Raw genomic sequence first — 120673 nt, forward strand, 5'->3', positions numbered from 1 at the left:
CCCTGTCAGCAGGCATTTGTGTGCCCCTCCCCCTCCTCCATCTGCCTCTGCCCATCAGAGCTGATTGACATCTCTCACTTGCTGCCACCTCCCTCCTGCTCTCTGCCCTTTGCTTTCATGCCATTGGTCCAGGAGGGAGACGCTATAGAGGTGATGGCCGCTCCATCACGGGTGCCCGGGGGACAGCCAGGACTTGGGAGAAGGCACTCACAGGAAAACGCACACGTGCCCTGTTGTTGGTTAGTGTCCAGGCCTCCCCGCCCCCAACAAGGGACACCGTGGGCACCTCTCCTCCCTGCTGCTCTCTGCCACCTGCCAAGTTCCAGGTTTCCTTCCTCCCAGGAACTCAGTTCCAGACGGTGAGTCCCTGACCCCTGATTCTTGTGTCGAGGCTGCGGAGCCTCTGACTGTGGCTTCTGGGAGCCCAGCCCTCAGCGGCTGGAGCCAGGTGGGACCTGAGGAGGCCACTCTGGGACGGGGCCTGGGAGCTGGATGCTGCTGCCTGGCCGGCCATGGGAAGCAGCGCTGACAACGGGGGCACAGAGCAGGGGTTTTGGGGGGATGCTGAGCTCAGGGCAGGCCCTGGAGAAAGATGCCAACACGCTGTCAGTGCGGAGCTGGTCACTGAAGGCCGCACACAGAGCAGAAGGGGCCTGGGAGGCGTGGGGCAGAGAGTGAGCGCCACCAGGAGCCGAGCTCGGGGACAGGGGTGCTCCCTGGGGTGATGGATGGCCAAGGCCAGGGCCTGGCAAGAACACAGTGGGTGCTGCCACAGGGAAAGGTGACATCCGGTTGCTGCCCAGGAAACTCTAGTCCCCAGGTCCCCTGAGCCCGCAGAGTGCCCCTCCCCCCTTACCGAGAGCCAGCACACCCTTCCGGTATGAGTCTCCTGTGGCTGCTGTCACAGCTCACCCCGGGCACATGAATCATCTCACCATCCTGCCATCAGGGGACCGTGGCTCTCATGGGCTGAATCCAGGTGTTGGCTGGTTCCTCCTGTAGGTCCAGCCCTTTCCCAGCTTCTGGAACGTGTCCCAGCCGTTCCAGTGGCATTCCTGAGGCCAGTGATGCATGTGGCCCACCTGGAGAATCGGAATGACCCCCCTCTCAAGGTCACCGGTTATTATTTAATTCTATCTGCATCCTTTATGCCCTTTCCCAGGTAACCTGACATGTTCGCAGTTCCTGGGGATTAGGACCTGGATGCCTTTGGGGGCCATTATTCTGCCTTCTGAGCCCCTTTATAATGCAAAGGCTTCTCCCTGAGAAGACCTGCCCCTCCTCTCCTGAGCACTAGTCTGTAAGGGGTTAGAGGCAGCCCAGCCCTGCAGGGCCCCTGAGAGGAAGTGACTGTGAGAAGGAGCTCTGGGATCTGGCCTAGATGCTCCCATGGGAGTGGAGAGGACACCCCAGGGCTGGTGTCCAGACCTTGGGACCCATGGCTGGACCGGTGGGAGCCCCGCCCTGGCATTGGAGTCCCCAGGAGAAGGGGCCGGAAAACCTGCTGGAGCGCCTGGTCTGAGGGCGCCCAGGGGACAGGCCCCGGGGAACCCACTGCCAGAGGCCCTGCCCCGTCAGCAGCTGCATGGGCCTTGCTTTCTCTTTTGTTAATCCTCAGCAGAGGGTATTTTTCCATTGGTTTTCTAGAGAGATTGGAAGGGAGGGAGGGAAGGTGAGAGAGAGAGAGAGAGAGAGAGATCAGTTGGTTGCCTCCTGCATGCTCTGGGATGAACCTACAACCCAGGTTTTGTTTGAATCCTCACTGAGGATGTTGCCCATTGCTTTCCGAGCAAAGTAGAGAGGGAGGGAGAGAGAGAAACATTGATGTGAGAGAGGCACATGGACTGCTTGCCTCCTGCACGCAATTCAACTGGGGGGCGGGGAGGGAACAACAGCCCAGGTGCATGCCTTTGACTGGGAACTGAACTGGAGGCCCTCCAGTGCAGGGCTGAGGCTGTAACCAAGGAGCCCAACCGGCCAGGGCAGGGCTTTCCTTTCTGGCTGGACGTGATGGTCAGTGGCGCCGCCTCACCATGAGCTTGCTGCTGGCGGAAGGCCCAGGCCCACCTGCTGCTCATTTGCCGTCTCCCAACCAGGGACCCAGGTGGTTGGTGGCCACCCAACCACAGTGGTGCTTAGGCCTGTGGGGTGCAGCTTCCACACTGGGGCCCAAGTGGAGGCATCAAAACTACACCCTCAAGGCGGGACCTGGGAAGCACAGCTGAAGCTGTGAAGGTAGCTCTCTCTGGGCAAGAAGCCCGTCCTGCCGGCCACAGGGCACGCTCCCCCCAGTGACTGTCACCTGGGGCCTCGCTCCCCCCCAGTGACTGTCACCTGGGGCTTCGCTCCCCACCAGTGACTGTCACCTGGGGCCTCGCTCCCCCCCAGTGACTGTCACCTGGGGCCTCGCTCCCCCCCCCAGTGACTGTCACCTGGGGCCTCGCTCCCCACCAGTGACTGTCACCTGGGGCCTCGCTCCCCCCCAGTGACTGTCACCTGGGGCCTCGCTCCTCCCCAGTGACTGTCACCTGGGGCCTCGCTCCCCACCAGTGACTGTCACCTGGGGCCGTGTCCCTGGAGGCCGGGGCAATGACTCTGGTAGTAGGAGCAGCCCCGCTGGGTCACTGTGGGACCTGAGGTTGTGGTGCTCCCTCCCTGCCACAGGGGTGTCACTCATGGTCCAGAGAAGGGGACTAACTCGGCCAGGGAACAGCAGAGGCCCCTGAGCAGCCATAGCTGTGCCCTGTCTCTTTGTGTTCCTGGTGTTGAGGTACCAGCAGCAGGAAGCAGAGGCAGTGAGGTGGCTGGTGTCTTCATGTCCTGTGGCTGCCTAAGGAATTACCAGACACTTGGGGCTCTTAAAACAACGGGAATTTACTCTCTGGTTCTGGGACCAGGTGTCTGAAATCAGCCGCCAGAAGGGGGTTCCTTCTCTGAGGCTCAGGGAGAGAATGCATCCCAGGCTCCCTCCCAGCTCCTGGGGAGCGACCATCCCTGGTGTTCCTAGCTGCACCGCCTAATTCCAGTCTCCGCCTCCGCGGCCACATGGTCTGCCCTCCTGTCTCTGTCCTCTTCCCACAAGGACACCAGTCACATTGGATGAGGGCCCCTCCTTCATGCCCTCATCCAACCCTGATTACATTGCAAAGGCTATTTCCAAAGGAGGTCCCATTCACAAGTGCCAGGGGGTAGGACTTAGGCATATGTTTTGGGGGACACAGGTACCCTCTAACAGCAGGGGTCCTTGACTCTGCTAACCCAGAGCGGGTAGAGCTGTGGCCGCCATGGACAGGAGGAAGGTATGTAGCCCAGGTGAACCCCGGTGTGTCCCAGGTTCCCTCGCCCTATTTTGATGGTAAGTGGACAAGTGGAGCAGGCAAGGCCTCTGAAGGGCTTGGGACCAGGAACGAGGTCCCTGAGGGGTGTGAGTCAGGGACAGGCCCACAGAGGTGGGGCTGAGGGGAGGGGACCTGGAGAACATGATCGGGACCCCTGCAGAGGCAGGGCTGGCCTCTGCCCTCCAGCCCTTCTCTCTGGCTTCCCCAGGAAGAGCATCTGCTGGAGCCCGAAGGGGCTGCTCCCCAGCCGTGCCAGGGACAGAAGCCCTGAGCGGTCACCTTCCTGGGCTCTAAGTCATTTCCTTGGGCACTAGAGAGCCTGGCTCTAGTTTCTAGGCTGTTGAGACACCTGGTGTGGCTCCTGTGGCGACCAGCCGGGGCTCCTCTCCCTTCTCAGCATCTGTTCAGGGAGTGGCCCCAGGAACTCTGGGGGCTGCGCAGAATGACTAGCAGTGTCCGATGGCTCACAGTTGCCACTTCTCCCGGAGGAGCTATTCCAAATGCAGCTCCTCCCAGGCTCAGGCTCTGGGCAGCAGGTCTGAGGTGCACCTGTGAGAGCTGCTCCCGCTGAGACCTGGCTCTTACTTGTCTGCGAAGCGGTCCATGCGCCTCTGGTGACAGGGGAAGCAGGCGGAGCGGCATGGCCCATGGACCCTCCAGTGGTGGGCCAGCTGAGCACACCTTTTTTGCTTTGTTTTGTTTTTAGGTTGTTAAAGAGAAGGAAGGTCCCCTTTTTGTTCTTTTAAAAATTTTTTTTTGTTAATCCTCACCCAAGGATATACTTTCCATTGATTTCTGGAGAGAGTGGAAGGGATGTAGAGGGAAGGAGAGGGGTGCGGTGGGGACGGGGAATCGAACCCGTGACTCTTTTCTATGTGGGACACTGTTCTGACGATTGTTCTAACCACTGGCTCGGACTAATTTGTTATATTTTTAATGTCCAAGGGCACTTGGTTATTATCTGCTTGGTTATTATCTGCTATGAGAAGAAAACAGTATGTAATCCTTGTTTCATAAATGCAGTATCTTCTCCTACCTCCCTGAAAACGTACTCAAACTTCTTCTATTTCTCATCATTGCTTGTTGAATAGGTTTCAATAACTTTTTTTTCATTTGTTTTTATTTTGGTTTCTAACTTTCCAATGCAATGCTTTCCTGGTCAACGCCAACAGTTTTCTTCATATGTAAGAGCAAATCACTAAGTTTTGGGCTGGTTTCTGCTAAAAATTACCACCATAAACAAGTATACTTAGAGAGAGGAAGGGAGAGGGATAGAGAGATAGAAACATCAATGAGAGAGAGAGAGAGGGACATCATTGATCAGCTGCCTCCTGCACGCCCCCTACTGGGGATTGGGCCAGCAACCTGGGCATGTGCCCTGATTGGGAATCAACCCAGGGACCTCTGGTTCCTGGGCTGACACTCACCTGCTGAGCAACACCAGTCGGGTGCAAGAACACTTTTCTAAGGAACAGAAACAACTGTGTTTATTAACAGTTCAAATGCTGACTCGCATCTGTCAGCCTGGTTGGCTGGTGGACTAGTTGATTCTGTTCTAAGATGACTGGGCAGAGACCTGGGCCTCCCAGATGCCAGTCCTCTGTTTGGCTGGGACCAAAGGTTCTCTAGAGATGGATCCTTCACCCTCCTCCTGAGGTGACCCCGACTGCAGGAGGGAGAGGACGGCCTGGGTCCTGACCATGTGTCCAGCCTCCTGGCTCTCACCACCTTCCTCTGAGCTGGGTGACCCTCTTCAGCCCCTGCCAAGATCTGAGTTGCCTGGGTCCCTCACGTTCAAAGTGGCCCCATCTGCATGTGTCCTGCACAGTGAGGTGGCTTCACCCAAGCACCAGAACAGGGGGTTGCACTTCTCCCCAAGCCCCTCTTCTTCATCCCCTCCATCTGATTCCCAGCGGCCCCTCACCGATGCCGTCTCCTCCTTCTTTGCTGTGAGCTGATACCGTGCATTTGTCTGCTGCTGTGCTGTCCCTGAGGCTGGGTCTAGGAGGATGGGCAGGTTGGCCGGGCCGTATACCCGCCCTGCGTCACTGGACAACCACTCGGTTCCCATTCCCACAGCTTTATGGTACCAGCTGCCTAGTTTGCCTCACTCTGCCCTGTGGCTTCCTGGGACACCCCCACCTGTATTTTCCTCCTGGCAAACTTGGTGTCACTTTGAATGTTCCAGACTTGCCTGCAGTTCACATTCTATTGGGATTTTGGGAGAGTTGATATTGGATGACACCGTCTCCTGTTAACAACATTGAATGACATTTTATTTCGTGTGAGTGTCCTCCTCAAGGAAGTTTTGTGGTTGTCACGGACTCTAGATTAGGAATGTATGGACCTGGCTGTGAATGGGGTCTCTACCATATTGCATCGCATTAGCTATCCCTGAGGTTAAAGATGAGTTTCTCCTTCTTTCTCTCCTGATTTGTGTGTAAAACATTTGTCTTCCATCTAGACACCTTGGGAAACTTAATCTTAGAACCTTTTCAGTTGAGGCTTTTGGCTTTTCTGGGAGGAAGATGGTATTATCTGCCAATGATAATCATCACATTTCCCCCCAGACCCTCAAACCTCTTGTTTCTGTTTGGGGCAGATCTGCTCCTAATGCCCAAATGCCGTCTTTGTCCCAGGTCTGGCCCAGCTGGTTATGGCCCAGCCTGGTGCAGGGGGACGGGAAGCCTGAGTCCAGCATCAGGCTGGGTGGTGGGCCTGTGGCCTCTCGCTGACACCTCTGTGACTTGCCTTCCTGTCATCTGGGCTGAAACCAACCCCAAACCCACATCCACTGTTGAGGTGGGTGAAGGTGGGGGCTCTGTCCAGACCAGAGGCAGGGAGGGAGGAAGCCCCCTTATCACCCAGAGGTCTCATGCCTGGGCCTGTGGGACTAGCTGGGTCTGGGAGCCCAGCCCCTTCCCTCCTCGGTGCTCGCTCCTCCCACCACGGCACCCCTAGCCATGTTGGATCCTGGTTGTTTCCTGTCGAGATCCCCAGTGTCCCCTGAGGATTCTGGGTGCCCCCGGAGACACCAACATCTCAGCAAGGATGACAGGGACTCTGGCCCCAGGAGGGAATGATGTGTTTCTAGAGACCTGAGCTCATCTAGGTGCTGCAAACATCCCTTGATGGTCTCCTCACTGGGCTCATGGGGCACAGAGGACCGGGCAGTGGTTCAGGTGTGGGAAGCCCTCTTCCTTCTCCTCTCAAACCACTGTCTGGTCCTGTCCCATGCTTGGTGGAGAATGATCCTCAGAATGTCAAAGGGCGGGAAAGCCTGTCCCTGGCGAGTGGCCGGCCTCTGCCTGGGATTGAACTTAAGGGACAGAGCTCCTCCATTCAGAAAGCAGGGAGTGTGAGAGGGGGGTTGGCTCCCAGCGCTGTGGGGGTGGGGGCGTGTGCAGGAGGTGAGGAGAGGTGAGGAGAACTAGCACTAAATTGGCACCTCTCACACCCTTTGCTGTGCATTTTGACAAAGCTTGGTCATGCATAGGATGTATGAGGACAGCTGAGCAGATGCCTGAGTGTCCTGGGGCGGCTCTTACAGATGCCACAGACCCGGACCTTTAAAGAAAACTTTATTCTGTCACAGTGTTGGAGGCTGGAAGTCTACAATCAAGGTGTCAGCAGGTCCCACAAACTCCAAAGGCTCCAGGGAAACTGCCTCCTCCATCTCATGGTGTTGCTGGCAAACTCTGTCTGCAGGTCCAGCGAGTCTGTCCTTTTTGGGGGACACTGTGAGCCTCAAAAGAAGGATGGGGCAGGGGGCACTGGGCCTGCTGCTCTCCTTCTCCCTCCCCCCGCCCCTGCTCTTGGCTCAGGTGCCTGCCCCCATCCCATCCGTGCCCCTGCTCTGTGTTGTTTCAGAGCATCTGATTATTTATCATTTATTTAGTTCCTCACCGAGGATATGCTTATGGATTTTAGGGAGAGGAAGGCAGAGAGAAGTGAGAGACATCGGTCATTTGCCTCTTGTACGTGTCCCGATTGGGGAATGAACCCTCATCCTAGGTATGTGGTCTGACTGGGAATTGAACTTGAGACTCTTCAGTGTACAGGACGAGCAAAGCATCTCATTTCTTTCTTTTTCATGTGCAAACTGTCAGCTTACCAGTGAAATGTTTCCAGACCAATATTTTTATTAGTTTTATTTTTAGTTAATCCTCACCCAAGGATATTTTCCATTGATTTTTAGAGAGAGTGGAGGGAGAGGGAGAGACAGAGAGAAACATTGATGTGAGAGAGAACCCTGACCAGGGCTGGGGAACCTGAAACCAAGGTATGTGCCCTTGACCAGAATCGAACCTGGGACCCTTCAGTCCACAGGCTGACACTCTATCCACTGAGTCAAACCAGCTAGGGCTCCAGCACCAATACTGAGTGTCTTCTCAGACAGGAAACACCATGTTTCTCATCTGATAGCTGGTCTGCTGGTCACCACTGGTCCCACTGAAGAGATAAGCCCTGCCTCCTCCCATGCCCCACCCCAAAGGAGGGCGGCTTCCCCTTGGGCCTGTCTGGCAGGAGGATAAAGGGGCTCAGAGGGCCCAGGACAGAAGGCAGACAGACCTGGCATGGTGAGGACGCTGCTCAAAGCCCCATCCTCTCCATTCCCAGGCTGTGTCCCCGCCCCACATCTCCTCACTGGCTCTCCTCCCTGCCCTCTCCCCCTGCAGATGCTGTGGCTGCTGGTCCTGACTCTCCCCTGTCTGGGGGGCTCCGTACCTGTGACCTCAGGTGGGTCCTGACCCCCAAGCCTGGCTTTTCTCCAAACCCCTGACTGACCTGTCAGAGGCCGCCCCTGGGATGGGTGGCGATCCCCCTCTGAGGGTGGCTCTGGGAGGGACTGAGGATGGGGCCATGCTGAGTGCCAGGCAGAGGTGTCTGGGGTCCCTGATGGCTCCTCCTCTGCTTCCCCAGATCCTGGCCCAGGGACTGAGCTGGTGGGCATCGTGGGGGGGCATGATGCTGCCGATGGGAAGTGGCCGTGGCAGGTGGGCCTGTGGGTCTTTGATCCAACAAGTTACCAGTGGAGTCTCAATTGTGGGGGCTCCCTCATTTATCCCCAGTGGGTGCTGACCGCTGCCCACTGCATTCGAGAGTAAGTAAGTCCCTACTCTGCCAGCACCCGTGGGGGTGGACAATGTCGGGAGGCATGTGATGTGTGTTGGGGGCAGATGCTGGGCTGAGTGGCTGCAGACCCCCCACCAGGATTCAGCTTCCTGGCGCTCCCCTTGCCCACCACAGAGGGGAGGTCTCTGGGCCCTGAGGGGCTGACCCACTCCCTTCCACAGCCTCTCAGAAGCCTTTGGCCTTCTGTCCCCAGGAGAAACCCAGAGACTCGGCACATTAAGGTCCAACTAGGACAAGTGAGACGCTCATACAATGACAGTGTGCAGGTGGCTAGGATCATCCGCCACCCCAACTACAGCCTTGAAAATGAAGGACCAGAAGGTGGGGCGGACGTGGCACTTCTCAAACTGGAGGCCCCCGTGCAACCATCTAACCTCGTCAAGTGGATCCGCCTTCCACCAGCCTCCTCCGCATTCCCCCCAGGCTCACGGTGCTGGGTGACTGGCTGGGGCCTCATTGCTCCTGAAGGTGAGAACCAGGTGACCCGTGGGAGTGGGAGGAGGAGACTGAGGGCGATGCAGGGGGCGGGCCGGGCTTTACAGAGGAGGCTCAGCTGTGGTCTGAGCTGGGCTCCCTCCGGGGTCTCCCTTGGGTGTAGGAGGCAGACAGCTCGAGAGGAGTCTGTTAAGGAGCGGAGACCAAAGTAGCAAGAGTGAGGCATGGCCATGGGCATCTTTTTAAAATAAATATCACCCAGGGATATTTTTTCCAATAATTTTTATAGAGAGTGGAAGGGAGAGCAATAGGAAACATCGATGTGAGAAGCATATCGAATAGTTGCCATTCCAGGCTGGGCCGGGGATTGAACCTGCAACCCAGGTACTTGCCCTTGACCAAAAATCAAACCTGGGACCCTTCGGGTCAGTGCTCTCTCCATGAGACACACTGGCCCGGATGCCATGGGCATTTCTCTCCCTCACTCTGCACCAGTCTGTGTCCTCCCTTCCGGGGGTCCCCGTTCTCCCTGAGTCTCCATAGTGGGATGGAGAACGAGGAGAGAGAACTTCAGTGACGTGCTCCAGGATTCACTATTAAATGGACAAAGTCAAATTTGACAGTAGGGGCGCTCACTGTGCCTTTCTTGGGGGAACGCACTTGCTCTGATTTATCCCAATAAAAATTATTTGTGGATAAAAAAATATATATCTCTGTTTCTTTTTGGAGCTTGGTGCCCACAGTGTCAGCCTAGAGATTATCAGCCCATTGGCCTTGAGTGAACCGAGATAATTGAGGTCTTGGGTGACTCCTGGGTCCCCCTGGGGGCACTGAGGCTCAGCGTGTGGTTCTAGAACCCGCGGCCTGTGACTGTCCGCCCCCTCAGGACCACAGGCTCACTGGGCTTCTTCTCACAGAGTCGCTGCTGCCCAAAAATCTGCAGGAAGTGGAGGTCCCCATCGTGGCGGATGAGATCTGTCGGCAGCATTACGGCAATCGTATCACTGAGGACATGCTGTGTGCTGGGAGCGAAGGCCGGGACTCCTGTCGGGTGAGACCCCCAGACTGTGGCCTCCGTCCATTGCTCCTGCCTGCAGGGGCCCTGAGTACTGACCACCTGTCTCCTCTTCCCACAGGGTGACTCTGGGGGCCCCTTGGTCTGTAAGTGGAGAGGCACCTGGGTCCAGGTAGGCGTGGTGAGCTGGGGGAGCAAGTGCGGTCTTCCCAACTTTCCTGGAGTCTATGCCCGAGTGACATCCTTCTTGCCTTGGATCCACCTTCATATTCATTCCTCTCCTTGAGCCTGGGGCCGGGCAAAGAATGCTGCCCATGAGATGAAGACAGGCCCTCCAGGGTGTCTGGGGGACCCTCCCTGCTCCCTCCCAGTGCCAGCTCTTCATTGCACCTAGCGCCCCTCCATCCCTCCTCCCGCCCCCACCTGCTCTGAGATCCTCCTGCCTCAGCACCTCCATAGGCCTCTCTCCCCTGACAGGCAGAAGGGAGAGGCGGGATGTGCTCTGAAGTCCTGCGGGCACTGCAGGACTCCTGCCTCCTCCCCACCCCCTGTAGCTCATTAAAGTGCATAAAAAACTGCTCTGGACTCAGTGCACTTACCTGTGGGCGTGGCCAAGGCGGCCAGTGGGTGGTCCCTGCTGCTGGGGGAGCCCAGGCTCTGGGAGGGGCACCAGGTGGGATGGGCAGCTATGGCTGCAGCTGGAAGAGGGCGACCTGGCAGCTCTCCTGGCTGGGGTGGAGGTGAGTCTGCTGCCCGGGGCTGGAGGCCACAGCCTGGAGGGCCGCCCCAGAGGGTGCAGACCGTCCCTCTTCCTCCTTCAGTCGCAGTCAGTGTGTCATGGAGGCTTTAATGATTTGGACATGGCAGCATGCAAACAGGAGGTGCTGTGTTTCCATGGTCACCGCTGCTCCCTCTGACCCCGCGGCGCCGAACCCCCATTTTCCAATGTGATCAACTCCTGGGACCAAATGAAGTGCAGCCTCATTTCCACCAGATCCTCAGTCTCCCATTCTGAGCTTCTTCGGAGCAGGGTGGACCTGCAGGGGCCCAAGACCAGCCAGTCCCCCTCTTCCCCGCCCCCACCCTCTGGCTCCCCCAGCTCCCAGGTCCTGGTTGGTTGGAGGCAGCAGAGAGGAGGGTGGAGAGGGGACCCCCATCCCCCGAGGCCGCTCTCCTGGCGCTGGTGCACCTGTTGGAGAGACCCTGAGGTGCACAGTCCCCTCAGGCCCCACAGAGCCCCTCCTTTCTCCCCGGGGGTGGGAGGGGCTCCCAGTGGACAGAGGAGCTTCAGTTTCAAATCCAGGGAGTGAGAAAGGGCTGTGGAGCATGCCCTGGCCCAGGCAGTGAGGTGCACTTCCTGCTGGAGTAGGATTTGGGGGGCATGACTGGTGCCCCTCTGGGGTGGGTCCTGCACCTGCAGGTTGGGGCCAGGACCCAGGAGGGCCTGTGGAGCCTGAGGCGGCCTGTGTTGTGGGTGAGGGGGCTCCATACCCTGCAGCGACAGGCTGGTCCCCAATCTGATTCTACAATGGGGTGGCGGCCTTCCAGACCTTTCAGTGCCAGGACCCCTCCCCCGAGGCCAGGGTGGAACAGCCCTCCTCTCTCACTGTGACCCGGACCGGGTCCTTTGGTCCTTTGGGGAAGCCTGGACTCCGAGTTAGGGAGAGTGGAAGCTCGGGGAGGGGGGAGGGGGGGGGCTGATCAGGAGCTGCATCCCCCATGTGCCCTGATGTCTGGGTTCCTGGGAGCCAGGAGCTCTCCAGGAAAGCCTTTTCCTGGGAAAATAAGGCCTGAGACTCAGCTGGAAGGCACCACCAGGCAGATGGCCCCTTGGGGATCTGCTCCGCACAGGGAGGGAGGACGGGGTGACACAGCACAGCCTGGCCCTGTGCCCTCACCCTCGGGTTCCAGGTACAGGTTTTGCCTAAGTGACTGCCTGTCCACGGGGCCCTGGGGGTGGGCGGCTGCCAGGTGGTCCACACACATCCAGGTCCCCTGTGCCCCCCAGCAGGGTGTGGGCTGCCTACCTTCCCATTGGGCTCTGGGGACTCTGAGTCTTTGTAGGGCTTTCCTCCCTGGGTGAGGGTGTAGTCAGACCTTTAGTGTTCCTAGGGGTAAAATTGAGGGTCTGAGTCACTCAGAGGCCAGCGCTCCCAGGGGAGGGAGAAGGACCTAGAACTTGGAGTTGGAGGGAAGGCTGGAGTGAGACACGCCTGGGCCTGGGGCTGTGCCTGCAGGCATGGACACGAGGTGGCCCTCGCAGGACTCTCTCTCAGGAGGATGGGTTTAGGGCCACTGCCCTCCCCACCCCCCCCACCCCCCCATTTGCCTGGAATCACAGCCTGAGCACCTCCCATCCTGGGCTCAGCAGGAATCAAGGTGGGCGGACCCAGATGCCTGGGCTGGAGATGGACAGGAGGGCATGTTGCCTCTGGTCTCTGAAATCTTTTCTAACTGAGCCTGGGCCTTCAGAGGTCGGTGACACTGAAGCAGCAGGGCTTTGTCCCCCAATAGAGACCCTGCAGGCCAGGTCAGTGCCCATGGGGACCATAGGGAGGGCCCACACAGTGGACCTTAAACTACAGCGCACAGGACACATGCAAATACAAATATTGTATTTGTTCCCGTTTTGTTTTTTTACTTCAAAATAAGATATGTGCAGTGTGCATAGGAATTTGTTCATAGTTTTTAAAAAAAAACTATAGTCCGGCCCTCCAACGGTCTGAGTGACAGTGAACTGGCCCCCTGCTTAAAAAGTTTGAGGACCCCAGGCCCACACTCATTGGCTTCTTCTTTTCTGAAGTGACAAGAGACACCTTCAGGGCTTGGAATGGAGACTCCATGAGGGCCATGCCCTTCCGGGTGGACATCACACCTCAGTCACCACCAGGCTCTCCCCCTGTGTGGTGTCCTGGGGTCACAGTGACAGCCCATGACTCAGGGGAGGTGTCTGCTTAAAACAACACAAATGCATCCTCTTACCGGCTGGAGGCCAGGAGCCCGCAATCAAGTTGTTCTGGGGCCACAGCTACTCCCAGGCTCCTGCCTCCTGCAGCTGCTGTTGGTGCTGAGACCCTTGGTTGGGGAGGAACCATGGACCTCTACCCCGCCCTCCCCACCCCTCTGTGCTCTCCGCATCCTCACCCCTTCCCACAAGGAACCATCATTGGATTAAGAGCCTCCCCCCTCCACTCTGACCTCATCTGAACTAGTTGCATCTGCACTTATTTCTAAAGCAGGTCAGGTTCTGAGGGACCGCACTGGTCCACACTGACTCCCTCACTGGTGAGGTTACAGCCCACCAGGTTGTGTGCTCCTGAGAGGGGGACCGCGCCCCTGAGGAGGCAGGGGCCTGACCACAGGAAATCTTTAGGATTCCCACGGCCCAGCACCCAGGGCCCCCATCAAAACAACAGGCCAGTGAGGGCCTCTGCCCCTCTCAGGGAAGCAGCGTGCTCCCCACCTCACAGTGCCCTCCAGCCCCTGACGCTGGCCACACAACAGGCTGCCGGCTCTGAGTGGTCCCAGTGCTGGACAGGGCTCTGCTGCAGGTCCAGCTGCACTGACGTCACAGGACGCAGCAGACATGATGGTTTTAAAAGTATTGGTGATGGGCAAGCCCCACCGGGGGCAGGACAACCCAGGCCATGCAGCCTGCACTGAGGAACATTCCTGAGATGTGAGTGACAGCAGGTGTCTGGGTACACTGAGCTCCTTGTGTCTGGAGGCCACGGAGCAAGATGTGCCACCATCTTGGTGGGACAATGACACTTAGCACCAGGCAGAGGCAGGGCTGCGGTGTCACAATGGGGGGCAGGGAAGGTGAGGGCCGTTGCGTGTCCCTTGCTAACCCCTCGTCAATGTGATGGCAGGTGGACATGTGCAGCCACCCGGCCTGAGAAGTCCCTGTGACCAGAGCTCAGCCCCTCAGGGATGGGGGTCTGGGTCGTGCTACCAGGTAAGTCCCAGAGTCCCAGTTAGTAGCAAAGGGTGGGACCCAGGTGGACAGTGGAGGAGCCCTGTCGGCCTCAGTTGTACCCTGAGCCTCTGCTTCCCAGTTTCCTGGGCAGGGACTCCTCGGTGGTCCTGTGGCCACCTCCTCAGCACACGAGGCAGAAGGTGGTGGACGCTGCTGGACACAGAGGCGGGCCAGGTCCCCTTTCAGGACAGGACCTGATGACAGCGTCTGGGAGGCCTGGCAGTTCCTCTGGCTGCCGCGCCCCGGGAGGTGCCTCCTGGCTGGCGCAGGGAGAGGCAGGGCTGATACTGAGTCCCAGTGGGGCCGTGGCCTGGGTCTCCTTGTGGGCTGGTCAAGGTGTCATCAGCCTGCATTGTGCTCCAGCCTCGCCCTCTGCCCATCTCTGCTCCGTCCACCTGCCTCCCAGGTGCCTCTCCCTGACTTGTACCCGCGTGAAAGCCCATCTTGGTGCAGCTTCCAGGTAGCACCCTGCAGGGGGCAGTGTGCAGGGCCTCAGCTGGTGGCAGTGAGGGAGGCCACAGGCCACGTGCCAGGCAGATGGCATGCTCAGGTCAGATGGTGGCGAGCTCCACGCTGCCTCACAGGGTTCAGCGGATTCAGGGGCTGCCCTGTGGCTCAAGGGGCCCAGCAGCAGCTCTGGGGCTCTGCCTCCCTGGGCCCGCCTGCCTGGGCCCAGCGCTCCGGGTCTTATTCTAGCAAATCTGCACCCTCTCAGCAGCTCTCCTTGCTCAGACCGCCGGCCTGGCTGTGCTTTGTGGCTGAGATCCATGCAGCCAGAGATGGCTGCAGCCCAGTGACAGCAGGTGGCAGGTCCGGGGGAGGCAGTGCCAGGTCCCAGCAGCAGCTCCTCGCTGCCTGCTGACTGACACTGGGGTGGGCCTGAGAGAGGAGAAGCTCCCTCTGCCCATGGCCCAGCCAGGGGCCCCCGCCTGCCCTTCCTGTGCCAGTGGATGAAGGGGTGCAGAGAGGGTCCCAAGGAGGGTCCCTCCAGGTGAGGATGCCCCTGCTCAGACCCCGGCTTCTCCATCCCCACACGGGGCCCCGGGCCCCTGGTGGTCTCACCCAGGCCCCTGCCCTCCCCGCAGATGCTGTGGCTGCTGTTCCTGAGCCTCCCAGGCCTGGGGGGGCTTCGTGCCCTTGTTCCCAGGTGAGTCCTCACTCCCTGTCCCCATCTTCTGCTCAGGCTGCCCAGGCCCCTCAGCGTCAACTCAGGTGGGCCTCCTTGGTTCGTCCTATGAGAGACTGAGTGCGAGGGGCCCTGCTGGGACCCTGATGGCGTCCCCTGTGTTCCCAGGTCTCAGCTCAGGGACTCAGCAGGGTGGCCCCCTGGGGGCGCACAATGCCCCCGCAGGGAGATGGCCTTGGCAGGTCAGCGTCCGAAGGTACAATAAGGAGCTGGAGCTGTGGCAGCACCTCTGTGGGGGCTCCCTCATCCACCACCAGTGGGTGCTGACCGCAGCCCACTGCACCCAGCGGTGAGCCACGCAGCCCGAGGCCCCCTGGCAGGGGTGGGGGTGGGAAACTCTCAGAGGGCTGATGGGAGGGGCGCTGTGGGCAGGGCCCTGGCTCTCGCGGAAAGACACAGTTAGTGCAGCCCCAGCCCTGCTGCTGTTCCCAGACTGGCCCTGCTCCGGAGGCTCCTCTGAGAGGCTCCTGGTCCCTCTCCCCAGGGAGGACTGGGAGGCCTATGGCCTCAGGGTTCAAGTTGGGCAGCTGAGACTCTATGACCATGACACACTGACAAATGTGACTAAGATCATCCGCCACCCCAAGTTCAACCAGAGCCTGTCTGCAGAGGGGGGCGCGGACATGGCCCTGCTGAAACTGGAGGCCCCTGTGACGCTCTCTGAGCACATCGGCCTGGTCCCCCTCCCACCTGCCTCGCTGAGGGTCCCTGAGAGGAAGATGTGCTGGGTGAGCGGCTGGGGTTACAGCAGCCTCGGAGGTAAGGCTCAGGGACCCTGCTTGGGAGTGTGGACACAGGACAGCCCGCTGGGGGTGTGGACACAGGACAGCCCGCTGGGGGTGTGGACACAGGGCAGCCCGCTGGGGGTGTGGCTGTGGCTTTGCTGACAACACTTTATTCTCGGCAATTTGGGGGAATCCTCCACCTTTTTCTTGTGGCAACATGTGCATAACATTATACATGACATTGGTCAGTGCGAGGTTCAGTGGCGTTCAGCACATTCACCATGTTGTGCGGCCTCAGCACCACCATCTCCAGAACTTCTCCTCCTCACACTCGAAGCCTGGTCTCCATGACACGGTCACTGCCCCTCCCCAGGCTCTGCCAACCACGGAGCTCCTGTCCTCTTCTATGCATTTACCTGTTCTGGACGTTTCATGTAAATGTGAATCATGCAACGTGTGGCTTCGTGTGTTTGCCTTCTTTCACGTAGCATGTCGTTGTCATGGCCCAGCTGTGCTGTAACCTGTGTCAGAACTGCATTGCTTTTTGTGGCCGAGTCACCTCCCACTGGGTGGAGGGAGCATTTTGTCGTCCTTCCTGAACGGCAGACAGTCTCCACCTTTTGGCTGTTGTGAGTCACGCTGCTGTGACCTGTGTGTTCAGGCACCGCCAGGGAACCTGTTCTCAAGTTGTTAACACATTTTTCAATGACAGTTTCTATTCAATATTATTTTGAATTAGTTTGAGGCATACAGCATGGTGGTTAGACAATCATATACTTTACAAAGTGTCGTTCCCCCCGATATTTCCATACCCACCGGGCACCATCCACAGCTATGACCATATTATTGACTATAATCCCTAATCTGTACTTCACATTCCCTGTGACTGTTTGGTAGCTACCAATTTATTTCTTTTAATCCTTCCATTTCCCCCTCGGGCAACCACCAGTCTGTTCCCTGATCTAGGAGCCTGTTTCTCTTTTATTTGTTTGTTTGTTTGTTTTATTCTTTAGTTTCCACATATGGGTGAAATCATATGGTATTTGTTTTTCTGTGACTGGCTTATTCCAATTAGCATAATGGTAAGGTTTCTTTTTTTATTGCTGAGTAATATTTCATTGTACATACAGGATGGTGCAAAATTAAGTTTATAGTTGTTCATACAGAAAATAATACAATAATTAATGAATAATAATACAAGAAGAAACTCTGTATTTTCCCTACTCATAACCGTAGCCTACTTTTGCCCACCCTCTATGTACCACCATGTTTTCATCACTTGTCTATTGATGGGCACTTGGGCTGCTTCCATATCTTGGCTATTGTACATACGCTGCAATGAACATAGGGGTGCATATGTTCTTCCCAATTATGTTTTGGGTTTCTTCAGATGTACATCCAGAAGTGGAATTGTGGGGTCATAAGGCAGTTCCATTTTTAATTTTTTGAGGAACCTCCACTCTGCCTCCCACAGGGCTGCACCAGTCTATGTTCCCTCCAGCAGCACATGAGGGCTCCCCCTTGTCCACATCTTCACCAAAACTTGTTGCTTGTTGATGTATTGATGACAGCCATTCTGACAGGTGGGAGGTGATATCTCATTGTGGTTTTAATTTGCATTTCTTTAATGATTAGTGACATTGGGCATCTTTTCATATGTCTGTTGGCTTTCTGTATGTCCTTCTTTTGCTATTTATATCTTATTTTCTACAATTTAATTTATTGTGGTGACATTGGTTAACTAGATTATAGAGTTTTTCAGTGTGCAGTTCTATGGCACATCATCTGTATCTTGCATTGTGTGCCCATCACCCAAAGTCACATCTTCTGTCACCTGTATTGACCCCTTTACCCTTTCTTCCCACCCCCTGTCCTCTGGTAACCACCATACTGTTATCTGTATCTATGAGTTTTGGTTTGTTTCTTTTTCTTGTTTGTTCATTGGTTGCTTTCAGTTTTATATTCCATATGTGAGTGAAATTGTATGGTTTTTAACTTTTCTGTTTGACTTATTTAATTTGCATGATATTCTCAAGATCCATCCATGTTGTCCTAAATGGCTGTATGTCATGTTTTCTGATGGCTGAGGAGTATTCCATTGTAAACATGTATCACACCTTTATCCAATCATCTAGCAAAGAACGCTTCTGCTGTTTCCATCTTGGCCACTGTAAACAATGCTGCAGTGAACATAGGGGTGTATATATATATATTATTGAATTCAGAGAGAAGGGAGAGGATAAAGATATAGAAACATGAATGATGACAGAGAGTCATTGATAGGCTGCCTCCTGCATGCCCCCTACTGGGGATGGAGTCTGCAGCTCAGGCATGTGCCTTTGATCAGAATTGAACTTGGGACCCTACAGTCCTCAGGTCAACACTCTATCCGCTGAGCCAGACCAGCGGGGACAAAAGATAGCCTTGCTGAGTAAAGTAGTCTTGGTTGTAGATTCTTGCTCTTTATCATTTTAAATATCTTGTGTCAATCTCTTCTGCCTGAAATGTTTCTGTTGAAAAATTGGACTTATGGGACCTCACTTGTCAGTAACTGTCTTCCTCTTACTGATTTTAAGATTCTCTCTTGGTCTTTAACCTTTGCCATTTTAATTATAATGCGTCTTGGTGTGGGCCTCTTTGGGATCATCTTGTTTGGGACTCTCTGTTCTTCCTGGGCTTGTATGTTTTTTCTTCACCAGGTTGGGGAAGTTTTAAATCATTATTTCTTCAAATAGGTTCTCACCCCTTGCTCTCTCTCTCCTTCTGGTACCCCTATGGTGCAAATGATCTGCTTCATGTTGTCCCAGAGCAGCGGTCGCCAATCTTTCAGACCTCACAGACCACCAGTGGTCCGTGGACCACCAGTTGGTGACCGCTGTCCCAAGTTCCTTTAAACTATCCTAATTTCAAAAATCTTTTTTTCTTTTCCCTCCTCTCATTAGGTAATTTCTGCTGTCTTGTCATTTAAATTGCTAATTTCATTTTTCCTTTATCTAACCTGCTATTGATTCCTTCTAGTGTATTCATTTCAGATCTCATATTTTCATTTCTGACTGTTTTCTCTTATGGTTTCTAGTCCTTTCGTTATGCTCACTGTCTCCCTATTGCAGTCCTCACTGAGCTCACCCACCTTCCGCTACGTTCCGTGAGCATCCCTAGGACCATTGTTTTGAACTCTGTATCTGGTACATGGCTTGTTTCCATGGCATTTAGTTCTTTTTCTGGGGATTTCTCCTGTTGTTTCATTTGGGGCATGCTTCTTTGTCTCCCCATTTTGGCCCCCTCCTTGTGTTAGGTAGATCTGTTATGTCCCTCATTTGGTAGGGTGTCCTTTTGGAGTAAATGTCCTGTGGAGCTCAGTGGTGCAGTCTCCCGGATTCCCTAAGCTGGGTGCCCCGGAATGTCCCTTGTGTGCGTTCGGGGAACCCTGCTGTTGGAATTGAGTCTTGATTGTTGTTGGCCTGTGGTAGGCAGGGTTGACCCTCAGGCTGACTGACTGAGTATTGCCCCGATCACACTGTATGAGCTGCTGTGAATAGGTTGACCCCATGAAGCAGAATTTGCCCCAGCAGGGTCTGGTGCCTGCAGAGATCTCCCTTTGAGTGTGCCGCTTGTGGAGCTAATTGGGTTGTTCTCTGCTGTGGGCTGGTTCTGGGGCCTCCAGAGAGGCACTGTGGTGCAGGTCAAGGTCAGACACTGCCTGTGACCTATCCTGGGCTGCCTGTTAGACGCTACAATGTGATCCACAGTTGGTGGCTCCCTCTGCCAGGCCTGGGTGCACGTGGGAGGGGCCAAACTGCATACTGAGGCTGATTCCCAGCAACACCAAACCTGCGTCAGGACACAAAAGGCCCAAAGCACCCCAAAATCTGCCTCTGCCTTCCAATTGCCATTAGGCTCAGCCACTGATAGAGCCACCAGCTAAGCTAGGTGCCCAGAAATGTATGTCCCTTGTGTGGGTGAGGTGAGCCCTGCTGTTGTAGTTGAGTTGCATGAGGTAGTTTCTCAATGAGTCACTGTGTTGTGGCGAGTGTTATTCATCAGGCTGATACAGATTCAAACTCAGAGCTAGTGCTGGGTCTGACATCAGTCAAAAAAAGTCTCAGGGCACAATAAGGCCAACCACCACCACCACCACCACCACCACCACCACCACCACCACGCACCACCCACCAGGGGTCTTCAAATCTTTGCAGTGGGTCTCTGGGAGTCGTCAGGGTGAGGCCAGTAGAGTTCATCAGGATCACACAGATTAGGATAGGCAGTGAGGGCTCTGTACAATGGAGCTAGTCAGGTTCCTGGGGAAATGGGCCTTGCTTCAGAGACACGCAACTCAGTCTCTCCCTGTGTGTCTACAACAGCCCTGGAGTCTGCTCAGACCTCCTCCAGAGCTTCTGAGAAAGTCTGTGTGGGCCCAGGCGGGTTGCAGCTGGCAGACTCCACAGCAGGGCATGAGCTTGGTCTGGTGAGCCAAGTGGCAGCCGGGAGTGGGCAGGGGGGAAGGGCACGTTCATTCCCCCAGGCTGATGCCCTACGGAGGGGATTTTCAACTCAGGAAAGATGGCATCTGTGGGCATGTGGGAGAGGACTCAGCCCAGGATAATGGAGGCTGCCCCTCCAGCCCTCTCCCCAAAGCCATACAACCAATCTCTCCCTGTGTGAATCCTGTTCACTCTGGGCCACTGTTGCTCTGCTGGAGCAAAGGTTGAGAACCTGCAAATGAGATGTTTGTGTACTGGCCCTTTAAAAGGGCGTTGGGATGCCTGGCAGTCTCCTATCTCACTCTGGCAAGTGCAGTCCCCACTGATGTTCACAGCCAGATGTTGTGTAGCTCCTCTTCCAGGCACTGGTGTTCCAGGCTGGGAGCTCAGGATGGGGTGGAGACCCCTCCCTTCTCAGAGGGGACCTTTGCAGCTGAGGTGTCCCTCCTAACTCTCAATGCAGCCCTTTCTGTGTCTCCACCCTCCCTCCCCGTCTCCATGTGGCTTCTTCCATGTGTCCTTAATGCTGAGACCTCTTTTCAGCCAGTCTTCAGTTGGTTATTCAGGTTGAGTGTCTATAATTTAGTTGTGATTCTGATTTGGTCCTGGGAGGAGGTGAGTGTCACTTCTACCTACTCTGTCTCCATCTTTGATCCCAGTTTTCAGTTCTTTGGGGTATAGACTAGGAGAGGAAGTTCTGGGCCATGTGCTAATTCTACATTTGGTTATTAGAGGGGGGATTTCCTGTTGAACCTGAATGTGTGCAGAGCTGGGGTTTCATGATCAGATTCATGGACACTGAGGACATAGGTGTTTGCTCTGCCAGGCGGACAGGCCCTCCTGAGGCTCTGCCTGGGTCCTCCCCTCTCCCGTGGGGGTGTGTGGACCTTGATTGTCCTCCTGAGGATGAGCCAGCCTGGGAGCGAGAGGCAGGGCCTGTCGTGATCTCACAGTGCCCAGGTCCCTAAATCAGAATGAAGACCCACCCATCAGCGCAGAAGTGTTTCCTCCCTTCTGTGATGCATTTCTCTGAGATGAGCCCTCATCCCTTCCTTTTCAAGGAGAACAATCCTGGGATAACTCTCTCCTCAGTGCCCATCCTCAGGCCTGTGGAGCCCAGACAGTGGCTGATGAAGTGCTGGGTCCTAGAACTGAATAGGTTTAGTGGATACTGGGAAGCTCAGTCCCTGGGACAAGCCTAGCTGCTCTAGACCGAAGAGTCAGGGCCCAGAAGGACTGGAAACAGTACCTTGTTGTTGGGAAGGAGCAGAAGCCTGGACCAGCCCTGGTTCTCAGCCAGCCCCTCCCCACAGCTCTGCGGCTCTGGCCCTACCAGCTGCAGGAGGTGATGGTTCCCCTTGTGTGGAATGAGGTCTGTAACCAGCGCTACCAGAACTCTTCCACCAACACTGGCCAAATCATCAAGGATGACATGCTGTGCGCTGGGAGTGAGGGCCAGGACTCCTGCCAGGTGAGCGCCCCCTGTCCCGTCCTCTGTGCTCTGTCCCCTCCTGACCCAGGGAATCAGGACTCAGAAGCTCCATGCAGTGGCCCGTGTGGAGATGTTCACTGAGTCCTGCCTCTCCCCACAGGGTGACTCCGGGGGCCCCCTGGTGTGCAGCTGGGAAGGCACCTGGGTCCAGGTAGGGATCGTGAGCTGGGGATACAGCTGTGGTCATCGAGACTTCCCTGGGGTGTATGCCCGGGTGATGAGCTTCATTTCTTGGATCCGGAAGTATGTCCCTCCACCCCCTGGATCCTAGATGAGGCCAGGCAGGGTTCCCATGATGGGGAGACCCTCAATCTTCCTTGTTGACACCCCTGCTTCTTCCCAATTCAAGCCTCATTCTCCCACCTCCTCACCCTTCTTCTCACTCTCCACAGTGTCAAGAGCCTCCTGCCCTCGGGGTCCCCCTCCTGTCCTGACTTTGGGGTGGCAGACACAAGAGATGCTCCGCAGGCTGGTGTCTCTCACAGTAGGGGGGCCAGGACAAGGGGCCTGGCACATGGCCTCCTGCTCACCCTCTGATTCCCATTAAACTTGAAAAAGCCAGCTCCAAGCTGTGGCTGAGATGGTGGTATGGACTCATCATGACGGTGACTGAGGGCGCAGTGGGGGCCTCCCTGAGAGTCCCAGGGTCCCAGGTCTCCGTGTTCGGGTATGAGGAGGTTTCCAGGGCTCAGTTCCCTGTGATGGCATTTCTGGGAGCTCATGCGGTTTATGCTTGTCCCGGTGTCCCTCCCTCCACCCCTCCACTTCCTCTTCCTTCTTCCTCCACTACCTCCTTCCACTGGTTCTTATTTTCCTTTTTCTGCTCTTCTATGTTTGTCTCTCTCTCTTATTTCTTACGTGTTACTTCCCTCCTCTCCTCCCTCCCTCCCTTAATTATCCTTGATCACATGTGCCCAGCAAGGACAAGGTCTCCGGGTCAAGGAGTCACTGAGTGGGTTCCTGGCCCCTGGAATCCACAGGGAGGTGGGGACAGACATAACACAGCACTGCAGTGAGTGTGGGACACGGTGTGGAGGTGAGTGCTGAATACAGAGCTGGGGGGACACAGTCGTGCTCCAGCCTGGACCTGCTGGGAGGGTTTCACGGGTCTGAGCTGCTAGGCCCAGATCATGAAGCACCAGCGACGGTGGGCATTAGGGGGAGGGGCTCTGGGCAGAGGGATAGCGGTGGTGGGGACAGAGGAGGTGGGGACAGAGGTGGTGGGGACAGAGGTGGGGACAGAGGAGGTGGGGACAGAGGAGGTGGGGACAGAGGAGGTGGGGACAGAGGTAGTGGGGATGGAGGAGGTGGGGACAGAGGAGGTGGGGACAGAGGTGGTAGGGACAGAGGAGGTGGGGACAGAGGAAGTGGGGATGGAGGAGGTGGGGACGGAGGAGGTGGGGACAGAGGTGGTGGGGACAGAGGAGGTGGGGACAGAGGAGGTGGGGACAGAGGAGGTGGGGGACAGAGGTGGTGGGGATAGATTAGGTGGGGACAGAGGAGGTGGGGACAGAGGTGGTGGGGACAGAGGAGGTGGGGACAGATGAGGTGGGGACAGAGGTGGTGGGGATAGATTATGTGGGGACAGAGGAGGTGGGGACAGAGGTGGTGGGGACAGAGGAGGTGGGGACAGAGGAGATGGGGACAGAGGTGGTGGGGACAGAGGTGGTGGGGACAGAGGAGGTGGGGACAGAGGAAGTGGGGACGGAGGAGGTGGGGTCAGAGGAGGTGGGGACAGAGGAGGTTTGGACAGAGGAGGTGGGGACAGAGGTGGTGGGTACAGCGGTGGTGGGGACAGAGGAGGTGGGGACTGATGTGTGAGCTTGGAAGGTATTTGAGGGGGCAGAGGGCCATTCTCAGAGTGAGCTTGAATGTTGGCTTGTTTGGTTTTCACCATCAGCATATCAGAAACAGAGGAATCTTTTAAAATTCCATAAAATTTGAAAGCATTTTGGTAGATGGTTTGAGAGACTCCAACTTCACAGGCTCATTAGACATTCAAAACCCCTTATTAGCAACTTAAAAAAAAAAAACGGTCTTGAAAAACTAAAACATCATGTTGGTACATAAATATCTGAGAATTTTCTAGAATCAAAGAAAAATTGTGAACCTTCAGTGGAAAGTTCCCTGTGAAAATTCAGCAGAATAAACACAAATAAGTTCTACACCTAAATCCATTTTGGTAAAACTGAAAATTGTCATCATTAGAAGCCAGCAGAGACAAGTGATAGTTTAGCCTAAACGAAATGACTATCAGACACAGGGGATTGCTGATCAGCAACAGGAGGTGAAAGGAGACCCTGGAGCAATACCTTGGAAGTGGTGAGGAAACATCACCATCAACATAAAATTTTATTCCCAGAAAAAATGTCACACAATATTGAGGAAAAAATAGTGATATTACAAAACAGAAGACACAAAGAGTGTCTTATCACCTGCAGGCACTCATTAATGGAACTATTTAAGGATTTATTCCAGGAAGAAGAAATACTAATTCGGAGGAATGTGTGGGACAAAGGAAACAAAGAATACATGGAAAAAATACACTGCATGCCATTCTCAAAAGACACCCCTGAGTGGCCATAAGCATTGACTGGCCTCCTTCATAATCAGAGGAAAACTGAGGGAAATAAAAGGACATGCAGTGTCACACTCATCAGATTGGAAAAAATGAAAAAGTGCAATAGAACCACATGTTTGTAAAGATGTTGAGAAATGAGCAACTCATATGTGGAATCTAAAACAAAACAACAAAACAAATGAACAAAGAAAACAGAAACAGACCCATAGATACAGAGAACAAGTGGGTGGTTGCCCAAGGGGAGGGGGTTATATGGTGAGGACAAAATTAAAAAGGAAAATAACAAATCTGTCATGATCTCTATATTTATGACATGGTGTGTATCTGCAAATACATTTAAAAAGAAGAAGAGAGCCCTGGCTGGTTTGGCTCAGTGGTTGAGGTGTCGGACCGCAGAGCAAAGAGTCCTGTGTTTGATTCCCAATCAAGGGCATGTGCTTGGGTTGCAGGTTTGATCCCCAGCCCAGCATCGGGGTGCCTACAGGAGGCAACCAATTGATATGCCTCTCACATTGATGCTTTTCTCTCTCCTCTCTCTCCCCTTCCCTTCCACTCTCTCCAAAAATCAATGGAAAAACTACCCTGGGTGAGGATTAACAAAAGAGATAAGAAGAGGGGATGCTGAGATAAAGTGCACGTGGGCATTCAGGCCAGCAGCTGTGTGTGTGTGGGAGGGAGGGGGGCAGTGCCCTGCACTGCTGCTCTGAGCAGGAGTCCTTCTGGCCTCAGGCCGCCATTGGGGGTCCCAGGGTGCGGGGCCTGAGTGACAGGAATGGATGCACAGAGTGAGGGTGGGGCTGGGTGGGCATCAGGGTCAGGATCAAAACTGGGCTGTGATGAGGATGTCTGAGCCCTGATAGGGGAAGGCTGAGGGCAGGTGGGCAAAGGGCACAGCTTCTGTTACCTAACAGCCCTATTTTGCAACACTGCAGTGGAGGCTGGGCCAGCGAGGGCGGGGTTGGGGTGCTGAGGGGGCAGCAATGTGCCAGCGTCCACGGGTCCTCACGTGTCACAATGGAGGTGTTGGACCCGGGGCAGGGATGGCTCCTGGAGGCCCTCATTCATGGCACTGGCTGTCCCATTCGGGCCCCACCAACCACGGGACAACTGTGACCACACTGAAAATGACACTGACCTCACTCACTCTGCCCGACGGCTCAGAGGGACACAGGCCACAGCGCAGCTTTGTGTCCACAGGACGGCCTTGCTCCTCACGGAGGGCAGCGCCTGTGACCGGCTTCCAGGCAACGCCCACTCCGCAGTGCCCGCCGGGGCTCTGACGATGGCCCCCGAGTTCTGTGTGCAGCTCCCTGTAGCCTCTCCTGGTGGCTGTCCTCCCACAGCCAGGCCCACTGTCCTAGACACCAGGGTGCCAGCCTGTGACACTCAGGCTGTCGGGGCTACACCTCCACAGTCCCCTCCTGCCTCCTGCTTGCTCTCCACTCTCCACTCTCCCTCCCCCCGGGAGAACCAGGCCCCCTGGTACCCACCTTGTTCTGATGGGTGGGCATCTTGACTGGCATCACCTGGGCTCCCTAGGCTTTGCCTGCTGGGCTCCTACTGCACAGGCCCCGCAGCTGGAGGTGCAGCCGCCTCTCTGTGGGACATTCCCAGCGTCCTGGTTGGTAATTGGATTGCTCTCCCTGAGGTGATCAGTTTTGCCAGAAGCAGTGCCAGGTACAGTGGCCTGGCTGCTCCCCTGGCTCCAGGACAGGCTGGGGAAGAGGCTGGAAGTCCAGGGTCCCGCAGGCACACTGCCACCCAGGACTGAGTTTTCAGCCCCAGGCTGGTCTCCCTGCCCCGGAGCCTCCATGTGTGCCCATGCATCATCGTCTGCATGTGTGTGGACATACGTGCATGTATGCGTGTGTGTGTGTGTGTGTGTGTGTGTGTGTGTGTGTGTGTGTGTGGTTGTTCAGTCGCATGGATTGGGAAGGTCTGAATACTTGCAGTGATATGGTCACATGTGACTTCGATAGATGTTGAACAGGAGCAGATCACAGCTGAACACCATGCCACAAGGCCTCTTGCCAAGTTCACTGTCTGAATTTACGAGGGGCGTCCTGTGAACCATCTTTTGTTACTGACGCTGGACATTTTATTTCTCTGCCTTTGTTTACATCCTCGGTAAATACTGAGCCTGAACTTCTGTTCTCAGAGGTCACTTACAGTTGCCTTGTATTGGAAGACAACAGGTACTTGGTTATTTTAAGCTTTCTCACACTTATATCAAAATTGGGCACAAGCCCTCCTACATCTGGAAATTTTAAAAATGTAATTCTAAAGAAATGTCAGGATGAAATTAAAAAGTATATACAATTCACAATGGTGAAAATCCCACCTCCTCATATTCAGAGGGACATGATGACTTGTATCTGGAGGGAAATGACCAGAGAATCAACAGAGAATGTTATGTTTAAGTCAAGAAGTGAGAAAAGCTATGTCAGAGGAAACTGAAAGAGAGAATAAGGAATATAATAAAAGGCTAACTAAAGGAAGAAAGTCAGGGGTAATTTAAAACACATAAAAGAAGCACTAGATAATAAAGAAATTACAGGGTTGCAAAGCCAAAAGTGAGTTCCTTAAATCTAATGAAATAGGCAAACCTGTGCCAAGATCCATCAGGCAGGAAACATGGTGCACAAATAATATCAGTAATAAAGAGGTGAGCAGACACATGGGCAGGGCAGAGATTTTTAAAACTCAGAAGAGGTTCGTATGAACAACCACATTAAACAAACTTGCCATCAGGTGAAATGGACCATTTTTAGGCGAGTATAACGCCTGAGAACTGACTTTAGGAGAAAGGGAAGAGGGACCAGATTTGTAATCATGAAAGGCCTGCTTCTGGGAGGTGAACATCCACCTAGAACTAACATATAAAGTACAACACGGGGAGTTACACACAGCCTGGCTTCCTGGAGAATTACACTAAGACTTCAAGGCCCCAGCGATCTTCCAGGGACAGCAAGAGAGGCAGCTCCCGGGCACACTTTCTGGAGAACAAAACTAGGCCCATAGAATAAAGGACAATTTCAGGACAATTTCCATTATGAACATAAATTGAAAAAATCCAAAGTAAAACTTTATTTAACCAACTCCCAATGTGTAACATAATTACCAAATAACCCAGGAAGGTTTCAACCACCGTGGTTGAACACCAATTAGTGCAATTTACCACATTAACGGAGCAGAAATAGATGATAAAAGCCATGTGATAACCTCAATAGATACGGAAAAGTACATTTTTTGTGATTGATAAATTCAACCACAGTCTGTGATAAAACTCTTAGCAAACTTGGACCAAAGGTGACTTCCTAAATGTGATAAGGGTGACTTTTCCTAGAGCCAAAGCAAACGTTCTGCTTCTGGAGAAGGGGCAGGAGAGGGAGGGGGGACACGCTGGCAGCCTCGCCCATGAATGAGGGATGATGGACAGGGAGGCCCAGACAGTGCAGGTGACTCCGAGCAGCACACAGTGATCAGAAATACACAAAAGGTGTGAGGACCAGAGAGGAGGAGAGGAGACCACCAGGAACAACACGGCGCTCTACACGGAACACACAAACCATCTGCTCACAATGTTAGAACTAGTGTGAGTGCGGCGAGGCAGCTTTGCCCACCATCAACGCAGGTCCAGCGCTGAAATCCCACAGGACTTCTAGGCACTGCCCATGGCCACTGAGAAGAGGAATCAGTAAGATGGCATTTCCAGTGACTACTACAAACCTCCTGGGAAGAAATCTAACAAAACATGTGCAAGATTTCAGAGAGGACATTGTCCGGTTGAGCTAAAGGACATAAGGTCCAAATAACATGGACAGATATGCGCTGACCATGGGTGGGAGATGCAACACCCTCAAGCTGTAAGCTCTTATCAATGCACAGCCCTTCCCACAGAGTCCCACTCACAGGATTTCTCAGGACACATGACACAGCAACTTTTAGGTTTTGATGACGGGTGTGTGGGAGTAAAAGTTATCATTAAACTCTTTTGCTTTGATTGAAAAGAGAACTAACCTTGGGTTATAAGACACAATTGTATTTGACAAAATCCCTGAGTGAAATTTTTTGATTTTGTTAATCCTCACTCAGGATATTTTTTCAGCTTTTTAAAAATATTTTTTTTGGTCTTTTTCTTTTTATTATCTAAAAGTTTACATATGTCTCCTTTTTCCCCTGATTGACCTCTCCGTGCCCGCCCCCTCCCTCAGCCCCAGCCCCAGCTATTCCCACCCTGGGCAAGCACTCACTGCCCCAGTGTCTGTGTCCGTTGGTTATGCTGATATGATGCATACAAGTCCTTTGGTTGCTCTCTAACCGCCCCAACCCGCCCCGCCCCCCACCGCCCCTGCCATTTGTCTCTGCATCTACTTTGGTTCATCAGTTTATGTATTTTTTTGCCATTGATTTTTAGAGAGAGTGGAAGGGAGGAGAAGAGACAGAGAGAAGCATGGAGGTGAGAGCGACACATTGATTGGTTGCCTCCCACAAACGGAACCTGCACTGGGAATCCAACCGGTGACCCTTAGGTGGGCGGGCCACTGTTCTAACCATTGTTCAAACCACTGACATGGACTAATTTGTTATATTGTTAATGTCCAAGGGCACTTGGTTATTATCTGCTTGATAGGAGAAGAAAACAGCATGTAATCCTTGTTTCATAAATGCAGTGTCTTCTCCTACCTCCCTGAAAACTTACTCAAACTTCTCTTTCTCATCATTGCTAGTTGAATAGGTTTGAATAACTTTTTTTTCATTTGTTTTTACTTTGGTTTCTAACTTTCCAATTCAATGCTTTCCTGGTCAGCCCCAACAGTTTTCTTCATATGTAAGAGCAAATCACTAAGTTTTGGGCTGGTTTATGCCAAAAATTACCACCAAAAACAAGTATACTTAGAGAGAGGAAGGGAGAGGGATAGAGAGATAGAAACATCAATGAGAGAGAGGAGCATCATTGATCAGCTGCCTCCTGCACGCCCCCTACTGGGGATTGGGCCAGCAACCTGGGCATGTGCCCTGATCAGGGATCAAACCAGGGACCTCTGGTTCCTGGGCTGACACCCACCTGCTGAGCCACACCAGTCAGGTGCAAGAACACTTTTCTAAGGAACAGAAACAACTGTGTTTATTAACAGTTCAAATGCTGACTCGCATCTGTCAGCCTGGTAGGCTTTTGGACCAGTTGAATCTGTTCTAAGATGACTGGGCGGAGACCTGGGCTTCCCAGATGCCAGTCCTCTGTTTTGCTGGGACCAAAGGTTCTCTAGAGATGGATCCTTCACACTCCTCCTGCGGTGACCCCGACTGCAGGAGGGAGAGGATGCCCTGGGTACTGACCGTGTGTCCAGCCTCCTGGCTCTCACCACCTTCCTCTGAGCTGGGTGACCCTCTTCAGCCCCTGCCAAGATCTGAGTTGCCTGGGTCCCTCACGTTCAAAGTGGCCCCATCTGCATGTGTCCTGCACAGTGAGGTGGCTTCACCCAAGCACCAGAACAGGGGGTTGCACTTCTCCCCAAGCCCCTCTTCTTCATCCCCTCCATCTGATTCCCAGCGGCCCCTCACCGATGCCGTCTCCTCCTTCTTTGCTGTGAGCTGATACCATGCATTTGTCTGCTGCTGTGCTGTCCCTGAGGCTGGGTCTAGGACAGCGATGGCGAACCTATGACACGCGTGTCAGAGGTGACACACAAACTCATTTTTTGGTTGATTTTTCTTTGTTAAATGGCATTTAAATATAGAAAATAAATATCAAAAATATGTCTTTGTTTTACTATGGTTGCAAATATCAAAAAATTTCTATATGTGACACGGCACCAGAGTTAAGTTAGGGTTTTTCAAAATGCTGACAAGCAGAGCTCAAAAGGTTCGCCATCACTGGTCTAGGAGGATGGGCAGGTCGGACGGGCTGTTCCCTCGCCCTGCGTTACTGGACGGCCACTCGGTTCCTGTTCCCACAGCTTTATGGTACCAGCTGCCTAGTTTGCCTCACTCTGCCCTGTGGCTTCCTGGGACACCCCCACCTGTATTTTCCTCCTGGCAAACTTGGCTTCACTATGAATGTTCCAGACTTGCCTGCAGTTCACATTCTATTGGGATTTTGGAAGCGTTGATATTGGATGACACCGTCTCCTGTTAACAACATTGAATGACATTTTATTTCGTGTGAGTGTCCTCCTCAAGGAAGTTTTGTGGTTGTCACGGACTCTAGATTAGGAATGTGTGGACCTGGCCGTGAACGGGGTCTCTACCATATGGCATCGCATTAGCTATGCCTGGGGTTAAAGATGAGTTTCTCCTTCTTTCTCTCCTGATTTGTGTGTAAAACATTCATCTTCCATCTAGACACCTGGGAAACTTAATCTTAGCACCTTTTCAGTTGAGACTTTTGGTTCTTCTGGGAGGAAGATCATATTATCTGCCAATGATAGTCATGAGATTTCTCCCCCAGACCCTCAAACCTCTTGTTTCTGTTTCAGCCAGATCTGCTCCTAATGCCCAAATGCCATCTATGTCCCAGGTCTGGCCCAGCTGGTTATCACCCAGCCTGGTGCCGGGGGACAGGAAGCCTGGGTCCAGCATCCGGCTGGGCGTTGGGGCCTGTGGCCTCTCGCTGACACCGCTGTGACTTGCCTTCCTGTCATCTGGGCTGAAACCAGCCCCAAACCCACATCCAGTGTTGAGGTGGGTGAAGGTGGGGGCTCTGTCCAGACCAAAGGCAGGGAGGGAGGAAGCCCACCCTTATCACCCAGAGGTCTCCCCCCTGGGCCTGTGGGACTAGCTGGGTCTGGGAGCCCAGCCCCTTCCCTCCTGGGTGATTGCTCCCCCCACCATGGGGCCCCCTGGCCATGTTGGATCCTGTTTGTTTCCTGTTGAGATCCCCAGTGTCCCCTGAGGATTCTGGGTGCCCCCGGAGACACCAACATCTCAGCAAGGATGACAGGGACTCTGGCCCCAGGAGGGAATGATGGGTTTCTAGAGGCCTGAGCTCATCTAGGTGCTGCAAAGCATCCCTTGGTGGTCTCCTCACTGGGCTCACGGGGCACAGAGGACCAGGCAGTGGTTCAGGAGTGTGGGAAGCCCTCTTCCTTCTCCTCTCAAACCACTGTCTGGTCCTGTCCCATGCTTGGTGGAGAATGATTCTCAGAATGTCAAAGGGCGGGAAAGCCTGTCCCTGGCAGGTGTTCGGCCTCTGCCTGGGGTTGGACACAGCTCCTCCATTCAGAAAGCAGGGAGTGTGAGAGGGGGGTTGGCTTCCAGTGCGGTAGGGGGGCGGGGGGGGGGGGGCGTGTGCAGGAGGTGAGGAGAACTAGCATTAAATTGGCACCTCTCTCACCCTTTCTTTTGCATTTTGACAAAGCTTGATCATGCATAGGATGTATGAGGACAGCTGAGCAGATGTCTGAGTGTCCTGGGGTGGCCGTTACAGATGCCACAGACCCAGACCTTTAAACAAAACTTTATTCTGTCACAGTGTTGGAGGCTGGAAGTCTACAATCAAGGTGTCAGCAGGTCCCACAACCTCCAAAGGCTCCAGGGAAGCTGCCTCCTCCATCTCATGGTGTTGCTGGAAAACTCTGTCTGCAGGTCCAGCGAGTCAATCCTTTTTGGGGGACACTGTGAGTCTCAAAAGAAAGAGGGGGGCAGGGGAGCACTGGGCCTACTGCTCTCCTCGCCCCCCCCCCCCCCCAGCCCTTGCTCTTGGCTCAGGTGCCAGCCTCCATCCCATCCGTTCCCCTGCTCTGTGTTGTTTCAGAGCATCTGATTTACTTATCATTTATTTAGTTCCTCACCGAGGATATGCTTATGGATTTTAGGGAGAGGCAGGGAGAGAGATGTGAGAAACATCCATCGGTTGCCTCTTGTACGTGTCCTGATCCGGGAACGAACCCTCATCCTAGGTATGAGGTCTGACTGGGAATCAAACCGGAGACCCTTCAGTGTACAGGACGAAGCAAAGCATCTCATTTCTTTTTTTTTTCTTGTGCAAACTGTCATCTTACCACTGACATATGTGCAGACCAATATTATTATTTTCATTTTTGTTCATCCTCACCCAAGGATAGTTTTCCATTGATTATTAGGGAGAGTGGAAGGGAGAGGGAGAGACAGAGAGAAACATCTATGTGAGAGAGACACATTGATTGTTTGCCTCCTGCATGAACCCCAACCAGTGCCGGGGTACCTGCAACCAAGGTATGGGCCCTTGACTGCAATCGCACCTGGGACCTTCAGTCCACAGGCTGACACTCTATCCACTGAGCCAAACCAGCTGGGGTTCCAGCACCAATACTGAGTGTCTTCTCAGAGAGGAAACACCATGTTTCTTATCTGATAGCTGGTCTGCTGGTCACCACTGGTCCCACTGAAGAGATAAGCCCCGCCTCCTCCTATGCCCCACCCCAAAGGAAGGTGGCTTCCCCTTGGGCCTGTCTGGGCAGGAGGATAAAGGGGCTCAGAGGGCCCAGGACAGAGGCAGACAGACCTGGCATGGTGAGGACGCTGCTCCAAGCCCCATCCTCTCCCTTCCCAGACTGTGTCCCCGCCCCACATCTCCTCACTGGCTCTCCTCCCTGGCCTCTTCCCCTGCAGATGCTGTGGCTGCTGGTCCTGACTCTCCCCTGTCTGGGGGGCTCCGTACCTGTGACCTCAGGTGGGTCCTGACCCCCAAGCCTGGCTTGTCTCTGAACCCCTGACTCTGACCTCTCAGAGGCCGCCCCTGGGATGGGTGGCGATCCCCCTCTGAGGGTGGCTCTGGGAGGGACTGAGGATGGGGCCATGCTGAGTGCCCGGCAAGAGGGCCTGGGTCCCTGATGGCTCCTTCTCTGCTTCCCCAGATCCTGGCCCAGGGACTGAGCTGGTGGGCATCATGGGGGGGCATGATGCTTCCAATGGGGCGTGGCCGTGGCAGGTGGGCCTGTGGTTCTGGAATCAAACAAGTTCCCAGTGGATTTTCAATTGTGGGGGCTCCCTCATCCATCCCCATTGGGTGCTGACCGCTGCCCACTGCATTCATGGGTAAGTCCCTACTCTGCCAGCACCTGGTGGGGGTGGGGTGGATGGACAATGTCAGGAGGCATGTGATGTGTGTTGGGAGCAGATGCTGGGCTGAGTGGCTGCAGACCCCCCACCAGGATTCAGCTTCCTGGTGCTCCCCTTGCCCACCACAGAGGGGAGGTCTCTGGGCTCTGAGGGGCTGGCACAATTCCTGCCACAGCCTCTCAGAAGCCTTTGGCCTTCTGTCCCCAGGAGAAACCCAGTGACTCGGCACTTGAAGGTCCAACTAGGACGAGTGAGGCTCTCACACCAGGGCAGTGTGCAGGTGGCCAGGATCATCCGCCACCCCAAGTACAGCCTTGAAATCGGAGTATCAGGTGGGGCGGACGTGGCACTTCTTAAACTGGAGGCCCCAGTGCGACCATCTAACCTCGTCAGGTGGATCCGCCTCCCGCCAGCCTCCTCCTCATTCCCCCCAGGCACACGGTGCTGGGTGACTGGCTGGGGCCGCATTGGTTTTCAAGGTAAAAACCAGAACCAGGATGACACCCGTGCGATGCAGGGCGTGGCTCGGGCTTTACAGAGGAGGCTCAGCTGGGGTCTGAGCTGGGGTCCCTCCGGGGTCCCCCTTGGGTGTAGGAGGCAGACAGCTCGAGAGGAGTCTGTTAAGGAGCAGAGACCAAAGTAGCAAGAGTGAGGCATAGCCATGGGCATCTTTTTAAAAAAAATATCACCCAGGGATATTTTTTCCATTGATTTTTAGAGAGTGGAAGGGAGGGGGAGAGAGAAACATCGATGTGAGAAGCGTATCTATTAGTTGCCTTCTCCACTGGGGCTGGGGATTGAACCTGCAACCCAGGTACTTGCCCTTAACCAAGAATTTAACCTGGGACCATTCGGGCCAGTGCTCTCACCACTAAGAAATGCGCCCAGGGAGGCAATTCTTTTGCTCACTCTGCACAAGGCCATGTTCTCCCTTATGGGGGTCCCCGTTCTCCCTGAGTCTCCATAGTGGGGTGGAGAATAAGGAGAGAGAACTTCAGTGACGTGCTCCAGGATTCACTATTAAATGGACAAAGTCAAATTTGACAGTAGGGCCACTCACTCTGCATTTCTTGGGGGAAAGCACTTGCTCTGATTTTTCTCAATAAAAATTATTTGTGGATAAAAATATATTTCTCTGTTTCTTTTTGGAGCTTGGTGTCCACAGCGTCAGCCTAGAGATTATCAGCCCATTGGCCTCGAGTGAACCCAGACAGTTGGAGTCTTGGGTGACTCCCAGGGTCCCCCTGGGCGCACTGAATCTCAGCGTGTGGTTTTAGAACCCGAGGCCTGTGACGGTCCACCCCTCAGGACCACAGGCTCACTGGGCTTCTTCTCACAGAGCCGCTGCCACCGCCCTACAATCTGCAGGAGGTGGAGGTCCCCATCGTGGCGAATGAGATCTGTCAGCGGCAATATAGCGATGTTATCAAGGACGACCAGCTGTGTGCCGGGAGCGAAGGCCGGGTCACCTGCCAGGTGAGACTGTGTACTCCATCCATTGCTCCTGCCTGCAGGGCCCTGAGTACTGACCCTCTGTCTCCTCTTTCCACAGGGTGACTCTGGGGGCCCCTTGGTCTGTAAATGGAGGGGCACCTGGGTCCAGGTAGGCGTGGTGAGTTCGGGGCCGGAGTACTGTCTTCCCAACTTTCCTACAGTCTATGCCCGAGTGACATCCTTCTTGCCTTGGATCCACCGTCATATTCATTCCTCTCCTTGAGCCCGGGGCCGGGCAAGGATGCTGCCCATGAGATGAAGACAGGCCCTGCAGGGTGTCTGGGGGACCCACCCTGCTTCCTCCCAGAGCCAGCTCTTCATTGCACCTAGCGCTCTCCTCTATCCCTCCCCCCCACCCCCCCAGCTGCTCTGAGATCCTCCTGCCTCAGCCCCTCCATCAGCCTCTCTCCCCTGAAAGGCAAAAGGGAGAGGTGGGATGTGCTCTGAAGTCTGGCTGGCCCTGCAGGACTCCTGCCTCCTCCCCACCCCCTGTAGCTCATTAAACTGCATGAAAAACTGCTCTGGACTCAGTGCACTTACCTATGGGCGTGGCCAAGGCGGCCAGTGGGTGGTCCCTGCTGCTGGGGGAGCCCAGGCTCTGGGAGGGGGACCAGGTGGGATTGCAGCTATGGCTGCAGCTGGAAGAGGGCGACCTGGCGGCTCTCCTGGCTGGGGTGGAGGTGAGTCTGCTGCCCAGGGCTGGAGGCCACAGCCCGGAGGGCGGCCCAGAGGGTGCAGACCGTCCCTCTTCCTCCTTCAGTGGCAGACAGTGTGTCATGGAGGCTTTAATGACTTGGACGTGGCTGCATGCAAACAGGAGGTGCTGTGTTTCCATGGTCACCGCTGCTCCCTCTGACCCCGGGGCGCCAAACCCCCATTTTCCAATGTGATCAACTCCTGGGCCCAAATGAAGTGCAGCCTCATTTCCACGCAGACCCTCAGTCTTCCGCTCTGAGCTTCTCTGGAGCAGGGCAGACCTGCAGGGACCCGGGACCCGCCATCCTAAGTGACTGCCTGTCCTCGGGGCCCTGTGTGTGGGTGGCTGCCAGGTGGTCCACACACATCCAGGTCCCCTGTGCCCGCCAGGAGGGTGTGGGCTGCCTGCCTTGCCATTGGGCTCTGGGGACTGTGAGTCTTTGTAGGGCGTTCCTCCCTGGGTGAGGGTGTAGTCAGACCTTTAGTGTTTCCAGGGTTAAGACTGAGGGTCTGAGTCACTCAGAGGCCAGAGCTCCCAGGGGAGGGAGAAGGACCTAGGACTTGGTGTTGGAGGGAAGGCTGGAGTGAGACACGCCTGGGCCTGGGGCTGTGTCTGCAGGCATGGCCACGGGGTGGACCCGCAGGGCTCACTCTCCAGAGGATCAGAGGATGGGCTCAGGGCTGCTCGCCCCCCCCCCCCCCCCACCCCCTGCCCCTTGCAACACTCTTGCCTGGAATCACCACCCCAGCAACTGGCTTCCTGGGCTCAGCAGTAAGGGAAGGTGGGCGGAGCCAGATGCCTGGGCTGGAGATGGACCAGAGGGTCTGTTGCCTATGGTCTCTGATATCTGTTCTGACTGAGCCCTGGGCCTGCAGAGGTGGGGGACACTGAAGCAGCAGGGCTTTGTCCCCCAAAAGAGACCGCTGCAGGTTAGGTCAGTGCCCATGGGGACCCTGCGGAGGGCCCACAGGCGTTGACTGAGGTGAGAGAGACACCTTCAGGGCTTGGAATGGAGACTCCATGAGGGCCATGCCCTTCCAGGTGGACATCACACCTCAGTCATCACCAGGCTCTCCCCTTGTGTGGTGTCCTGGGGTCTCAGTGACAGCCCCCGACTGGGGAGTATGAGCTTAAAACAACACAAATGCATCCTCTTACCGGCTGGAGGCCAGGAGCCCGCAATCAAGTTGTTCAGGGGCCATCGCTCTTCCCAGGCTCCTGCCTCCTGCAGCTGCTGGTGGTGCTGGGACCCTTCCCTGTGGACAAACCCCTGGCCCTCCACCCAGTCGCCCACCCCACCCTTCTGTGCTCTCCGCATCGTCACCTCATCCTACAAGGAACCATCATTGGATTAAGAGCCTCCCCCCTCCACTCTGACCTCATCTGAACTAGTTGCATCTGCACTTATTTCTAAAGCAGGGCAGGTTCTGAGGGACCGCACTGGTCCACACTGACTCCCTCACTGGTGAGGTTACAGGCCACCAGGCTGTGTGCTCCTGAGAGGGGGAGCGCACCCCTGAGGAGGCAGGGCCTGGCCACAGGAAATATTTAGGATTCCCACGGCCCAGCACCCAGGGGCCCCCCTCAAAACAACAGGCCAGTGAGGGCCTCTGCCCCTCTCAGGGAAGCAGCGTGCTCCCCACCTCACAGCGCCCTCCAGCCCGTGACGCTGGCCACACAACAGGCTGCCGGCTCTGAGTGGTCCCAGCGCTGGACAGGGCTCTGCTGCAAGTTCAGCTGCACTGGCCTCACAGGTCCCAGCAGACAAGATGGTGGTAAAAGTATTGGTGATGGGCAAACCCGATGGGGGGCAGGACAACACAGGCCATGCAGCCTGCACTGGGGAACATTCCTGAGATGTGAGTGACAGCTGGTGTCTGGGTTCATTGAGACCCTTGTATCTGGAGGCCAGGGAGCAAGACGTGCCACCATCTTGGTGGGACAATGACACTGACCACCAGGCAGAGGCCGGGCTGCTGTGTCACAATGGGGGGCAGGGAAGGTGAGGGCCCTTGCGTGTCCCTTGCCACCCCCTCGTCAATGTGATGGCAGGTGGACACGTGCAGCCACCCGGCCTGAGAAGTCCCTGTGACCAGAGCTCAGCCCCTCAGGGATGGGGGTCTGGGTCGTGCTACCAGGTAAGACCCAGAGTCCCAGTTAGTAGCAAATGGTGGGACCAAGGTGGACAGTGGAGGGGCCCTGTCGGCCTCAGTTGTACCCTGAGCCTCTGTTTCCCAGTTTCCTGGGCAGGGACTCCTCTGTGATCCTGCGGCCGCCTCCTCAGCACACGAGGCAGAAGGTGGTGGACGCTGCCGGACACAGATGCGGGCCAGGTCCCCCTTTAGGACAGGACCTGATGGGAAGCCTGGCAGTTCCTCTGGCTGCCGTGCCCCGGCAGGTCCCTCTTGGCTGGCACAGGGAGAGGCAAGGGATGGCACTGAGTCCCAGTGGGGCCGTGGCATCGGTCTCCCTGTGGGCTGGACAAGGTGTCATCAGCCTGCATTGTGCTCCAGCCTCGCCCTCTGTCCATCTCTGCTCCGTCCACCTGTCTCCCAGGTGCCTCTCCCTGACTTGTACCCACATGAAAGCCCTTCTCTGGGCAGGTTCCAAGGAGGCTCCCTCAGAGGGCCTTGTGCAGGGCAACAGCTGGTGGCAGTGAGGGTGGCCACAGGCCACGTGCCAGGCAGATGGCATGCTCTAGTCAGATGGTGGCGAGCTCCACGCTGCCTCACAGGGTCCAGTGGAATCAGGGGCTGCCCTGTGGCTCGAGGGGCCCAGCAGCAGCTCTGGGGCTCTGCCTCCCTGAGCCCGCCTGCCTGGGCCCAGCGCTCTGGGGCTTCTTCCAGCAAAACTGCACCCTCTCAGCAGCTCTCCTTGCTCAGGCCGCCGGCCTGGCTGTGCTTTGTGGCTGAGATCCGTGCAGCCAGAGATGGCTGCTGCCCAGTGACAGCAGGTGGCAGGTCTGGGGGAGGCAGTGCCAGGGCCCAGCAGCAGCTCCTCGCCGCCTGCTGACTGACCCCCGACCTGGGTGGGCCTGAGAGAGGAGCAGCTCTCTCTGCCCACGGCCCAGCCAGGGGCCCCCGCCTGCCCTTCCTGTGCCAGGGGATGAAGGGGTGCAGAGAGGGTCCCAAGGAGGGTCCCTGCAGGTGAGGATGCCGCTGCTCAGACCCTGGCTTCTCCATCCCCACACGGGGACCCCGGCCCCTGGTGGTCTCACCCAGGCCCCTGCCCTCCCCGCAGATGCTGTGGCTGCTGTTCCTGAGCCTCCCAGGCCTGGGGGGCTTCGTGCCCTCGTTCCCAGGTGAGTCCTGACTCCCTGTCCCCATCTTCTGCTCAGGCTGCCCAGGCCCCTCAGCGTCAACTCAGGGTGGGCCTCCTTGGTTCGTCCTGGGAGAGACTGAGTGCAAGGGACCCTGCTGGGTCCCTGATGGCGCCCCCTGTGTTCCCAGGGCCCTCTCAGGGAGGAAACAGGGTGGCCCCGTGGGGGCGCACAATGGCCCCGCAGGGAGATGGCCTTGGCAGGTCAGCGTCCGACGGTACAATAAGGAGCTGGAGCTGTGGCAGCACCTCTGTGGGTATCCCTCATCCACCACCAGTGGGTGCTGACCGCAGCCCACTGCACCCAGCAGTGAGCCACACAGCCTGAGGCCCCCTGGCAGGGGTGGGGGTGGGAAACTCTCAGAGGGCTGATGGGAGGGAGGCTGTGGGCAGGGCCCCTGCTCTCGGGGAGAGACACAGTTAGTGCAGCCCCAGCCCTGCTGCTGTGCCCAGACTGGCCCTCCCCTTGAGGCTCCTCTGAGAGGCTCCTGGTCCCTCTCCCCAGGGAGGACTGGGAGGCCTATGGCCTCAGGGTTCAAGTTGGGCAGCTGAGACTCTATGACCATGACACACTGACAAATGTGACTAAGATCGTCCGCCACCCCAAGTTCAACCAGAGCCTGTCTGCAGAGGGGGGCGCGGACGTGGCCCTGCTGAAACTGGAGGCCCCTGTGACGCTCTCTGAGCGCATCGGCCTGGTCCCCCTCCCACCTGCCTCGCTGAGGGTCCCTGAGAAGAAGATGTGCTGGGTGAGCGGCTGGGGTTACAGCAGCCTCGGAGGTAAGGCTCAGGGACCCTGCTGGGAGTGTGGACACAGGGCAGCCCGCTGGGGGTGTGTGTGTGGCTTTGCTGACAACACTTTATTCTCCGCAATTTGGGGGAATCCTCAGCCTTTTTCTGTGGCAACATGTGCATAACATTATACATGACATTGGTCAGTGCGCGGTTCAGTGGCGTTCAGCACATTCACCATGTTGTGCGGCCTCAGCTCCACCATCTCCAGAACTTCTCCTCCTCACACTCGAAGCCTGGTCTCCAGGACACGGTCACTGCCCCTCCCCAGGCTCTGCCAACCACGGAGCTCCTTTCCACTTCTATGCATTTACCTGTTCTGGACGTTTCATGTAAATGTGAATCATGCAACCTGTGGCTTCTGCGTGTTTGCCTTCTTTCACGTAGCATGTCGTTGTCATGGCCCAGCTGTGCTTTAACCTGTGTCAGAACCACATTGCTTTTTGTGGCCGAGTCACCTCCCACTGGGTGGAGGGAGCATTTTGTTGTCCTTCCTGAGTGACAGACCGTGCCCACCTTTTGGCTGTTGTGAATCACGCTGCTGTGACCTGTGTGTTCAAGCACCGCCAGGGAACCTGTTCTCAAGTCGTTGAAACATTTTTCAATGACAGTTTCTATTCAATATTATTTTGAATTAGTTTGAGGCGTACAGCATGGTGGTTAGACAATCATATACTTTACAAAGTGTCGTTCCCCCTAATATTTCCATACCCACCAGGCACCATCCACAGCTATGACAATATTATTGAGTAGGTTCCCTAATCTGTACTTCACATTCCCTGTGACTGTTTGGTAGCTACCAATTTGTTTCTTTTTATCCTTCCTTTCCCCCTCGGGCAATCACCAGTCTGTTCCCTGATCTAGGAGCCTGTTTCTCTTTTGTTTGTTTGTTTGTTTTATTCTTTAGTTTCCACATATGGGTGAAATTATATGGTATTTGTCTTTCTGTGACTGGCTTATTTCACTTAGCATAATGGTAAGGTTTCTTTTTTTTATGGCTGAGTAATATTTCATTGTACATTCAAGATGGTGCAAAACTAAGTTTATAGTTGTTCATATGGAAAATAATACAATAATTAATAAATAATAATACAAGAAGAAACTCTGTATTTTGCCTACTCATAACCGTAAACCTACTTTTGCCCCACCCTCTATGTACAACCGTATTGTTATCACTTGTCTATTGATGGGCACTTGAGCTGCTTCCACATCTTGGCTATTGTACATACCTTGCAATGAACATAGGAGTGCATATGTTCTTTCCAATTATGTTTTGGGTTTCTTCAGATGTACATCCAGAAGTGGAATGGTTGGGTCTTAAGGCAGGTCCATTTTTAATTTTTTGAGGAACCTCTACACTGTCTCCCACAGGGCTGCACCAGTCAGCATTCCCACCAGCAGTGTGTGAGGGCTCCCCCTTGTCCACATCTTCACCAAAACTTGTTGCTTGTTGATGTATTGATGACAGCCATTCTGACAGGTGGGAGGTGATATCTCATTGTGGTTTTAATTTGCATTTCTTTAATGATTAGTGACATTGGGCATCTTTTCATATGTCTGTTGGCTTTCTGTATGTCCTTCTTTTGCTATTTATATCTTATTTTCTACAATTTAATTTATTGTGATGACATTGGTTAACTAGATTATAGAGGTTTTCAGTGTGCAGTTCTATGGTACATCATCTGTATCTTGCACTGTGTGCCCATCACCCAAAGTCACATCTTCTGTCACCTGTATTGACCCCTTTACCCTTTCCTCCCACCCCACCCCCTGTCCTCTGGTGACCACCATACTGCTATCTGTATTTATGAGTTTTGGTTTGTTTCTTTTTCTTGTTTGTTCATTTGCTGCTTTCAGTTTTATATTACACATGCGAGTGAAATCGTATGGTTTTTAACTTTTTCTGTCTGACTTATTTAATTTGCATGATATTCTCAAGATCCATCCATGTTGTCCTAAATGGCTGTATGTCATGTTTTCTGATGGCTGAGGAGTATTCCATTGTAAACTTGTATCACACCTTTCTCCAATCATCTAGCAAAGAACACTTCCGCTGTTTCCATCTTGACCACTGTAAACAATGCTACAGTGAACGTATTGGTGTATATATATATATATTATTGAATTCAGAGAGAAGGGAGAGGATAAAGATATAGAAACATGAACGATGACAGAGAGTCATTGATAGGCTGCCTCTTGCATGCCCCCTACTGGGGATGGAGTCTGCAACTCAGGCATGTGCCCTTGACCAGAATTGAACTTGGAACCCTTCATTCCCCAGGCTGACACTCTAGCCGCTGAGCCAGACCAGCTGGGACAAAAGAGAGCCTTGCTGAGTAAAGTAGTCTTGGTTTTAGATTCTTGCTCTTTATCACTTTAAATATCTCGTGTCAATCTCTTCTGCCTGAAATGTTTCTGTTGAGAAATTGGACTTATGGGACCTCACTTGTCAGTAACTGTCTTTCTCTTACTGATTTTAAGATTCTTTCTTGGTCTTTAACCTCTGCCATTTTAATTATTATGTGTCTTGGTGTGGGCTCTTTGGGTTCATCTTATTTGGGACTCTCTGTACTTCCTGGGCTTGTATGTTTTTTTCTTCACCAGGTTGGGGAAGTTTTAAATCATTATTTCTTCAAATAGGTTCTCACCCCTTGCTCTCTCTCTACTTCTGGTGCCCCTATGGTGCAAACGTTCTGCTTCATGTTGTCCCAGAGCAGCGGTCGCCAAGCTTTTGGACCTCACAGACCACCCGTGGTCCGTGGACCACCAGTTAGTGATCGCTGTCCCAGAGGTCCCTTAAACTATCCTAATTTAAATAATCTTTTTTTGTTTTCACTACTCTGATTAGGTAATTTCTGCTGTCTTATCATTTAAATTGCTAATTTCACTTTGTGCTTTATCTAACCTGCTATTGATTCCTTCTAGTGTATTCATTTCAGATCTCATATTTTTCATTTCTGACTGTTTTCTCTTATGGTTTCTAGTCCTTTCTTTATGCTTACTGTCTCTCTATTGCAGTCCTCACTGAGCTCACCCACCTTCCGCTACGTTCCGTGAGCATCCCTAGGACCATTGTTTTGAACTCTGTATCTGGTACATGGCTTGTTTCCATTGCATTTAGTTCTTTTTCTGGGGATTTCTCCTGTTGTTTCATTTGGGGCATGCTTCTTTGTCTCCCCATTTTGGCCACCTCTCTGTATTTGTTTCTCTGTGTTAGGTAGATCTGCTTTGTCCCCAGTCTTGGTAGGGTGGCTTTTTGAGTACATGTCCTGTGGAGCTCAGTGGAGCAGTCTCCCTGATTCCTTAAGCTGGGTGCCCCTGGAATGTCCCTGGTGTGGGTTCTGTGAACCCTGCTGTTAGAGTTGAGTCCTGATTTTTGTTGGCCAGTGGTAGGTCGGGTTGACCCTCAGGCTGACTGACTGACTATTGACCCCGATCGCACTGCTGTATGAGCTGCTGTGAGTAGGCTGACCCCATGAAGCAGAATTTGCCCCAGGAAGGTCTGGTGCCTGTGGAGATCTCCCTTTGAGTGTGGCGCTTGTGGAGCTTATTGGTTGTTCTCTGCTGTGGGCTGGTTCTGGGGCCTCCAGGGAGGCACTGAGGTGCACGTCAATGTCAGACACTGCCTGTGACCAATCCTGGGCTGCCTGTTAGACGCTACGAAGTGCTCCATACTTGGTGGCTCCCTCTGCCATGCCTGGGTACACGTGGGAGGGGCCAAGCTGCATACTGAGGCTGATTCCCAGCAATACCAAACCTGTGTCAGGACACAAAAGGCACAAAGCACCCAAAATCTGCCTCTGCCTGCCTGTTGCCATTAGGCTCAGCCACTGAAAGTGCCTCCAGCTAAGCTAGGTGCCCCAGGTATGTCCCTTGTGTGGGTGAGGTGAGCCCTGCTGTTGTAGTTGAGTTGCATGAGGTAGTTTCTCAATGAGTCACTGTGTTATGGTGAGTGGTGTTCATCAGGTTGATACAGATTCAAACTCAGAGCTAGTGCTGGGTCTGACATCAGTCAAAAAAGTCTCAGGGCACAACAAGGCAGCCACCACCACCCAGCACCCACCACCCACCACCCACCAGGGGTCTTCAAATCTTTGCAGTGGGGCAGGGTCTCTGGGAGTCGTCAGGGTGAGGCCAGTAGAGTTCCTCAGGATCACACAGATTAGGATTGACAGTGAGGAGGGAGGGCTCTGCGCAGTGGAGCTAGTCGGGTGCCTGGGGAAATGGCCCTCGCCTCAGAGACACACAACTCAGTCTCTCCCTGTGTGTCTCCAACAGCCTGGAGTCTGCGCAGACCTCCTCCAGAGCTTCTGAGAAAGTCTGTGTGGGCCCAGGCTGGCTGCAGCTGGCAGACTCCCCAGCAGGGCATGAGCTTGGTCAGGCGGGACCACTGGCAGCCTGGAGGAGGTGGGGGCAGGTGCATTCCCCCAGGCTGATGCCCTATGGAGGGGATGTTCAACTCAGGAAAGATGGCATCTGTCGGCCTATGGGAGAGGACTCAGCCCAGGATAATGGAGGCTGCTCCTCCAGCCCTCTCCCCAAAGCCATACAACCAATCTCTCCCTGTGTGACTCCTGTCCACTCTGGGCTGCTGTTGATCCGCTGGAGCCCAGTCAGGTTGAGTACCTGCCAATGAGATGTTTGTGCACTGGCCCTTTAAAAGGGCGTCCGGGTGCCTGGCAGTCCCCTGTCTCACTCTGGCAAGTGCAGTCCCCACTGAGTGCACAGCCAGATGTTGTGTAGCTCCTCTTCCAGGCACTGGTGTTCCAGGCTGGGAGCTCAGGACGGGGTGGAGACCCCTCCCTTCTCAGAGGGGACCTTTGCAGCTGAGGTGTCCCTCCTAACTCTCAATGCAGCCCTTTCTGTGTCTCCACCCTCCCTGTCCGTCTCCATGTGGCTTCTTCCATGTGTCGTTAATGCTGAGACCTCTTTTCAGCCAGTCTTCAGTAGGTTATTCATGTTGAGTGTCTATAATTTAGTTGTGATTCCGATTTGGTCCTGGGAGGGGGTGAGCGTCACTTCCACCTACTCTGTCTCCATCTTGGATCCCTGTTTTCAGTTCTTTGGGGTACAGACTAGGAGTGGAAGTTCTGGGCCATGTGCTAATTCTACATTTCGTTATTAGAGGGGGGATTTCCTGTTGAGCCTAAATGTTTGCAAAGCTGGGGTTTCATGATCAGATTCATGGACACTGAGGACACAGGTGTTTGCTCTGCCAGGCCCACAGGCCCTCCCGAGGCTCTGCCTGGGTCCTCCCCTCGCCCCGTGGGGGTGTGTGGACCTTGATTGTCCTCCTGAGGATGAGCCAGCCTGGGAGCGAGAGGCAGGGCCTGTCGTGATCTCACAGTGCCCAGGTCCCTCAATCAGAATGAAACCCAACCCATCAGCGCAGAAGTGTTTCCTGACTGTAGTGATGCATTTTTCTGGGGTGAACCCTCATCCCTTCCTTTTCAAGGAGAACAATCCTGGGATAACTCTCTCCTCAGGCCTGTGAAGACCACACTCTGGCTAATGAAGTGCTGCGTCCTGAACTGAATGGGTGCAGTGGATGCTGGGAGCTCAGTCCCTGTTCTACACCCGAGGGTCAGGGCCCTGTAGCACTGGAAACAGTACCTTGTTGTTGGGAAGGAGCAGAAGCCTGGACCAGCCCTGGTTCTCAACCAGCCCCTCCCCAAGCTCCGCGGCTCTGGCCCTACCAGCTGCAGGAGGTGATGGTTCCCCTTGTGTGGAACGAGGTCTGTAACCAGCGCTACCAGAACTCTTCCACCAACACTGGCCAGATCATCAAGGATGACATGCTGTGCGCTGGGAGTGAGGGCCAGGACTCCTGCCAGGTGAGCCCCACCAGCCCCGTCCTCTGTCCTCTGTCCCCTCCTGGCCCAGGGAATAGGGACACAGAAGCTCCATGCAGTGGCCTGTGTGGAGATGTTCACTGAGTCCTGCCTCTCCCCACAGGGTGACTCCGGGGGCCCCCTGGTGTGCAGCTGGGAAGGCACCTGGGTCCAGGTAGGGATCGTGAGCTGGGGATACAGCTGTGGTCATCGCGACTTCCCTGGGGTGTATGCCCGGGTGATGAGCTTCATTTCTTGGATCCGGAAGTATGTCCCTCTGCCCTCTGGATCCTAGATGAGGCCAGGCAGGGTTCCCATGATGGGAGGCCCTCAATCTTCCTTGCTGATACCCCTGTTTCTTTCCCAATTCCAGCTGCATCCTCCCACCTCATCCTTCATCTCATCCTCCACAGTGTCAAGAGCCTCCTGCCCTCGGGGTCTCCTCCTGTCCTGACTTTGGGGTGGCAGACACAGGAGATGCTCCGCAGGCTGGTGTCTCACAGTAGGGGGGCCAGGACAAGGGGTCTGGGCCCATGGCCTCCTGCTCACCCTCTGATTCCTATTAAACTTGGAAAAGCCACTCCAAGCAGTGGCTGAGATGGTGGCATGGACTCATCATGATGGTGACTGAGGGCGCAGTGGGGGCCTCCCTGAGAGTCCCCGCGTCCCAGGTCTCCGTGTTCGGGTGTGAGGAGGTTTCCAGGGCTCAGTTCCCTGTGATGGCATTTCTGGGAGCTCATGCGGGTTATTCTTGTCCCAGTGTCCCTCCCTCCACCCCTCCACTTCCTCTTCCTTTCTTCCTCCCCGACCTCCTTCCCTTGCTTCTTATTTTCCTTTTCTGCTCTTCTATGTTCTTCTCTCTCCTTGTTTCATACTAGTTTCTTTTTAGTTCTCTTCCCTCTTCCCCTCCCTCCCTCCCTCCCTTAATTATCCTTGATCACATGTGCCCAGCATGGACAAGGTCTGGGGGCAAGGAGTCACTGAGCGGGTTCCTGGGCCCCTGGATCCCACAGGTAGGTGAGAACAGACATAACGAGAGCACCGCAGTGAATGTGGGACACGGTGTGGAGTTGAGTGCTGAACACAGAGCTGGGGAGACACAGGGCGTGATCCAGCCTGGACCTGCCGGAAGGGTTTGACAGGGCTGAGCTGCCAGGCCAAGCTCATGAAGCATGGGCAACTGTGGGCATTAGAGGGAAAGGGGGCCTCCGGGCAGAGGGACTGAGGTGGTGGGGACAGAGGAGACGGGGACAGAGGTGGTGGGGACAGAGGAGGTGGGGACAGAGGTGGTGGGGACAGAGGTGGTGGGGACAGAGGAGGTGGGGACAGAGGTGGTGGGGACAGAGGTGGTGGGGACAGAGGAGGTGGGGACAGAGGTGGTGGGGACAGACGAGGTGGGGACAGAGGTGGTTGGGACAGAGGCTTGAGCTTGGAAGGGATTTGGAGGGTGGAGGACCATTCACAAAGTGAGCTTGAATGTTGGCTTGTATGGTTTTCAACATCAGCATCTCAGTAACAGAGAAATCATGAAAAACCTCATAAAACATGAAAGTGCTTCTTCTTAGATGGTTTGAGAGCCTCCAACTTCAGAGGCTTATTAGAGATTGAGAACCCGTTGTTGGGAACGTAAAAAACTGTCTGGAAAAACGAAAACGTAGTATTTGTACATAAATATCTGAGAATTTTCTAGAATCAAAGAAAAACTGTGAACCCTCACTGGAAAGTGCCCTGTAAAATTCAGCAGAATAAACACAAATAAATTTTACACCTAAACCCATTGTAGTGAAACTGCACAATGTCCACATGAAAAGCCCACAGAGACAAGTGAGAGTTTAACCTAAAGGAAGTGACGTCAGACGCAGGGGATTGCTGATCAGCCACAGGAGGAGGAAGGAGACCCTGGAGCAATTCCTTGGAATTGGTGAGAAAACATCACCATCAACATAAAATTTTATTCCCAGATAAACTGTCACACAATATTGAGGAAAAAAGAGTGATATTACAAAACAGAAGAAAGGAAGAGTGTTCTATCACCTGCAGGCACTCATTAACAGAACTATTTAAGGATTTTTTCCAGGAAGAAGAAATACTAATTCGGAGGAATCATATGGGACACAGGAAACAAAGCAATAATGTAGAAAAACACACTGCATGCCATTCTCCAGACACCCGTGAGTGGCCATAAGCATTGACTGGCCTCCTTCATAATCAGAGGAAAACTGAGGGAAATAAAGGACATGCAGTGTCACACTCATCAGGTTGGAGAAAATGAAAAAGTGCAATAAAACCACATGTTTGCAAAGATGAGAGAAATGAGCAACTCATGTGTGGAATCTAAAACAAAACAAAACAAAACAAATGAACCAAGAAAACAGAAACAGGCCCATAGATACAGAGAACAAGTGGGTGATGGCCCAAGGGGAGGGGGTTGAGAGATGGGGATAAAATTAAATAGGAAAATTACAAAGCTTACATATCTTTATATTTTCATGGTGCGTTTCAGCAAATAATTTTAAAATGAAGAGGGGGCCCTGGCCGGTTTGGCTCAGTGGTTGAGGTTTGGAACGCAGAGAGCGAAGAGGCCTGGGTTTGATTCCCAGTCAATGGCACGTGCTTGGGTTGCAGGTTTGATGTCCAGCCCCGGGTTGGGGTGCCTGCAGGAGGCAACCAATTAATATGCCTCTCACATTGATGCTTTTCTCTCTCCTCTCTCTCCCCTTCCCTTCCACTCTCTCTAAAAATCAATGGAAAAACTACCCTCCGGTGAGGATTAACAAAAATGATAAGAAGAGTGGATGCTAAGATGAAGTGCACATGGGCATTCTGGCCAGCAGCTGTGTGTGGGAGGGAGGGGGGGAGCAGTGCCCTGCACTGCTGCTCTGAGCAGGAGTCCTTCTGGCCTCAGGCCACCATTGAGGTCCCAGGGTGCAGGGTCTGAGTGACAGGAATGGATGCACAGAGTGAGGGTGGGGCTGCGTGGGCATCAGGGTCAGGATCAAAGCCGGGGCTGTGATGAGGATGTCTGAGCCCTGATAGGGGAAGGCTGAGGGAAGGTGGGCAAACAGCACAGCTTCTGTTACCTAACAGCCCCATTTGTAACACTGCAGTGGAGGCTGGGCCAGCAAGGGCGGTGTGGGGGTGCTGAGGGGGCAACAATGTGCCAGCGTCACGTGTCACAATGGAGGTCTTGAGCAGGGATGGCTCCTGGAGGCCCTCATTCATGGCACTGGCGGTCCCATTCAGGCCCCACCAAACCACGGGACAACGTTGACCACATTGACAATGACACTGACCTCACTCACTCTGCCTGACGGCTCAAAGGGACACAGGCCTCAGCGCTGCTTTGTGTCCAGAGGACGGCCTTGCTCCTCACCGAGGGCAGCGCCTGTGACAGGCTCCCAGGCAGCACCCAGCTCTGCAGTGCCCTCCAGTCGGGGCTCTGACGAAGGCCCCCGAGTTCTGTGCGCTGCTCTCTGGAGCCTCTCCTGGTGGCTGTCCTCCTACAACCAGGCCCTCTGTCCTAGACCCGGGTGCCAGCCTGAGACACCCAGGCTGTCGGGGCTCCACCTCCACCATCCCCTCCTGCCTCCTGCTTGCTCTCCACTCTCCTCTCGCTCCCCCGGGAGACCCAGGCCCCCTGGTCCCCACCGTGTTCTAATGGGTGGGCATATTGACTGGCATCACCTGGGCTCCCTAGGCCCTGCCTGCTGGGCTCCTACTACACAGGCCCCACAGCTGGAGGTACAGCCGCCTCCCTGTGGGACATTCCCAGCGTCCTGGTTGGTAGTTGGATTGCTCTCTCCTGATGTGATCAGTTTTGCCAGAAGTAGCGCCAGGTGCAGTGGCCTGGCTGCTCCCCTGGCTCCAGGGCAGGCTGGGGAAGAAGGCTGGAAGCCCAGCGTCCCGCAGGCACACTGCCACCCAGGACTGAGTTTTCAGGCCCAGGCTGGTCTCCCTGCCCCGTAGCCTCCTAGGGCCTCCCTCCATGTGTGCCCATGCATCATCGTCTGCATGTGTGTGGGCATACGTGCATGTATGCGTGTGTGTGTGTGTGTGTGTGTGTGTGGTGGTTCAGTTGCATGGATTGGGACGGGCCGTATACTTGCAGTGATATGGTCACATGTGACTGATAGACGTTGAACAGGAGCAGATTATAGCTGAACGCCATGCGACAAGGCCACTCGCCAATAAGTTCACTGTCTGAGTTTATGAGGGGCGTCCTGTGAACCATCTTTGGTTACTGACACTGGATATTTTATTTCTCGGCCTTTGTTTATTTCTTTGGTAAATACTGAGCCTGAATTTCTGTTCTCAGAGGTCACTTACAATTGCCTTATTTGGAAAACAAGAGGCCACATTACTTTAAGCTTTCTCACACTTACCTCAAAAATGGGCACAAGCCCTCCTACATCTGGAAATTTAAAAAATATATTTCTAAAGAAATGTCAGAATGATTATTAAAAAGTATATATAACTCACAATGGTGAAAATCCCAGCTACTAACATTCACAGGGACATGGTGACTTGTACCTGGAGGGAAGTGACCAGTCCTTTCTGGATTTAGTACAAATAGGACAGAGAATGTCCTGTTTAAGTCAAGAAGTGAGAAAAATTATGTCAGAGGAAACCGAAAGAGAGCATAAGGAATAGAATAAAAGACAGGCTAACCAACGGAAGAAAGTCAGGGGTAATTTAAAACAAATAAAAGAAGCACCTGGACAAGATAATAAATAAATTACAGGGTTGCAAAGCCAAAAGTGAGTTCCTTAAATCTAATGAAGTAGGCAAACCTGTGGCAAGATCCATCAGGCAGGAAACATGGTGCACAAATAATATCAGTAATAAAGAGGTGACCAGACACATGGGCAGGGCAGAGATTTTTAAAATTCGGAAGAGGTTCGTATGAACAACCACATTAAACAAACTTGCCATCAGGTGAAATGGACCATTTTTAGGCGAGTATAACTCCTGAGAACTGACTTTAGGAGAAAGGGAAGCGGGACCAGATTTGTAATCATGAAAGGCCTGCTACTGGGGGGTGAACATCCACCCAGAACTAACATATAAAGTACAACACGGGGAGTTACCCACAGCCTGGCTTCCTGGAGAATTACACTAAGACTTCAAGGCCCAGCAATCTTCAGGGACAGAAAGGGAGGCAGCTCCCGGGCACACTTTCTGGAGAACAAAACTAGGCCCATAGAATAAAGGACAATTTCAGGACAATTTCCATTATGAACATAAATTGAAAAAATCCAAAGTAAAACATTATCAAACTATTTCCCAATGTGTAACATAATTACCAAATAACCCAGAAAGGTTGAAACCATTGTGGTTGAACACCAATTAGTGCAATTTACCACATTAACGGAGCAGAAATAGATGATAAAAACCATGTGATAATCTCAATAGATATGGAAAAATGCAATTTTTTTTTTGATTGATAAATTCAACCATAGTTTTTGATAAAACTCTTAGCAAACTTGGGCCAAAGGTGACTTCCTAAACTGGATAAGGGTGACTTTTCCCAGAGCCTCAGGAAAGGGCATGCTTGGGGTGGAGGGGCAAGACTTGGGGGAGGGACACTCTGGAGCCCCGCCCCTGAATGAGGGATGATGGACAGGGAGGCCCAGACAGTGCAGGTGACTCCAGGTAGCACACAGTGATCAGAAATACACAAAAGGTGTGAGGACCAGGGAGGAGGAGAGGAGACCACCAGGAGCAACACGGTGCTCTACACGAAACACCGAGACCATCTGCTCTCAATGTTAGAACTAATGTGAGTGCCTCGAGGCAGCTTTGCCCACCATCAACGCAGGTCCAGCGCTGAAATCCCACAGGCCTTCTAGACACTGCCCATGGCCACTGAGAAGAGGAATCAGTAAGATGGCATTTCCAGTGACTACTCCAAATCTCCTGGGAAGAAATCTAACAAAACATGTGCAAGATTTCAGAGAGGACATTGTCCGGTTGAGCTAAAGGACATAAGGTCCAAATAACATGGACAGATATGCGCTGACCATGGGTGGGTGATGCAACACCCTCACGCTGTAAGCTCTTATCAATGCACAGCCCTTCCCACAGAGTCCCACTCACAGGATTTCTCAGGACACATGACAAGCCAACTTTCAGGTTTTGATGACAGGTTTGGGGGAGTAAAAAGTTATCATTAAACTCTTTTGCTTTGATTGAAAAGAGAACTAACCTTGGGTTACACGACACAATTGTATTTGACAAGAAAATCCCTGAGTGAAATTTCTTTATTTTCTTAATCCTCACCCAGGATATTTTTTCAGCTTTTTAAAAATTTTTTGGTCTTTTTTTTTTTTTTTATTGTCTAAAGTTTTACATATGTCTCCTTTTCCCCCCCAATTGACCCCTCCTGCCCCCCCTCCCCCAGCCGTTCCCACCTGGGGCAAGCACTCACCGCCCCAGTGTCTGTGTCCATTGGTTATGCTGATATGATGTATACAAGTCCTTTGGTTGCTCTCTAACCACACACCCCCACCCCCCACCTGCTCTGCCATTTGTCTCTGCATCTATTTTTGTTCATCATTTTATGTATTTTTTTTTTCCCATTGATTTTTAGAGAGTGGAAGGGAGGGGGAGAGATAGAGAGAAACATGGCGGTGAGAGAGACACATTGATTGGTTGCCTCTCCCACAGGCCCCAAGGAGGGCCAGGGATACAGCCTGTAACCGAGGTAGGTGCCCTTGAATGTAATCCAACCTGAGACCCTTCCGTCTGAGGGCTGACATTCTAACCATTTAGCCAAACCAGCCAGGGCGAATGAAATATATTTCGTTGACACAAAAACTGAGAAAGTGCTAGACTGGCACTAGTTAGTACCCCTCTCCCCTTCCCAGTGTCTTCAGTTGGAGCATCTGATTTTAAGATGAATAAGATCTGAAAGGTTTGGAGTGGCCGGGTCACTCACCTATGATACGAGGCCATCCTGTATCAGAAGAACTTTATTTCAGGCCCCTGGGTGCAGGTGGGCTGAGGCCGAAAAAGCAATCAGCGGTGACTGAAGGGGGAGGCAGGGTTTTGTTACCTTCTGCTGGCTGCAAACAGTTCTGCTGACATAAGGGTCCGGTCCTTGCTTCCTCCCGTCGCCAGAGGTCTAGTGGTTATCTAGGCTATGCCGCACTCAAGGCTGCAAGTTTTCTGCAAGAAAACTGCTAAGCACATAAGTTTTCTCTACCCCGTTTTATTCTCTTTAACACTTTCAAGATCAAGTTGCCTTCTGGACTGAAGTTCTTGGTCATGAGCCAAAAGAACAAACTTCTTTATAAAGTTTAGATGTGTGCGGTTGCTTGAGAAGAAAAATAAGTCCTCTTAAATGTTAATGAATTGAGAGTAAGGAGTGTCTGCGATCAGTAAATTCTAACACCTGAGGTTATAATATCTAATCTCAAGGTTGTGTGAATCTCATGAAAATGTCAACAATTGTTTTTGTTCCAATGTTTGTCATAGAAAAATGCGTTTGTTCACTGTAATTATAAGAAATGTTACCAATGCTCTGTTACTCATGATGGTTCTGTTCTGATTACAGAAAACACATTCTCACTTGGCTGGGAGTGTGCGCCCTGGGCCGTGGCAGCTAGCACGGGAATGCAGTCCATCCTCCTGTCCGGAAGAACTGTCTGTCATTAATGGAGAGACTTACCACCTGGTGACTGAGATCATCTAGTCCCTGAGACACCTGCTCTCACAACCCCCAGCCCCTATTACCTGTAATCTGGTCCCGGGTGCCCGGAGGCGTCCACCCTCTGTGACCCCTAAACCCCAGCCTGCATGACCTATAACCTGTAATGATTACCCTGTGCCCACGTTCCCATGCCTGTCCTTCCTACTTTCCCCGTCATCTCTGTCCGTCTACCCAATATAAGCAGTGGCTGATGGTGGGGGGGTGCAGAGCAGATTTCTGTGGGTGACCTGCTGCTCTCCCCTCCTGCCGCCAGGACTGGAATAAACGCTCCTACATGATTCAACCCCGTCTCTGCTGAATTGGCTCAGGTAGTGACAGGCAGCCCGGACCCACTGGTTGTCCCATTCCAAGTTCACATAAACAGAAGCACACAGTGTGGCCTCTGCGCCTGCTGATTTCACTGAACATAATGCTTCCAGGGAACATTGTCCTTTGTACGTTTCCTGCTCAGTTTCCTTTGGGGTCAGTTGGCTTCTACATCCTGAGCATCTCTGTGGGTGTGAAGGGCCCTGTATGGGAACAAGCCCCTGTCAGCAGGCATTTGTGTGCCCCTCCCCCTCCTCCATCTGCCTCTGCCCATCAGAGCTGATTGACATCTCTCACTTGCTGCCACCTCCCTCCTGCTCTCTGCCCTTTGCTCTCATGTCATTGGTCCAGGAGGGAGATGCTATAGAGGTGATGGCCGCTCTATCACGGGTGCCCGGGGGACAGTCAGGACTTGGGAGAAGGCACTCACAGGAAAACTCACACGTGCCCTGTTGTTGGTTAGTGTCCAGCCCTCCCCGCCCCCAACAAGGGACACCGTGGGCACCTCTCCTCCCTGCTGCTCTCTGCCACCCGCCAAGTTCCAGGTATCCTTCCTCCCAGGAACTCAGTTCCAGACGGTGAGTCCCTGACCCCTGATTCCTGTGTCGAGGCAGCAGAGCCTCTGACTGTGGCTCCTGAGAGCCCAGCCCTCAGCAGCTGGAGCCAGGTGGGACCTGAGGAGGCCACTGAGATGGGGCCTGGGAGCTGGACGCTGCTGCCTGGCCGGCCATGGGAAGCAGTGATGACAACGGAGGCATAGAGCAGGGGTTTTGGGGGGATGCTGAGCTCAGGGCAGGCCGTGGAGAAAGTTGCCAACACGCTGGTCACTGAAGGCCACACACAGAGCAGAAGGGGCCTGGGAGGCGTGGGGCAGAGAGTGAGCGCCACCAGTCGCCGAGCTCTGGGACAGGGGTGCTTCCTGGGGTGATGGATGGCCAAGGCCAGGGCCTGGCGAGAACACAGTGTGGAAAGGTGACATCCGGTTGCTGCCCAGGAAACTCGAGTCCCCAGGTCCCCTGAGCCCGCAGAGTGCCCCTCCCCCCTCCCCCCTTACCGAGAGCCAGCACACTCATCCGGTATGAGTCTCCTGTGGCTGCTGTCACAGCTCACCCCGGGCACATGAATCATCTCACCATCCTGCCATCAGGGGACCATGGCTCTCATGGGCTGAATCCAGGTGTTGGCTGGTTCCTCCTGTAGGTCCTGGCCTTTCCCAGCTTCTGGAACGTGTCCCAGCCTTTCCTGTGGCATTCCTGAGGGCCCGTGATGCATGTGGTCCACCTGGAGAATCGGAATGACCCTCCTCTCATGGTCACTGGTTATTATTTAATTCCATCTGCATCCCTTATCCCCTTTCCCCGGTAACCTGACATGTTCTCAGTTCCTGGGGATTAGGACCTGGATGTCTTTGGGGGCCATTATTCTGCCTTCTGAGCCCCTTTATAATGCAAAGGCTTCTCCCTGAGACCTGCCCCTCCTCTCCTGAGCACTAGTCTGTAAGGGGTTAGAGGCAGCCCAGCCCTGCAGGGCTGGCAAGAGAGGAAGTGACTGTGAGAAGGAGCTCTGGGATCTGGCCTAGAGGCTCCCGTGGGAGTGGAGAGGACACCCCAGGGCTGGTGTCCAGACCGTGGGAGCCATGGCTGGCCGGGTGGGAGCCCTGCCCTGGCATCGGAGCCCCGAGGAGAAGGGGCTGGAAAAACTGCTGGAGCGCCTGGTCCGATGGTGCCCAGGGGACAGGCCCGGGGGAACGCACTGCCAGAGGCCCTGCCCTGTCAGCAGCTGCATGGCCCTTGCTTTCTCTCTTTAGTTAATCCTTAGCAGAGGGTATTTTTCCATTGGTTTTCTAGAGAGAGTGGAAGGCAGTGAGGGAAGGAGAGAGAGAGAGAGAGAGAGAGCAGTTGGTTGCCTCCTGCATGCTCTGGGATGAACCTACAGCCCAGGTTTTGTTTGAATCCTCACTGAGGATATGTTTCCCATTGCTTTCAGAGCAAAATAAGGAGAGAGGGAGAGAGAGAAACATTGATGTGAGAGAGGCACATGGACTGCTTGTCTCCTGCACACAATCCAACTGGGGCGCAGGGAGGGAATGACAGCCCAGGAGCCTGCCCTTGACCGGGAACTGAACCCAAGACCCTTCAGTGCAGGGCTGACGCTGTAACCAAGGATCCCAACGGGCCAGGGCAGGGCTTTCCTTTCTGGCTGGACGTGATGGTCAGAGGCACCGCCTCCCCATGAGCTTGCTGCTGGTGGGAGGCCCAGGCCCACCTGCTGCTCATTTGCCATCTCCCAACCAGGGACCCAGGTGGTTGGTGGCCACCCAACCACAGTGGTGCTTAGACCTGTGGGGTGCAGCTTCCACACTGGGGCCCAAGTGGAGGCATCAAAACTACACCCTCAAGGCGGGACCTGGGAAGCACAGCTGAAGCTGTGAAGGTGGCTCTCTCTGGGCAGGAAGCCGGTCCTGCCGGCCACAGGGCACGCTCCCCCCCCGTGACTGTCACCTGGGGCCTCGCTCCCCCCCAGTGACTGTCACCTGGGGCCTCGCTCCCCCCCAGTGACTGTCACCTGGGGCCTCGCTCCCCCCCAGTGACTGTCACCTGGGGCCTCGTTCCCCCCCAGTGACTGTCACCTGGGGCCTCGCTCCCCCCCAGTGACTGTCACCTGGGGCCATGTCCCTGGAGGCCGGGGCAATGACTCTGGAAGTAGGAGCAGCCCCGCGGGGTCACTGCTGGGACCTCGGGGCGTGGTGCTCCCCTCCCTGCACAGGGGTGTCAGTCCTGGTCCCGAGAAGGGGACTGACTCTGCCAGGGGACAGCAGAGGCCCCTGAGCAGCCATAGCTGTGCCCTGTCTCTTTGTGTTCCTGGTGTTGAGGTACCGGCAGCAGGAAGCAGAGGCAGTGAGGTGGCAGGGGTCTTCATGTCCTGTGGCTGCCTAAGGAATTACCAGACACTTGGGGCTCTTAAAACAACGGGAATTTACTCTCTGGTTCTGGGACCAGGTGTCTGAAATCAGCCGCCAGAAGAGGGTTCCTTCTCTGAGGCTCAGGCAGAGAACTCATCCCAGGCTCCCTCCCAGCTCCTGGGGGGCGGCCATCCCTGGTGTTCCTGGCTGCACCGCCTAATTCCAGTCTCCGCCTCCATGGCCACATGGTCTGCCCTCCTGTCTGTCTCTGTCTCCTTCCCACAAGGACACCAGTCACATTGGATGAGGGCCTCTCCTTCATGCCCTCATCCAACCCTGATTACATAGCAAAGGCTATTTCCAAAGGAGGTCCCATTCACAAGTGCCAGGGGGTAGGACTTAGGCATATGTTTTGGGGGGCACACGTACCTCTAACAGCAGGGGTACCTGACTCTGCTAACCCAGAGCAGGTAGAGCTGTGGCTGCCATGGACAGGAGGAAGGTGTGTAGCCCAGGTGAACCCCGGTGTGTCCCTCGCTCCCTCGCCCTATTTTGATGGTAAGTGGACAAGTGGAGCAAGCAAGGCCTCTGAAGGGCTTGGGACCAGGAACGAGGTCCCCGAGGGGTGCGAGTCAGGGACAGGCCCACAGAGGTGGGGCTGAGGGGGAGGGGACCTGGAGAACATGATCGGGACCCCTGCAGAGGCAGGGATGGCCTCTGCCCTCCAGCCCTTCTCTCTGGCTTCCCCAGGAAGAGCATCTGCTGGAGCCCGAAGGGGCTGCTCCCCAGCTGTGCCAGGGACAGAAGCCCTGGGCGGTCACCCTCCTGGGCACTAAGTCATTTCCTTGGTCACTTGAGAGCCTGGCTCTAGTTTCTAGCCTGTTGAGAGACTTGCTGTGGCTCCTTTGGAGACCAGCCGGTGCTCCCCTCCCATCTCAGCATCTGTTCAGGGAGTGGCCCAGGAAGTCTGGGGGCTGCGCAGAATGACTAGCAGTGTCCGATGGCTCACAGTTGCCTCTTCTCCCGGGGGAGCTATTCCAAATGCAGCTCCTCCCAGGCTCAGGCTCTGGGCAGCGGGTCTGAGGTGCACCTGTGACAGCTGCTCCCGCTGAGACCTGGCTCTTACTTGTCTGCACAGCTGTCCATGCACCTCTGGTGGCAGGGGAAGCAGGCGGAGCAGCATGGCCCATGGATCATCCAGTGGTGGGCCAGCTGAGCACACCTTTTTTGCTTTGTTTTGTTTTCAGGTTGTTAAAGAAAAGGAAGCCCCCCTTTTTGTTCTTTAAAAAATTTTTTTTTGTTAATCCTCACCCAAGGATATACTTTCCATTGATTTCTGGAGAGAGTGGAAGGGATGGAGAGGGAAGGAGAGGGGTGCGGTGGAGATGGGGAATCGAACCTGTGACGCTTTTCTATGTGGGGCACTGTTCTGACGATTGTTCTAACCACTGGCTCGGACTAATTTGTTATATTTTTAACGTCCAAGGGCACTTGGTTATTATCTGCTTGGTTATTATCTTCTATGAGAAGAAAACAGTATGTAATCCTTGTTTCATAAATGCAGTATCTTCTCCTACCTCCCTGAAAACGTACTCAAACTTCTTCCATTTCTCATCATTGCTAGTTGAATAGGTTTGAATAACTTTTTTTTCATTTGTTTTTACTTTGGTTTCTAACTTTCCAATTCAATGCTTTCCTGGTCAGCCCCAACAGTTTTCTTCATATGTAAGAGCAAATCACTAAGGTTTGGGCTGGTTTCTGCTAAAAATTACCACCATAAACAAGTATACTTAGAGAGAGGAAGGGAGAGGGATAGAGAGATAGAAACACCAATGAGAGAGAGAGGGACAACATTGATCAGCTGCCTCCTGCACGCCCCCTACTGGGGATTGGGCCAGCAACCTGGGCATGTGCCCTGATCAGGGATCAAACCGGGGACCTCTTGGTTCCTGGGCTGACACTCACCTGCTGAGCCACAGCAATCAGGTGCAACAATACTTTCTAAGGAACAGAAACAACAGTGTTTATTAACAGTTCAAATGCTGACTCACATCTGTCAGGCTGGTTGGCTGGTGGACTAGTTGATTCTGTTCTAAGATGACTGGGCGGAGACCTGGGCTTCCCAGATGCCAGTCCTCTGATTTGCTGGGACCAAAGGTTCTCTAGAGATGGATCCTTCACCCTCCTCCTGGGGTGACCCCGACTGCAGGAGGGAGAGGACGGCCTGGGTCCTGACCGTGTGTCCAGCCTCCTGGCTCTCACCACCTTCCTCTGAGCTGGGTGACCCTCTTCAGCCCCTGCCAAGATCTGAGTTGCCTGGGTCCCTCACGTTCAAGGTGGCCCCATCTGCATGTGTCCTGCAGAGTGAGGTGGCTTCACCCAAGCACCAGAACAGGGGGTTGCACTTCTCCCCAAGCCCCTCTTCTTCATCCCCTCCATCTGATTCCCAGCGGCCCCTCACGGATGCCGTCTCCTCCTTCTTTGCTGTGAGCTGATACCGTGCATTTGTCTGCTGCTGTGCTGTCACTGAGGCTGGTCTAGGAGGATGGGCATGTTGGCCGGGCCATTAGCCGCCCTGCGTCACTGGACGGCCACTCGGTTCCCATTCCCACAGCTTTATGGTACCAGCTGCCTAGTTTGCCTCACTCTGCCCTGTGGCTTCCTGGGAGACCCAGACCTGTATTTTCCTCCTGGCAAACTTGGGGGTCACTTTGAATGTTCCAGACTTTCCTGCAGTTCACATTCTATTAGGATTTTGGAAGAGTTGATATTGGATGACACCGTCTCCTGTTAACAACATTGAATGACATTTTATTTTGTGTGAGTGTCCTCCTCAAGGAAGTTTTGTGGTTGTCACGGACTCTAGATTAGGAATGTATGGACCTGGCCGTGAATGGGGTCTCTACCATATGGCATCGCATTAGCTATGCCTGGGGTTAAAGATGAGTTTCTCCTTCTTTCTCTCCTGATTTGTGTGTAAAACTTTTGTCTTCCATCTAGACACCTTGGGAAACTTAATCTTAGAACCTTTTCAGATGAGGCTTTTGGCTTTTCTGGGAGGAAGATGGTATTATCTGCCAATGATAGTCATGACATTTCCCCCCAGACCCTCAAACCTCTTCTTTCTGTTTGGGGCAGATCTGCTCCTAATGCCCAAATGCCGTCTTTTCCCAGGTCTGGCCCAGCTGGTTATCGCCCAGCCTGGTGCCGGGGGACGGGAAGCCTGGGTCCAGCATCAGGCTGGGCGCTGGGGCCTGTGGCCTCTCGCTGACACCTCTGTGACTTGCCTTCCTGTCATCTGGGCTGAAACCAGCCCCAAACCCACATCCACTGTTGAGGTGGGTGAAGGTGGGGGCTCTGTCCAGAGCAGAGGCATGGAGGGAGGAAGCCCCCTTATCACCCAGAGGTCTCCCCCCTGGGCCTGTGGGACTTGCTGGGTCTGGGAACCCAGCCCCTTCCCTCCTGGGTGCTCGCTCCCCCCTCCACAGGGCCCCCGCCATGTTGGATCCTGGTTGTTTCCTGTCAAGATCCCCAGTGTCCCCTGAGGATTCAGGGTGCCCCCGGAGACACCAACATCTCAGCAAGGATGACAGGGACTCTGGCCCCAGGAGGGAATGATGGGTTTCTAGAGACCTGAGCTCATCTAGGTGCTGCAAAGCATCCCTTGATGGTCTCCTCACTGGGCTCACGGGGCACAGAGGACCGGGCGTGGTTCAGGAGTGTGGGAAGCCCTCTTCCTTCTCCTCTCAAACCACTGTCTGGTCCTGTCCCATGCTTGGTGGAGAATGATTCTCAGAATGTCAAAGGGCAGAAAAGTCTGTCCCTGGGGGGTGGCTGGCCTCTGCCTGGGATTGAACTTGGGGGACAGAGCTCCTCCATTCAGAAAGCAGGGAGTGTGAGAGGGGGGTTGGCTCCCAGTGCTGTGGGGGTGCAGGCGTGTGCAGGAGGTGAGGAGAGGTGAGGAGAACTAGCACTAAATTGGCACCTCTCACACCCTTTGCTGTGCATTTTGACAAAGCTTGGTCATGCATAGGATGTATGAGGACAGCTGAGCAGATGCCTGAGTGTCCTGGGGCAGCTGTAACAGATGCCACAGACCCAGACCTTTAAATGAAACTTTATTCTGTCACAGTGTTGGAGGCTGGAAGTCTATAATCAAGGTGTCAGCAGGTCCCACAAACTCCAAAGGCTCCAGGGAAGCTGCCTCCTCCATCTCCTGGTGTTGCTGGCAAACTCTGTCTGCAGGTCCAGCGAGTCTGTCCTTTTTGGGGGACACTGGGAGCCTCAAAAGAAGGATGGGGGCAGGGGGGCACTGGGCCTGCTGCTCTCCTCCCCCTGCCCCTGCTCTTGGCTCAGGTGCCAGCCCCCATCCCATCCGTGCCCCTGCTCTGTGTTGTTTCAGAGCATCTGATTTACTTATCATTTATTTAGTTCCTCACCGAGGATATGCTTATGGATTTTAGGGAGAGGAAGGCAGAGAGAAGTGAGAGACATCGGTCATTTGCCTCTTGTACGTGTCCCGATTGGGGAATGAACCCTCATCTTAGGTATGTGGTCTGACTGGGAATTGAACTTGAGACCCTTCAGTGTACAGGATGAGCAAAGCATCTCATTTCTTTCTTTTTCATGTGCAAACTGTCAGCTTACCAGTGAAATGTTTCCAGACCAATATTTTTATTAGTTTTATTTTTAGTTAATCCTCACCCAAGGATATTTTCCATTGATTTTTAGAGAGAGTGGAGGGAGAGGGAGAGACAGAGAGAAACATTGATGTGAGAGAGAACCCTGACCAGGGCTGGGGAACCTGCAACCAAGGTATGTGCCCTTGACCAGAATCGAACCTGGGACCCTTCAGTCCACAGGCTGACACTCTATCCACTGAGTCAAAACAGCTAGGGCTCCAGCACCAATACTGAGTGTCTTCTCAGAGAGGAAACACCATGTTTCTTATCTGATAGCTGGTCTGCTGGTCACCACTGGTCCCACTGAAGGGATAAGCCGTGCCTCCTCCCATGCCCCACCCCAAAGGAGGGCGGCTTCCCCTTGGGCCTGTCTGGGCAGGAGGATAAAGGGGCTCTGAGGGTCCAGGACAGAGGCAGACAGACCTGGCATGGTGAGGACGCTGCTCAAAGCCCCATCTTCTCCCTTCCCAGGCTGTGTCCCCGCCCCACATCTCCTCACTGGCTCTCCTCCCTGCCCTCTCCCCCTGCAGATGCTGTGGCTGCTGGTCCTGACTCTCCCCTGTCTGGGGGGCTCCGTACCTGTCACCTCAGGTGGGTCCTGACCCCCAAGCCTGACTCTGACCTCTCAGAGGCCGCCCCTGGGATGGGTGGCGATCCCCCTCTGAGGGTGGCTCTGGGAGGGACTCAGGGTGGGGCCACGCTGAGTGCTGGGCAGCGGTGTCTGGATCCCTGATGGCTCCTCCTCTGCTTCCCAGATCCTGGCCCAGGGACTGAGATGGTGGGCATCGTGGGGGGGCATGATGCTGCCAATGGGGCGTGGCCGTGGCAGGTGGGCCTGTGGGTCTTTGATTCAACAAGTTCCAAGTGGAATCTCAATTGTGGGGGCTCCCTCATTTATCCCCAGTGGGTGCTGACCGCTGCCCACTGCATTCCAGGGTAAGTAAGTCCCTACTCTGCCAGCACCCGTGGGGGTGGACAATGTCGGGAGGCATGTGATGTGTGTTGGGGGCAGATGCTGGGCTGAGTGGCTGCAGACCCCCCACCAGGATTCAGCTCCCTGGTGCTCCTCTTGCCCACCACAGAGGGGAGGTCTCTGGGCTCTGAGGGGCTGGCACACTCCCTGCCACAGCCTCTCAGAAGCCTTTGGCCTTCTGTCCCCAGGGGAAACCCAGAGACTCGGCACATTAAGGTCCAACTAGGACAAGTGAGACGCTCATACAATGACAGTGTGCAGGTGGCTAGGATCATCCGCCACCCCAACTACAGCCTTGAGCAGGGACCAGAAGATGGGGCGGACGTGGCACTTCTCAAACTAGAGGCCCCCGTGCAACCATCTAACCTCGTCAAGTGGATCCGCCTCCCGCCAGCCTCCTCCGCATTCCCCCCAGGCACACGGTGCTGGGTGACTGGCTGGGGCCACATTGCTCCTGAAGGTGAGAACCAGGAGACACGTGGGAGTGGGAGGAGGAGACTGAGGGCGATGCAGGGGGCGGGCCGGGCTGTACAGAGGAGGCTCAGCTGGGGTCTGAGCTGGGCTCTCTCCGGGGTCTCCCTTGGGTGTAGGAGGCAGACAGCTCGAGAGGAGTCTGTTAAGGAGCAGAGACCAAAGTAGCAAGAGTGAGGCATGGCCATGGGCATCTTTTTAAAATAAATATCACCCAGGGATATTTTTTCCAATAATTTTTAGAGAGAGTGGAAGGGAGAGCGATAGGAAACATCGATGTGAGAAGCATATCGATTAGTTGCCATTCCAGCCCGGGCTGGGGATTGAACCTGCAATCCAGGTACTTGCCCTTGACCAAGAATCAAACCTGGGACCCTTCGGGTCAGTGCTCTAACCACTGGAAACACTGGCCAGGGTGCCATGGGCATTTCTCTCCCTCACTCTGCACCAGTCTGTGTCCTCCCTTCCGGGGGTCCCCGTTCTCCCTGAGTCTCGATAATGGGATGGAGAACGAGGAGAGAGAACTTCAGTGATGTGCTCAAGGATTCACTATTAAATGGACAAAGTCAAATTTGACAGTAGGGCCGTCACTGTGCCTTTCTTGGGGGAAAGCACTTGCTCTGATTTATCCCAATAAAAATTATTTGTGGATAAAAAAATATATTTCTCTGTTTCTTTTTGGAGCTTGGTGCCCACAGTGTCAGCCTAGAGATTATCAGCCCATTGGCCTCGAGTGAACCCAGACAGTTGGGGTCTTGGGTGACTCCCTGGGTCCCCCTGGGGGCACTTAGGCTCAGCGTGTGGTTCTAGAACCCGCGGCCTGTGACTGTCCGCCCCAGCAGGACCACAGGCTCACTGGGCTTCTTCTCACAGAGTCGCTGCTGCCCAAAAATCTGCAGGAAGTGGAGGTCCCCATCGTGGCGGATGAGATCTGTCGGCAGCATTACGGCAATCGTATCAAGGACGACATGCTGTGTGCTGGGAGCGAAGGCCGGGACTCCTGCCAGGTGAGACCCCCAGACTGTGGCCTCCGTCCGTTGCTCCTGCCTGCAGGGGCCCTGAGTACTGACCACCTGTCTCCTCTTCCCACAGGGTGACTCTGGGGGCCCCTTGGTCTGTAAATGGAGGGGTACCTGGGTCCAGGTAGGCGTGGTGAGCTGGGGGAGCAAGTGCGGTCTTCGCAACTTTCCTGGAGTCTATGCCCGAGTGACATCCTTCTTGCCTTGGATCCACCTTCATATTCATTCCTCTCCTTGAGCCTGGGGCCGGGCAAGGATGCTGCCCATGAGATGAAGACAGGCCCTCCAGGGTGTCTGGGGGACCCTCCCTGCTCCCTCCCAGTGCCAGCTCTTCATTGCACCTAGCGCCCCTCCAACCATCCCCCCGCAGCCCCTCTGAGATGCTCCTGCCTCAGCACCTCCATCAGCCTCTCTCCCCTGACAGGCAAAAGGGAGAGGTGGGATGTGCTCTGAAGTGGGGCGGGCACTGCAGGACTCCTGCCTCCTCCCCACCCTCTGTAGCTCATTAAACTGCATGAAAAACTGCTCTGGACTCAGTGCACTTACCTGTGGGCGTGACCAAGGCGGCCAGTGGGTGGTGGTGCTGCTGGGGGAGCCCAGGCTCTGGGAGGGGGACCAGGTGGGATGGCAGCTATGGCTGCAGCTGGAAGAGGGCGACCTGGCGGCTCTCCTGGCTGGGGTGGAGGTGAGTCTGCTGCCAGGGGCTGGAGGCCACAGCCCGGAGGGCCGCCCAGAGGGTGCAAACCGTCCCTCTTCCTCCTTCAGTCGCAGTCAGTGTGTCATGGAGGCTTTAATGACTTGGACATGGCCGCATGCAAACAGGAGGTGCTGTGTTTCCATGGTCACCGCTGCTCCCTCTGACCGGGGAGCGACAAATCCCCATTTTCCAATGTGATCAACTCCTGGGACCAAATGAAGTGCAGCCTCATTTCCACCAGATCCTCAGTCTCCCACTCTGAGCTTCTTCAGAGCAGGGCGGACCTGCAGGGGCCCTTGACTAGCCAGTCCCCCTCTTCCCCGCCCCACCCTCTGGCTCCCCCAGCTCCCGGGTCCTGGTTGGTTGGAGGCAGCAGAGAGGAGGGTGGAGAGGGGACCCCCATCCCCCCAAGGCCACTCTCCTGATGCTGGCGCACCTGTTGGAGAGACACTGAGGTGCACAGTCCCCTCAGGCCCCACAGAGCCCCTCCTTTCTCCCTGGGGGGGAGGAGCTCGCAGTGGACAGAGGAGCTTCAGTTTCAAATCCAGGGAGTGAGAAAGGGCTGTGGAGCACGCCCTGGCCCAGGCAGTGAGGTGCACTTCCTGCTGGAGTAGGATTTGGGGGGCATGACTGGTGCCCCTCTGGGGTGGGTCCTGCACCTGCAAGTTGGGGCCAGGACTCAGGAGGGCCTGTGGAGCCTGAGGCGGCCTGCACTGTGGGTGAGAGGGCTCCATACCCTGCAGCGACAGGCTGGTCCCCAGTCTGATTCTACAATGGGGTGGCGGCCTCCAGACCTTTCAGTGCCTGGCCCCTTCCTCCGAGGCCAGGGTGGAAAGCCCTCCTCTGTCACTGTGACCCGGACCGGGTCCTTTGGTCCTTTGGGGAAGCCTGGACTCTGAGTTAGGGAGAGTGGAAGCTCGGGGGGGGGGGGGGGGGGGGTCTGGGAGGGAGGGGGGCGGCTGATCAGGAGCTGCGTCCCCCATGTGCCCTGATGTGTGGGTTCCTGGGAGCCAGGAGCTCTCCAGGAAAGCCTTTTCCTGGGAAAATAAGGCCTGAGAATCTGCTGGAAGGCACCTCAGGCAGATGGCCCCTTGGGGATCTGCTCCGCACAGGGAGGGAGGACGGGGTGACACAGCACAGCCTGGCCCTGTGTCCTCACCCTCGGGTTCCAGGTACAGGTTTTGCCTAAGTGACTGCCTGTCCACGATGCCCTGGGGGTGGGCGGCTGCCAGGTGGTCCACACACATCCAGGTCCCCTGTGCGCCCCAGGAGGGTGTGGGCTGCCTGCCTTCCCATTGGGCTCTGGGGACTGTGAGTCTTTGTGGGCCTTTCCTCCCTGGGTGAGGGTGTAGTCAGACCTTTTGTGTTTCTAGGAGTAAAATTGAGGGTCTGAGTGACTCAGAGGCCAGCGCTCCCAGGGGAGGGAGAAGGACCTAGAACTTGGAGTTGGAGGGAAGGCTGGAGTGAGACACGCCTGGGCCTGGGGCTGTGCCTGCAGGCATGGCCATGGGGTGGCCCTCGCAGGACTCTCTCTCAGGAGGATGGGTTTAGGGCCGCTGCCCTCCCCGCACCCCCCCCCCCCCCCCCATTTGCCTGGAATCACAGCCTGAGCACCTCCCATCCTGGGCTCAGCAGGAATCAAAGTGGGCGGACCCAGATGCCTGGGCTGCAGATGGACAGGAGGGCATGTTGCCTCTGGTCTCTGAAATCTTTTCTGACTGAGCCTGGGCCTTCAGAGGTCGGTGACACTGAAGCAGCAGGGCTTTGTCCCCCAATAGAGACCCTGCAGGCCAGGTCAGTGCCCATGGGGACCATAGGGAGGGCCCACACAGTGGACCTTAAACTACAGCGCACAGGCCACATGCAAATACAAATATTGTATTTGTTCCCGTTTTGTTTTTTTACTTCAAAATAAGATATGTGCAGTGTGCATAGGAATTTGTTCATAGTTTTATTAAAAAAAACTATAGTCCGGCCCTCCAACGGTCTGAGGGACAGTGAACTGGCCCCCTGCTTAAAAAGTCTGAGGACCCCTGGCCCACACTCATTGGCTTCTTCTTGTCTGAAGTGACAAGAGACACCTTCAGGGCTTGGAATGGGACTCCATGCAGGGCCATGCCCTTCCGGGTGGACATCACACCTCAGTCACCACCAGGCTCTCCCCCTGTGTGGAGTCCTGAGGTCACAGTGACAGCCCCCGACTGGGGAGTGTGAGCTTAAAACAACACAAATGCATCCTCTTACCGGCTGGAGGCCAGAAGACCACAATCAAGTTGTTCTGGGGCCACAGCTACTCCCAGGCTCCTGCCTCCTGCAGCTGCTGGTGGTGCTGGGACCCTTGGTTGGGGAGGAACCCCTGGACCTCCATCCCGCCCTCCCCACCCTTCTGTGCTCTCCGCATCCTCACCTCTTCCCACAAGGAACCATCATTGGATTAAGAGCCTCCCCCACTCCACTCTGACCCCATAGAACTAGTTGCATCTGCACTTATTTCTAAAGCAGGGCAGGTTCTGAGGGACCGCACTGGTCCACACTGACTCCCTCACTGGTGAGGTTACAGGCCACCAAGGCTGTGTGCTCCTGAGAGGGGGAGCGCGCCCCTGAGGAAGAAGGGGCCTGGCCACAGGAAATCTTTAGGATTCCCACGGCCCAGCACCCAGGACCCCCCTCAAAACAACAGGCCAGTGAGGGTCTCTGCCCCTCTCAGGGAAGCAGCGTGCTCCCCACCTCACAGTGCCCTCCAGCCCGTGACGCTGGCCCCACAACAGGCTGCCGGCTCTGAGTGGTCCCAGTGCTGGACAGGGCTCTGCTGCAGGTACAGGCTGCCCTGGCCTCACAGGACGTAGCAGACACGATGGTGGTAAAAGTATTGGTGATGGGCAAGCCCCGGGCGGGGGCAGGACAACACAGGCCATGCAGCCTGCACTGAGGACTATTCCTGAGATGTGAGTGACAGCTGGTGTCTGGGTACACTGAGCTCCTTGTGTCTGGAGGCCACAGAGCAAGATGTGCCACCATCTTGGTAGGACAATGACACTGAGCACCAGGCAGAGGCAGGGCTGCTATGTCACAATGGGGGGACAGGGAAGGTGAGGGCCCTTGCGTGTCCCTTGCCACCCCTTCGTCAATGTGATGGCAGGTGGACACGTGCAGCCACCCGGCCTGAGAAGTCCCTGTGACCAGAGCTCAGCCCCTCAGGGATGGGGGTCTGGGTCGTGCTACTAGGTAAGTCCCAGAGTCAAGATTAGTAGCAAAGGGTGGGACCCAGGTGGACAGCGGAGGGGCCCTGTCGGCCTCAGTTGTACCCTGAGCCTCTGCTACCCAGTTTCCTGGGCAGGGACTCCTCGGTGTTCCTGTGGCCGCCTCCTCAGCACACGAGGCAGAAGGCGGTGGATTCTGCTGGACACAGAGCCAGGTCAGGTCCCCCTTCAGGGCAGGACTTGATGACAGCGTCTGGGATGCCTGGCAGTTCCTCTGGCTGCCGCGCCCCGGGAGGTGCCTCCTGGCTGGCGCAGGGAGAGGCAGGGGCTGACCCTGAGTCCCAGTGGGGCTGTGGCCTGGGTCTCCCTGTGGGCTGGTCAAGGTGTCATCAGCCTGCATTGTGCTCCAGCCTCGCCCTCTGCCCATCTCTGCTCTGTCCACCTGCCTCTGAGGTGCCTCTCCCTGACTTGTACCGGCATGAAAGCCCATCTTGGTGCAGCTTCCAGGGAGCACCCTGCAGGGGGCAGTGTGCATGGCCTCAGCTGGTGGCAGTGAGGGTGGCCATAGGCCACGTGCCAGGCCGATGGCATGCTCTAGTCAGATGGTGGCGAGCTCCACGCTGCCTCACAGGGTTCAGCGGATTCAGGGGCTGCCCTGTGGATCGAGGGCCCAGCAGCAGCTCTGGGGCTCTGCCTCCCTGAACCCGTCTGCCTGGGCCCAGCGCTCCGGGGCTTCTTCCAGCAAAACTGCACCCTCTCGGCAGCTCTCCTTGCTCAGGCCGCCGGCCTGGCTGTGCTTTGTGGCTGAGATCCATGCAGATAGAGATGGCTGCTGGCCAGTGACAGCAGGTGGCAGGTCTGGGGGAGGCAGCACCAGGGCCCAGCAGTAGCTCCTCGTCGCCTGCTGACTAACCCTCGACCTGGGTGGGCCTGAGAGAGGAGCAGCTTTCTCTGCCCATGGCCCAGCCAGGGGCCCCCGCCGGCCCTTCCTGTGCCCGGGGATGAAGGGGTGCAGAGAGGGTCCCAAGGAGGGTCCCTCCAGGTGAGGATGCCGCTGCTCAGACTCCGGCTTCTCCATCCCCACACGGGACCCGGGCCCCTGGTGGTCTCACCCAGGCCCCCGCCATCCCCGCAGATGCTGTGGCTGCTGATCCTGACCCTCCCAGACCTGGAGTGCTCCGTGCCCTCGTTCCCAGGTGAGTCCTGACTCCCTGTCCACATCTTCTGCTCAGGCTGCACAGGCCCCTCAGCGTCAACTCAGGTGGGCCTCCTTGGTTGGTCCTCAGAGAGACTGAGTTCGAGGGGCCCTGCTGGATGTCTATGGCGTCCCCTTTGTTCCCAGGTCCCGGCTCAGGAAGGCAGCAGGGTGGCCCCGTGGGGGCGCACAATGCCCCCGCGGGGAGATGGCCTTGGCAGGTCAGCGTCCGAAGGTACAATAAGGAGCTGGAGCTGTGGCAGCACCTCTGTGGGGGCTCCCTCATCCACCACCAGTGGGTGCTGACCGCAGCCCACTGCACCCAGCTGTGAGCATCACAGCCAGAAGCCCCCCAGGGGTGGGGGTGGGAAACTCACAGAGGGCTGATGGGAGGGGGGCTGTGGGCAGGGCCCTGGCTCTCGGGGAGAGACACAGTTAGTGCAGCCCCAGCCCTGCTGCTGTGCCCAGACTGGCCCTGCCCCGGAGGCTCCTCTGAGAGGCTCCTGGTCCCTCTCCCCAGGGAGGACTGGGGAGCCTATGGCCTCAGGGTTCAAGTTGGGCAGCTGAGACTCTATGACCATGACACACTGACAAATGTGACTAAGATCGTCCGCCACCCCAAGTTCAACCAGAGCCTGTCTGCAGAGGAGGGCGCGGATGTGGCCCTGCTGAAACTGGAGGCCCCTGTGACGCTCTCTGAGCGCATTGGCCTGGTCCCCCTCCCACCTGCCTCGCTGAGGGTCCCTGAGAGGAAGATGTGCTGGGTGACCGGCTGGGGTTACAGCAGCCTCGGAGGTAAGGCTCAGGGACCCTGCTGGGGTGTGGACACAGGGTAGCCCGCTGGGGGTGTGGCTGTGGCTTTGCTGACAACACTTTATTCTGGGCAATTTGGGGGAATCCTCCACCTTTTTCTTGTGGCAAAATGTGCATAACATTATACATGACATTGGTCAGTGCGCGGTTCAGTGGCGTTCAGCACATTCACCATGTTGTGCAGCCTCAGCACCACCATCTCCAGAACTTCTCCTCCTCACACACGAAGCCTGGTCTCCAGGACACGGTCACTGCCCCTCCCCAGGCTCTGCCAACCACGGAGCTCCTTTCCACTTCTGTGCATTTACCTGTTCTGGACGTTTCATGTAAATGTGAATCATGCAACGTGTGGCTTCCACGTGTTTGCCTTCTTTCACGAAGCAGGACGTTGTCAAGGCCCAGCTGTGCTGTAACCTGTGTCAGAACTGCATCGCTTTTTGTGGCCGAGTCACCTCCCACTGGGTGGAGGGAGCATTTTGTCGTTTTTCCTGAACGACAGACCATCTCCACCTTTTGGCTGTTGTGAATCACGCTGCTGTCACCTGTGTGTACAAGCACCGCCAGGGAACCTATTTTCAAGTCGTTAAAACATTTTTCAATGGCCCTAACTGGTTTGGCTTAGTGGATAGATCGTCGGCCTGTGGACTCAAGGGTCCCAGGTATGATTCCGGTCAAGGGCATGTACCTTGGTTGTGGGCACATCCCCAGTGGGGGGTGTGCAGGAGGCAGCTGATTGGTGTTTCTCTCTCATCAATGTTTCTAACTCTCTATCCTTCTTCCTTCCTCTCTGTGAAAAATCAATAAAATATATTTTAAAAAAACAAAAAACAAAAACATTTTTCAATGACAGTTTCTATTCAATATTATTTTGAATTAGTTTGAGGCGTACAGCATGGTGGTTAGACAATCATATACTTTACAAAGTGTCTTTCCCCCTGATATTTCCATACCCACCGGGCACCATCCACAGCTATGACCATATTATTGACTATATTCCCTAATCTGTACTTCACATTCCCTGTGACTATTTGGTAGCTACCAATTTGTTTCTTTTACTCCTTCCATTTCCCCCTCGGGCAACTACCAGTCTGTTCCCTGATCTATGAGCTTCTTTCTCTTTTGTTTGTTTGTTTGTTTGTTTGTTTCTTTTATTGTTTAGTTTCCACATATGGGTGAAATCATATGGTATTTGTCTTTCTGTGACTGGCTTATTTCACTTAGCATAATGGTAAGGTTTCTTCTATATGGCTGAGTAATATTTCATTGTACATACAGGATGGGGCAAAAGTAAGATTATAGTTGTTCATATGGAAAATAATACAATAATTAATAAATAATAATACAAGAAGAAACTCTGTATTTTGCCTACTCATAACCGTAAGCCTACTTTTGCTCCACCTTCTTTGTACCACCATGTTTTTATCACTTGTCTATTGATGGGCACTTGGGCTGCTTCCACATATTGGCTATTGTACATACGCTGCAATGAACATAGGGGGGCATATGTTCTTCCCAATTATGTTTTGGGTTTCTTCAGATGTACATCCAGAGGTGGAATGGTTGGGTCATAAGGCAGTTCCATTTTTAATTTTTTGAGGAACCTCCACACTGTCTCCCACAGGGCTGCACCAGTCTATGTTCCCTCCAACTGCATGTGAGGGCTCCCCCTTGTCCACATCTTCACCAAAACTTGTTGCTTGTTGATGTATTGATGACAGCCATTCTGACAGGTTGGAGGTGATTTCTCATTGTGGTTTTAATTTGCATTTCTTTAATGATTAGTGACATTGGGCATCTTTTCATATGTCTGTTGGCTTTCTGTATGTCCTTCTTTTGCTATTTATATCTTATTTTCTACAATTTAATTTACTGTGGTGACATTGGTTAACAAGATTATAGAGGTTTTCAGTGTGCAGTTCTATGGTACATCATCTGTATCTTGCATTGTGTGCCCATCACCCAAAGTCACATCTTCTGTCACCTGTATTGACCCCTTTACCCTTTCCTCCCACCCCACCCCCTGTCCTCTGGTGACCACCATACTGCTATCTGTATCTATGAGTTTTGGTTTCTTTCTTTTTCTTGTTTGTTCATTGGCTGCTTTCAGTTTTATATTCCATATGTGAGTGAAATCGTATGGTTTTTAACTTTTTCTGTCTGACTTATTTAATTTGCATGATGTTCTCAGGATCCATCCATGTTGTCCTAAATGGCTGTATGTCATGTTTTCTGATGGCTGAGGAGTATTCCATTGTAAACATGCATCACACCTTTCTCCAATCATCTAGCAAAGAACACTTCCGCTGTTTCCATCTTGGCCACTGTAAACAACGCTGCAGTGAACGTAGTGGTGTATATATATATATTTAAATATATTTTTATTGATTTCAGAGAGGAAGGGAGAGAGATAAAGAGATAGAAATATGAATGATGACAGAGAGTCATTGATAGGCTGCCTCTTGCATGCCCCCTACTGGGGATCGAGTCTGCAACTCAGGCATGTGCCCTTGACCGGAATTGAACTCGGAACCCTTCATTCCCCAGGCTGACACTCTAGCCGCTGAGCCAGACCAGCTGGGACAAAAGATAGCCTTGCTGGGTAAAGTAGTCTTGGTTGTAGATTCTTGCTCTTTATCACTTTAAATATTTCGTGTCAATCTCTTCTGCCTGAAATGTTTCTGTTGAGAAATTGGACTTATGGGGCCTCACTTCAGTAACTGTCTTTCTCTTACTGATTTTAAGATTGTCTCTTGGTCTTTAACCTCTGCCATTTTAATTATTATGTGTCTTGGTGTGGGCCTCTTTGGGTTCATCTTGTTTAGGACTCTCTGTTCTTCCTGGGCTTGTATGTTTTTTTCTTCACCAGGTTGGGGAAGTTTTAAATCATTATTTCTTCAAATAGGTTCTCACCCCCTTGCTCTCTCTCTCCTTCTGGTACCCCTATGGTGCAAACGTTATGCGTTCTGTTGTCCCAGAGCAGCGGTCGCCAAGCTTTTGGACCTCACAGACCACCCGTGGTCCGTGGACCACCAGTTAGTGATCGCTGTCCCAGAGGTCCCTTAAACTATCCTAATTTAAAAAATCTTTTTTTCTTTTCACTATTTTTATTAGGTAATTTCTGCTACCTTGTCATTTAAATTGCTAATTTCACTTTGTGCTTTATCTAACCTGCTATTGATTCCTTCTAGTGTATTCATTTCAGATCTCATATTTTTCATTTCTGACTGTTTTCTCTTATGGTGTCTAGTCCTTTCGTTATGCTCACTGTCTCCCTATTGCATCCTCACTGAGCTCACCCACCTTCCCCTACGTTCCGTGAGCATCCCTAGGACCATTGTTTTGAACTCTATATCTGGTACATGGCTTGTTTCCATGGCATTTAGTTCTTTTTCTGGGGATTTCTCCTGTTCTTTCATTTGGGGCATGCTTCTTTGTCTCCCCATTTTGGCCGCCTCTCTGTATTTGTTTCTCTGTGTTGGTAGATCTGCTATGTCCCCAGTCTTGGTAGGGTGGCTTTTTGAGTACATGTCCTGTGGAGCTCAGTGGTGCCCCAGGAATGTCCCTTTGTGGGTTCGTGGAACCCTCCTGTTGGAGTTGAGTCTTGATTGTTGTTGGCCTGTGGTAGGCAGGGTTGATCCTCAAGCTGACTGACTGAGTATTGACCTGATCACACTGTATGAGCTGCTGTGAGTAGGCTAAACCCATGAAGCAGAATTGGCCCCAGCAGGGTCTGGTGCCTGCGGAGATCTCCCTTTGAGTGTGCCGCTTGTGGAGCTAATTGGTTGTACTCTGATGTGGGCTGGTTCTGGGGCCTCCAGGGAGGAACTGTGGTGCACATCAATGTCAGGCACTGCCTGTGACCAATCCTGGGCTGCCTGTTAGACGCTACGAAGTGCTCCATAGTTGGTGGCTCCCTCTGGTAGCCCTGGGTGCACGTGGGAGGGGCCAAGCTGCATACTGAGGCTGATTCCCAGCAATACCAAACCTGCGTCAGGACACAAAAGGCCCAAAGCACCCCAAAATCTGCCTCTTCCTGCCAGTTGCCATTAGGCTCAGCACTGAAAGTGCCTCCAGCTAAGCTAGCTTCTCCAGGAATGTCCCTTGTGTGGGTGAGGTGAGCCCTGCTGTGGTAGTTGAGATGCATGAGGTAGTTTCTCAATGAGTCACTGGGTTGTGGCGAGTGGTGTTCATCAGGTTGATACAGATTCAAACTCAGCGCCAGTGCTGGGTGTGACAACACTCAATAAAAGGCTCAGGGCACAATAAGACCAGCCACCACCACCCAGCACCCACCACCCACCAGGTGTCTTCAAATCTTTGCAGTGGGGTAGGGTCTCTGGGTGTCATCAGGGTGAGGCCAGTAGAGTTCCTCAGGATCACACAGATTAGGATTCACAGTGAGGAGGGAGGGGTCGGTGCAGTGGAGCTAAACGGGTACCTAGAAAAATGGCCCTCACCTCAGAGATACACAACTCAGTCTCTCCCTGTGTGTCTCCAACAGCCCTGGAGTCTGCTCAGACCTCCTCCAGAGCTTCTGAGAAAGACTGTGTGGGCCCAGGCTGGTTGCAGCTGGCAGACTCCCCAGCAGGGCATGTGCTTGGTCGGGTGGGACCACTGGGAGCCTGGAGGAGGTGGGGGCAAGTGCGTTCCCCCAGGCTGATGCCCAATGGAGGGGATGTTCAACTCAGGAAAGACGGCATCTGTCGGCCTATGGGAGAGGACTCAGCCCAGGATAATGGAGGCTGCCCCTCCAGCCCTCTCCCTAAAGCCATACAACCAATCTCTCCCTGTGTGACTCCTGTCCACTCTGGGCTGCTATAGGTCCACTGGAGCCCAGTCAGGTTGAGTACCTGCCATAGAGATGTTTGTGCACTGGCCCTTTAAAATGGCGTCCGGGTGCCTGGCAGTTTCCTGTCTCACTCTGGCAAGTGCAGTCCCCACGGATGTTCACAGGCAGATGTTGTGTAGCTCCTCTTCCAGGCACTGGTGTTCCCAGCTGGGAGCTCAGGACGGGGTGGAGACCCCTCCCTTCTCAGAGGGGACCTTTGCAGCTGAGGTGTCCCTCCTAACCCTCAATGCAACCCTTTCTGTGTCTCCACCCTCCCTACCCGTCTCCATGTGGCTCTTCCATGTGTCCTTAATGAGGAGACTTCTTTTTCATCCAGTCTTCAGTTGGTTATTCAGGTTGAGTGTCTATAATTTAGTTGTGATTCCGATTTGGTCCTGGGAGGAAGTGATGGTCACTTCCACCTACTCTGTCTCCATCTTGGATCCCTGTTTTCAGTTCTTTGGGGTACAGACTAGGAGTGGAAGTTCTGGGCCATGTGCTAATTCTACATTTGGTTACTAGAGGGGGGATTTCCTGTTGAGCCTACATGTGTGCAGAGCTGGGGTTTCATGATCAGATTCATGGACACTGAGGACACAGGTGTTTGCTCTGCCAGGCCCACAGGCCCTCCCGAGGCTCTAGCTGGGTCCTCCCCTTGCACCGTGGGGGTGTGTGGACCTTGATTGTCCTCCTGAGGATGAGCCAGTCTGGGAGCGAGAGGCAGGGCCTGTCGTGATCTCACAGTGCCCAGGTCCCTCAATCAGAATGAAGACCCACCCATCAGCGCAGGAGTGTCTCCTTCCTGCTGTGATGCATTTCTCTGGGGTGAGCCCTCATCCCTTCCTTTTCAAGGAGAACAATCCTGGGATAACTCTCTCCTCAGGTCTGTGGAGCCCAGACTGTGGCTGATGAAGTGCTGCGTCCTAGAACTGAATGGGCGTAGTGGATGCTGGGAGCTCAGTCCCAGGCCAGGTGTAGCTGCTCTAGACCGAAGAGTCAGAGCCCAGAAGGACTGGAAACAGTACCTTGTTGTTGGGAAGGAGCAGAAGCCTGGACCAGCCCTGGTTCACAACCAGCCCCTCCCCACAGCTCCGAGGCTCTGGCCCTACCAGCTGCAGGAGGTGATGGTTCCCAGTGTGGGGAACAGGGTCTGTAACCAGCGCTACCAGAACTCTTCCACCAACACTGGCCAGATCATCAAGGATGACATGCTGTGCGCTGGGAGTGAGGGCCAGGACTCCTGCCAGGTGAGCCCCACCTGTCCCGTCCTCTGTCCTCTGTCCCCTCCTGGACCAGGGAATCGGGACTCAGAAGCTCCATGCAGTGGCCCGTGTGGAGATGTTCACTGAGTCCTGCCTCTCCCCACAGGGTGACTCCGGGGGCCCCCTGGTGTGCAGCTGGGAAGGCACCTGGGTCCAGGTAGGGATCGTGAGCTGGGGATACAGCTGTGGTCATCGCGACTTCCCTGGGGTGTATGCCCGGGTGATGAGCTTCATTTCTTGGATCCGGAAGTATGTCCCTCCGCCCCCTGGATCCTAGATGAGGCCAGGCAGGGTTCCCATGATGGGGAGACCCTCAATCTTCCTTGCTGATACCCCTGCTTCTTTCCCAATTCCAGCCTCATCCTTCCACCTCATCCTTCGTCTCACCCTCCACAGTGTCAAGAGCCTCCTGCCCTCTGGGTCCCCTCCTGTCCTGACTTTAGGGTGGCAGACACAGGAGATGCTCCGCAGGCTGGTGTCTCTCACAGTAGGGGGGCCAGGACAAGGGGCCTGGGCCCATGGCCTCCTGCTCACCCTGTGATTCCTATTAAACTTGGACAAGCCAGTCCAAACCGTGGCTGAGATGGTGGCATGGACTCATCATGATGGTGACTGAGGGCGCAGTGGGGGCCTCCCTGAGAGTCCCCGGGTCCCAAATCTCTGTGTTTAGGATTGAGGAGGTTTCCAGGGCTCAGTTCCCTGTGATGGCATTTCTGGGAGCTCATGCGGGTTATGCTTGTCCCGGTGTCCCTCCCTCCACCCCTCCACTTCCTCTTCCTTCTTCCTCCCCAACCTCCTTCCCCTGCTTCTTATTTTCCTTTTCTGCTCTTCTATGTTCTTCTCTCTCTCTTGTTTCATACGTGTTTCTTCTTAGTTCTCTTCTCTCTTCCCCTCCCTCCCTCCCTTAATTATCCTTGATCACATGTGCCCAGCATGGACAAGGTCTCCGGGTCAAGGAGTCACTGAGTGGGTTCCTGGGCCCCTGGAACCCACAGGGAGGTGAGGACAGACATAACCACAGCACCGAAGTGAGTGTGGGACACGGTGTGGAGGTGAGTGCTGAACACAGAGCTGGGGGGACACAGGGCGTAACCAGCCTGGACCTGCTGGGAGGGTTTGACTGGGCTCAGCTGCCAGGCCCAGCTCATGAAGCATGAGCAAAGGTGGGCATTAGGGGAGTAGGGCTCTGGACAGAGGGACAGCGTTGGTGGGGACAGAGGTGGTGGGGACAGAGGAGGTGGTTACAGAGGTGGTGGGGACAGAGGTGGTGGGGATAGAGATGGTGGGGACAGAGGTGGTGGGGACAGAGGAGGTGGGGACAGAGGAGGTGGGGACAGAGAAGGAGGGAACAGAGGTGGTGGAGACAGAGGAGGAGGGACAGAGGTGGTGGGGACAGAGGTGGAGTGGACAGAGGAGGTGGGGACAGAGGCTTGAGCTTCGAAGGGATTTGGGGGGTGGACTACCATTCACAAAGTGAGCTTGAATGTTGGCTTGTTTGGTATTCAACATCAGCATCTCAGTAACAGAGGAATCATGAAAAACCCCATAAAACATGAAAGTGCTTCTTGTTAGATGGTTTGAGAGCCTCCAACTTCAGAGGCTCTAAAGGAAATGACGTCAGACGCAGGGGATTGCTGATCAGCAACAGGAGGTGGAAGGAGACCCTGGAGCAATTCCTTGGAAGTGGTGAGGAAACATCACCATCAACATAAAATTTTATTCCCAGATAAACTGTCACACAATATGGAGGAAAAAAGGGTGACATTACAAAACAGAAGACACAGAGTGTCCTATCACCTGCAGGCATTCATTAACAGAACTATTTAAGGATTTATTCCAGGAAGAAGAAATACTAATTCGGAGGAATGGTGTGGGACAAAGGAAACAAAGCATTAATGGGAAAACACACTGCATGCCATTCTCCAGACACCCCTGAGTGGCCATAAGCATTCATGGGCCTCCTTCATAATCAGAGGAAAACTGAGGGAAATAAAGGACATGCAGTGTCACACTCATCAGGTTGGAGAAAATGAAAAAGTGCAATAAAACCACATGTTTGCAAAGATGTTGAGAAATGAGCAGCTCATGTGCGGAATCTAAAAAAACACACAAAGCAAATGAAGAAAACAGAAACAGACCCATAGATACAGAGAACAAGTGGGTGGTTGCCCAAGGGGAGGGGGTTGTGGGTGGGGATAAAATTAATAAGGAAAAAAACAAAGCTTTCATGATCTCTATATTTATGACATGGTGTGTACCTGCAAATAAATTTAAAAAGAAGAGGGGAGCCCTGGCTGGTTTGGCTCAGTGGTTGAGGTGTCGGACCGCAGAGCAAAGAGGCCTGGGTTTGATGCCCAGTCAAGGGCATGTGCTTGGGTTGCAGGTTTGATCCCCAGCCCAGCATCGGGGTGCCTGTAGGAGGCATCCAATTGATATGCCTCTCACATTGATGCTTTTCTCTCTCCTCTCTCCCCTTCCCTTCCACTCTCTCTAAAAATCAATGGAAAAAATACCCTCAGGTGAGGATTAAAAAAAAATAAGAAGAGGGGATGCTGAGATAAAGTGCATGTGGGCATTCAGGCCAGCAGCTGTGTGTGGGGGGGAGGGGGGCAGTGCCCTGCACTCCTGCTCTGAGCAGGAGTCCTTCTGGCCTCAGGCCCCCATTGGGGTCCCAGGGTATGGGTCTAGTGACAGGAGTGGATGCACAGAGTGAGGGTAGGGCAGCGTGGGCATCAGGGTCAGGATCAAAGCCGGGGCTGTGTTGAGGATGTCTGAGCCCTGATAGGGGAAGGCTGAGGGCAGGTGGGCAAAGGGCACAGCTTCTGTTACCTAACAGCCCCATTTTGCAACACTGCAGTGGAGGCTGGGCCAGTGAGGGCGGGGTGGGGGTGCTGAGCGGGCAGCAATGTGCCAGCGTCCACGGGTCCTCACGGGTCACAATGGAGGTGTTGGACCTGGGGCAGGGATGGCTCCTGGAGGCCCTCATTCATGGCACTGGCTGTCCCATTCGGGCCCACCAACCATGGGACACCTGTGACCACACTGACAATGACACTGACCTCACTCACTCTGCCCGACGGCTCAGAGGGACACAGGCCACAGCGCAGCTTTGTGTCCACAGGACGGCCTTGCTCCTCACCGAGGGCAGCGCCTGTGACCGGCTCCCAGGCAGCACCCAGCTCTGCAGTGCCCTCCGACCAGGGCTTTGACAAAGGCCCCCGAGTTCTGTGCGCTGCTCCCTGGCACCTCTCTCGGTGGCTGTCCTCCCACAGCCAGGCCCTCTGTCCTAGACCCGGGGTGCCAGCCTGTGACACTCAGGCTGTCAGGGCTCCACCTCCACCACCCCCTCCTGCCTCCTGCTTGCTCTCCACCCTCCACGCTCCCTCCCCCGGTGACCCAGGCCCCCTGGTCCCCACCGTGTTCTAATGGGTGGGCATCTTGACTGGCATCACCTGGGCTACCTAGGCCCTGCCTGTTGGGCTCCTACTGCACAGGCCCCGCAGCTGGAGGTGCAGCCGCCTCCCTGTGGGACATTCCCAGCGTCCTGGTTGGTAGTTGATTGCTCTCCCCTGAGGTGATCACTTTTGCCAGGAGCAGTGCCCAGTGCAGTGGCCTGGCTGCTCCCCTGGCTCCAGGGCAGGCTGGGGAAGAAGGCTGGAAGCCCAGGGTCCCGCAGGCACACTGCCACCAAGGACTGAGTTTTCAGCCCCAGGCTGGTCTCCCTGCCCCGGAGCCTCCTAGGACCTCCCTCCACGTGTGCCCATGCATCATTGTCTGCATGTGTGTGGACATATGTGCATGTACGTGTGTGTGTGTGTGGTTGTTCAGTTGCATGGATTGGGACCGGCCGAATACTTGCAGTTATATGGTCATATGTGACTTCGATAGACATTGAACAGGAGCAGATCACAGCTGAACACCATGTGACAAGGCCACTTGCCCACAAGTTCACTGTCTGAGTTTACAAGGGGCGTCCTGTGAACCATCTTTTGTTACTGACGCTGGATATTTTATTTCTCGGCCTTTGTTTACTTCTTTGGTAAATACTGAGCCTGAATTTCTGTTCTCAGAGGTCACTTATAATTGCCTTGTTTGGAAAACAAGAGGCCACATTATTTTAAGCTTTCTCACACTTACCTCAAAAATGGGCACAAGCCCTCCTACATCTGGACATTTAAAAAAATATATTTCTAAAGAAATGTCAGAATGATTATTAAAAAGTATATATAACTCACAATGGTGAAAATACCAGTTACTAATATTCACAGGGACATGGCGGCTTGTACCTGGAGGGAAGTGACCAGTCCTTTCTGGATTTAGTACAAATAGGACAGAGAATGTCCTGTTTAAGTCAAGAAGTGAGAAAAATTATGTCAGAGTCAACCGAACAAGAGCATAAAGAATAGAATAAAAGATAGGCTAACTAAAGGAAGAATGTCAGGGGTAATTTAAAACAAATAAAAGAAGCACCTGGACTAGATAATAAAGAAATTACAGGGTTGCAAAACCAAAAGTGAGTTCCTTAAATCCTTAAATGAAATAGGCAAACCTGTGGCAAGATCCATAAGGCAGGAAACATGATGCACAAATAATATTAGTAATAAAGAGGTGACCAGACACATGGGCAGGGCAGAGATTTTTAAAATTCGGAAGAGGTTAGTATGAACAACCACATTAAACAAACTTGCCATCAGGTGAAATGCACCATTTTAGGCGAGTATAACTCCTGAGAACTGACTCTAGGAGAAAGGGAAACTGGACCAGATTTGTAATCATGAAAGGCCTGCTTCTGGGAGGTGAACATCCACCCAGAACTAACATATAAAGTACAACATGGGGAGTTACCCACAGCCTGGCTTCCTGGAGAATTACACCAAGACTTCAAGGCCCAGCGATCTTCCAGGGACAGCAGGAGAGGCAGCTCCCGGGCACACTTTCTGGAGAACAAAACTAGGCCCATAGAATAAAGGACAATTTCAGGACAATTTCCATTATGAACATAGATTGAAAAAATCCAAAGTAAAACATTATCAAACCATCTCCCAATGTGTAAAATAATTACCAAATAACCCAGGAAGGTCTAAACCACTGTGGTTGAACACCAATTAGTGCAACTTGCCACATTAACGGAGCAGAAATAGATGATAAAAACCATGTTGTAATCTCAATAGATATGGAAAAATGCAATTTTTTTGGTTGATAAATTCAACCATAGTTTTTGATAAAACTCTTAGCAAACTTGGGCCAAAGGTGACTTCCTAATTTGATAAAAGTGTCTTTCCCAGAAGCCACAGCAAACGTCCTGCTTACCTGGGGCACACTGGCAGCCCGCCCCCCCCCCCCCCCCCCGCCCCCCTGCCCGTGAATGAGGGATGATGGACAGGGAGGCCTAGACAGTGCAGGTGACTCCGGGCAGCACACAGTGATCAGAAATACACAAAAGGTGTGAGGACCAGGGAGGAGGAGAGGGGACCACCAGGAACAACACGGCGCTCTACACGGAACACCCAAGACCATCTGCTCACAATGTTAGAACTAGTGTGAGTGCGGCGAGGCAGCTTTGCCCACCATCAACACAGGTCCAGCGCTGAAATCCCACAGGCCTTCTAGACACTGCCCATGGCCACTAGGAAGAGGAATCAGTAAGATGGCATTTCCAGTGACTACTACAAACCCCCTGGGAAGAAATCTAACAAAACATGTGCAAGATTTCAGAGACGATATTGTCCGGTTGAGCTAAAGGACATAAGGTCCAAATAACATGGACAGATATGCGCTGACCATGGGTGGGAGAGGCAGCATCCTCACGCTGTAAGCTCTTATCAATGCACAGCCCTTCCCACAGAGTCCCCCTCACAGGATTTCTCAGGACACATGTCACGCCAACTTTTAGGTTTTGATGACAGGTTTGTGGGAGTAAAAAGTTATCATAAACTATTTTCCTTTGATTGAAAAGAGAACTAACCTTGGGTTGCAAGACACAATTGTATTTGACAAAAAAAATCTCTGAGTGAAATTTTTTTATTTTGTTAATCCTCACCCAGGATATTTTTTTAGCTTTTTTTATGTTTTGGTCTTTTTATCTTTTTATTGTCTAAAGGTTTACATATGTCTCCTTTTTCCCCTCCCTGCCCCCACCCCCCGACCTCCCCCCAGCCATTCCCACCCTGGGCAAGCACTCACAGCCCCAGTGTCTGTGTCTGTTGGTTATGCTGATATGCATGCATACAAGTCCTTTGTTGCTCTCTAACCGCCCCAACCCCCCAATCTCCCCTGCCACTTGTCTCTGCATCTATTTTGGTTCATCAGTTTATGTATTTTTTTGCCATTGATTTTTAGAGAGAGTGGAAGGGAGGCGAAGAGACAGAGAGAAACATGGAGGTGAGAGAGACACATTGATTGGTTGCCTCCCACACATGGAACCTGCACTGGGAATTCAACAGCTGACCCTTAGGTGGGCGGGCCACTGTTCTAACCATTGTTGAAACCACTGGCCTGGACTAATTTGTTATATTTTTAATGTCCGTGTGGAGTTGGTTATTATCTGGTTGATACGAGAAGAAAACAGTATTTAATCCTTGTTTCATAAATGCAGTATTTTCTCCTACCTCCCTGAAAACTTACTCAAACTTCTTCTATTTCTCATCATTGCTAGTTGAATAGGTTTGAATAACTTTTTTTCATTTGTTTTTACTTTGGTTTCTAACTTTCCAACTCAATACTTTCCTGGTCAGCCCCAACAGTTTTCTTCATATGTAAGAGCAAATCACTAAGTTTTGGGCTGGTTTATGCCAAAAATTACCACCGTAAACAAGTATACTTAGAGAGAGGAAGGGAGAGGGATAGAGAGATAGAAATATCAATGAGAGAGGAGCATCATTGATCAGCTGCCTCCTGCACGCCCCCTACTGGGGATTGGGCCAGCAACCTGGGCATGTGCCCTGATCAGGGATCAAACCTGGGACCTCTGGTTCCTGGGCTGACACTCACCTGCTGAGCCACACCAATCAGGTACAAGAACACTTTTCTAAGGAACAGAAACAACTGTTTATTAACAGTTCAAATGCTGACTCACATCTGTCCAGCTGGTTGGCTGGTGGACTAGTTGATTCTGTTCTAAGATGACTGGGCGGAGACCTGGGTTTCCCAGATGCCAATCCTCTGTTTTGCTGGGACCAAAGGTTCTCTAGAGATGGATCCTTCACCCTCCTCCTGGGGTGACCCCGACTGCAGGAGGGAGAGGACGGCCTGGGTCCTGACCGTGTTTCCAGCCTCCTGGCTCTCACCACCTTCCTCTGAGCTGGGTGACCCTCTTCAGCCCCTGCCAAGATCTGAGTTGCCTGGGACCCTCATGTTCAAGGTGGCCCCATCTGCATGTGTCCTGCACAGTGAGGTGGCTTCACCCAAGCACCAGAACAGGGGGTTGCACTTCTCCCCAAGCCCCTCTTCTTCATCCCCTCCATCTGATTCCCAGCGGCCCCTCACCAATGCCGTCTCCTCCTTCTTTGCTGTGAGCTGATACCGTGCATTTGTCTGCTGCTGTGCTGTCGCTGAGGCTGGTCTAGGAGGATGGGCAGGTCGGCCGAGCTGTTCCCTCGCCCTGCATCACTGAACGGCCACTCGGTTCCCGTTCCCACAGCTTTATGGTACCAGCTGCCTAGTTTGCCTCACTCTGCCCTGTGGCTTCCTGGGACACCCCCACCTGTATGTTCCTCCTCAAAAATTGGGGGTCACTTTGAATGATCCAGACTTGCCTGAAGTTCACATTCTATAGGGATTTTGGAAGAGTTGATATTGGATGACACCGTCTCCTGTTAACAACATTGAATGACATTTTATTTCGTGTGAGTGTCCTCCTCAAGGAAGTTTTGTGGTTGTCACGGACTCTAGATTAGGAATGTATGGATCTGGTCGTGAATGGAGTCTCTACCGTATGGCATCGCATTAGCTATGCCTGGGGTTAAAGATGAGTTTCTCCTTCTTTCTCTCCTGATTTGTATGTAAAACATCTGCCTTCCATCTAGACACCTTGGGAAACTTAATCTTAGCACCTCTTCATTGAGGCTTTTTAGATTTTCTGGGAGGAAGATCGTATTATCTGCCAGTGATAGTCATGAGATCCACCTCCCCCCCCCCCCCCCCCCCACCGCCCCTGCAAGACCCTCAAACCTCTTTTTTCTGTTTGGGGCAGATCTGCTCCTAATGCCCAAATGCCGTCTTTTCCCCGGTCTGCCCCAGCTGGTTATCGCCCAGCCTGGTGCCGGGGGACGGGAAGCCTGGGTCCAGCATCAGGCTGGGCGTTGGGGCCTGTGGCCTCTCGCTGACACCTCTGTGACTTGCCTTCCTGTCACCTGGGCTGAAACCAGCCCCAAACCCACATCCACTGTTGAGGTGGGTGAAGGTGGGGGCTCTGTCCAGACCAGAGGCAGGGAGGGAGGAAGCCCCCTTATCACCCAGAGGTCTCGCCCCTGGGCCTGTAGGACTTGCTGGGTCTGGGAGCCCAGCACCTTCCCTCCTGGGTGCTCGCTCCCCCCTCCACAGGGCCCCCGGCCATGTTGGATCCTGGTTGTTTCCTGACGAGATCCCCAGTGTCCCCTGAGGATTCTGGGTGCCCCCGGAGACACCAACGTCTCAGCAAGGATGACAGGGACTCTGGCCCAGGAGGGAATGATGGGTTTCTAGAGACCTGAGCTCATCTAGGTGCTGCAAAGCATCCCTTGATGGTCTCCTCACTGGGCTCACGGGGCACAGAGGACCGGGCAGTGGTTCAGGTGTGGGAACCCCTCTTCCTTCTCCTCTCAAACCACTGTTTGGTCCTGTCCCATGCTTGGTGGAGAATGATTCTCAGAATGTCAAAGGGCAGAAAAGTCTGTCCCTGGCGGGTGGCCGGCCTCTGCCTGGGATTGAACTTGGGGGACACAGCTCCTCCATTCAGAAAGCGTGGAGTGTGAGAGGGGCATTGGCTCCCAGCGCTGTGGGGGTGCAGGCGTGTGCAGGAGGTGAGGAGAGGTGAGGAGAACTAGCACTAAATTGGCACCTCTCACACCCTTTCCTGTGCATTTTGACAAAGCTTGGTCATGCATAGGATGTATGAGGACAGCTGAGCAGATGCCTGAGTGTCCTGTGGCGGGCGTTGCAGATGCCACAGACCCGGACCTTTAAATAAAACTTGATTCTGTCACAGTGTTGGAGGCTGGAAGTCTACAATCAAGGTGTCAGCAGGTCCCACAACCTCCAAAGGCTCCAGGGAAGGTGCCTCCTCCATCTCCTGGTGTGGGTGGCAAACTCTGTCTGCAAGTCCAGAGAGTCTGTCCTTTTTGGGGGACACTGTGAGCCTCAAAAGAAGGAGGGGGGCAGGGGCGCACTGGGCCTGCTGCTCTCCTTCTCCCTCCCATCCCACTCTTGGCTCAGGTGCCAGCCCCCATCCCATCCGTGCCCCTGCTCTGTGTTGATTCAGAGCATCTGATTATTTATCATTTATTTAGTTCCTCACTGAGGACATGCTTATGGATTTTAGGGAGAGGAAGGGAGAGAGAGATGTGAGAAACATCGGTCGTTTGCTTCTTGTACGTGTCCCAATTGGGGAATGAACCCTCATCCTAGGTATGTGGTCTGACTGGGAATTGAACTTGAGACCCTTCAGTGTACAGGATGAAGCAAAGCATCTCATTTCTTTATTTTCATGTGCAAACTGTCATCTTTCCACTGAAATGTCTCCAGACCAATATTTTTATTACTTTAATTTTTTGTTAATCCTCACCCATGGATATTTTTCCATTGATTTTTAGAGAGAGTGGAAGGGAGAGGGAGAGACAGAGGGAAATATTTATGTGAGAGAGACACATTTGTTTTCCTCCTGCATGAACCCTAACCAGAGTCGCGGAACCTGCAACCAAAGTATGTGCTCTTGACCAGAATCGAACCTAGTACCCTTCAGTCCATATGCTGATGCTCTATCCACTGAGCCCAACCAGCTAGGGCTCCAGCACCAATACTGAGTGTCTTCTCAGAGAGGAAACACCATGTATCTTATCTGATAGCTGGTCTGCTGGTCACCACTGGTCCCACTGAAGTGATAAGCCCCGCCTCCTCCCATGCCCCACCCCAAAGGAGGGCGGCTTCCCCTGGGCCTGTCTGGCAGGAGGATAAAGGGGCTCAGAGGGCCCAGGACAGAGGCAGACAGACCTGGCATGGTGAGGACGCTGCTCCAAGCCCCATCCTCTCCCTTCCGAGGCTGTGTCCCCGCCCCACATCTCCTCACTGGCTCTCCTCCCTGCCCTCTCCCCCTGCAGATGCTGTGGCTGCTGGTCCTGACTCTCCCCTGTCTGGGGGGCTCCGTACCTGTGACCTCAGGTGGGTCCTGACCCCCAAACCTGGCTTTTCTCCAATCCCCTGTCTCTGACCTCTCAGAGGCCGCCCCTGGGATGGGTGGCGATCCCCCTCTGAGGGTGGCTCTGGGAGGGACTGAGGATGGGGCCATGCTGAGTGCTGGGCAGCGGTGCCTGGGTCCCTGATGGCTCCTCCTCTACTTCCCCAGATCCCGACCCAGGGACTGAGCTGGTGGGCATCGTGGGGGGGCATGATGCTGCCGATGGGAAGTGGCCGTGGCAGGTGGGCCTGTGGTTCTGCCATCCAGCAAGTTCTGAGTGTATTCTTTGGTGTGGGGGCTCCCTCATCCACCCCCAGTGGGTGCTGACTGCTGCACACTGCATTCCAGAGTAAGTCTGACTCTGCCAGCACCCCGGGGTTGGGGTGGACAGTGTCGGGAGGCATGTGATGTGTGTTGGGGGCAGATGCTGGGCTGAGTGGCTGCAGACCCCCCACCAGGATTCAGCTTCCTGGCGCTCCCCTTGCCCACCACAGAGGGGAGGTCTCTGGGCTCTGAGGGGCTGGCCCACGTCCTGCCACAGCCTCTCAGAAGCCTTTGGCCTTCTGTCCCCAGGAGAAACCCAGTGACTTGGCATTTTAAGGTCCAACTAGGACGAGTGAGACCCTCATACAGTGACAGTGTGCAGGTGGCCAGGATCATCCGCCACCCCAAGTACAGCCTTGAAAATGAAGGACCAGGTGGGGTGGATGTGGCACTTCTCAAACTGGAGGCCCCCGTGCGACCATCTAACCTCGTCAGGTGGATCAGCCTCCCACCAGCCTCCTCCGCATTCCCCCCAGGCACACGGTGCTGGGTGACTGGCTGGGGCGACATTGCTTTTCAAGGTAAAAACCAAACCAGGATGACACCCTGGCGATGAAGGGGGCGGGCCAGGCTTTACAGAGGAGGCTCAGCTGGGGTCTGAGCTGGGTCCCTCCGGGGTCTCCCTTGGGTGTAGGAGGCAGACAGCTCGAGAGGAGTCTGTTAGGAGCAGAGACCAAAGTAGCAAGAGTGAGGCATGGCCATGGGCATCTTTTTATTTTTTAAATATCACCCAGGGATATTTCTTCTATTGATTTTTAGATAGTGGAAGGGAGGGGGAAAGAGAAACATCCATGTGAGAGACATATCTATTAGCTGCCTTCCTTACCGGGGCTGTGGATTGAACCTGCAACTCAGGTACTTGCCCTTGACCAAGAATCAAACCTGGGACCCTTCGGGCCAGTGCTCTCACCACTGAGAAATGCCCCCAGTGAGGCATTTCTCTCCCTCACTCTGCACAAGGCCGTGTCTTCTCTTCCGGGGTCCCCGTTCTTCCTGAGTCTCCATAGTGGGATGGAGAATAAGGAGAGAGAACTTCAGTGATGTCTCAAGGATTCACTATTAAATGGACAAAGTCAATTTTGACAGTTGGGCCGCTCACTCTGTATTTCTTGGGGGAAAGCACTTGCTCTGATTTATCCCAATAGAAATTATTTGTGGATAAAAAATATATTTCTCTGTTTCCTTTTGGAGCTTGGTACCCACAGTGTCAGCCTAGAGATTATCAGCCCATTGGCCTCGAGTGAACCCAGACAGTTTGGGTCGTGGGTGACTCCCTGGGTCCCCATGGGGGCACTGAGGCTCAGCGTGTGGTTCTAGAACCCGCGGCCTGTGACTGTCTGCCCCCTCAGGACCACAGGCTCACTGGGCTTCTTCTCACAGAGCCGCTGCCAACGCCCCACAATCTGCAGGAGGCGGAGGTCCCCATCGTGGCGAATGAGATCTGTCGGCAGCAATACGGCAATGTTATCCAGGACGACATGCTCTGTGCTGGGAGCGAAGGCCGGGGCACCTGCAATGTGAGACCCCCAGACTGTGGCCTCCATCCGTTGCTCCTGCCTGCAGGGGCTCTGAGTACTGACCCCCTGTCTCCTCTTCCCACAGGGTGACTCTGGGGGCCCCTTGGTCTGTAAATGGAGGGGCACCTGGGTCCAGGTAGGCGTGGTGAGTTCGGGGCACAAGTACTGTCATGCCAACTTTCCTGGAGTCTATGCCAGAGTGACATCCTTCTTGCCTTGGATCCTCGGTCATATTCATTCCTCTCCTTGAACCCGGGGCCGGGCAAGGCGGCTGCCCATGAGATGAAGACAGGCCCTCCAGGGTGTCTGGGGGACCCTCCCTGCTCCCTCCCAGTGCCAGCTCTTCATTGCACCTAGCGCCCCTCCATCCCTCCCCCAGCCCCCACCTGCTCTGAGATCCTCCTGCCTCAGCACCTCCATCAGCCTCTCTCCCCTGACAGGTAAAAGGGAGAGGCGGGATGTGCTCTGAGGACTCCTGCCTCCTCCCCACCCTCTGTAGCTCATTAAACTGCATGAAAAACTGCTCTGGACTCAGTGCACTTACCGGTGGGCGTGGCCAAGGCGGCCAGTGGGTGGTCCCTGCTGCTGGGGGAGCCCAGGCTCTGGGAGGGGGACCAGGTGGGATGGGCAGCTATGGCTGCAGCTGGAAGAGGGCGACCTGGCGGCTCTCCTGGCTGGGGTGGAGGTGAGTCTGCTGCCCGGGGCTGGAGGCCACAGCCCGGAGGGCCGCCCCCCAGAGGGTGCAGACCGTCCCTCTTCTTCCTTCAGTCGCAGTCAGTGTGTCATGGAGGCTTTAATGACCTGGACGTGGCTGCATGCAAACAGGAGGTGCTGTGTTTCCATGGTCACCGCTGCTCCCTCTGACCCGTGGCCGCGCCGAATCCCCATTTTCCAATGTGATCAACTCCTGGGACCAAATGAAGTGCAGCCTCATTTCCACCAGATCCTCAGTCTCCCGCTCTGAGCTTCTTTGGAGCAGGGCGGACCTGCAGGGACCTGGGACCAGCCAGTCCCCCTCTTACCCTCCCCACCCTCAGGCTCCCCCAGCTCCCTGGTCCTGGTTGGTTGGAGGTGGCAGAGAGGAGGGTGGAGAGGGGACCCCCATTCCACCAAGGCCTCTCTCCTGGCGCTGGTGCACCTGCTGGAGAGGCACCGAGGTGCACAGTCCCCTCAGGCCCAGCAGAGCCCCTCCTTTCTCCCTGGGGGTGGGAGGGGCTTCCAGTGGACAGAGGAGCTTCAGTTTCAAATCCAGGGAGTGAGAAGGGGCTGTGGAGTCCCCCCCTGCCCCAGGCAGTGAGGTGCACTTCCTGCTGGAGTAGGATTTGGGGGGCATGGCTGGTGCCCCGCTGGGGTGGGTCCTGCTCCTGCAGGTTGGGGCCAGGACCTAGGAGGGCCTGTGGAGCCTGAGGCGGCCTGTACTGTGGGTGAGGGGGCTCCGTAGCCTGCAGCGACAGGCTGGTCCCCAGTCTGATTCTACAATGGGGTGGCGGCCTTCCAGACCTTGCAGTGCCTGGACCCCTCCCCCGAGGCCAGGGTAGAAAGCCCTCCTCTGTCACTGTGACCCAGTCCTTCAGTCTTTCCAGGATGCCTGGACTCCGAGTTAGGGAGAGTGGAAGCTCCAGGGTGGAGGGGGGTTGTGGCGGATCAGGAGCTGCGTCCCCCATGTGCCCTGAAGTCTGGGTTCCTGGGAGCCAGGAGCTCTCCAGGAAAGCCATTTCCTGGGAAAAGAAGGCCTGAGACTCAGGTGGAAGGCACCACCATTTAGATGGACCCCTTGGGGATCTGCTCCGCACAGGGAGGGAGGAGGGGGTGACACAGCAAAGCCTGGCCCTGTGCTCTCGCCCTCGGGTTCCAGGTACAGGTTCTGCCTAAGTGACTGCCTGTCCACGGGGCCGTGTGTGTGACAGCTGCCACGTGGTCCACACACATCCAGGTCCCCTATGCCCGCCAGGAGGGTGTGGGCTGCCTGCCTTCCCATTGGTTTCTGGGGACTGTGAGTCTTTGTAGGGCTTTCCTCCCTGGGTGAGTGCCGGGAGCCGGTCCATCCTTGCTGTTTCAAGGGACCTGGCATATATGGCATACTGTTCTTAATATGTTTGCTTACCTTCTTGGCGCTATGTGTTTTAACCGAGGTCACCTCTCTGAGAAAGGTTGTTTCCCCAGGTGGGGATTTTTCCCTGAGGTTAGGGAGGGGATACAACCCCTTAATTAAGTGCCAGGCGGGTAGTTAAGCTACATAATCTTTACTCCCTGGAATGGAGATAAGAAACACCCTAACCTTTGTAATAGAAATTGACAGGATTAAAATCGGCTGGTATAAATACGGATAAACATCAGATCCTCATCATATCCTCATCACATCCTCATCACATCCTCATCACATCCTCATCAGATCCTAACCAGAACCTAGCCAGAGAACATGGCAAAAGATCCTGGACAGAACCTGGCTACAGAACTTCACTGGAGAACCTAGACAGAACATGGCAAAAGAACCTGGATAGAACCTGGCTAAAGAACCTGGTGACTGAACCTGGCTGCAGAACCTGGAGAACCTGGCTGGAGAACCTAGCGAGAGAACATGGCACCAGAACTTCGCTGGAGATCCTAGCCAGAACTTCGCTGGAGATCCTGGAGGGAGAACCTCACTATGCTGATGAACTGAACCCAGTTTCCATGTCATTCATTCTTCGCCGACTCCGTCCACACCTTTGGGGATCCCTGGACCCGCTGGGATTGGACCCCAGCAGGTGAGGGTTTAGTCAGATAGTCAGACCTTTAGTGTTTCTAGGAGTAAAATTGAGGGTCTGAGTGACTCAGAGGCCAGCGCTCCCAAGGGAGGGAGAAGGACCTAGAACTTGGAGTTGGAGGGAAGGTTGGAGTGAGACACGCCTGGGCCTGGGGCTGTGCCTGCAGGCATGGACACAGGGTGGACCTGCAGGGCTCTCTCTTGGGAGGATGGGCTTAGGGCCGCTGCTACCCCCACCACCCCCACCATTTGCCTGGAATCACAGCCTGAGCACCTCCCATCCTGGGCTCAGCAGGAATCAAGGTGGGCGGACCCAGATGCCTGGGCTGGAGATGGACAGGAGGGCATGTTGCCTCTGGTCTCTGAAATCTTTTCTAACTGAGCCTGGGCCTGCAGAGGTCGGTGACACTGAAGCAGCAGGGCTTTGTCCCCCAATAGAGACCCTGCAGGCCAGGTCGGTGCCCATGGGGACCCTAGGGAGGGCCCACACAGGGGTCCTCAAACTGCGGCCCACAGGCCACATGCAAATACAAATATTGTATTTGTTCCCGTTTTGTTTTTTTACTTCAAAATAAGATATGTGCAGTGTGCATAGAAATTTGTTCATAGTATTTTTTAAAAAACTATAGTCCCGGCCCTCAAACGGTCTGAGTGACAGTGAACTGGCCCCCTGTTTAAAAAGTTTGAGGTCCCCTGGCCCACACTCATTGGCTTCTTCTTGTCTGAAGTGACAAGAGACACCTTCAGGGCTTGGAATGGAGACTCCATGAGGGCCAAGCCCTTCCAGGTGGACATCACACCTCAGTCACCACCAGGCTCTCCCCTGTGTGGTGTCCTGGGGTCACAGTGACAGCCCCGGACTGGGGAGTGTGAGCTTAAAACAACACAAATGCATCCTCTTACCGGCTGGAGGCCAGAAGACCACAATCAAGTTGTTCTGGGGCCACAGCTACTCCCAGGCACCTGCCTCCTGCAGCTGCTGGTGATGCTGGGACCCTTGGTTGGGGAGGAACCCCTGGACCTCCATCCTGTCCTCCCCACCCCTCTGTGCTCTCCGCATCCTCACCTCTTCCAACAAGGAACCATCATTGGATTTAGGGCCTCCCCCCCTCCACTCTGACCTCATCTGAACTGGTTGCATCTGCACTTATTTCTAAAGCAGGGCAGGTTCTGAGGGACCGCACTGGTCCACACTGACTCCCTCACTGGTGAGGTTACAGGCCTCCAGGCTGTGTGCTCCTGAGAGGGGGCGAGCACCCCTGAGGAGGCAGGGGCCTGGCCACAGGAAATCTTTAGGATTCCCAGGGCCCAGCACCCAGGGCCCCCATCAAAACAACAGGCCAGTGAGGGCCTCTGCCCCTCTCAGGGAAGCAGCGTGCTCCCCACCTCACAGTGCCCTCCAGCCCGTGACGCTGGCCACACAACAGGCTGCCGGCTCTGAGTGGTCCCAGCGCTGGACAGGGCTCTGCTGCAGGTCCAGGCTGCACTAGCGACACAGGACGCAGCAGACACGATGGTGGTAAAAGTATCGGTGATGGGCAAGACCCCGGGGGGGGGGGGGGGGGGGCGGGGAAGGACAACACAGGCCGTGCAGCCTGCACTGAGGAACATTCCTGAGATGTGAGTGACAGCTGGTGTCTGGGTACATTGAGCTTCTTGTGTCTGGAGGCCAGGGAGCAAAACGTGCCACCATCTTGGTAGGACATTGACTCTGAGCACCAGGCAGAGGCAGGGCTACTGTGTCACAATGGGGGGCAGGGAAGGTGAGGGTCCTTGGGTGTCTATTGCTACCCCCTCGTCAATGTGACGGCAGGTGGACACGTGCAGCCACCCAGCCTGAGAAGTCCCTGTGACCAGAGCTCAGCCTCTCAGGGATGGGGGTCTGGGTCGTGCTACCAGGTAAGTCCCAGAGTCCCAGTTAGTAGCAAAGGGTGGGATCCAGGTGGACAGTGGAGGGGCCCTGTCGGCCTCAGTTGTACCCTGAGCTTCTGCTTCCCAGTTTCCTGGGCAGGGACTCCTCTGTGGTCCTGCCGCCGCCTCCTCAGCACACAAGACAGAAGGTGGGGGACGCTGCCGGACACAGATGCGGGCCAGGTCCCCTTTCAGGGCAGGACTTGATGGGAGGCCTGGCAGTTCCTCTGGCTGCTGCGCCCCGGCAGGTCCATCTTGTCTAGCGCAGGGAGAGGCAGGGGGTGAGCACTGTGTCCCAGTGGGGCCGTGGCCTGGGTCTCCCTGTGGGCTGGTCAAGGTGTCATCAGCCAGCACTTTGCTCCAGCCTCGCCCTCTGCCCATCTCTGCTCCATCCACCTGCCTCCCAGGTGCCTCTCCCTGACTTGTACCCACATGAAAGCCCGTCTCGGGGCAGCTTCTGGAGAGCCCCCTGCAGAGGGCAGTGTGCATGGCCTCAACTGGTGGCAGTGAGGGTGGCCACAGGCCACGTGCCAGGCAGATGGCATGCTCTAGTCAGATGGTGGCCAGCTCCATGCTGCCTCAGAGGGTCCAGTGGATTCAGGGGCTGCCCTGTGCCTCAAGGGCCCAGCATCAGCTCTGGGGCTCTGTCCCTGGGCCCGCCTGCCTGAGCCCAGTGCTCTTGCGCTTCTTCCAGCAAAACTGCATCTTCTTGGCAGATCTCCTTGCTCAGTCCGCTGGCCTGGCTGTGCTTTGTGGCTGAGATCCGTGCTGCCAGAGATGGCTGCTGCCCAGTGACAGCAGGTGGCAGGTCCGGGGGAGGCAGTGCCAGGGCCCAGAAGCAGCTCCTCGCTGCCTGCTGACTGACCCCCGACTTGGTGGGCCTGGGAGAGGAGCAGCTCTCTCTGCCCATGGCCCAGCCAGTGGGCCCCCGCCTGCCCTTCCTGTGCCAGGGGATGAAGGGGTGCAGAGAGGATCCCAAGGAGGATCCCTCCAGGTGAGGATGCTCCTGCTCAGACCCCGGCTTCTCCATCCCCACATGGGACCCCTGCCCCTGGTGGTCTCACCCAGGCCCCTGCCATCCCCACAGATGCTGTGGCTGCTGATCTTGAGCCTCCCAGGCCTGGGGGGCTCCGTGCCCTCGTTCCCAGGTGAGTCCTGACTCCCTGTCCCCATCTTCTGCTCAGGCTGCCCAGGCCCCTCAGCGTCAACTCAGATGGGCCTCCTTGGTGGGTCCTGGGAGAGACTGAGTGCGAGGGGCCCTGCTGGGTCCCTGATGGCGTCCCCTGTGTTCCCAGGGCCCGGCTCATTGACTCAGCAGGGTGGCACCGTGGGCGTGCACAATACCCCTCCGGGGAGATGGCCGTGGCAGGTCAGCATCCGACGGTACAATAAGGAGCTGGAGCTGTGGCAGCACCTCTGTGGGGGCTCCCTCATCCACCACCAGTGGGTGCTGACCGCAGCCCACTGCACCCAGCGGTGAGCCACGCAGCCCGAGGCCCCCTGGCAGGGGTGGGGGGGGGAAACTCACAGAGGGCTGATGGGAGGGGGGCTGTGGGCAGGGCCCTGGCTCTTGGGGAGAGACACAGTTAGTGCAGCCCCAGCCCTGCTGCTGTGCCCAGACTGGCCCTGCCCCGGAGGCTCCTCTGAGAGGCTCCTGGTCCCTCTCCCGAGGGAGGACTGGGAGGCCTATGGCCTCAGGGTTCAAGTTGGGCAGCTGAGACTCTATGACCATGACACACTGACAAATGTGACTAAGATCGTCCGCCACCCCAAGTTCAACCAGAGCCTGTCTGCAGAGGGGGGCGCAGACGTGGCCCTGCTGAAACTGGAGGCCCCTGTGACGCTCTCTGAGCGCATCGGCCTGGTCCCCCTCCCACCCGCCTCCCTGAGGGTCCCTGAGAGGAAGATGTGCTGGGTGACCGGCTGGGGTTACAGCAGCCTCGGAGGTAAGGCTCAGGGAGCCCCGCTGGGGGTGTGGACACAGGGCAGCCAGCTGGGGGTGTGGCTGTGGCTTTGCTGACAACACTTGATTCTCGGCAATTTGGGGGAATCCTCCGCCTTTTTCTTGTGGCAAAATGTGCATAACATTATACATGACATTGGTCAGTGCGCGGTTCAGTGGCGTTCAGCACGTTCACCATGTTGTGCAGCCTCAGCACCACCATCTCCAGAACTTCTCCTCCTCACACACGAAGCCTTGTCTCCAGGACACGGTCACTGCCCCTCCCCAGGCTCTGCCAACCACGGAGCTCCTTTCCACTTCTGTGCATTTACCTGTTCTGGACGTTTCATGTAAATGTGAATCATGCAATGTGTGGCTTCCGCGTGTTAGCCTTCTTTCACGTGGGATGACGTTGCCAAGGCGCAGCTGTGCTGTAACCTGTGTCAGAACTGCATCGCTTTTTGTGGCCGAGTCACCTCCCACTGGGTGGAGGGAGCATTTTGTCGTCCTTCCTGAGTGACAGACCGTCTCCACCTTTTGGCTGTTGTGAATCACGCTGCTGTGACCTGTGTGTTCAGGCACCGCCAGGGAACCTGTTCCCAAGTCGTAAAAACATTTTCAATGACAGTTTCTATTTAATATTATTTTGAATTAGTTTGAGGCGTACAGCATGGTGGTTAGACAATCATATACTTTACAAAGTGTCTCCCCCGCCCCCGATATTTCCATTCCTACCCAGCACCATCCACAGCCATGTCAATATTATTGACTATAATCTCTAATCTGTACTTCACATTCCCTGTGACTGTTTGGTATCTACCAATTTGTATTTTTTAATCCATCCCTTTCCCCCTTTGGCAACCACAATTTGTTCCCTGATCTATGAGCCTATTCTCCTGTTCTATCATTTGGGGCATGCTTCTTTGTCTCCCCATTTTGGCCGCCTCTTTATTTGTTTCTCTGTGTTAGGTAGATCTGCTATGTCCCAAGTCTTGGTAGGGTGGCTTTTTGAGTACATGTCCTGTGGAGCTCAGTGGTGCCCCAGGAATGTCCCTGGTGTGGGTACGGGGAACCCTGCTGTTGTAGTTGAGTCCTGATTGTTGTTGGCCTGTGGTGGGCAGGGTTGATCCTCAAGCTGACTGACTGAGTATTGACCCCGATCACACTGTATGAGCTGCTGTGAGTAGGCTGACCCCATGAAGCAGAATTGGCCCCAGCAGGGTCTGGTTCCTGCAGAGACCTCCCTTTGAGTGTGCGGCTTGTGGAGCTAATTGGTTGTACTCTGCTGTGGGCTGGTTCTGGGGCCTCCAGGGAGGCACTGTGGTGCACATCAATGTCAGACACTGCCTATGAGCAATCCTGGGCTGCCTGTTAGACACTACAATGTGATCCACAGTTGGTGGCTCCCTCTGCCAGGCCTGGGTGCACGTGGGAGGGGCCAAGCTGCATACTGAGGCTGATTCCCAGCAATACCAAACCTGCGTCAGGACACAAAAGGCCCAAAGCACCCCAAAATCTGCCTCTGCCTGCCAGTTGCCATTAGGCTCAGCCACTGATATAGCTCCAGCTAAGCTAGGTGCCCCAGGTATGTCCCTGGTGTGGTGAGGAGAGCCCTGCTGAGGTTGTTGAGTTGCATGAGGTAGTTTCTCAATGAGTCACTGGGTTTTGGCGAGTGGTGTTCATCAGGTTGTACAGATTCAAACTCAGCGCCAGTGCTGCGTGTGACACCACTCAACAAAAGTCTCAGGGCACACCAAGGCCAGCCACCACCACCCAGCAACCACCACCCAACAGGGGTCTTCAAATCTTTGCAGTGGGGTAGGGTCTCTGGGTGTCATCAAGGTGAGGCCAGTAGAGTTCCTCGGGATCACACAGATTAGGATTTGGCAGTGAGGAGGGAGGGCTCTGCACAGTGGGGACAGAGGTGGTGGGGACAGAGGCGGTGGGGACAGAGGATGTGGGGACAGTGGAGGTGGGGTCAGAGGTGGTGGGGACAGAGGTGGTGGTGACAGAGGCTTGAGCTTGGAAAGGATTTGGAGGGTGGACGACCATTCACAAAGTGAGCTTGAATGTTGGCTTGGTTGGTTTTCAACATCAGCATCTCGGTAACAGAGGAATCATTAAAAACCCCATAAAACATGAAAGTGCTTCTTGTTAGATGGTTTGAGAGCCTCCAACTTCAGAGGCTTATTAGAGATTGAGAACCCCTTGTTGGGAACGTAAAAACCTGTCTGGAAAAACGAAAACGTAGTGTTTGTACATAAATATGTGAGAATTTTCTAGAATCAAAGAAAAATTGTGAATCTTCAGTGGAAAGTGCCCTGTGAAATTCAGCAGAATAAACACAAATAAATTTTACACCTAAACCCTTTGTAGTGAAACTGCACAATGTCCACATGAAAAGCCCACAGAGACAAGTGAGAGTTTAACCTAAAGGAAGTGACGTCAGACGCAGGGGATTGCTGATCAGCAACAGGAGGAGGAAGGAGACCCTGGAGCAATTCCTTGGAAGTGGTGAGAAAACATCACCATCAACATAAAATTTTATTCCCAGATAAACTGTCACACAATATTGAGGAAAAAAGAGTGACATTACAAAACAGAAGACACACAGAGTGTCTTATCACCTGCAGGCACTCATTAACAGAACTATTTAAGGATTTATTTCAGGAAGAAGAAATACTCATTCAGAGGAATGTGTGGGACACAGGAAATAAAGCATTAATGGGAAAACACACACTGCATGGCATTCTCCAGACACCCCTGAGTGGCCATAAGCATTGACGGGCCTCCTTCATAATCAGAGGAAAACTGAGGGAAATAAAGGACATGCAGTGTCACACTCATCAGGTTGGAGAAAATGAAAAAGTGCAATAAAACCACATCTTTGCAAAGATGTTGAGAAATGAGCAGCTCATATGTGGAATCTAAAAAAAAAAAAAAAAAGAAGCAAATGAAGAAAGAAAACAGAAACAGACCCATAGATACAGAGAACAAGTGGGTGGTTGTCCAAGGGGAGAGGGTTGAGAGGAGGGTATAAAATTAATAAGGAAAAAGACACAAAGCTGTCATGATCTCTATATTTATGACATGGTCTATATATGCAAATAATTTTAAAAAGAAGAGGGGACCCTGGCTGGTTTGGCTCCGTGGTTAAGGTGTTGGTCTGCAGAGCCAAGAAGCCTGGGTTTGATTCCCAGTCAAGGGCATGTGCTTGGGTTACAGGTTTGATCCCCAGCCCAGCATTGGAGTGCCTGCAGGAGGCAACCAATTGATATGCCTCTAACATTGATGCTTTTCTCTCTCCTCTCTCTCCCCTTCCCTTCCACTCTCTCCAAAAATTAATGGAAAAACTACCCTGGGTGAGGATTAACAAAAGAGATAAGAAGAGGGGATGCTGAGATAAAGTGCACGTGGGCATTCAGGCCAGCAACTGTGTGTGGGGAGGGGGGGGGAGCAGTGCCCTGCACTCCTGCTCTGAGCAGGAGTCCTTCTGGCCTCAGACCGCCATTGGGGGTCCCAGGGTGCTGGGTCTGAGTGATAGGAATGGATTCACAGAGTGAGGGTGGGGCTGTGTGGGCATCAGGGTCAGGATCAAAGCCGGGGCTGTGATGAGGATGTCTGAGCCCTGATAGGGGAAGGCTGAGGGCAGGTGGGCAAAGGGCACAGCGTCTGTTACCTAACAGCCCCATTTTGCAACACTGCAGTGGAGGCTGGGCCAGCGAGGGCGGGATGGGGGTGCTGAGGGGGCAGCAATGTGCCAGCGTCCACGGGTCCTCAGGGGTCACAATGGAGGTGTTGGACCCTGGGCAGGGATGGCTCCTGGAGGCCCTCATTCATGGCACTGGCTGTCCCATTCGGGACCCCCCAACCACGGGACACCTGTGACCACACTGACAATGACACTGACCTCACTCACTCTGCCTGACGGCTCAGAGGTACACAGGTCACAGCGCAGCTTTGTGTCCACAGGACGGCCTTGCTCCTCACCGAGGGCAGCACCTGTGACCGGCTTCCAGGCAGCGCCCACTCTGCAGTACCCGCCGGGGCTCTGACCAAGGCCCCCGAGTTCTCCGTGCTGCTCCCTGGCACCTCTCCTGGTGGCTGTCCTCCCACAGCCAGGTCCTCTGTCCTAAACCCGGGTGCCAGCCTGTGACATTCAGGCTGTCGGGGCTCCACCTGCACCATCCCCTCCTGCCTCCTGCTTGCTCTCCACTCTCCACGCTCCCTCCCCTGGAGACCCAGGCCCCCTGGTCCCCACCGTGTTCTAATGGGTGGGCATCTTGACTGGCATCGCCTGGGCTCCCTAGGCCCTGCCTGCTGGGCTCCTACTGCACAGGCCCCGCAGCTGGAGGTGCAGCCGCCTCCCTGTGGGACATTCCCGGCATCCTGGTTGGTAGTTGGATTGCTCTCCCCTGAAGTGATCAGTTTTGCCAGAAGCAGCACCAGGTGCAGTGGCCTGGCTGCTCCCCTGGCTCCAGGGCAGGCTGGGGAAGAAGGCTGGAAGCCCAGGGTCCCGCAGGCACACTGCCACCCAGGACTGAGTTTTCAGCCCCAGGCTGGTCTCCCTGCCCCGGAGCCTCCTAGGGCCTCCCTCCATGTGTGCCCATGCATCATCGTCTGCATGTGTGTGGGAATACGTGCATGTATGCGTGTGTGTGTGTGTGCGTGTGTGTGTGTGTGTGTGTGTGTGTGGTTGATCAGTTGCATGGATTGGGAAGGTCATATTACTTGCAGTGATATGGTCACATGTGACTTCGATAGACGTTGAACAGGAGCAGGTCACAGCCGAACACCATGCGACAAGGCCACTTGCCAAGTTCACTGTCTGAATTTACGAGGGGCGTCCTGTGAACCATCTTTTGTTACTGACGCTGGACATTTTATTTCTCTACATGTGTTTACATCCTCGGTAAATACTGAGCCTTAATTTCTGTTCTTAGAGGTCTCTTACGTTTGCCTTGTATTAGAAAACTACAGGCTACATTGTTATTTTAACCTTTCTCATACTTGGATAGAATGCAAATTAAATGTATATATAACTCACAATGGTGAAAATACCAGTTACTAATATTCACAGGGACATGGTGACTTGTACCTGGAGGGAAATGACCAGTCCTTTCTGGATTAATACAAATAGAACAGAGAATGTCCTGTTTAAGTCAAGAAGTGAGAAAAATTATGTCAGAGGAAACCGAACAAGAGCATAAAGAATATAATAAAAGACAGGCTAACTAAAGGAAGAAAGTCAGGGGTAATTTAAAACAAATAAAGGAAGCACCTGGACTAGATAATAAAGAAATTACAGGGTTGCAAAACCAAAAGTGAGTGCCTTAAATCTAATGAAATAGGCAAACCTGTGGCAAGATCCATCGGCAGGAAACATGATGCACAAATAATATCAGTAATAAAGAGGAGACCAGACACATCGGCAGGGCAGAGATTTTTGAAACTCGGAAGAGGTTAGTATGAACAAGCACATTAAACAAACTTGCCATCAGGTGAAATGGACCATTTTAGGCGAGTATAACTCCTGAGAACTGTCTTTAGGAGAAAGGGAAGCGGGGCCAGATTTGTAATCATGAAAGGCCTGCTTCTGGGAGGTGAACATCCACCCAGAACTAACATATAAAGTACAACACGGGGAGTTACCCACAGCCTGGCTTCCTGGAGAATTACACTAAGACTTCAAGGCCCAGCGATCTTCCAGGGACAGCAAGGGAGGCAGCTCCCGGGCACACTTTCTGGAGAACAAAACTAGGCCCATAGAATAAAGGACAATTTCAGGCCAATTTCCATTATGAACATAGATTGAAAAAATCCAAAGTAAAACATTATCAAACCAACTCCCAATGTGGAAAATAATTACCAAATAACCCAGTAAGGTCTCAACCACCATGGTTGAACACCAATTAGTGCAATTTACCACATTAACGGAGCAGAAATAGATAATAAAAACCATGTGATAATCTCAATAGATGTTGAAAAATACTCTTTTTTTTTTTTGGTTGATAAATTCAACCATAGTTTGTGATAAAACTCTTAGCAAACTTGGGCCAAGGGTGACTTCCTAATTCGATAAGGGTGGCTTTCCCAGAAGCCACAGCAAACGTCCTGCTTACCTGGGCACAGTGGCAGCCCCGCCGCTGAATGAGGGATGATGGACAGGGAGGCCCAGACAGTGCAGGTGACTCCAGGCAGCACACAGTGATCAGAAATACACAAAAGGTGTGAGGACCAGGGAGGAGGTGAGGAGACCGCCAGGAGCAACCCGGCGCTCTACACGGAACACCCAAACCATCTGCTCACAATGTTAGAACTAGTGTGAGTGCCTCGAGGCAGCTTTGCCCACCATCAACGCAGGTCCAGCGCTGAAATCCCACAGGCCTTCTAGACACTGCCCATGGCCACTGAGAAGAGGAATCAGTAAGATAGCATTTCCAGTGACTACTCCAAACCCCCTGGGAAGAAATCTAACAAAACATGTGCAAGATGTCAGAGAGGACATTGTCCGGTTGAGCTAAAGGACATAAGGTCCAAATTACATGGACAGATATGCGCTGACCATGGGTGGGAGAGGCAGCATCCTCACGCTGTAAGCTCTTATCAATGCACAGCCCTTCCCACAGTCCCACTCACAGGATTTCTCAGGACACATGACACGCCAACTTTTCAGTTTTGATGACAGGTTTTTGGGAGTAAAAAGTTATCATAAACTATTTTGCTTTGATTGAAAAGAGAACTAACCTTGGGTTACAAGACACAATTTTATTTGACAAGAAAATTCTTGAGTGACATTTCTTTTTTCTTTTGTTAATCCTCACCCAGGATATTTTTTTTAGCTTTTTAAAAATATATATATTTTATTGATTTTTTACAGAGAGGAAGGGAGAGGGATAGAGAGTCAGAAACATTGATGAGAGAGAAACATCGATCAGCTGCCTCCTGCACACTCCCCACTGGGGATGTGCCCACAACCAAGGTACATGCCCTTGACCGGAATCGAATCCAGGACCCTTGAGTTCGCAGGCCGAAGCTCCATCCACTGAGCCAAACCGGTTTGGGCTAGCTTTTTTTTTTTGCCTTTTTTTTATTGTCTAAAGTTTGACATATGTCTCCTTTTTCCCCTATTGACCCCTCCCTCCCCCCTCCCTCCCCCCCAGCCGTTCCCACCCTAGGCAAGCACTCACTGCCCAGTGTCCGTGTCCATTGACTATGCTCATAAGCATGCTTACAAGTCCTTTGATTGCTCTCTAACCCCCACCCTCCCTGCCATTTGTCTCTGGATCTATTTTTGTTCATCAGTTTATGTATTCCCCCCCATTGATTTTTAGAGAGAGTGGAAGGGAGGGGCAGATCAGAGAGAAACATGGCGGTGAGAGCGACACATTGATTGGTTGCCTCTCCCACACGCCCCCACCAGGGCCAGGGATCCAACCTGCAACCGAGGTAGGTGCCCTTGCCTGGAATCCAACTTGAGACCCTTCGGTCTGAGGGCTGACACTCTAACCATTGCGCCAAACCAGCCCCCGGCCTCTCTCCCAGCTTCTGGGGGCTGCTGGAAACACCTGGGGTTCCTTGGCTTCATGGCTGAATAATGCTCCATTGCATGGACGGACTGCATTCTACCTCCCCACTCATCTGTCATGGACACTTGAGTTGTTTCTGCCTTTTGACTATTAGGCATCATGTTGCTGTAGACAGTAGTGTACGCAGAAGCAGAAAAGAGAAGAGCATAATTCCCTTTGACAATAGAGTGCAACCTCGGTTCTCCAGCCCAATTTGTTGTGGAAGGCGGTTCGAGAAGTGACTGTTCAAAAACCCAATCATTTTCCCATTAGAAAGAACGTGAATGGCCCCTGGCCAGGGTTTCTCAGTGGTTAGAGCGTTGGTCCCTGCACCAGAGTCATGGGTTTGATTCCTGGTCAAGGGCATGTCCCTGGGCTGCAGGCTTGTTCCTCAGCCCTGGTCAGGATGCCTGCGGGAGCCATCAATTGCTGTGTCTCTCGCACACAGATGTTTCTCTCTCTCTATCCTCTTCCCCTCCCTTGCACTCTCTCTAAAAAACCAGCAGAAAAAATATCCTCAGGTGAGGATTAACAACGAAAATACTACATTGTAAAAAGAATCTATTCATTCCAGACCCCCAACTGATTCCGTGTTAACCTTTCTTATATTCAGTACATGTCTACTGTACGGTTTAATCTATGAACAAACACTTCTTTTCTTAAATTTATTGAACCACCCCCACCAGCCTTAAAGGAGTCTCTGTTAGCACTCATTCCAGGGCGCCTTCAGGAAGTCAGCGTGCAGCTGCTTTGCCTTTTCACATATCACTGCCTCTGAAATACTGTCACCGGTAAGTGCTTTTCGTTTATCCAAATCAACACATCTTTGTTCCTCTTCAATTGTCTCCGAGCAGTGTTTCTCTCACACCCTCAGCAACATTAGCAGGCTTTGATAGCTTCTTTATTTTTACTTTACCAGCACCCAATAGCTTCTTTAAAATTGTGTTCATTGTCCATTTCACCTGCAACAAAAGGGGGAAAAAAACAAACCACAAAAATATTCACAGCACAGTTTCCTGAGATGTTAACAATGCAAGGTTTGGTGGTAAATGGACTCTTATTCTCTCCTTTGTTTGTGGCCTGAGAGGTGCTTTTTGTCTTGCTGGTGGGTCAGCACGAAAGGGTTGTCCAGTTGAAAACTCAAGTTTTGTTTGACAACCGATAGACTTTTTTCTGTGAACAACTTGGTTGAGAACTAAATTGCTCCAGATGGGAGGCATTTGAGAACTGAGGTTTGACTGTATTTCAGAATTAAAAACAAAACCAAACCATCATCAAGCCATTCAATGCTGAATTCCACACAAAGATAATTCTGTCAAGGATGGTCACGCTCAAGGCTGAACTACATACAGTGTCAGCTTGCCTTGTAGGTGCAATAATTACTATACACTGAGTGGCCAGATTATTATGACCACCCCATCAGTACAACGAAGTGAATTAGTTATGCAAATAATAATAATAATAATAATAAAACCTTGAGAATATTTGCTTAGGAAGTTTTCAATATTCAGTGTTTTTGGAAGTGTCAATGAAGTACTGATGGGGTGGTCATAATAATCTGGCCGGTCAAATCTGGCCACTCAGTGTATAACCAGCTGGTGCCAAGTGTCCGCTGGGGTAAATAACTTTCCCTGATTAGGTTGGTGCCAGAACCCCCTCTGAAATGGCCTGGGTGGACTAAGTTCTGGAAATAATGATCAACAGTTGCTGGGGCCTCCTGCAGGCATGTATTGTTCCAAACGCACTCTGCGGGTCATTTTTGCTCATGACGACCTCCTGTTGTAGGTTGGCACTATCACTCCCACTTTCCCGATGGGGAAACCGAGGCATAGAGAGCTGAGTAAGTTGCCTCCGGCTGTATAATGAGCAAGTGGCAGATGTGGGATGTGCACCCAGGTAGTGTGGGTCCCTCCGCTGCCCAGGGAGCCTAAGCCTGAGAGCTGGGGCATCAGAATAGGAACGGTCCGGCTGGAGCCCTGGGTCACCGCAACGAAGGCAAAGCACAGGGCGTTCAGCAGAGACCCGCTTCCCGAAGGGACTCAAAACTCTCGGATCACAAATCTCCTGACTCAGCCATGCTTTCGCGCACTTCCTCTCTCTGCAGGGGACACCTTCCTGTCTCCCCTCCCAGGTCGTTTCCCATGCTGTGGAGAGGGCCTCCCGGTGTGCTCCAGGCCCCCCACAGCTCCCCATGCCCAGCTTCCTGGCTGGCACCCTCCACCCCCAGCTTCCTAGAGGCCGCCCTGTCCACTCTCGTTACCCACCTCTCCAGCGCAGGCCCCACTTGGCTGCCCACCGCTGGCCTTGCCCTTTCAATCTTGGCACTGCCTCCCTGGCCGTCCATCTGGCCAGAAAGAGTAGGGCCGAGTCCACTCCAACCCCCACCCGCACAGGCCCTGCTGCTGGAGGCTCCTAGTGAAACCGAGACAGGCAGCGGAACAAACAGGCAGCAATTGACAGCAGATGCAGAAGGCCTCCTCCCCAGAAATGGCATCTAGGCCTCAACTGTAGTTCAGCTCCAGACCCAGGAAAGCGGCAGAACCGGGTGGGCGGCACCAGGACCAGCTGCAATGACTGACCAATTGGTGGAGACCACAGGCCTGAGGAGCACCCCTAGACACTGATGAATATTCTGCTGAAACGCTCCCCTAAGACCTCCCCTACGATTCCCCCCTGAGAAAGAGATAGAGCCTCAGACCAAGGACCCTGCTCCTGCTCTCCCTCTGGGAGCAGCCCCACCATTCCCTTTCCCTTCTTCTTCCCCCACTTCTTTTCCCTCCCCCCACGCACGCATCTCCCAAACCCTAAGGACCCCATCAGGCTCGCAACCAGGGGAGCAATGGGCAGCAGCAGCTTGTCCTGAACCTGATCCGCAGGCCCCGTTTCCTCTGACTTCCCACGAGCGAGGGCAGCCCAGCCTGGGCTCTCCTGTTGCTTCTACACTAAGCCCTGTGTCTCACTGTCCCCACTTTAGTAAGTGTCCCCCACAGTCACCTAGACTCGTGTTGGGAAATGTTTCCTGCACGAAGCCAGGAACCCACATGCTACCGGCCGTCCTGGCAGACTCGCCAACTGCCAAGGTCCCCTTCCCAGTAACGAAAGGATGAAGCATCTTATCACAAAGAGCTGGATATTTAAAATATATATATATTTATATTGATTTCAGAGAGGAAGGGAGAGGGAGATAGAGATAGAAACATCAATGATGAGAGGGAATCACTGATGTGGTGCCTCCTGTATGCACCCCACTGGGGACCAAGCCCACAACCCTGGCATGTGCCCTTGACTGGAATCAAACCTGGGACCCTTCAGTCCGCAGGCCGACACTTTATCCACCGAGCCAAACCAGCTAGGGCCAGAGCTGGATTTTTACACTCAGTCTGGCCGGGGAGGAAGTGTAAAAAGTGTGAAAATGCCTGGGTCTGACTAGTGGGCCAGGGCTGAGCAGAGGGTCCTTGTGGGACTGAATGAAACACCCAGTCCCACTGCCCTTCTCCCACAGCCCACACCACCGGCCTCACTGTCCTCACAGCCTGTCATGTCCCCTCCTGCTTCTTGCACAGCTCCGTGTCCGTCCTGCACACTAATCCCTGGGACCACCTCGCTGTGGCCATGGCAGGCGTCAGCCGGCACCCTCCTCCAATGGAATGCACTGCAGGGTGGAGACGCGATCCTGCTGAAGCTGGCACACCCCGCGCCTGTCTCCTGCACCCGCAGGCTGCCCCTCTGGCCTGGCTCAGCTCCTGCTCCCCTGAGGGCAGCCTCTGCTGGGTGACTGGCTACAGGGACATCAGGCCGAATGGTGGGTGAGACGCTGGGGTCTAGGGCTAGAGGCAGCTGCCCAAGGAGGAGCAGAAGGCACTGCAGGGTGCATGAGGCATCCAGCCTTTTCTCTGCCTCTGACCCAGCCCCACAGGCCTGGTCCAGGCCTCATCCTGCCCCCCAGACCTGCTTTGGACAGGCATCTGCCTCGTTGCCCACACAGATGAGCCGCCCTGCCCGGGTGACAGAACCGGTCAGGCCCTGCCGCTCCTGGCTGTTTCCCAGAGAACAGGCACGGCCGCACCTGCTGCCTAGCGGCCTCTAATGACCCCTAAGCCACCCTCCCTTCTCCCACCCTCGCCGTCCACTCTGCCTGCAGTGGCCCTGCCTGAGCCACAAAGGCTGTCACAGGCTCTAGGACCCTGAGCCCATCACCAAGGAGACGCTGTGTGCTGGGTACTTCCAGGGCCAAACGGGCTTGTGCAAGGTCAGTCTCCCCTGGCCTGCGCTCCGGCCCCCGATGCCCTGGGGGAGTCACCAGAGTGACTCCTCTGGGCCTCAGCTCCCCATTCAGTATGTGGGTGAGGAAGCAGAGCCCCCATTCACAGGGGATCTGTGATGTGCCTCTTCCGTGCTTAGTAAAAGGCTCCCCAAGTCACCCCTCTAATCCTAAGTGACCCCGTTAGGCAGGCTGGGTCCTGGGCGGGGAGCACCTTATGGCCCAGCTCCATGAGGCTGGGGACTCGGTCTCATCCGAGCAACACCATGTGCCCAGTGTGCGGCTCAGGGCGGGCGCTCAGGCTCTGGCTGTCCCAGGGTGTGAGCAGGTCCACAGGGGCAGAGGGTCAGGGTCCAGGCGCAGAAATGCCGTGTGGGTTATAAGGGAGGCAGCAGGCCTCAGAGGAAGCACTCAGACTTGCAATAATAATAAAGTGATTGGATCTGATCTCGGGGCTGCAAGAGGCTCCGCCCCATGCCTCCCTGGGTGGGGCCAAGTTCCTGGCCCCAAGTTCCACAGCCACAGAGACACGGAGCTGGGCGCTGCAGGAGGGCGCTGTGCACTGTCCCCAGGTCCCCAGACGCAGCCCGTTGATCCCACAGGCCAGGCTGCCAAAGGTGGGGGAGTTTGGACTCCGTGCATCTGGGGGTGCAGGCACACCTCTCCTGGGGATCCCGCTGCGGTGGTCCAAGGGTCCCGCTGGGGCTCCGTCATCTCTCCCCTTCTTTCCTCTCCTCCCGCCAGGCACAGACTAGGAGGAGTCCGAGGTGCCCTCACTGGGCCGGCTCAGGAATCAAACCCGTGACTCCTTGGTCCATGGGCCGGTGAGCTAACCACTGAGCGACCGGCGAGGGCTGAAATGAAAGCTTTTTAATTAAAAGCAGTCCGTGGTGGGTAGTCACTTTCTAATGTTATGGTCATAACTCGTTAATATTGGAATTGTATCCTAGAAGTGACAGATCTGACAGGAGGGTTAAAAAGGCATGGCCCCAAATGAGAATGGTGGCAACTAAAGATCTGAGGCGAGGTAAGGACCAGCTGGTAGCGGAAAGGACCAACCTTACGGCATCTCAGATTAAGTTGGCGGAGGGTTTCCCTGGGCGAAGGGGTGTAGCCCTGTTGCCTGATCATAAATCTTTTTTATCCTCTTCAGCCTCGCCAGTGGTGTTACTGTAGGTGCAACAGGTTTCATCAATGACAGCACAGATCCCCCTCTGGTGGCCGCTGGCGGTACTACCGCTACCTCCCTGCAGGGTTAGGGCCCTCAGGAGTCCTAAAGTCTCCTCATGGGGTTTTATGGAGGAATTTTTAGCTGTTAAGAGCTCTCTTGTTTCCCTGGATCTAAGGGGATCCTAAGATCTCCTTCCTGAAGCAGGTCTCTCTGGCTTTCTTAGGCAGGAAGGGGAAAGGGTCAAAGGTTCCCTCTGAGTCTTTTATTTCCTAATAAACAGTCCCAATCAGTATCGCCAAAAAGCAGCTTCACGGTGGCAGAATTTTGGTTCCTTCAGTCTCACCTTGGAGACTTTAAATAATAAAGTTTCACATTCTAGAAGCTAAATTAGTAGGTTGCTACATGTTTCATTGACTCAATCATTGTGTTCGAATAAGTCATTTCAGTTAAATTGATAAATCTCATGTCAGGAGGCGGTGATGTAGCTGGGCTCCCCACGTGAGGCCTGTATTGTGTAAGCAAGTAATCGGGCATTAATAAGGGGTGTGTCTATGAAAACAGAAGGAAAAGGGGTTAATGATGAGAGCAGATTATAAACCAGTATCTGAGTCTGGAAGGCTGCCAGTCGAGAAGATTTCTAGATGTGCTAGTAAGGCTCCGAGTTTACTTTCTGGAATGAAGGCAGGCAGTGACCACCCGATAGCCTCTCCTGGTTGCAGTTTGAATGTCTCTAGTGATGTCCTCGGGTGCTCAGGACAATTCTGCACGGCTTACACAGCAGCAGCCACTGAGGCTGTTTAAGTGTGAGCTGCAGTGGTGATTTCTCAGGTTTACGCTATGTCCTTTAGCTTAGTCTGCGATTGCAAGGCTCAAGTTTTAGTTCTCAGCAATTTCAAGTCAAAGGATCGGAGGAAAAAATAAAACAATTCTTGTTTATCCTGGTTATTTGCAAGTATTTTATGAATCCAGTTAAATTCCTTAGAGTTCTATAAGTCTTCATCCAGTTCAAAGGTATGATATGAAAATTTATTCTCAGAAACCTATATTTTAGAATAAGTCTGTTAAAATGTAAATCCTTTCCAGGGATCTTCTGAGGAGATAACATATTTGCAAAAGCATCAGAGTAAAACCATGACAAAAAAAAACAAACAAAACAACTTAATATTGTAATGGCTATAGATCTGATTGTAATGCAACTGAAAAAGGAAATCGCTTCTCTGTAACATTTTAAAATAACAATTAGACAATTGGGAGAACCAAGATGGCGGCGTAGGGAGTGGACCTGTGCGTGCTGCTCTCTCACAGCATCATTGAAACTATCAACTATGAGGTAAACAACCACCACTCAGAACCATGGGGAAGTTGGCCCAGTGGGAGATCTACAACTGGAAGAAAAGAAAGAAGCTCAGTGAGACTGAGTGGGAGCTACGGAGGCACCAAAACCAGAGCCTAACCCAACAAATTACAGACTTCAACTGCTCGCAGCCAAGGGAGACACACTCAAGAAGCAGACCCAGGAGAACCAGGATGGCGGCATAAGGAAGAGACCTGTGCGTGCTGCCTCACACAACAACATCGAAACTACCAAATATCAGACAAACACCTATCGTACAGAACCATGGGAAAGTTGGCCCAGTGGAAGCTCTACAACTGGAAGGAGAGAAAGAACATTGAGACTGAGTAGGATGTGCAGAGACACCAAGTACAGAGCCCAACCCAACAAACTGCAGATTTCAACTCCTCGCATAGAAAGAAGCGCATTGAGACTGAGTAGGATGTGCAGAGGCACCAAGTACAGAGCCCGTCCCAGCAGGCTGCAGATTTCAGCTCCTTGCATCTGGGAGGGACGCAATCGGGGGGCGGAGTCGGGTCCGGGGCAGGCCGGGGCTGGGCCTGGCTGGGCCAGCGCTGTGGAACCGCTGTACCAGCAAGCGCACAAACATGCCCACCAGTTTCAGTCTCTCGTGGGGCACTGGGGGACAGCAGACAGGCAGTCTGTGCACTTGGTGGAGGGCATGATCCCAAGAGGAGTGCTGGATGTTCAGCCACCAGGAACGCCTGGAGATTTTGTCTGGTGGGGAGCCGCCGGCAGGGGACAGAGGGCCAAACTTCCTGTTTCCCCGGTAAGGCTGGGATGGCCCCGGTGTGGTAGGGACGACCCCGGTGAGGTTGAAACGGCCCCAATGTGGTAGGGACGACCCCGGTGAGGTTGAAATGACCCCCGTGAGGTAGGGACGACCCCGGTGAGGTTGAAACGGCCCCGGTGTGGTAGGGACAACCCCGGTGAGGTTGAAATGGCCCCGGTGAGGTAGGGACGGCCCCGGTGAGGTTGAAATGGCCCCAGTGAGGTCAGGACGGCCCCAGTGAGGGTGTAACAGCCATGGTGAGGCTCAGACGGCCCTGGTGATGTTAAGACTACTCCAGTGAGGTTGGGACAAATAAAGGGGACCAGTATAGACTGATGAACAGGGGTAGATACAGAGGCAGAGCAACATTGAACAGAATGTCAAACTACAGTGGGAAGCCTGGGGAGGGTTTGCAGGGGGGGATTAAGAGATCAACTGAAGGACTTATATGCATGCATATAAGATTAACCAATGGACACAAGACACGGGGCGGGGGGGGGGGGTGGTGGGTAGGGGCCAGGGGAATGTCAAGGGGGGGAAAAAAGGAGACATATGTAATACTCTTTGTAATACTTTAAGAAATAAAAATTATTAAAAAAATAAATAAATAAAGTCAAAAAAAATAAATAAATAAAATAAAATAACAATTAGACTTACAAATGCAGTTATATCATAACTTGGTAGGCTTTTGGAGATTTTAATATAATCTCTAGAATATCCACTTTAATAATAAAAACATATGTATAATGGCCCTGGCCAGGTAGCTCAGTTGGCTAGAGCATTGTCCCAATACACCAAGGTTGCGGGTTTGATCTCTGGTCAGGGCACATGCAAGAAGCAACCAATGATGCATAATTAAGTGGAACAGCAAGTCGATGTCTGTTTCTCTCTCTCTCTCTCAAAAGCAATAAATAAAAACTTAAAAATATATGTATACAAATAGAGCATAGTTATTAGTTATGTATTTGACAAAGCTTCCCATGCACTTTAAGTATATCAAACAGACCTAATTAGTTTTAAATTTCTTTTTTATAAGGAGAGAGAACAAATCCTTGAGGTATTCCAGGGGCCCATAGGAACCATCCAAAGCCATTTCTAGGTTAAGAAAAAGTCTCTTAAAATTTAAACCCTTTGCCGAAACCAGTTTGGCTCCATGGATAGAGCGTCGGCCTGCGGACTGAAAGGTCCCGGGTTCGATTCCGGTCAAGGGCATGTACCTGAGGTGCGGGCACATCCCCAGTAGGAGATGTGCAGGAGGCAGCTGGTCGATGTTTCTCTCTCATCGATGTTTCTAACTCTCTATCTCTCTCCCTTCCTCTCTGTGAAAAATCAATAAAATATATTTATTTTAAAAAATTTAAACCCTGGAAAGGTTATCAAACATACTTGATCAAAAGATCATGTATCATTATGAAATATTATTCAATTATTTATTCCCCCAAAGTGACAAAAAAAGAGATCAAACATAAATACAGGCTAGCAAAACTTTAGTTCTTAGGATTGAAAGGATGAATTTCTTAAGTAATCAAATAGCTGATTAACACAATATAACTCTTTTAATAAAACAGAATCTTTCTTTCTAGGTAGATACAGGAAAAACTTTTTCCCCTTAAAAGACTGAAAAAGAACTAAACCAATTCTGTATTAGCTTAAATTTTGTATTTAAACTAGAGGCCCAGTGCGCGAATTCATGCACCATTGGGGTCCCTCGGCCTGGCCTGTGGGATTGGGCTAAAACCAGCTCTCCGACACCCCCTGAGAGGTCCCGGATTGTGAGAGGGAGCAGGCCAGGCCGAGGGACCCCACTGGTGCATGATCAGGGCCGGGGAGGGACTGGGGGAGGGCTCCAGGGCATGTCCAGCTCCTCTTGCTCAGTCCGGATGGGTGGACCCCAGCAGCAAGCTAACCTACTGGTTGGAGCATCTGTACCCTGGTGGCCAGTGCACGTCATAGCAAGCAGTTGAGCAGCCTTAGCATATCATTAGCATATTTCGCTTTGATTGGTTGAACAGACGACTGGACACTTACCATATTAGGCTTTTATTATATAGGATTCATTTACTTAATTAAATTTATTACAATATTATTTAGCTTAGCCATATATACAATTTCCTTTTAAGATTTCTCTTCACAAACCTTCTACAACTTTCCTAGTCCTGTTTAGTTTGCCTTTTCTTAGCTCATTCAGAAATAACCAACTTTAGAACAAGCCATTTTCTTCCTATTTCCTTAAAAGGTACCTTTTATTACCAAAACCATACATTTTCTTTCCAATTTAATGCGAATTCTTAACTCTTAGAAACCTTAATCTCTAGCGACAACTAAATAGTAAGTATTCTTTAGATTGGCAACTTTATGAATACATTTCATAACTTATAGAAAGAAACAGGTTCTTTTATTGGCAAATACATTCACATTTTCAAGAGACATACTTCAAACAAATTATAATATATTCATTAACAGCCAAATCCATTTTCTAGTTTCTGTGTAATAAGAAGCTCACAGTAGGTAAACATAGATCAATCAATGTTTTAGTATTCCATGTTATCTCAAAATGTCCAGATAGTCAGTAGTTTTTGTCATTTAACTTAATTTAGTAAAACTCTAAAGTTTCAAGTTACCAAAGACTTTGGAAAACTGTGCTTAGTAATATGTAATTATTACTGAAAAGCTTTATAAAAAACTCTTTACTTTAGTTATAACTATTTATTAATTCTTAGCAATTCTATGATATTTCAAAGTCAATTATTATCCAAGACATTTTCTTGACAAATTTTGTAACAGAGATAAATAGCATGAACTTAATTTTGTAAACCCAGGAAAAGCAAACATATATTTCATGTTAATAACTCTAAAAAAATCAAACTTAAGCCAGCTTTAATATAAAATATTTTCCCAGATCATATGATCCTGAAAAATGTTTGGGATCGTTTCTATTTCTTAATTTATAAAAGCATTTAATTCATTTAAGCCAATAAAACATTACAACCTAGTAATTGCAATCCAGAGGCAGAAAACACATCAGACACAATATATGAACACAGACATCACAAATTAAGACATAAAGAGAATCAACCCTAATAAGTACAGAAGACAGATTTTTCATTTGCCTTGACAACTTTTAGGGCCGCTGAAGAAGGGGGAGGGAAGATCCCAGGCAGGGGCAACTTTAGCTGCTCGTGCTTTTTATTTTACTTTTCTAAAACAATTGCCTTTTTCTTTTTCTTTTTTTAAATATATTTTATTGATTTTTTACAGAGAGGAAGGGAGAGGGATAGAGAGTTAGAAACATCAATGAGAGAGAAACATCGACCAGCTGCCTCCTGCACACTCCCCACTGGGGATGTGCCTGCAACCAAGGTACATGCCCTTGACTGGAATCGAACCTGGGACCTTTCAGTCTGCAGGCCGACGCTCCACCCACTGAGCCAAACCGGTTTGGCGCCTTTTTCTTTTTAAAAAATATATTTCTATTTATTTTAGAGAGGAAGGAAGAGAGAGAGAGAGAGAGAGAGAGAGAGAGAGAGAGAGAGAAACATCAATGACCAGCTGCTTCCTGCACTGGGGATTAAGCCCACAACAACCCGGGCATGTGCCCTGACTGGGTTCCTAGGTGGACACTCAACCACTGAGCCATGCCAGTTGGACTGCTCGTGGTTTTTTTCTTTGTTCTTTTTAAAATATATTTTTATTGATTTCAGAGGAGAGAGACAGAAACATCAATAATGAGAGAGAATCATTGATCAGCTGCCTTCTGCACACACACCCCCCACCCCCCGCCCCTGACTGGGGACTGAGCCTGCAACTGGGGCATGTGCCCTTGACAGGAATCAAACCCAGGACCCTTCAGCCCGCAGGCCGATGCTCTATCCACTGAGCCAAACCGGCTAGGGTTGCTCATGCTTTTTACTAGTAAAAGTGCCAGTTATTGCCTTAGCCGGTTTGGCTCTGTGGATAGAGTGTTGGCCAGAGGACCAAAGGGTCCCAGGTTCGATTCCGGTCAAGGGCATGTACCTCGGTGCCGGGAGCCGGTCCATTCTTGCTGTTTCAAGGGACCTGGCATATATAGCATACTGTTCTTAATATGTTTGCTCTCCTTAGTGCCATGTGTTTTAACCAAGGTCACCTCTCCGAGAAAGGTTGTTTCCCCAGGTGGGGATCTTTCCCCGAGGTTAGGGAGGGGATACAACCCCTTAATTAAGTGTCAGGCGGGTAGTTAAGCTACATAATCTTTACTCCCTGGAATGGAGATAAGAAACGCCCTAACCTTTGTAATAGAAATTGACAGGATTAAAATCGGCTGGTATAAATACGGATGTAACAAGACAATAAACATCAGATCCACATCAGATCCTCATCAGCTCCTCATCAGCTCCTCATCAGCTCCACATCAGCTCCTCATCAGCTCCTCATCACATCCTCATCAGCTCCTGATCAGATCCTAACCAGAACCTAGCCAGAGAACATGGCAAAAGATCCTGGACAGAACCTGGCTACAGAACTTCACTGGAGAACCTAGACAGAACATGGCAAAAGAACCTGGATAGAACCTGGCTAAAGAACCTGGTGACTGAACCTGGCTGGAGAACCTGGAGAACCTGGCTGGAGAACCTAGCAAGAGAACATGGCTACAGAACATGGCAGGAGACCCTGACAAGAGAACCCGACTATGATGATCAACTGAACGCAGTCTTCGTGTCATTCCTTCTTCGCCGACTCCGTCCACACCTTTGGGGACCCCTGGACCCGCTGGGATTGGACCCCAGCAACTGGCGCCCAACGTGGGGCAAAAAGGTAAGTCCCCCCGTACTTGGGAAGTACTTGGGACGGATAGGACTGCACCGTAGGGTACTGCAGACCCCTCCTATAGAGGATAAGTAGGGTAAGAAGGTGGATAGTACAGAACTTAGATTGAGAAGTTGTGCCATACCGAGTCCAAGAAAGAAGACTCTGTATTGATCCTTAGATTGAGAAGATGTGCCATACTGAGTCCAAAGAAAGAAGACTCTGTATTGATCTTTTAACACATATGCTTGCTAGCAGAGGAGTTAAGGTTACGCCCAGTCAGACGGAATGTTTTATACAAGAAGTATGTCCATGCTTTTCTGAGGAAGGAAAGGTGCCGGAAAGGTAAATGTAGAGGCATGGGAGAAGATAGGCCCAAGGAGCCTTATCCTTAACCCCATTGCAGCCTTTCCACCCCGGAAAAGTGCAGGATTGGAAAGCTCTCCCTGGGGTGATAGATCAGGACTCCAGTAATATCAGAAAGCACCAATCCTACTCTTAAAATGGATACAAGAGAGCATTTGGGATTTTTCTTTTTAATGCCTGCTTTGGATTGAGTAAATGCATTACGTGCATCACCACAATGGACCCAGAGAAGCTCCTTGTCTCATCGTTCCAAAGACTTAGAGTTGCCCCGATGACAGAAAAGCGGAAAAAAGGAGAAAAGGAAGGCTATGCAAGGACTGAGGTGCCAACATGGGGTCAGCTGAAGAAGTTAACCACTGAGGCCCAACAGATGGTAGAAAAGCAAGAAGTGGAAGCTACTCTCTGAGCCAAGTCTGAGGACTCTGAGTAAATCAGCAAAAGAAACTTTCATTTAGCAGAAACTCACTTATTTCGTCAAATGGAAAGACTTATTTACAGGAGCCTGGAAGGGACCTGATGTACTTTTAACCTGGGGGAGAGGGGATGCTTGTATATTTTTACAGGATGCAGACTCACCTGTGTGGATTCCAGACCGTCTAATCCGACCTTGTGTCACACCACCCTCCGTCTCCTCCTCATCCTCCCTCTCCCTGGTATCATCCATATCGTCTGAACCCAGAGGGTACAGCTGACTCCTCCCTGGACACCGACACCACCATCAAACATGGCCTGATGGACCCTTTGATGCAGCCCTTCAACTCGCTGATCCTTCAGGAAGCCCGTCGCCAATGACGCTGCCCACTAGCCAGATCAACAAGGACAACCAAACCACCAACTTGAGGACAGCTGAAATCCCTTGACTACAGAGGCCAGCAACCTTCTACAGGAACAAGGCTCCTTGTGCACTCCATCCACTATGTTTATAGCTATGCTCGCTATCATTGCTTGTCAGTCTTCTTAAACAACCCAATCTGAGAGGTGGCCGCTGATTTACATGCACTATCATTTAAAAAATAAAAAAGGGGGAATTTGCCGGGAGCCGGTCCATCCTTGCTGTTTCAAGGGACCTGGCATATATAGCATACTGTTCTTAATATGTTTGCTCCCTTTAGTGCCATGTGTTTTAACCAAGGTCACCTCTCCGAGAAAGGTTGTTTCCCCAGGTGGGGATCTTTCCCCGAGGTTAGGGAGGGGATACAACCCCTTAATTAAGTGCCAGGCGGGTAGTTAAGCTACATAATCTTTACTCCCTGGAATGGAGATAAGAAACGCCCTAACCTTTGTAATAGAAATTGACAGGATTAAAATCGGCTGGTATAAATACGGATGTAACAAGACAATAAACATCAGATCCACATCAGATGCTCATCAGCTCCTCATCAGATCATCATCAGCTCCTCATCAGCTCCTCATCAGCTCCTCATCAGATCCTCATCACATCCTCATCAGCTCCTGATCAGATCCTAACCAGAACCTAGCCAGAGAACATGGCAAAAGATCCTGGACAGAACCTGGCTAAAGAACCTGGTGACTGAACCTGGCTGGAGAACCTGGAGAACCTGGCTGGAGAACCTAGCGAGAGAACATGGCACCAGAACTTGGTTGGAGATCCTGACCAGAACTTGGTTGGAGTTCCTAACCAGAACTTCGCTGGAGATCCTGGAGGGAGAACCTCGCTATGCTGATGAACTGAAACCAGTTTCCGTGTCATTCATTCTTCGCCGACTCCGTCCACACCTTTGGGGATCCCTGGACCCGTTGGGGTTGGACCCCAGCACCTCGGTTGCAGGCTCCTCCCCAGCCCGGGCCCTGGTCAGGGCGTGTGCTGGAGGCAACCAATCGTGTTTCTCTCACATCGATATTTCTCTCTGTCTTTCCTTTCTCTTCCACTCTCTCTAAAAATCAATGGGGAAATATCCTCTGGTGAGGTTTAAAAATAAATAAAAGTGCCAGTTATTTTCTTCAATTATTTCAGCCTCATAGAACATCAGGCTGCGAGAGACCGATCAGTTGGTGACCAGGTAAGACTGAGATGCCGGGGTCCTCCGAGGGTCAGGAAAACACACACACGGTGACAAGAGGTAAGATGTGGAAGATGAGGATGAACGTTTCAAAGGCTGTGAATGAGGGGTGGAAACAAAGAAAGTCTCTGCGAGAACTCAGGGAATTACACAGGCAACATCCCCAAGAGTTGTTCAAACGGGAGGCTAAGCGCTGAACAAGGTCAAGAATATCCAGTCCCCAAAGAAGAGAGAGAAGCCAAAACAGAAGGTGTGCTGCAGAAAGCGGAAGCAAACGGTGGGTCCATTTGGTGGCTAGAGGCTCAGTCCCAGCTCCTGTGGAGCCCTGTCACCTGGGAGCCACCCTGGACAGTCATGTGGATGCTCTTACCCCACAGCCTGAGGGCAGACCTACCAATGGCGGTGGCAGTGCCTAGCTGCTCCGATGGACTTACTCTCTCAGGCAGGAGACTTACTCCCACCAACAAAAGTGACAGGAAAAGGGACCAACACAGAAAAAAGTGAAGACTTCCTGGCTGGCTTGCCATGGAAGAATGTCCTCGAACTGGTTCAGGGCTGGGGGCTGGCCCTGGCCTGGCCTGGTCCCCACCTCCAGGCTCTTGACTTGTGCAGGAAAGAATTCAGGAAGCAGTCTGAGTGAGAGCGAAAGCAAGTTTTAATCAGGTAGAGAAAAAGTGAGGACACGGGTTCCTGGAGACAGGCTCAGGGCTTGAGTGGCTGGATGCCACCCCTGGCTGCAGTTCTCACAGACAGCCACTGTGAAGGAAGCGAAAGCACACATCCTAGTGGACGTGGGCTGACTCGTAAGTGAGTGGTTGCCGCGGTCAGTCAGTTCCCGGGATTTTACGTGATCCCAGTTTTTGAACTTCGTAGCAACCAGATTCTGTCTCTGACTTCAGGTTGGGTAGGAGTCTTGTTCCTAATATGGTCCCTTCCAGAAGTGTCATGGCATTTGTCCCTCCTTCTACACATGGTGCATTTTCATGATTACGGTTTAACTAGAGGCCCGGTGCACAAATTCGTGCACGGGTGGGGTCCCTCGGCCTGGCTGATGATCAGGGCCAATTGATTGATTGACGCCGGCCAGGGGGAGGGACTGAGGGAGGTTGGCTGGCTGTGGGAGGTTGGCTGTGGGAGTGCACTGGCCACCAGGGGGCAGAGACTCAACGCAGGCTCTGAAGGGAGGGACTGTATGGATCCTGAGAACCCCCACCCCCTGCTTCCCCTGTCATCTGTGTGGCCTCAGGAAAGTACCTTCCCCCCACCTCCACCCCAGTGCCCATCCTGTCTCCCATTAATGCAAGCATTACCAAACCACAGGGGCTCATCATGGGGTGTTCTCCTCAATAAGGAGGCGTGGTTGAATTTAGGTAGTTTGATTTACTTGCAACCAGTAAAGGAGACAGGATTCACATTCACAGGCCCGCCTTCCCGAGGGAGGCTTAGCCATTGCTTATATACAATATGTGGTTAACTATACCTTGATTCCGGCTTCGCACTTGGCTACCCTTACCTGGTTGGGTTCCTGTCAAGCTCATCCTGTTTATAGCAGGTAGGTCGCCCCTCTTGACTGGGGTGCAGGGTAGGCACTGAATGGAGCCTTGGGGCACATGTGTTGTCTCCCAGGGTCTTAGCCACACCCTCCTTGGGAGCAAACTGCTATTATGAGCTGGGCAAGGGCCGGAAGGAAGGGGAGATGAGAAGGGCTGGTGGGGGTGGGGCTGGGGCTGGGAGAGACCCCGGAACAATCCAGAGGGAACGATGGGGGTGGCTTAGGCCCCTGGAGGATTTCTCCTGGGTGTAGCCAAGGTTGCAGAGGCCAGCCCAGGAGTAAAGGTCCAGAAATGTGGAAGGAGGAAGGGACACCCACCATCTGAAGGTGTCGCACCCTTCAGACCCTATGTATGCAGACAGCCATCGGCCACACTCCCAAGGAGCAACCATGTATAGATGCAACCTGCTGTGAGGTTTAGGGAGATTTTGCTCCCAGGCCTGGGATCGCTCAGCTGGGAATAATAACCACAGGCTTCGTTAATACTCATTAGCTAAAGATCGATGTGCTCCAAAGATTGGCCACAGTGAATTACTGTTTTTCTGGCAGGAAAATGGGTTGATGCTCAGATCTTTCAAGACAAATATCTTTAAGGAAAGACTTCTAGCCCTGGCCAGTGTGGCTCAGTTGGTTGGAGCATTGTCCTGTGTACTGAAAGGTTGCGGGTTCAATTCCTGGTCTGTGCATGTACAGAAGGCAACCGATGTTCTCTCTCACATCGACGTCTCTCTCTTCCTCCCCCTCTCTCTAAAATCAATAAGCATTTCAACAGGTGAGGATTAAAAACAAAAAAGAAAAGACTCCCATGATGAAAAATTTTAAATTAGCTTTATCTTGCATGAGCACATAATTAAATTGAGCCGATTTTAAGCCCACAATTTGAGTTGGACCAATGCATATAGTCACATAACCACCACCATAGTCCAATGATACAACATTCCAGCATCCTCCAGCTGGGGAAGGGGCAGGAAAGACCCAGGAGTGAGGGAGGATGGAGGAGGAGCTGAGGTCAGGCCCCAACTGCTCCTTGTTGCACACCCTGAAGTGAGGGCTTATCACCTCCATTTGCCCCACATGGAGCCTACAGTCCAGGCAGCGAGTGGCTGTCTCAGGGGCGCACAGTCAGACGGAAACTGGACACAATGGATCCGAGGCCTGTCACCACTTGAGCCAAATTCAGCAGAGACACGGTTGAATCATATATGAGTGTTTATTCCAATGATGCCGGCAGTGTGGGGAGAGCAGCCAGTCACCCTGGAAATTCTACTCTGACCCCCTCGCCAGTTGGCTGGTTATATACACACGAGGGAGAAGCTAGCTACGTGCAGCTGCACGTGTAAAAGGGAGAGGGAACGGCAGGGTCTGCATTCCGTCCTCTGGGAGCTCAAAGTCCCATAACAAGGAGGCCAACCTTCTATGCTGTTACACACAGCTCAGCCTGTTCCTGGGACCTGAGAATGGGCAGCGTTCCTGAAGCAAACTCCCGGGGCGGTCAGGGTCCAGGCACAGCCACCAAATCAAAGTGTGTCCTGTCCATGGTCTGTTCTCAAAATGTATTTCTTTTCTGAGTAACTGACCCACTGAGGCATCTTATCTTTTTACAGCCTTGTTTCACCCTCCAGTTTCCCTGGTCTGTAAGGAAACTTCTTATCTATAGTTAGGTGAATAATCACTAAACAACGGTGGCTCTATTCTTCTTACGTACTATTGAGGCCACAGCAGGCCTGGCCGGCATGGCTCAGGGGTTGGGGGTCGACCTATGAACGAAGAGGCCAGGGTTCTATTCCCTGTCAGGGCACACGCCGGGGTTGTGGACTCGATCTCCAGTGGGGAGCATGCAGGCAGCAGCCAGTCCATTATTCTCTCTCATCATTGATGTTTCTATCTCTCTCTCCCTTCCTCTTTGAAACCAATAAAAAAATATTTTGGGGGATAAAAAGACCACAGCAGAACCAATCATCACCCCAGACATCCTGGCTGCAAACCTGAGCCTTTTCTCCTCACCTGGACAAAGGTGGTGGTCAGTGCTGCCCCCTCCTGGAAGGTCCCCACAGTTCCCATGGGCACACTGGCTCCTCTGTCCTCCAGGAGCCTGGTCTTGGGGTTCCGCAGAGGGTCCCAGCTCAAGGCCCAACTTGAACCCACAGAGACAGCTCAGGCCCTGTGACCAGACTCTCCCCTCCCCCCGCCCTCACCAGAGTCCCCATCTCCATCCCCATCCCATCCTCAGGTCCTGTGAAATCCACCAAGATCAGCCGGGCACAGCACCTGCTGCCCAGGTACGGGCAGCCCTCCCAAACGGTCCTCTGTCTGGCCAGGGCCTGATGACCGAGCTGATTAGGGGCCTCTGGGAAGGGCAATGACTTTCCGGTCCCAACCCCCAGCTCCCTGTCTAGCTCCAAGTCACAGTCCC

General features: G+C 53.4%; 6 protein-coding genes across 6 annotated transcripts; all 6 read left to right on the forward strand.

Annotated features, from left to right (window-relative positions):
• Window positions 1-351: 351 nt before the first annotated feature.
• Window positions 352-10362, forward strand: LOC139008302 (mastin-like). The gene is made up of 6 exons (XM_070411610.1): window positions 352-359; window positions 8018-8078; window positions 8274-8442; window positions 8668-8942; window positions 9827-9960; window positions 10046-10362. The coding sequence occupies exons 2-6, from the start codon at window positions 8018-8020 to the stop codon at window positions 10208-10210; spliced, it is 804 nt and encodes a 267-aa protein (XP_070267711.1). The 5' UTR covers window positions 352-359; the 3' UTR covers window positions 10211-10362.
• A 3495-nt stretch (window positions 10363-13857) lies between these two features.
• Window positions 13858-22058, forward strand: LOC139009523 (mastin-like). Its single transcript, XM_070413790.1, has 6 exons — window positions 13858-13882; window positions 15198-15378; window positions 15574-15830; window positions 19991-20006; window positions 21592-21766; window positions 21888-22058. Exons 1-6 carry the CDS (start codon window positions 13858-13860, stop codon window positions 22056-22058), a joined length of 825 nt encoding a protein of 274 aa, XP_070269891.1.
• Window positions 22059-22386: 328 nt separating this feature from the next.
• On the forward strand, window positions 22387-35127 carry LOC139009524 (mastin-like). The gene is made up of 7 exons (XM_070413792.1): window positions 22387-22454; window positions 25566-25680; window positions 32961-33021; window positions 33218-33386; window positions 33618-33889; window positions 34750-34886; window positions 34963-35127. The coding sequence occupies exons 1-7, from the start codon at window positions 22387-22389 to the stop codon at window positions 35125-35127; spliced, it is 987 nt and encodes a 328-aa protein (XP_070269893.1).
• A 319-nt stretch (window positions 35128-35446) lies between these two features.
• Window positions 35447-63844, forward strand: LOC139009525 (uncharacterized). The gene is made up of 11 exons (XM_070413793.1): window positions 35447-35584; window positions 38842-38902; window positions 39062-39176; window positions 39425-39699; window positions 45388-45545; window positions 45667-45717; window positions 61674-61734; window positions 61911-62079; window positions 62305-62576; window positions 63461-63594; window positions 63680-63844. The coding sequence occupies exons 1-11, from the start codon at window positions 35447-35449 to the stop codon at window positions 63842-63844; spliced, it is 1599 nt and encodes a 532-aa protein (XP_070269894.1).
• A 276-nt stretch (window positions 63845-64120) lies between these two features.
• Window positions 64121-75878, forward strand: LOC139009526 (mastin-like). Its single transcript, XM_070413794.1, has 6 exons — window positions 64121-64291; window positions 68639-68699; window positions 68846-69026; window positions 69219-69475; window positions 75399-75586; window positions 75708-75878. The coding sequence occupies exons 1-6, from the start codon at window positions 64121-64123 to the stop codon at window positions 75876-75878; spliced, it is 1029 nt and encodes a 342-aa protein (XP_070269895.1).
• Window positions 75879-82793: 6915 nt separating this feature from the next.
• LOC139009527 (mastin-like) lies at window positions 82794-88061 on the forward strand. The gene is made up of 6 exons (XM_070413795.1): window positions 82794-83111; window positions 85894-85954; window positions 86151-86319; window positions 86544-86815; window positions 87675-87811; window positions 87897-88061. Exons 1-6 carry the CDS (start codon window positions 82794-82796, stop codon window positions 88059-88061), a joined length of 1122 nt encoding a protein of 373 aa, XP_070269896.1.
• The last annotated feature ends 32612 nt before the right edge of the window (window positions 88062-120673 follow it).

Source organism: Myotis yumanensis, unplaced genomic scaffold, assembly GCF_028538775.1.
Source record: "Myotis yumanensis isolate MYYU_CA2020_CCGP unplaced genomic scaffold, mMyoYum1.0.hap1 SCAF_4, whole genome shotgun sequence".
Lineage (NCBI taxonomy): Eukaryota > Metazoa > Chordata > Mammalia > Chiroptera > Vespertilionidae > Myotis > Myotis yumanensis.

Coding starts and splice junctions, on each gene's coding strand:
- LOC139009527 (XM_070413795.1), top strand. CDS start 82,794: ATGGATCCTTCACCCTCCTCCTGGGGTGACCCCGACTGCAGGAGGGAG. Junction 86,320..86,543: donor GCTGCACACTGCATTCCAGA/GTAAGTCTGACT, acceptor TTCTGTCCCCAG/GAGAAACCCAGTGACTTGGC. Junction 87,812..87,896: donor AAGGCCGGGGCACCTGCAAT/GTGAGACCCCCA, acceptor CTCTTCCCACAG/GGTGACTCTGGGGGCCCCTT.
- LOC139009523 (XM_070413790.1), top strand. CDS start 13,858: ATGGGGGTCTGGGTCGTGCTACCAG. Junction 13,883..15,197: donor GGTCTGGGTCGTGCTACCAG/GTAAGTCCCAGA, acceptor CTGTGTTCCCAG/GTCTCAGCTCAGGGACTCAG. Junction 21,767..21,887: donor AGGGCCAGGACTCCTGCCAG/GTGAGCGCCCCC, acceptor CTCTCCCCACAG/GGTGACTCCGGGGGCCCCCT.
- LOC139009525 (XM_070413793.1), top strand. CDS start 35,447: ATGGGCGTGGCCAAGGCGGCCAGTGGGTGGTCCCTGCTGCTGGGGGAG. Junction 39,700..45,387: donor GGGTTACAGCAGCCTCGGAG/GTAAGGCTCAGG, acceptor CCCCTCCCCAAG/CTCCGCGGCTCTGGCCCTAC. Junction 62,577..63,460: donor GGGCCACATTGCTCCTGAAG/GTGAGAACCAGG, acceptor TTCTTCTCACAG/AGTCGCTGCTGCCCAAAAAT.
- LOC139009524 (XM_070413792.1), top strand. CDS start 22,387: ATGACGGTGACTGAGGGCGCAGTGGGGGCCTCCCTGAGAGTCCCAGGG. Junction 33,022..33,217: donor CTCCGTACCTGTGACCTCAG/GTGGGTCCTGAC, acceptor ATCCTGGCCCAG/GGACTGAGCTGGTGGGCATC. Junction 33,890..34,749: donor GGGCCGCATTGGTTTTCAAG/GTAAAAACCAGA, acceptor TTCTTCTCACAG/AGCCGCTGCCACCGCCCTAC.
- LOC139008302 (XM_070411610.1), top strand. CDS start 8,018: ATGCTGTGGCTGCTGGTCCTGACTCTCCCCTGTCTGGGGGGCTCCGTA. Junction 8,943..9,826: donor GGGCCTCATTGCTCCTGAAG/GTGAGAACCAGG, acceptor TTCTTCTCACAG/AGTCGCTGCTGCCCAAAAAT. Junction 9,961..10,045: donor AAGGCCGGGACTCCTGTCGG/GTGAGACCCCCA, acceptor CTCTTCCCACAG/GGTGACTCTGGGGGCCCCTT.
- LOC139009526 (XM_070413794.1), top strand. CDS start 64,121: ATGAAAAACTGCTCTGGACTCAGTGCACTTACCTGTGGGCGTGACCAA. Junction 68,700..68,845: donor CTCCGTGCCCTCGTTCCCAG/GTGAGTCCTGAC, acceptor CTTTGTTCCCAG/GTCCCGGCTCAGGAAGGCAG. Junction 69,476..75,398: donor GTGCTGGGTGACCGGCTGGG/GTTACAGCAGCC, acceptor AGCCTGGACCAG/CCCTGGTTCACAACCAGCCC.